At 37.0% G+C, this 142,201-nt stretch overlaps 4 protein-coding genes across 7 annotated transcripts in view; all 4 read right to left on the bottom strand.

The window, feature by feature from the left end:
• The window catches only part of LOC127455420 (phytanoyl-CoA hydroxylase-interacting protein-like), a 28,963-nt gene extending 10,104 nt beyond the window's left edge, over positions 1-18,859 (bottom strand). For 2 of the 3 annotated variants that reach the window (XR_007899672.1, XR_007899671.1), the window contains exons 1-6: positions 18,753-18,859; positions 18,396-18,629; positions 6,878-7,071; positions 5,731-5,905; positions 5,100-5,217; positions 2,895-3,013 (exon numbers count right to left, since the gene is read on the bottom strand). Coding sequence is in view for 1 of the 3 variants with exons in the window: in XM_051723296.1 (XP_051579256.1) it covers positions 2,476-3,013; positions 5,100-5,217; positions 5,731-5,905; positions 6,878-7,071; positions 18,396-18,501 (1,131 nt within the window). In the remaining 2 variants the exon portion in view is untranslated. Of the gene's footprint in view, positions 1-2,188; positions 3,014-5,099; positions 5,218-5,730; positions 5,906-6,877; positions 7,072-18,395; positions 18,630-18,752 lie in introns of those variants that run through there. The other variant, XM_051723296.1, reaches the window with a different exon arrangement.
• Positions 18,860-21,349: 2,490 nt separating this feature from the next.
• LOC127455563 (protein bicaudal C homolog 1-B-like) lies at positions 21,350-96,832 on the bottom strand. The gene is made up of 21 exons (XM_051723562.1): positions 96,227-96,832; positions 74,914-74,960; positions 61,813-61,882; positions 57,486-57,565; positions 55,760-55,918; positions 49,604-49,657; positions 49,159-49,344; positions 42,974-43,243; positions 40,847-40,978; positions 36,854-37,055; positions 35,242-35,460; positions 34,607-34,761; positions 34,357-34,480; positions 27,419-27,572; positions 26,544-26,649; positions 26,423-26,462; positions 26,168-26,322; positions 24,357-24,531; positions 24,081-24,235; positions 23,878-23,977; positions 21,350-23,625 (listed from the first exon to the last, which is right to left on the bottom strand). Exons 1-21 carry the CDS (start codon positions 96,414-96,416, stop codon positions 23,495-23,497), a joined length of 2,904 nt encoding a protein of 967 aa, XP_051579522.1. The 5' UTR covers positions 96,417-96,832; the 3' UTR covers positions 21,350-23,494.
• Positions 96,833-97,748: 916 nt separating this feature from the next.
• On the bottom strand, positions 97,749-102,382 carry LOC127455573 (ubiquitin-conjugating enzyme E2 D4-like). The gene is made up of 7 exons (XM_051723581.1): positions 102,282-102,382; positions 101,411-101,474; positions 101,284-101,315; positions 101,093-101,170; positions 99,408-99,513; positions 98,732-98,825; positions 97,749-98,344 (listed from the first exon to the last, which is right to left on the bottom strand). The coding sequence occupies exons 1-7, from the start codon at positions 102,303-102,305 to the stop codon at positions 98,299-98,301; spliced, it is 444 nt and encodes a 147-aa protein (XP_051579541.1). The 5' UTR covers positions 102,306-102,382; the 3' UTR covers positions 97,749-98,298.
• A 10,325-nt stretch (positions 102,383-112,707) lies between these two features.
• Positions 112,708-115,114, bottom strand: LOC127455571 (visual system homeobox 1-like). Of its 2 annotated transcripts, none has more exons than XM_051723577.1 (5): positions 114,702-115,114; positions 114,347-114,425; positions 114,131-114,254; positions 113,819-114,011; positions 112,708-113,591 (listed from the first exon to the last, which is right to left on the bottom strand). In XM_051723577.1, the coding sequence occupies exons 1-5, from the start codon at positions 115,084-115,086 to the stop codon at positions 113,338-113,340; spliced, it is 1,035 nt and encodes a 344-aa protein (XP_051579537.1). In that variant the 5' UTR covers positions 115,087-115,114; the 3' UTR covers positions 112,708-113,337. The 2 variants fall into 2 exon arrangements, with proteins under 2 accessions (XP_051579537.1, XP_051579538.1); XM_051723578.1 differs by having other exon boundaries at positions 113,831-114,011.
• Between the last annotated feature and the right edge of the window lie 27,087 nt (positions 115,115-142,201).

Raw genomic sequence — 142,201 nt, 5'->3', positions numbered from 1 at the left:
TGAGATAAAAAGTCAAAATTATTAGATAGTCAAGATTTTGAGATAAAAAGTCAAAATTATGAGATAAAAAGTCAAAATTATGAGATAAAAAGTCAAAATTATTAGATAGTCAAGATTTTGAGATAAAAAGTCAAAATTATGAGATAAAAAGTCAAAATTATTAGATAGTCAAGATTTTGAGATAAAAAGTCAAAATTATGAGATAAAAAGTCAAAATTATTAGATAGTCAAGATTTTGAGATAAAAAGTCAAAATTATTAGATAGTCAAAATTATGAGATAAAAAATCAAAATTATTAGATAAAGTCAAAATTATGAGATTAAAAGTCAATATTTTGAGATAAAAAGTAATAATTATGAATTAAAAGTCAAAATGTTAAAATAAAAATTCAAAATTATGAGATAAAAAGTCAAAATTATGAGATAAAAAGTCATAATTATGAGATTAAAAATCATAATTATGAGATAAAAAGTCAAAATTATGAGATAAAAAGTCATAATTATGAGATAAAAAGTCAAAATTTTAAGATAAAAAGTCAAGATTTTTAGATAAAGTCATAATTATGAGATAAAAAGTCAAAATTATGAGATAAATGTCATAATTATGAGATAAAAAGTCAAAATTTTAAGATAAAAAGTCAAGATTTTTAGATAAAGTCATAATTATGAGATAAAAAGTCATAATTATGAGATAAAAAGTCAAGATTTTTAGATAAAGTCATAATTATGAGATAAAAAGTCAAAATTATGAGATAAAAGTCATAATTATGAGATAAAAAGTCAAAATTTTAAGATAAAAAGTCAAGATTTTTAGATAAAGTCAAAATTATGAGATAAAAAGTAAAAATTATGAGATAAAAAGTCATAATTATGAGATAAAAAGTCAAAATTTTAAGATAAAAAGTCAAGATTTTTAGATAAAGTCATAATTATGAGAAAAAAAGTCAAAATTATGAGATAAAAAGTCAAAATGTTAAGATAAAAAATCAAAATTATGAGATAAAAAGTCAAAATTATGAGATAAAAAATCATAATTATGAGATTAAAAATCATAATTATGAGATTAAAAGTCAAAATGTTAAAATAAAAAGTCAAAATTATGAGATAAAAAGTCAAAATGTTAAGATAAAAATTCTAAATGATGAGATAAAAAATCAAAATTATGAGATTAAAAGTCATAATTATGAGATAAAAAGTCAAAATTATGAGATAAAAAGTCAACATTTTAAGATTAAAAGTACAAATTATGAGATAAAAAGTCAAAATTATGAGATATAGTAAACATTTTGAGATAAAAAGTCAAAATAGTGAGATAGTCACAATTTTAAGATTAAAAATCTAAATTATGAGATAACGATTCAAAATAGTGAGATAAAAAGTCAAAATTATGAGATAAAAAGTCAAAATTATGAGATAAAAAGTCACAATTTTGAGATCAAAAATCTAAATTATGAGATAAAAGTCAAAATAGTGAGATTAAAAAGTCATAATTATGAGATAAAAGTCAATAAAAGTCATAATTATGAGATAAAAAGTCCAAATTATGACATACTAAGTCATAATTTCGAGATATGAGAAAATTCGCATTGAATTGCGAATTGGTAAAGATGGCAAGTATGGTTCTCCACGCAACGTTCCTTAAGGCCAAGGTGAGTCACCATTATTACCCAAGTATTTATATCGTAAATGCGATTGAGCGCCATGCCTTCAGACTAAGAAACACAGCGCTCAATCGCATTTTCGATATAAATGATCAATGTTGATTAAATCCCACTTCTAATCGCAAAATGTTTCAAAACAACCCCTTCCCAAATGTTAGCTATAAATGCAATATTTAAATGGGTTCCTAATGCGAATTTTTTGACTTACTTGGGTAATAATGGTGACTCACCTTGGCCTTAAGGAACATTGCGTGGAGAACCATGCTTGCCATCTTTACCAATTTACAATTAAATATTTTCTCATATTTCGAAATTATGTCTTTTTATCTCAAAATTATGACTTGTATGTCGTAATTGTGACTTTTTTATTTCATAATTTTGACTTTTTATCTCAAACTTTTGACTTTTTATTTAATAATTATGACTTTAATCTCAAAATTTTTGACTTTTAATCTTGAAATTTTGACTTTTAATCACATAATTATGACTTAGTATGTCATAATTATGACTAACCAAAGCACAAATAATTTTTTTTATGTGGCAGAAAGGGACTTCCATATTGAGAGCATAGATTGAATATCCTCAATGCTTTTTCCAGCAATATCTCTGGGAGGTCAAAAGGGTTTTTAAGCCCCACATGGCCATGTTTGGAGTATTCTGGTGTCACTTGACTTAGAGTTCTGTGTCTGGTTCTGTAATGTATCATTCTAAGATTTCAGATCTCATTTGTCCAGTTGGAGGTCTTATGTGTACAATTGGGTTGGGTTAGTGTGGGTTTCTTTGTGTATATGCGTGAGTGAGAAAATATATGCAGGTTAGCGGCCAACACTGATGTTGCATGTCTTGCAGCTGGGGTCTTTCTTGGCATTGACAGTGGACAAGCTCATCAGCTGGTGGCCACTTATCTGAGAGACAGTCCCCAGTGTCAGTGGAACCGGATCAGTATAAATCAGCTCCAGAATCACGTCCTGTGCGTGCCGAAACTCCACATGCCCATCGTCTCCACACACACGCGTCAGAAAGTGGTTGTTCGTCACATCTAGCTCAGGAAGGCGTTCAGTGCAGTACAGGTCTCCAGGCGAGCCACGAGGAGCCAGTACCAGGATTACATAATGATAGGCAGTATACATGCAGTAGAAGTCCCCAAAGTAGAGACGGGTGTCAGGGGTGAACAGGGCCTCGGCGGGCACCTGGAAACGGAAGCGGCCATATGGTGAATCCTGCGGGGGCTCACCTGTGTTAAACTCAGTGTTACAACTGAAGACAATCCCCTCCAGTTTACCACTCAGAGGGGAGCCATGACTACCACTGTTGTCCTTTACCGAAGGCATCATTTGTCCTCTAAGTACATCTCTGTGAGACAGAGAGAGAAAGAGCGAGAGAAAGAGAGATTAATTTCCTTAATAACGTATTTATTACTTATGTTATATACAGTGCATCCGAAAAGTATTCACAGCGCTTCACTTTTTCCACATTTTGTTATGTTACAGCCTTATTCCAAAATGGATTAAATTCATTATTTTCCTCAAAATTCTACAAACAATACCCCATAATGACAACGTGAAAGAAGTTTGTTTGAAATCTTTGCAAATTTATTAAAAATAAAAAGCGAAAAAAATCACATGTACATAAGTATTCACAGCCTTTGCCATGACACTCAAAATTTAGCTCAGGTGCATCCTGTTTCCACTGATCATCCTTGAGATGTTTCTACAACTTGATTGGAGTCCACCTGTGGTAAATTCAGTTGATTGGACATGATTTGGAAAGGCACACACCTGTCTATATAAGGTCCCACAGTTAACATTGCATGTCAGAGCACAAACCAAGCCATGAAGTCCAAGGAATTGTCTGTAGACCTCTGAGACAGGATTGTATCGAGGCACAGATCTGGGGAAGGTTACAGAAAAATTTCTGCAGCATTGAAGGTCCCAATGAGCACAGTGGCCTCCATCCGTAAATGGAAGAAGTTTGGAACCACCAGGACTCTTCCTAGAGCTGGCCGCCTGGCCAAACTGAGCGATCGGGAGAGAAGGGCCTTAGTCAGGGAGGTGACCAAGAACCCGATGGTCACTCTGACAGAGCTCCAGCATTTCTCTATGGAGAGAGGAAACCTTCCAGAAGAACAACCATCTCTACAGCACTCCACCAATCAGGCATGTATGGTAAAGTGGCCAGATGGAAGCCACTCCTCAGTAAAAGGCACATGACAGCCCGCCTGGAGTTTGCCAAAAGGCACCTGAAGGACTCTCAGATCATGAGAAACAAATATTGAACACTTTGGCCTGAATGGCAAGCATCATGTCTGGAGGAAACCAGGCACCGCTCATCACCTGGCCAATACCATCCCTACAGTGAAGCATGGTGGTGGCAGCATCATGCTGTGGGGATGTTTTTCAGCGGCAGGAACTGGGAGACCAGTCAGGATCGAGGGAAAGTTGAATGCAGCAATGTACAGAGACATCCTTGATGAAAACCTGCTCCAGAGCGCTCTGGACCTCAGACTGGGGCGAAGGTTCATCTTCCAACAGGACAACGACCCTAAGCACACAGCCAAGATAACAAAGGAGTGGCTACGGGACAACTCTGTGAATGTCCTTGAGTGGCCCAGCCAGAGCCCAGACTTGAACCTGATTGAACATCTCTGGAGAGATCTGAAAATGGCTGTGCACCGACACTCCCCATCCAACCTGATGGAGCTTGAGAGGTCCTGCAAAGAAGAATGGGAAAAACTGCCCAAAAATAGGTGTGCCAAGCTTGTAGCATCATACTCAAAAAGACTTGAGGCTGTAATTGGTGCCAAAGGTGCGTCAACAAAGCATTGAGCAAAGGCTGTGAATACTTATGTACATGTGACACAATTTTTTTTTTTTTTTTTTTTTCGTTTTGTATTTTTAATAAATTTGCAAAGATTTCAAACAAACTTCTTTCACATTGTTTTGTTTGTAGAATTTTGAGGAAAAGAATGAATTTAATCCATTTTGGAATAAGGCTGTAACATAACAAAATGTGGAAAAAGTGAAGCGCTGTGAATACTTTCCGGATGCACTGTATTTGCTATCTATCTGTCCGTCCATCTACCTATCTATCTATCTATCTATCTAAAAAATTTTATCTAAAAGAATGTGTCCATCTCCTAAAAAGGAATTTTGTCAATGTTTAACAGTGTACTACTATTTAAATGACCTTAAAGCTAAAACATGTGGACTAAAAGCCACAAAAGACTTCATGAGGTTTTTAACATAAAGCAGAGCATGCTGTGTGTAAGCCCTGGCAATTAATTGTAGAATTATTCCACAAGTGGGCCCTATTTCCATCTTAATGCTGATCTGAAACTCGGTAGCAAAGCAAGATTCTCTTTCTCTTCCCCCACCAGCTTTACTTCATCTGCCCCTCCTCCCCATGTGTTTCTTTAATGAAGTGTTTTTTCCTGAATCACCTGCAGTGTTGAAAGTACTCCTCGTGCTGATTTCGATAAAAGACAGAGAACTTGAGCATCCTGCCAGCAATCACATCAGCCTTCTGCAACAGCTGCGTCAAATGCACTGATGAATAATCTACAAACATAAAAACAAATATTATTTGTCTTTATCAAACATAGTTAATCTTCTAAATCAGATCAATGTTAACCACTTTAAAAGCTGGGCAGAAGCATTATATTTTTCTTTATTCTTTGTGATTACAGTAAGTTTGATTTTATGATACGTCTCTCTAGAATATTTGATTCTGATTGGCCAATCAAGGCATTCAGCGGACAAATATTTCGGAATAATGACCGTTGTCCATAGCAACACTTTATAACTGACCGCTCACCAGGTAATCTATTTTACCTAAATAAATGTCACCTAATGTCTCTCGTATCACCTTGTGGTCTCTATTTTAACTTTATTTATATAGGAAGTAGCTGTGTAATTAGCAAGATAATGCACAGCAAGCTGGTGATTACAGCAAAAATACCCTTTCAGGGTGATACAAGACCCGATCATCATGACGGGATTTATTTTGTAATAATGACTGACTGGTTGTACCCTATCCCTTACGTACATATCCATAGTATATACGTGTGCTACCTGCTGTACAGAACTCGACAATATCACTCCATTCTGATATGGCATAGTCTCCATCGCTCTGCTTGGATGCTGTTTGCACGGCAACTGTGTACTCTGTCCGTGGACTCAGGAACCAATGTCCTCGCACTGTCATGGGCAACGGGACCGCCTTAGCAACAAGCTTAGTAGGCACGTCCTGAAGACAGAGAGTGAGTCATTGAGGGAAGAATTTTGGTTCTGTTCCTGGCATCTAAGTCACAGACTTTCCTTAATAATTTCTGATTATTATAATGTCGAATGACAGAGCTATTTGACGCATGCTGTATATTGGCAAATGCAGCACAATTTCAATTCTAACAATTATTATAAACCTTAAAGGGTTAGTTCACCCAAAAATTATAATTGTCTTATCATTTACTCACCCTTACATCATCTCAAACTTGTATGACTTTCTTCTGCAAAACATAAACAAAGATTTTTTAAGGATTTGCAGTATGTATGTTTTTGTACATACAATGCAAGTCAATGGGGTTCAAAACTTTCAAAAAGTATATAAAGGCAGCATAAAGGCAATCCATACAATTCGAATGATTTAATCCATGGCTTCTGAAGTGATATTACCATTCTGGGGTGAGAAACAGACCAAAAAGTATCTTGTTTTTCAATATCTTGCAGTCCTCTTGGCTCGATCATATATTTGAAGCTCGATTACACTTCATCGCGCTTGACAAATACGCAGAGCGCTGTTCGCATTGTACCTTTATGTCCTTTTTGGAGCTTGAAAATGTTGGACCCCATTGACTTGCATTATATGAAGAAACATACATCATATCTCCATCAATATATCTCTGTTTGTGTTCCGCAGAAGAAAAAGTCATACAAATTTGAAACGGCATAAGGGTGAGTAAATTATGAGAGAATTATAATTTTTGGGTGAACTGTTCCTTTAAAACTCAAGGTAATACTCAAACCAAGCAGAAATTAAGACTGCTTAAAATGAACAAAGAACAAAATGTCCTGAATTAGCAACAGAGTGTTTAATAACTACAGCAGCAAAAATATTTGGATTATAGTGTCATTCAAAGCATTAAAACTGCCCTTTTCACCTCAAATGATACAAATCAACATAAAGACTGAAAAGCTTATTGTAAACTGAATCTGTGAGTACCTTGTGTTTGAATTTGTTTGAGTTCTTGTTCTCCTTTTTGTTAAGGTCAATGAAGTAATGTGTGATCTTCTCTGTGGTGTGAGGGTCCAGGTCCCAACAAATCTTAAAGGAGTCACAGGTGATGTTACTGATCTTGATATTGCGAGGAACTGGTAACTCCTCCATTCTTACCACACCACTGTCCTCTGGCTTACCTGAGAGAGAAAGGGATGGAAAGGGGAGGAAATATATCAACAGAGAGAAAGAAAACAGAACATAACCTTAATCTTAAAATCAAAATGAAATTCTGAATGACATACTAAAATCAGAATTTGATAACAATTTACAATAAGGTTCTGTATGTTAACATTAGTTAGCTAATGCACAAGTATTCATTGTTAGCTCATATTAACTGTTGCATGCATTAACTAATGTTAATGTATACAACCAGTTTATAAAGTTTTACCAAGAACTCTTAATCGGAACTTTGTCTAATATCCTTTATGGTTTTTGACATTTTTATACTTCAGGTTTGTGTATAATTACCGTTACTTAACACTGCCCTCAAACAACATACACACAGAGTGAGAAATCAGAGCTCTATTAGGTTGGCATGGCTACACTGTGGACACTTTGTTATCCTAGGTCAAGAGATGCACAACAGGAATGTGGAACAATCACACACACACACACACACACACACACATTAAACAAAGTACAGTGAACAGTAACATTGAACCACCTCTGAAAACTATATGAATAAGGTCATACTAGTGAATGTTCTTTGTACAATAAGCACCCTCAGCTTGCTGTACTGTATACTACACATAAGTCCTTTCTCTCCCTAGAAATTGTATAATTTCATTACAATTGCTGACATAATGCAATACATTCACATCTGTAATTGAAAGTGGAGATTTAGAGTAAAAAAAGGACTTACATTTTAAACTGTTTTTCACCCACACCTCTCATATCGCTTCTGAAGACATAGATGTAACCACTGGAGTCATATGGATTACTTTTATGTTTCATTTATGTGAAACATCATATAAAGACACTACTACAAAGTGTCTGATCACCATTCACTTGCATTGTAAGGATCTACAGAGCTGAAATATTCTTCTAAAAATCTTTGTTTGTGTTCTGCTGAAGAAAGAAAGTCATATGCATCTGGGATGACATGAGGCTGCGTAAATAATGAGAGAATTTTCATTTTTGGGTGAACTGTCCCTTTAAGACAATTGTCACAGGATACAACTGCTTTATTTACATGGTAACACTTTACAATAAGGTTTCATTCATTAACATTAGTTAATGCATTAGGTATCATGAACTAACAATGAACAATGTATTTTTTATAGCATTTATTAATCTTTGTTAATGTTTGTTAATAAAAATACAATTGTTCATTGTTAGTAAATGTTAACATGTACAACTTTAAATTAACCAAGATGAATAAATTCTGTAAAAGTATTGTTCATTGTTAGTTCATGTTAACTAATGCTAACAAATAGAACCTTATTGTAAAGTGTTACCATTTACATACAATATTTGCTAAAAACTTACATCTTCCACAGTTATTATGTCTGAGTTATGTAACCCTTCATTACAAAATCATAAAAACCCAGCACCCTCATAGAGAACAACCCCAGTGTTGATACTAAAACTGGACCCACAGATACTTCACATAATGTCTGGGACATCTTTTGAAAGCTTGTGCATTCATTCAACACAACACAAGACTGATTTAGCCCATTAGGTCATCTAGCAAGTGTATTGCAATTCTGTCTAAATGCGATGAAGTTTTATCTAATACGATCAAGTATTCCAGCAGTGACTCTACATAGAAGAGCCAGCCATCTTCAAAACACACCCACCGTTCTTTCGGCATGATTTAACAATGGTTGCAGTTTCCATGGAAACAAATCAAAGCCATTAATCAATGTAGAATTATTTAAAGAGGAAGATGGGCTGAACCCATACATAAATTATTTCCTCCAGTGGCCTAAAAATCCCTTTACTAAACTAAACACTATCCATCAACAACATATGATATAAATACTGTATGAAATATCACAGTTAGCTCTTTACAATCAGCACTCAGCACTTAGTATTGGTCAAGTAAGATTACAACCTAAAATTTTAAAAGAGAAACCATTAGTTAAAGCTGTGAATTTTAAAGGACAAGTTCACCAAATTAAATATAATTCTCTCATCATTTAGTCACCCTTATTCCGTTTCAAACTTTTATGACTTCCTTTCTCCCACGGAACACAAACGAAGACATTTTTATGGAGATATGATGGGAAAATATCCATACAATGAAAGTGAATGGTGACCAATCCTGATTTCAAGCCCGATTACACTGTCTAGCACTTGACCCACGCGCAGAGTGATAGAAGGCGCTAGGAAGCTCGAAATCAAGTTATATTTTGGTCTAATTAATTAATTGGATCGCTTCAGACGACATGGATTAAACCACTGGAGTCTTATGGGTTACTTTTATGTCATTTTTGGAGCTTCAAAATTTGGCCACATTTCACTTGCATTGTATGGACAAACAGACATCATATCTCCATTAAAATATCTTAATTTGTGTTCCGCAGAAGAAATAAAGTGTTACGAGTTTGAGATAACATAAGGGTGAGTAAAAGTTGAGAGAATTATAATTTTTAGGTGAACAATACCTTTAATATCCATAGTCATCTTAATAAGTAAGCCATTTGTAGGTTTATTTCCCTAAAAACTGTAAACACTGGCTCTGAGGCACTATCAAAAAAATGATGTTTGTTTGAACATCCTGACCAGCCTGACACAATTGGCTAAACCAATGGTGTGAGTTTGGGGCGGCCAATGTTTGAAAACAGTCATTAATTTTGCAGTTGGTGATGCTAGTGGTGCAGAAATTACAGACTTCAGCTTTAAGATTTCTATAACCTTAAAAGACAATGGTGGCCATCGCTCTTCTGACTACATCCTACAGTAAGGTCTCAAAAAACTCTACACACTCCAAATCTCATCTAAGAAATACAATACACCCACAAATTCAAAAAAAACTGTGAGGCCTTTATGTGGGCCACCAGTATACCAACATGGGATGGCAGTAATGGTCCCTGTGGACAACAACAAGGCTATTCTCCTGTATAAGCCTTAATGTAAAGCAGGACTGCAGATTCAAACAAAAAATATCTCTGGGTCAGTCGATGTCCTGTGATAGAATGCAAGCTTGGCAAAGTTTACAGTTTGTTTTATGAGCGCTGGACCATTCTGTAATGCACATGAAGAATTATGTCATTTTCAGAAGGTATAATATGATTGGAGGAACATTACTGTCAAAGGGATAGTTCACCAAAAATTAAAATTTTGTCATCGTTTGTTGTTCCAAACCCATATTACTTTCTTCTGTGGAAGGCAGAATGTTAACTTTAGTCACTATTCACTTTCATTGCATCTTTTTTCCCATAAAATGAACACATTTGTGTTTAATGGAAGAAAAAAGTCATACAGGCTTAGGATAACATAAGGGTAAATAAATGATAAATTAGTAAATTACAGGTTTTTCATTTTTCAGTGAGCTTTTCCTTTAAAAATATACAGGGGGGTGAATTCTCATTCCTCACAAATAAATACTACTAGAATGCAATATTTATACCCAATGGACAAAATATGCCGTTGCTATTCTATTTACCTGCCCACTGAGAAAAAAATAATTATCAAAATATTAATAACTACAGTCTTGACCAACACAAAATAGGTATCGTTTGGAAGCTGTACTTTACAATTCATGTAGGCATTATGACCAAAAATGAACAAGTGCTTTGAAATTTGCAGACAAATCAGAAGTGTTCCATTTTGATAATTTAGTAATAATTTTGAACTGTACATATTATTGTAAACGGTTAAAACATCAAATTGATCAAAGATCCATGTTGTTGGAAAGCTCTCAAAGAGTAGACTACAACCAGCCTATTTGTTTTACTCACAGACAATAATATAGTGAGTAATAGCTAAGTATGTCTTTGACATACATGTAAACAGGTGTTGCTTATGTGCCACGTTTTCACTTATAACTTCATGAAAAATAACATCAAATATCACATACCATTACTTAGATGAGGCGATTATCTTTAAAACGACCCTACACACAACGTACTCGCATGCATAGATCATTAGATAATCCACACAAATCACAATGTACACACAGCACATAATGTGCTATCTGGCTAAAAACACATAAGATTTCCTTGATCAGATGACTTCATTGGAAATGATGTAGTACATTGTCCAGTGTCATGGAATGCTAAACAAATTGTAATAGGATTCAGATCGCTGCAACCAGAGGTGGAAGTCATCCAAATATGGCCAGAGAGGATCGTTCACAGTAATTACATATGGCCACAAGGATATGGCGCTAAGTACATGACACAGACTCAATGATGGCTCAAATAACACAGAATGGAACTGAATGAGATCTCGTTACTCATACCTGCATGCTTTGGAGAGACAGCATACCCTTAATCATTTTTGTTTAATTAGTTTTTATTTACAATTATTATGCTTTATTTGTCTGGAGAGGCTTTTGGACACTTGGAGATGTTTTTTGGACACTAGCATAAATTATTTTTGTAATGCTACAAATTTTGATTGCTTTGCCATATCAAAACAAAATTTTACTCAGTTAAAGGTGACATGATTGGGAACAAAAACAAAGCAGTTTTCAGAAATACCTTATTTACACCCTGAGATATATATAATGTTAAATCAGAAAAATAAGAAAGAAAAGTTAATTTTTGGTGTGATTTTCCAGCAGTTTCTTAGCCTGAGAGTCTCAGAATGTATTATAATCTATATCAGTAAACAAGTAATCTTTATAAAGTTACCGAACACTTGACCCTCCTTGTTTTGTTTTTTGTCGAGTTATAAGCCTTTAATTTTGGACTAATATGCCACTGAAACAGGAAATCTTTAAAAACACACTCAGAGCTTAAAGGGTTAAATGATTCCTTTGGATCCTTGTTTCAAATGTGTGTGGAAAAATACATTAGCTCTGAACATAGTTATCTAATCTGTTTCTATCCCCAAGCAATACAGACAACACATTTAATCTGCAATTCAATTTCGCTGAGATGAGCGACTTCTCACAACACAGCACATGATAAAATGGTATTGTGGGCTGCTTTTTTCTATTTTATGATCCAACATCCTCTCTAGGATAGGGAAAATTAACAACAGACAAGCACCTCAGTCAAGCAGTTACAGAATATAATCACTACAGCACTTAATCATCCAAAATAAGAAGTTTGCATTTAATTATGGATGCTTTTATAAGCAGTGTGTCCAATTAATTAGGCCAGTGTTTTGGCTTGTAACTTGATTGCAATCTCTGATGCCATATTAATTAAGGACTGTGTTAAATATTAGGTAACTGCAAAGCCCATGTTATTCTGCTATCAGTGTAATCAGATGGGAAAATTGGCAGTGTTATGAATCATTCACTTTGGGATTAAACATTTGAACAAATGACCCTTAAAATTATCAGGCTAGATAACAGACAAGGAATGTGATTCACCAGTTGACTTTAACTTTGATTTAATTTGAAACTGCTTTATAACAAATACGGGTCCTTATTAGCTAGTCTAACTCAACCATTCTTAACCCTTATACTCTGTCCATTACGGGTGCATTCTCATGGTGTTTGGGGTCAAATTTGAAACAATAACCTTGTAATTTTTTTTTTTTTTTAAACAAATGTAATAACACTAACTTCACAAATGTAAAAACACCAAAGTTGTGCATTTTTTTTGGGGGGGGGGGGGGGGGCTCTAAATTACTAAACTACACCATTCATTTTCATGTAAAATAGGAACAGTTTATGTTACATTAACTTCACTGAAGAACTACATTCACAATTTCATTCATGGGGAGAATATGAAAAATGTGTCATGCATTAAAACTACATAAAATTACAACTATAACCAGTAGATGCAGAAGTCCACTCATTTGCCTGGTTGTAGCAAACTGATATTTTTTAGATCTTATCACAAGTTATGCATTTGGATATATATTAAGACATTATCAAAAACATAAAAAAAAATCACTATTTTTGTCAAAAAAATCTTATTTATTTATTGAATACATGGATTTGTTCATTTTTTTGGTTATTAATTCTATAAATGTCTCCCTCAGTGGATCTCCAAGCCGGAACTCTGTGAGCTCGCTCGATTTCCAGCTTATGGCCTGTTATGTCGAGCAGACTCGGGAAGGCCTCGTCTAAGAATTTCACCATAACTCGGCCTTCTTCGTTCCAACAATTCAGACATTGTTTCACCGGCTATGATTCGCTAAGTCTTCCAAATTTTCCCAAACACGTTCCAAGTCTGTCTTGGTTGCTAGCGGGTTAGCAGCTAATTCCCCCTCCGATGACTCCAGATAATTGATTCGTTTCTCGATGTCAGACACTCTTGTAATCAACAATTTCGTCTCCAGGGCAGTGATCAATCGACGTATTACAGCAAGGATCCTCCAAGTCAGCAACGACCTTCGCCAGCATTGCCGACATGCTTGACAGTTGATGCACCATCCAAACTGAGTCCCTGGTCTGCGGCCCTGTCTGGGGTATCAGCTTGAGCACGTAAGTGTCTTTTAATGTTTCCAGAGCCCGAAGATTTTGAATTCTTTGACATATTGTCTTCATAGAACAGTTATGGAACAGGATGTATAGAATCTCACCAGTTTATGACACAAAAGTATTAAAAACTAGCAAAGTGCGCAGAGCTCGCCATTCACACGTCCGACCCTCGCATGGCACCACACGACTCCAAAGTTTAGCATTTTTATGGTTTGAGGTGTTTTGAAGTGTTTTTGCACTGATGCCACATTATGATTTCTGACCATGGTGTTACAAAGAGAAGACTTAGAATAAGATTTTTGTTACCTATCATTTATTTCAAACATACCAATTCAAAAACTCAATAGAGTAAATTAATAAAACATGTCAATAAAACCAACAGCAATAAACAGGAATGAACAGGAATGAACAGTGAAGGTGCAGCTCCCACCCCTAAGTGTAAATGTTCTCACAGTGGAAAAGGTCAGCTGTCGCAAATTCAGCCTCTGATCTGTGTGCGCTTGCATGCTTGGTGTGTGATAAGTATTACTGTCTCACCCTTTAATTTCTGTTAAATTCTGTGTGTGTTCTCCATTGTGAATGTGTTATGGTCTTACCCCTTCATTTCTGTGTGTGTTCTGCATTGTGGCTGATTTTATTTGACAAATTCTATAAATAAATATCTCTGTTATAGTCTCACCTATTCATTCCTGTGTGTGATTGTGTGGGTGTGGCACGTGCATTCCACATTGTGGATGTGTTATAGTATCACCCCTTCATTTCTGTATGTGTGTGCTCTGCATTGTAGCTGAATTATTGATTTTATTTGACAAATTAAAAAAAATTCTCTGTTTTATCATCTCACTCATTCATTTCCTATGTGGGGTCCAATTTGTCACCAATTACAATGTGTGAGTTTTTTTTATCACACCACCACACCAACAGAATCCAGCCCAACTGTGTGTGTGTGTGTGTGTGTGTGTGTGTGTGTGTGTGTGTGTGTGTATAGATAGCAAATGTAAGAAAAGTCACCAAACCTCACCAAATCTGCCACTGAGATTAAGGAAACCATGTTTTTTAAAGAAGCAAAGTTCAAAAGGGGTCACTTTGGACAACAACACTACATGAGGGTTAAACCATTATATGCTATTTGTGGGATATTTCACAAAATGTATTTGTTCAGTTGGAAACAAACGTAAGCCCCAATCACAAGCTTCCTGCTGTTAAGAATACCGAAGGTTGTTCAAAGTCCTGCATAATAGATTCAAGTTTCTAGTTAATCTGATTTAGCCATTTAAACTGAGCACTCACTCAGCTGATGGGTTAGCCAGAGCTAATAATTTCAGACATCCTCCAATTGCAATGTGTGAGCTCAAATATACAGTGCCTTATGCATGCCCTCAGTTTGTTCCAATATAACTAATTGAAACAAACACCAATGTGTAAATGTGGGACCTCAAAGAGATAAGAGGCACTGTGCTGCTAGCACAGCACTTCATTCAGCCTAATTAATGCTGATTCAAATAGGTTCATGCTGGGATGATAAAAACATTGCCTCCCTCTCCAAAAACTGGCGAGTCATTGTGCTAGCCTGAAGTACCCTGCATTCCTCTGACAATTTACCAAGGGTGCCAATTTATCATATTTGCAATCAATCGTTCTTTAAGAGGATGAGACAGTTACACACATTCAATATAACTATTAATTAATACGAAATGTTTACATAAGAAGGCTGAATTACATTTACTATCCCTTTTTAAAATGAAAAACCATAAAAAAATCGGACAAAGCCAAGCATAGAGTTCCCCACAGACAAAAAGCAGCACCAACAAGCAGACATTAGTGCAGGCATCATGGTGAGGTGAGGAGCAAAGATTGTATCTTCGTGTAAGCTGGTAGATAAAGCCTGTATACCTTTGAAAGTCACTGCAGGTTCCTCCCTTTGTGTGTGTGTTGCTCATTATGTGTGTGTGCACGTGCCCTCTGCCATAAAGATAATGCTGTTAATTAATATCTGATGCTGCTTGTAGTTAAGATGCTGGTTAAATTTAGTCAAAAAAGTTCAGATGGTCGTGGCATGTTATTGGTGTTTAATCATGCTGATGTGGCAGGGGCTAAGACGGTCTTCTATATGGTAAGCTTCTTACACACACACACAAACACACAAACACATATTTATAGTATATCTAAATATATATATATATGTATATATATTTATATACAACCCCAATTCCAAAAAAGTTGGGACAGTATGAAAAATGCTAATATAAACAAAAATGAGTGATTTGTAAATTATATTCATCCTTTGCTATATTGAAAGCTCTACAACTACATATTATATGATGTTTTACCCTGTGAATTTAATTGTTTTTGCTTTTTTAAATGTACAGTCATTTCAAATCAGATGATTGCAACATGCTCCAAAAAAGTTGGGCCAGCGAGTGTTTACAGGCAGTTTTCGATTGGCAGGCAGGCTAATCTAGCACCACACTTGAAGTTGTGCTTCTGGAAAATGCAGGGACGTCCCTGGAAAAGACGGTGCTGGATGGCAGTATATGTTGTTCCAAAATTTGCACATATCTGTCTGCATTCATGGTGTTCTCACAGATGTGCGAGTTACCCATGCCATGGGCACTGACACACCCCTGGCTCATACAGACACTGGCTTTTGGACCTGACGCTAATAACTGCTTGGATGGTCCTATTCCTCTTTGGCCTGGATAACACAATGGCTGTGTTTTTCAAAAACTTTTTGAAATGTGTACACTTCGGACAAAAAAGCACGGTTCTACTGTTCTACTTTCCATCTAAGATGAGACCGAGCCCAGAGAAACTGGCAGCGCTTCTGGACAGTGTTGATGTAGGGCTTCTGCTTTGCATAGTAAAGTCTTAACTTGCATCTGTAGATGCAGCGGCAAGTGGTGTTGACTAACAAAGGTTTACTAAAGTAATCCCAAGCCCATATTCATGATATCCATTACAGATGAATGATGTTTTTTAAGACAGTGACTTCTGAGGGATCAGAGATCATGCGCATTCAGAAGTGGTTTTCGTCTTGCCCTTTACGCACCGAGATTTGACCATATTCTTTGAATCTTTTAACTATATTGTGCACTGTAGAGGGTGAAATGCCCAAAATCCTTCCAATTTGTCTTTGGGAAACAAAGTGCTGGATTATTTGCTGAAGCATCTGTTGGCAAATTGACAAGTCTCGAATGATCCTTGTCTGAAGGACTAGGCTGTTTTTGGAGGTTCCCTATATACTATGACACGATTGCCTCACCTGTATAACATCTCCTGTTTCACATCGCCTTGTTATTTCAACTAGTCAAATTGTTAATAGTCTTCAATTGCCCGTCTCAACTTTTTTGTATTTATATATATATATATATATATATATATATATATATGTGTGTGTGTGTGTGTGTGTGTGTGTGTGTGTGTGTGTATAGCTTATAAGTAAATAGTATTTATGATTGTTTGTTATCTTTACAATGCGTAACCATGTACCAATCCTAAAGTAGGAAACCTTGTCATATTTATATGCTAATTTGAGTAAATTTCACAGGCAAATGCAATAAGTTAATTTTACGTAATTTAATTTATTAAATTAATTACTTTTCTTATATTATTCATTTTACTTTTCGAAGCTGGTGTTCCCAGCATTCAATAGGCTTGAATGTTTAATGAACTTACATGGTTTCACCTTTTGCAAGTATACTGTTTATATAATATACACTCACTGAGCACTTTATTACAAACACTATGGTCCTAATAAAGTGCCAAACGTGGTCTTCTGCTGTTATATCCCATCTACCTCAAGGTTCGATGTGTTGTGCATTCTGATATGCTATTCTGCTCACTACAAATGTACAGAGCGGTTATCTGAGTTACCGTAGCCTTTCTGTCAACTCGAAACAGTCTGGCCATTCTCCATTGTCCTCTCTCATCAACAAGGCATTTCCGTCCACAGAACTGCCGCTCACTGGATGTTTTGTGTTTTTGGCACCATTCTGAGTAAATTCTAGAGACTGTTCTGCGTGAAAATCCCAGGAGATCAGCAGGTACAGAAAGACTCAAACCAGCCTGTCTGGCACCAACAATCATGCCACGGTCTAAATCACTGAGATACAATTTTTTCCCCATTCTGATGGTTGATGTGAACATTAACTGAAGCTCCTGACCCGTATCTGAATGATTTTATGCATTGCACTGTTGCCACACTACTGGCTGATTAGATAATCGCATGAATAAATGAACGTGAACTTTACATTTATATAGCGCTTTTCTTACACTAAACTCAAAGCGCTTTACACATATAAATAGGTGTACAGGTGTTCCAAATAGAGGCTCAGTGAGTGTATATATGATGAAGCTCACCATCACAGAAGACCATCATAGCCTCACCCCCTGCCACAGTATGCTTACCTGCTTCAGGGCACTCAGTCTTTAGAAATGAGATTTGCTGATTTTACTGATCAAAAATGAGTTGACTCATCTTGCTTTTCTCTACAGATTTACTATACCGGTTCCAGTCTCACTGACATGCATGGTAACGGTACCGACCGTTAATGAGACGAGATTAAAAGAGAAAAGCTGACGCTAAAGCGGGTAGTGTCCATGGTGCTGAAGCAAAACCCTCACATAGCCACATAGGAAGCAGAGATTTCACTATGTGATACCAGCACAGACAGCACACACAAAGAAACCTGTCATGTTTAAGTATTCCGTGACAAACGTGTTGAAAGAAAAAGAGAATGTGCAAACATCAAACATACCTGTATCACTACATTTGGGCGCTCTGCGCATTAGAACTCGTAGGTAAATGAAATTGCCTTTTAAAAAGCTTATTATTAGGAGGAAACAAGCATAAATAATATTTTATGTTTTTGTTGTTTTAATAGGGGCTGAATGTAGTACATGATTTCTTACCGTCTCTCTCGCACAACTGGAGAGACTCCAGGCTCACGTTCTTTATCATGCCCTTGCGCGGGCTCAGAGGGCTCGCGATCCCGTGTGCCAAACCCGGCGCCTCCATGTCTTCAGAGGCTCGTGGATGTCTCTTTGGAAATATTCTTCAGAAAAGAGGGAGAGTATGGTGCTCTGTGTTGACCCAGCTGTCTCTCTTTTCTTTTCCCTGGCGTTGTGGTGGAAACCGCGTCACGGCTGCACATAGAAAAATAGACAGAAACATACAAGATTAATTCCTCTTAGCCAAAATGAATGTAGTTCTCAATGTAAGTTATCTCGCTTTGACGAACGCCACAAGTATTTTCTCGCGGTGCTTACTGTGTCAGGTGGCGGGATAACGAATAAACGCGAATGAACGGACAACGCATTCAGTGACGCGTTATGTAACGAGATTACAGACTACACTCCCGTTAATTCTCAATTTCTGCACAGTCGATAGCCCCCCCCCCCCCATGTCCTCCTCCCGCCTCTCTCCGCAAAAGACTGCTTATTCCTCCATCTATTTCACTGACGTCATCTCAAGTGCTCGCGCTCATGTCCTTATTTGGTACCCAAACAGACCGCGCGCTCACGCTCATCTCCGTGGCGCAGGTGCGATTGGCACGCGCGGGGACAGGGTGGGCCTCGACCTCTAGTTTAACTCCGAATGATGTGCTTTTATATATGTATATATATATATATATATATATATATATATATATATATATATATATATATTCGGCACTGCAGCAGAGAAATGGAACCATTGTGCAAGGTTCATCTATGGCTGTGTCTTGTTTGGAAGGCTGCATGCTAGGTAGGACGCGTTCTTTGAAGGCTGCAGTATACCGAGTGTCCTTCTTTAAACAAGACTCGTTTAAACGAGACGGTGTTCATAGGACAAACGGAAACGGAACGTTACATGGTTGCTATGACAGCACGCCACTCTTTAACAAGCGCGAGCGCTTTGGGTGAGACGGTAACAAAGTCCATTTAGAAGGGGATGTATGAGGTAAATTTTAGGAGAGATATAATGATGTAAAGAGAAAAGAAAATAGATTTTACAGGTGTACTTTTAGTCTAATACTGTATTTTAATTATATATGAATATAATGTACATATTATATACTCTGCACCCATCTACTGAGGTACTTCAACTTGGGAATTAACATTACTTGCGTTTGAACATCAGATTTATGGGCAAATTGGCGTCATTTATTTATTTATTTTTAGACATTTCCGTTGAAGCTAAGAATTGTGTGTTATGAGTGCCCACGAAGGATACACCTCATGCATCCTCCGAATTCCCGTGAAGGAAGGTTGCATTCGAAGGTCACATTCGGAGTGTCCTACTCGCTTTTCTGAAACGAGACAGCCACGATGACGTATGCGGCCGACAAACGTGACCTCCGGAGGACGCATCCTTCCAAACGAGACACAGCCTATATTCCATTAAAGGACCAGCAAACTGCACAGTAGTAAATCAGGTGATTGACTCTAACAAAATATTTTCATGAGTTGGTAAATAGCGCCCTCTGGTGCACCTCAAATACTAATGATTTAACAATTAACAATGCACAGAAGTATAAGGTGACACAATCTACAGTATGTAGATAGATGACAAGTCAGTATGAAAGACGCTAATGTATTTGTTCATTGGATATTATGAAGACTTTTTAAATTTAAGTGCATTACTTTGATCTATCCCTCCCTTCATCCATCCATCCCTCCCTCCATCCCTCTATCTATCGGAATAATGTTACAAATTTACTCCGTTACAACTTGGTCTACCCTGTAAGATGTTTCATACAGTATTACTGTAATTTATTATTATTAGATGCATGTGCTCTTGGCTATAACTCAGTCTTGTTTTTAATAAAACATTGCACCAACAAAATCTAGAACAGCTTTTATTTTCCCCCTTCATGCATCAACTCTTATATTTCTCTCCAGTTTCAAAAGCTCAGGGTGGCTTACAATCCTATGATATTAAATTAGCTTGTTCTAAAATAGTAAAGCCTTGAAGGTTCAAAGCTTGGTTGTTTTTTAATTACCCACTGTTTTATTTTCACTTTGCCCTCTTTCAGTGGCTATACATTTAAAACGCCTTCACTACATCTCTTTTATTTGACTGCATACCTAAAAAGATCATTGCATTTTTAAAGAAACAGCTAACCCCAAAAAATAAATAAATAAAAAATGTCTTCATTTACTCACCCTCATGTATGACATTCTTCTGTGAAGCACAAAAGGAGATCTTAGCCTTAGCCTCAGTCATCATTCACTTTCATTGATTCCTTTTTCATTCACTAAAAGAAAATAGTGACTCATCTGTATGAACCTTAAAGGGGTCATGACATTTTTATTATTTTAATATGTTGCTTGAGGTTCACATAATATTAGTAGAAATTTTTGAACAAAAATTATTCATATATTTGTAAAACATGATCATTTTCCACCCTCATTCAGATCTCTGTCAGAAACACTTGGTATTGGTGCTGCTTCTCCTTTAAGACTTGACAACACCAACTGTTATGATTGGCTCTCTGCTCTTGACTGACCTGCCCTTTCTGCTTGCCATCTCACTGCTCACCGCTACTGGTCGGACTACAGAAGTGATAATGTAAAGTAGGCATTGATATGTTGTTGTGCAGGTGGTGAGATGCAAATGTATGCCAGAATGAGACATCACAATGTGGAAAATATAGGAACGTGAGTTTTTGCAGCTTAGTCTCAACAAATGCTGTTTTCGCAGTGAGGAGGAAGTTTTGAGTTCCGAAACTTACAGTATGTTTTCATAGTATAATCACCTCTTATACAGAAAAAGATCAAGGAAAATTTTATTCCTCATGTCCCCTTTAAGGTCTTTTTTGACTATTAATGTTGAATTACAATGGATTTTGTAATAAAATGCAGACAATTTGATTTAACTTGCATACATTTTTATTTTCTGGAACAATACCACAAATCTGTGGTGAACATTTCAAATATTTTTGCTTTTCTTTTTTTTTTTTTTACTTTTGTTCGTATTCCCTTTTTTCTGTTACTTTCAGATAGTAATACTCTGGCAACACAAATCACAGGCAGCAAATGGCTTTTGTCCATTTTAGGGACACTGATTTAGACTTACAGAACATTTTTAAAAGGCAAAAACATGAACATTGTTCCCTTTGTCAAAGATTCAAATGTAATTCTATTCACATCCAGAAAAACCAAAACAAAAGTTCTGCTCCCATAATGCTCTACTTCAAGACAAAGTTAGCACAACCTATAAACAGAACAACACAGTTGTTCACTTAGAAAAATATGGGGAAAAAAGACTGTTGCAACAGTAAAGTTATTTCAGGTGAAAAGTGGGAAATAACTCAGTGAACAGACATGATTTGTCAAATGTAAAGACAGAAAGAAAATGAATCTCGATCACAAACCCTCACAGGATTCCCTGCTCTGTAAGAAATGTAACCATATACATTGGTTCCACTATTGTGAAGAATATAATCTCTACAAGTCCATATTTTGCACGTGAACCATACAAGAATTTTACTTTGGACTTAATGTGCAACAAAGGTTACTAATATCACTGAGCAATGATATAAGAATACTGCAAACTTTTTGTGTAATATTTTTTTCTTCCATAAAACAAAAACAAACTCAAAGGCATATAAAAGAGTTAAGCATGGTTTCTTCTGATAAATGTTAGTATTTAACAATAGATACGTTGCAAAAGATTTTTCTACATGGTTTACATTCTTCATTTCAGCCTGTACCGTGAATGCACTACAAATCTTATACCAAAGGCCACATAACCTTGTTTACTCTGAATACTTTCAAAGATGACATACACAATCTGGTTGGAAAAACAGAAACAAATTCTAATGAAATAACTAATGAAAGAATATTAAGTATAAACAGATGAAAAAAAAAATTAATTTCTGGTCAAGGACACTGAAAATCAAAGACACTGAAAATCATAGGTTTAATGACAGTAGCCCTTGAGTTTCATATATGACTTTGTGCTTCGAGTGACGGATACACATACACACACACACACACACATGCACACACTCACACACACTGACAAACACTCGCCAAACTCAATCAAAACGCTTAGAATTTAGACCTAATTACATTTTTAGGTATAGCAGCTAATGCAAATAATATTTTATGTTTGTGCTACAGGTCAAACGTAAATACAACTGATGAAACAAATATTCCTAAAACAAAATAAGAACCGATATTTAATTTTTTCTACATCACTCCAGGCGTACTGCTATTCTTCACATTGTTCAGAAGAAAACAAACAGACTTCATTTTTGCCACATAGAAACTGAGTGGATCCATTCGGACTGACATCTGTTTGAGATGACTGTGAGAAGTTCTAGTGAAGAAGAAAGCAATCTAAACAAACAACAAAAGATGTCAACTAAAAAGCTGTAACAAATGGAAAAAATATATGTAAACCGATAATGCCTCTTAAAAAAGATTAACATAAAAATATGAGGACATAATGCAACTATAAAATAAAACAACACTGCAATGGCCAATCAGTAATTAAATACTGAACATGAAAAAACAGTCAATCTAAAGCGGTAAACAACATTAGCATCAGCTGGTTGTGATTACCAAGCAGCTGATCTTTGTGTGTGACCTGGAAATTCCTGCTAAATAAGTGCATGTGTTTGGCTTTGTCACTGGAAAGACTGAAGTTACCAAAAAAAAAAAAAAAAAAGTTGCATACAACCAACAGGCAAAAACAGCAGAGTTTACAGATTAAAGTGCTAGACACCAATACCGAAGCGTGCTTGCTGACAGTATGGTTAGTTATTTATCTCTGTGCCTTTGCCTGTTAACCCAGAGTAAATGCGAGACAAAATTATTGGCACATTCTCTTAACAACATTGAACAATTTCTTTTTTGTATATTTAAAGGCACAGTCGTCACATCTCATTATGGCTTTCTACATCAACTAGAGTCCAGTAAGAATAAGAGCCACAGTCCAGTTTAGATAAGGGATATCTGGTTCACCTCTAAGGCAGGACCATGGAGTGGATGGATACCTGTGAGCACGTAAAGATATGAGATCACCAGCGACCACTGACACTCGCCACGTTTGCGTGGAACTGGCGCGACAGGCGACCACTGGCCCCGCCTTCTAAAAAGGAGGAGCGGATGTTGGGTGTGTTAAAGAGCTTTCTCCTGCTCTTGTTCAGCTCTGAGGAGGAAACATTCAAATATGATCAGTAGCTCATTTTTATACCAAACATATAAGCTCTGTTACAAAACCTAGTGAGCTGCCTTGCTGCCTACAGAGACAGCTTCCTTTAAAGGCAGCAACTCATATTTGAATAGAAGGTGAAAGAAATGACATACACCCTCCATCACACAACAGTGACCGTTTTTCATTACATATCCTTTATTTAGGTTTATCTTTCTTTCTCTTTCCACTGCATACAAACCAACTGACCTGAAATCGCAAGTAACATTTTCCTGCGAGCACCAAACGTTGTGATTCCGAGTTCCTTCAGATCTGGATCCGTCAGGGTGACAAATGTCTGCAGATCAATCTATTAGAAAACACATACACACACACCAACAGTAATCAGACTGATTCAATGTGATGAGACCGACAGAAGAGCTTTCTCAGTGATGGCTTTATTCATTAATTACCTCCTGCTGCTGGAAGATGTCTGTGTACTTGCCAAGACCGAGTTTGCTGAAAAGCTCAGGGAGTTCTGTTCCTTTAAGGGATGAGCTGAGAGAGCAGCCATTACCACCTGATATCGAGATACTGTCCATATAATTGCTGCTGAGATACTGTTCACCTATTGACACAGACACACACAGATAAAGAGAGAATAGTAGTAAGTAAGTGAGGCAAGTGAGGCGTTACTTCGTTCCTTTAATAAAGATAAAGTTCATTGAGTAGAACATCTGTAGTCTCACTAGATTTGTTCTTGATTTTCTTTGGGCTGCTGACAGCAGGGGAAAATTCAGAGTTTCCTGAGAGTCCGTTCCCATTGATGTTAACATTCCCGTTCCGATCACCCCAATTATCAGATTCTGTGCCATTACCCAAACTTTCTCGACTCCCAGAGAGTGACATAGACAGATGAGAGTCCTGCAAACACACACACACATGCAAAAATTAGTATGGAAACAAATATTTTTTAAAGCTGATGTACATTTTTCAGTATTAAATTACTTCTATCCCAGCTTAATATGCAGAGACAGTTATAAGTAAATAATTCATAGGTTAATTTTCTCTAAAATTGTAAACACTGTGTTTTTGTGGCTCATTAAAATTCCTGTGTTTGTTTTGAGTGACCCGCTTAGACTCGCCCCAACAACATTACACAACCAATGGGCGGGACAATATGACTGTTTGAATAACTGCAGGCGAGGCGCGTATTCAGAAAATTGCTTTGAAAATATTGTTTATTTTAGCAATTTCGTTCATTGGCGCTAGTGTCGCAGAAATGACATACTTTAATTTAGCTTTAAACTGATCTGGAATCAGGCTGCGTGTGACTGTGCAACTGTGAATGCACCAAAACACCTGCACTACTGTTGTTTTAGTCACTAATAAACTGCAATCAAATTTAACCAGGCGCTAAATGCACTGAAATCATACTGAACTGTTTTTCAATGACGTCACTAACACTATCATTATTTTCAGAGCAAAACGCCTTCTTTCTATATAAATTATGCTTATTATTGATTGCACCTTATTCACAAAAATCAACATTATTTGTCTAGCACAATTAACGTTGTGCTATTGCCGTCCACAGTAAGCAGGCGATAAACAGAATTTTATTTAAAAAAGCAGTTTGTGCACATGGCAACCTTGCACTCAGAACTGACCCGCAAGATTTGGAATGGAACGCAACAGTCTGGTTCCGAAAGTAAAAATACCATTCATTTTTTTCCATAGACTAATTGATTTTCAACAATAACTTATAAACCTTTAAAGACAAACCTACCTTGAGCTCCAAGGTTGTTCATCGATGGTATATGTTTCCATTGAAGAGATCAGTCTGCATTATTTCAACTTTATTGTTTAAAAATCGTGCTTGATAGCTGAAATTAATAGTAAACAACTACATTACCCATGGACCAGCAGAGAAAGTTTCACCAATCAGAGAACCGTGGCCAACCAAGCCCATGAAACATGCCTCAGAACGACCGCTCACTCCCATGATGCACTATGAATGATGTAATCGAGTCGGTGTCTCTTCACCATTAAACTACTTCTATCTTTGTACATTTTGGAATATTTTAAAATAAATGTAAAATATATTGTTTCTATACATATAATCAACAACCTTGAAATCAATTGTTTCACAAACAGTATTCCCATAGTTTTTTATGCAATGACATCAGTCTCAATGCTTCTTGGGATTGTAGTCTGTGCCCTCATGAAAGACGGTAAGTACACAGCCTTTTACCTTTGTCTTTTTGTCCGATTTTCAAATACATTTTTGCCTCAAAACAAAGTTTGTGATGTTGTGATTTACTTCGGAGCTGGTTGGTTTGGTTCATGGATTACAACTCTTTAATGAAGGATTTTATAAAAAGTCTATGGGAAAAATGAATGGGAAAAATATTTCCGGAACCCAAATGGCTGAATAAGTGGGCAGGCACTTATGCTCTATTGCGCCGTCCAAACAGTGTTCAGCACACAATTTGTGAATCACAAGCTAAAACAACACAGCGTTCTTAGTGAATTCCCACTCTGAGTTTCTACTTGTGTGTACCTCATATGTCGTGCTCATGCTGGGTTTGTATGGCACATGGTTCGCCCTGCGCAGCTCTTTAATGCTCTCGGCTGGCATTGATTTCGAGAAGCCCAACCCACTCCAGGTATTTGTTGGGGTCCGAATCTCTGTTACAACCGGCTTCTTTAACATGGCTATACAAAGGCAACACAAGTCAACAACTTCTTTAGCCACAGCCTAGCCAGTGACCACACAATCAGACATGTTTAATCAACAGATTAAGTCTTCTCTCACCTTTAGTGGCTAGTAACTTTTTTTTCTCATAGTCAAAAGCCTGAAACACATTCAGACAGAAAGCCAGTGAGTAAATCTGTTCTAATTTGTGTACAATTGTATGAGTAATGTGTGTGTGTACCTGTATATGTGGTGCCAGTCTTCTTTCTGCTGCTCTCTCACTTCCTGGTGCTCTTTTATCAGTCACTGTATTCTCACATTCAGAATCTGCCAACACACACGCCACACTACACACAAACAGACAAAATGTAATGACCACCTCATAGCTGCAGTGAAATGTTGATAGTTAAAGGTGAAGTGAGTAATTTTTTCAATGTTAAAATGTAACACATCCATTAAAATGAGTCGAAGTCGCAATGAGATGTTTTTGGAAAAACATGGAATTTGGTCAAAACATTTTTTGACTGTTTGGGTTTTCTATTGTTTTTGATTAAACAAAGTCTCTGCTTTCAAATGATGTCACTGTTATTATGAAATTCAAAACTAAATGTTATTTATGCTTTTTAATATGGTGAATCTCCTCCAATCAGTGCTCCTCTTTACTAAAAATTACAGGAAGAAAAAACAAATGACTGAACATCAGAGGGCAACTGGCTGAAATGATCATCTCTAATGTACTCTGTGAATCAGTGTTTCAAAAATCTCAAAATGCGATTCTGCGTAAATGTGACTCAAAATGATGGAGCAGGTCACAAATACTTTCTCCTATCCCTGCTTAATATACAGAGATAGCTAGAAGTAAGCCATTAGTAGGTTGATTTCCTCAAAAAGTGAAAACACTTGTTGTGCTATTATAATATTGATCTGTTTGTTTGAGCATTGCGACCAGCCAGAGACAGCAACACTGGCTCACCAATGTTTACGGAAGATGGGGCGGAATGTGAAAACAGCAATTATTTTGCATTACCATTTGGTGCCACAGAAATTTTGCACTTCATCTTTAAACATCACTGAATTGTCATGATAATTGCAAGATAAATGTATGACTCAACACACTGCAGAAGCGAGTTCTTGGTTCTCTGCAGAAGTTCCATTGTTTGTCGTTTCCCTGATGATGCCGTGCAAGAGCTCAGCATCTGCTTTAGCTCACTCCCATTGGCTGAATGAGACGGGCTTCTGGGCATGCCCACTTCAACAAATGTATCCGAGCCTAAAACACACATACAGTGGAATAAGGTTGCAATTTCTCCTTTCTGTATATAGTGAACAAAGTGTGGGTAGAATAATGCCACAAACAGTGACACTGAGATGTACTGTAATGTGTATCATCATAAAGCATTGCTGAAACTGTACTCCACCCCTGCTGCTGTTGGAAATTTCATGGAGCCCAGGATTCTGGAAAAAATGTAAAGTTCTTCTTGGCATAAATGCTTGGCATGAATCTTCATACCCAGTTAAACTGAGCATGCATGAACAAGTAAACCACACAGCACATCAACCCATAGAACTGCTCAAGATGATTTGGAAAGAGAAAAACGGAGAGAAAGTTGACAGATATTTAATGAGACACAGACAAGAGCATAATACACCTATTTTCTGAAGAGGCACCAGTGGCAGTCCTAGCTCACTTGGTGCTCTAAGTAAGATAAGGCATTGCCAGAGGAAAAAAAAACTAAACATTTTTTTTTAACAACTTAAAAGTTCTTTACACAAGTCTAAGGTCTGTTAGTCTAGTGATACAGATTTTGTTTTATGTGCAAAGGGACCTTGGTTCAAATCTCATTGTAATATACTCACTGAGCACTTTATTAGGAACACCTGTATATCTACTTATTCATGCGATTATCTAATCAGCCAATCATGTGGCAGCAATGCAATGCATAAAATCATGCAGATCCGGTCAAGTCATTTTTATTTGTATAGCGCTTTTCACAACACACATAATTTCAAAGCAGCTTTACAGAAAAACATGCATTAACAGAAAATGAAACTGTAATATCTATAAAGTCTTAGATTCATCGTGTAATTTTAAATTGTGTATAAAAATAAATAATTAAATAATAATTGTATTTAGAACCCCAGTGAGCAAGCCGAATGCGATGGTGGCAGGGAACACAAAACTCCATAAGATGTTGGTTAATGGAGAAAAATAACCTTGGGAGAAACCAGGCTCACTGTGGGAGCCAATTCCCCTCTGGCTAACAGCATGAATATAATGCCAATATTATTACTGTATTTATGTGCAGTACAAGTCATGGTTTAAAATTAGTTAGCTAAGTAAGTGTTAAGGGCCAGTGTTTAATCAAAGATTTTGTAAGAACTGTAAGATTAATGACTAATGTCTTTGAAGTCCATTCTGGATTAACTGCAGAAGTTTACATAGATGCATTGTCCTTTGTTAGTTGGCTGATGAAGGCTTTTGTTGGCAATTCATTTATAGTCTATGTATTCCATTTCAGGAGTGTAGTCCATCATTAGACCAAGGTGATGCAGGCAGAGATGAGTGTGGTGCATTGCAGTTCATTGCCGGTCATTTCGTTGAGGTCTATCCTAAGTTCAAGGTTCAGGCAATGGCATATGATGTATCCCATGTCTTATGGTTGGAGTTGGCATCAGTTCATCCTCTGAAGTCCATCGTAATAGACTGAAGTGATGTCAGACTGGCACCGGCTGCATTTAGTCCTCATCACTCAGAGACACGTAGCAGTGGAGTCCGACACCAAGCAGGAATGGAACTGGATCTGGCCGGTTTTGGTGACTTCGGGATAGGAATCCCGAGGTTGAGACAGGGATACAAATATAATAATATTAGCACTGATGCCATTAAATTTTTTGCAGAGTTACAGATCATGATAAATGTTTCTGGTTCCTAACTAAAGCAGCCTAAATGTGAGTTTTTAGTCTAGACATAAACTCAGTGAGTGTGTCTGCATCCCGAACAGTGTTAGGGAGACTATTCCATAGTTTAGGAGCCAAATAGGAAAAGGATCTACCTCCTTTTGTAGATTTTGATATTCCAGGCCAGAATTTTGCGATCGTAATGAACGTGATGGAATATAGCGTGGTAGAAGGTCACTCAAGTACTGCAGAGCTAGACCATTCAAAGCTTTGTACGTAGTTAACAAAATTTTAAAATTAGTATGAAATTTAACAGGTAGCCAATGTAACGATGATAAAATGGGGCTAATATGATCGTAATTCTTGGTTCTAGTCAACACTCTGGCTGCTATATTTTGAACCATTGAAGATTATTTATTGATCTTGCAGGACATCCTCCCAGTGATGCATTACAATAATCTAGTCTTGAGGTCATGAACGCATGAATTAGTTTTTCAGCATCAGCAACAAGAGAGTATGTGTCGTAACTTAGCAATATTTCTGAGGTAGAAGAATGCTGTTCTACAAACATTGGAAATTTGATTTTCAAAGGACAGATTGGTATCAAATATAACACCTAAGGTCTTCGCTGTAGAAGACGATGTAACAGTACATCCATCAAGAGTCAAATTATATTTTAGCGATTTATTTTTAGAGGTTTTTGGTCCAATAATTATTACCTCTGTTTGTCGTAATTGAGTAGAAGGAACTTTCTGGCCATCCAATCTTTGATTTCATTGATACACTCTGCTAATTTGGAGAATTGTGAAATTTCGTCAGGTTTCGAAGAAATATAAATTTGGGTATCGTCGGCATAAGAGTGGAAACTTATTCCACGATTCCTGATATCTCCAGGGGAACCATATATAAGGAGAAAAGCAGAGGCCCTAAAACTGATCCCTGTGGCACTCAATACCTTTGTTTGGTTTGACAATTTATCATTTACATAGACAAAGTGTAGCAGTCTGCTAAATAGGACCTAAACCATTCTAATGCAAGTCCACAAATGCCAACACAATTCTCAAGCCTATTCAAGTGAATGTCATGATCTATGGTTTCGAAGGCAGCACTAAGATCTAAAAGCACTACAAGAAAAATGCAGCCGTGATCAGATGACAGGAACAAGTCATTTGTAACTCTGATAAGTGCAGTCTCTGTACTGTGGTGGGGCCTAAATCCTGACTGAAATTTTAAATATATACTATTTCTCTGTAAAAATTAACATAGTTGGGAGGACACTACCTTTTCTAGTATTTTTTGACATAAAAGGGAGATTAGAAATCAGTCTATAATTAGCCAATTCTCCAGGATCAAGCTGTGGCTTCTTAATAAGCGGTTTGATAACTGCCATTTTAAAGTTTCTTGGGAAATATCCTAAGGATAGCGAGGAGTTAATAATATTAAGAAGAGGTTCTGAGATTACAGGGAATACCTCTTTTAAGAGTTTATTTGGCATTGGATTTAACATTCATGTTGTTGCTTTTGATGTTTCGATAAGTTTTGTTAGCTCTTCATGACCTATGACAGCGAACAATTGAAGCTGGATTCTCAAATTATGAGACACTGTTTTCTGAGGTACTGTGACAGACGATTGCATAATTCCAATTTTATTTCTGATTATTTCAATTTTATCAGTAAAGAAATTCATGAAGTCATTACTATTGTGCTGCGACGGAATATCTGGTTCAGTTGAGGCTTTATTCCTAACCAATTTAGCCACAGTACTGAATAAACACCTAGGATTGTTGTGGTTATTTTGCTAAAATATGCTGACCTGGCAGCTTTTAGTGCCTGTCTGTAGCTACAGACACTATCCTTTCATACCCCGCGAAATACCTCTAATTTTGTATTCTTCCACTTGCGCTCCATTTTCCGAGCTGCTCTCTTGAAAGCATGAGTGTGATCACTGTACCATGGTGCATAATTTTCTTTAATTGAAAGGGGGCGACACTATCAATAGTGCAAGAGAAGACTGTATTTACATTTTCTGTTATTACATCAAGGTCTTCTAGACTTTGTGGCTTACTTAGTATATGAGATAGATCTGGAAGATATTAGTTAAGCTATCTTTAGTGGTCAAATTAGTAGTTCTACCTGAATGATACTGTGGTGTAGATTGAGTTACATTAGATGATCACAGCATACAAGAGACGAGGTAATGATCTGAGATGTCATCGATCTGCTGCAGAATATTTATAGTATCAACATCAACTCCATATGACAGAATTAAATTTAGAGTATGATTATGGCGATGAGCTGGTCCTGTCACATTTTGTCTGACTCCAAGAGAGTTGAGAATATCGATAAATGCTAATCCCAATGTGTCATTTTCATTATCTATGTGAATGTTGAAGTCACTTACAATTAAAGCTCTATCCATAGTAACTACTAGATCTGATAGAAAATTTGCTAATACACCAAGGAAATCAGAATACGGCCCAGGTGATCTATATACTGTAGCAAGGGCAAAAGACGACACACATTTTTTATCTGATAGTGTCACATTAAGCATTATTAGTTCAAAAGACTTAAACATATCCTGTCCTCTGAGTAACACCAAAAACTTCACTGTAAATTGTAGCAACATCTCCTCCTCTACCCTTCAGACGAGGCTCATGTTTATAACAATAACATGGGGGAGTAGATTCATTTAAACTAATATATCCATCCGGTTTAATCCAGGTTTCAGTCAAACAGAGTGCATCCAAACTATGATCTGTAATAATTTCACTTACAATTAGTGCTTTGGTTGAAAGAGATCTAATGTTTAGTATCCCTACCTTTATATGATGTTTATCTTAAATTTTTTTGTTAAATAATTTAGTGAGAGTTTTATGTTTGGTAGTTCGGGGAACAGACACACTCTTTATACGATATCTAGGTGATACAGTCTCTATGTGTTGTAGTTTATGTGACCTGTGTGATGTCTCAAGGCAGCAAGCAGATGTTCGGATTAGCCAGTTTGTCTGCTTCCTGACTTGGGCCCCAGTTAGTCAAATACTATCAATATTAAGTCTATGAGCCAAATTACTAGAGAGGAGAGTGGCACCTTCCCTGGAGGGATGGAGTCCATCTCTCTTTAGCAGGTCAGGTCTACCCTTAAAAGCTCTTCCAACTGTCTATAAATCCTATTCTATTCTCCAGACACCCCTCAGACATCCAGCCATTCAGTGACACTAATCTACTATAAACCTCGTCACCACGGCAAGTTGGGAGGGGGCCAGAGCATATTACAGTGCCTGATGTTGTTTTTGCAAGTTCACACACCTCTTTAATATTATCTCTAGTGATCTCCAACTGCTGAAGCCGGACATCGTTAGTGCCGATATGAATAACAATTTTAGAAAATCTAAGTTTAACATTAGCCAGCACTTGTAAATTTGATCTGATGTCAGATGCCCGAGCCCCCGAACTGCATTTAACAATAGTGGCTGGAGTCTCTATTTCCACATTCCTTACAATATAATCACCTATTACTAAGGCTCTTTCAACATGATTCTCAGTGGATGCATCACTGAGTGGGGAGAATCAATTGGAAACCCTAACAGGAATGGGAGAGTGGTGTCGCTTTGCCATACAAGTATGCCGCCGAGACGTCACCCAAACGCCCTCTGGGGCACTACAGCTGGAAACAAAGTGTGTGTGTTGTTTGCTGAACTACCCGCATCTGAAACAGTATCTACCGGCTTCTCTTTCTCACTGAAATCCACTAGCGTTTGGATGCGTGTCTCTAACTCATTAATCTTCTCCGTCAGCCTGACTAATTCCTGACATTTATCACATGTAAATCCCTCACTGCTGACAGAAGAAGCTATAGTAAACATGTGGCATGTAAAGCACAAAGCAATAACATGAGTGGATGTCATGACTTACTGCAATTGTTTGTTGTTGTTGGTTGTTCCAGAGTGGCGAGAGTTTGAGATCGATGTTAATCCCTCATGCAATTGTTTGTTGTTATGGTTGTTCTTGATAAGCAGTGCTTTGAGATTGATGCAATAATCCGTGTAACACAGAGGAGAAAACAGGTGTGCACGGTAAAATGCACAGTTTAATCGTGATAAAAATAGAAAGTGGATGCACGTGGAAAAATGCACGCAATCGAATCACGATAAGAGAGTAATGCGGGGGAAAATACCCGATGCGTACTGAAAAATGGCAGAGATGAAAGATTAAAAGCTGAAAACAGCACTAAAAAAGCTAGCAGGCTACAAACACAGACTCAAACTAAGCACCAGCAGCAACATAAAGTCAAGTTAATGTTTGGTCAGGAGCTTCAGTTAATGTTCACATCAACCATCAGAATGGGAAAAAAACAATTCTCAGTGATTTCGATCGTGGCATGATTGTTGGTGCCAGACAGTCTGGTTTGAGTATTTCTGTAACTGCTCATCTTATGGGATTTTCATGCACAACAGTCTCTAGAGTTACTCAGAATGGTGCCAAAAACAAAAAACATCCAGTGAGTGGCAGTTCTGCAGAAGGAAATGCCTTGTTGATAAGAGAGGTCAATGGAGAATGGCCAGACTGTTTTGAGCTGACAGAAAGGCTACGGTAACTCAGATAACCACTCAGAAGAATAGCATCTCAGAATGCACAACACATTGAACCTTGAGGTGGATGGGCTACATCAGGCACTTTATTAGGACCACAGTGTTCCAAATAAAGTGCTCAGTGAGTGTTTATAATTAATTTTAATAAAGCAAAATTGCAACTGAACTTGACAGCTAGGAATGCATTTTCCCAGTGAGTGTTTATAATTAATTTTAATAAAGAAAAAATTGCAACTGAACTTGACAGCTAGGAATGCATTTTCATTGTATAGACATTTTATTATGAAGTCATATGAATTTTAAGTGACATATGGGTGGGTAGATGACACAACTGGACTGACCAAATTCAGACATGTGAATAAGTGATTTATTTTACTGTGTTTTAAGCAACACCCCCCCCCCTTTTATAACCATGCAACTTAATTATCAAAGACACTAAAATTTTTTAGGAAGATGCATTCAAAATCCACTTGGTATAAAAATCTGAGGTGGCACGTGCAGTTTGAATGGGCATGATGCTTCTGGATATGGAGAATAAATTTTGTAATGTGTGTGTGTGTTCTGTACCTTCATCTGTAGATTTATTGGAAATGGATTCGGACTTGGCATGTCCGATGACTTCCTGGGCAGAGTCACAGTGGGTGGGCTTAAGTGATACAGACGAGATCCTACTGTACACAGGACTACCAAGCTACAACAAACCCACACACACACAATTACAAACAAACGCCGTGGAGTCCAGCAGAAACACAAAAAGGAAGCGCAATGACTCTAAAACAAAACAGTACACACAAACAAGCTTTGATAAGTTTCTCACATGTCCATTGAGATGTTCGGTGCTGGCTGGTTTGTGTATCGTTGCGAGTCCAGGTGGAGGGGATGGTGTGTGTGTTTGACCCTGGACTCCAGAGAGCAGAAGGCCACTAAGAGTCGAATGAGACATGGACTGCAACATCAGATCAGAGGAAAACTCTAAAACAGAGAGAGAGAGAGAGAGAGAGAGAGAGAGAGAGAGTTCTAACATATTACTTTATATCCAACTTCGAACCCGTTTTCACCTGGTATTAACATCTAGTTGTGGACAGAGCCAAATATAGCTTGTAAATGGGGTTCAAAGCATTTTGTTATACGATCACTCAAAATAAAGTCATATGAGGAATTTCTTGGTCATATTTGGAAAAGACATGAATAAAAAATGTAAACTAACCATTTAAAACCAGGTGTTTGTTTGTTTTCAATGCCATGCTAGCTTCTATGGCTATTTTCATGGCGAAAACAAGGTTGAAAAAATAAAAACAGGTAAAACAACTAACATTTTTAATTAAAACTCTAAAAGTGATTCTGGACTGACTTTCTTACAAACCATGTCAAAGGTGTGAGTAGAATTGAATACCAGGTGTAAACAGGGCATCTAGGTATAAACTGACTGTGTCATGAGAGTCTCAGACTCACCTGCTATGTTAGCTGTTGAACTTAGAGCACTGGGCCAAAAGGATGCTGTGTGACCAGAAGCATGTGAATGTGTGTGTGAGTGAGCAGGTGTGTGAATGTGCTGTGTGTTATTCACAGCTCCGTTCTGGATGTTTAACACAGAGCCGTGTCCATTAAGAACACAGGTTGGGTTGGGGGAACCGTTAGGAACAGGGCTGATTGAAGATCTTAGAAGACCAGCTGAAGAGACAGAGAAAGAGAAGGACAGAGAGAGGAATATATATGATATTTCAACAATATTAAAGGAATATTCTGGGTTAAATACTGAATAACTTAAGCTTGACAGAATATGTGGCCTGCATTTGATTACCCCAGAATACATGAGTATGAAACAACACACAACTAGGGATTGTGCCAATTTGCATTATCAACTAATTGGTTGGTTATTTGAACGACTAGTCGACTAGTTGGTGTTAAGGATAACAATGTACAATTAGGCTCCGTTATGTTCATGTGACCCTGATCAGACGCCTTTTAGAAGAATATACGGACGCTAAGTGCAGCACTTCAATATGGTGACTTACACATATTCAACAAATAAAAAGGCTAAATAACTATAACATCTTATTGCACAAAACTATCAAAGTAAGAAAAGTAAGAAATAAAAAATTCTACAATACAGAGTGTAACGAAACCGCTTATGCGCATCCTGAACGCAGAATGATGCACTTCAATGTAACCGGAGTGCTTCATGGCGATCCTCGCTACCCATTCAAAAGCGCAGAACTGCAAGATAATATTGCGGATTCATATCTAGTTCACAAAATCAAGCAGTTTAAATCTTTTTTAAGCAGTGTCAGACAGAATCAGCAAATAGTTTAATCTCTCCACAACACCTCACAAATAGGGGAAAATTACTCATAGCAGAGGATTTCATGTCCGACAGTGATTGTCTTGAAATTTATTTGTGACGAGGAGGAGAGCGGGTCCGGGCCGTGACTACGCATGCCCAGTCCCCACTTTGGCTAATCAGCTGAGGAGAGGGATAAGTGCAGCGGGATGCGGCAGTTTGAGAGAGAGCCACACGCAGCTTCCATGTGTGCGTTTGTGTTTTGTGTCTTTTTGCTTTATTAAATATTATTTTGACCGTTCAGCTGGTTCCCGCCTCCTCCTTTCCCATTTTAACTCTGTTACAGTATTGCTCAATGTCTCAATTAATTTGAGAATTGCATCTCCCATTAAAACCACAAACACTAAAAATATTAATGTTAGTTGTCGACTCCACTAGGAATAACCTTAGAGTCCTTAAAACGTTTGAGTGCATCCTGATGTACAACAGAAAGGACTGTTTTAACTCACATTAATAGTGTGTAAGTGAGCGTGAATGTGGAACACAGACAAACAAAAATACACAAAGCTCTAGCTAATTATGGAGCTGTTTGGCAGCATGAACTATAATCTACTAACACAGACAGTAGTATTTATAGTGACTGCATTTAAAGTAGCACTGTGTCTCAGTGTGTATTGTATTGATACAAACAAGCTTTTCTTAGCATGCACATTCAAGGAATTACTTATTTTGTAAAGCCTGAGCTTTAGTAATAAAAAATGTTATACATTAAAACTACATTACACAGAGTGCTTAGCCTCAGTCCAGCTGAGGCTAGAGTGTCCAGTCCAATGGAGCAAATCAGGGGAGGGAAGGCAGAAGTATGTCCGTTAACAGCGACAGGACTAATGGAGGAGGGGATGCAGCTGGACTCCAGCCCCAACAGAATCCTACGTACCTCATACATACTACCAGCATTCCTTTCCACACTCTTCACAATCACAGACTGAAAGATAGACAGACAGACAGGCACAATTTATCACTGTAGCATTGGGAAGTCCGATTCCACAAAAATATTTTGTAAACACTTTTCAATAAGATCTAATTCGTTAACATTATTTAATGCATTAGGTATCATGAACTAACATTAACATAAATTGTACAGCACTACATTTTTATTGATCTGTTATTATTAGTTAATACAAATACTATTGTTCTTTGTTAGTTCATAATGAATTAACTATGTTACATGTTAACTAATGTTAACAAATGGAACCTTATTGTAAAGTTTTACCATCTCGTTTATATGAAAAAAATAAAAATAAAAATAAATTAAAAGAAATCATGGTTACAGTAAGGCACTTACAATGCAAATGAATGGAGCCAGTCCAAAAACCTTAAATATATACTGTTTCAAAAGTATAGCCACAAGACGTAAACATTATGCATGTTTATATACCTTGCCTTCGTTACCACGAGGACACAACACTGGTAAAACCTGTAAGTGATTTTATCACACTATGTTAACATATATACGCATAATGTTTGCGTCTTGTGGCTATACTTTTGAAACAGTGTATATTTTAACATTTATGGACTAGCTCCATTCACTTCCATTATAAATGCCTTTCTGTAAACTTGATTTTCTTTTTATAAACGAGGTACAAGTCAAAAATATTTTCTTTGCTAATCAACATAATGCAAAAAATGCTGTCGATTAAGCTTAAAGCTGAAGTATGTAACTTTTTCTGTGTTAAAATACCATTCATAGGTTAATATTCTCCAAAATTGTAAGCACCAAGTTTTTTTTGTAAACTAAAACGAAAATTATTGATTAAAAAACATTTTTGTAAACTGAAATAAAAAGAAATATTTCAAAATGAATGAAAAACTAAAAACTAACAGCAGTTATTAAAAAACTAACTGAAATAAAATAAAAATTCTCAAAAATAAATTATCATTTTCGTAATCAACGAGCATCACATGATGGAATAATCTGATCTGTGTGTGTTTGAGATGTGTTCATCTTCAGAGCAGCAGAGTCATACACTACTGGGTTGTTTAGGTGAACACCTTCAGGCGGCGTTGTGGCTTGTAATGCACATGAGGTTAGCTGATCCTGAAAGACTGATATATGAAGACTTCTCTGGCATGAATTATGGCTGGTAGGAAGTCTTTATTTAAAAACAAGTATAAAAAATTTTTTCACGATATTCTATAGATGAAGTTACTGTTTACAAACAAACGATCTGCCCAGCCACTTCCGGGTTCTTTTGGTTGCCCAGAAAAAAGCTGCTGTCTATGGGCACTTCGCTCAAATTGCACTGAAACTGCCCAAAAAGTGCGGTTTGTGGGGTTGAAACACCCTGTTTTCCACAGATTACTGGAGATTATGGCTTCTTCAAATTTCCACCTGATTGCTGCATCAGGAAAAACTCCTGAAAAAACAGGATTTTACATAAATGATGAAATTTCACGGGTCATCATCATTGTTATCACGTCTGCTCTATTAGACACAACTGAGCTGCAGCAGCTGTTGGTGGATATTAACTTTTTTATTGAAGAAATCACGCAAACTCTGATCGCAAACGACTGTTTTTAATTTCCAAAGTGCTGTCGCTGTGACGGATATGAGGTCAAATATAATCTAACGATGATCTTATATGACCAGATGTAATGGGAGGAACAGGACCCGTCTCCACCAAGCAGTGCATGGACTACTGTTTGTGAAAGGATAAGTGAATAAAAATAATGTCATTCTGCTAAAATGATGTCTTTGCATTTATTTTGAATGCAGTAAATAATATTGTTCTATTGAAAATGGCTGTTATTAAGTTTTGATATGGAATGTGATCATACTGAAGTAAAATATTATTATTTATTGTATGTGGGTTAATAATTTTAGCAGTGAAGACACATATTGTATGTCTGATGGTAGTTTTCATTATTACCTAAATTCTTAGGCTTTAGAAGTGTGTTAAACGTGTGAGGATGTGTATTCATTGACCTGTTACATGTCCAGCATAATTACACAGGCTCACTGAACCAAGTTTAAACTTGTTTTGCTGATATTTCAGAAAAGAACCCACATAATTTCTTCACTGTAAACCATATATATTCCTTTATAATAACTTTATTAACATTAATAGACATCATTACATTCTATAAAGCTTAAAAGATTAATAAAACTGCAGCACTGCCTATTTCCACCATTGAAATCTGCAGCTCAAAAGAACCCAGAAGCGGGGTTTCCTGCGGTGTGATGTCAGAAATTTCATCTATAAATATTTTCACGTCCTACTGTGGCGAAGGCTGGAATAACAGGTGCAATACTGTGGCAAAGGTACTAGTGTGTTAGCGTTAGCATTAGCCCATGTAAACATTACAAATTACACAATCTAATGCAAATATCTTACTTTCAATCATCGAGTTGTTATAACAGCTTCTTTTACTGATTTCATGTGGATTCCATTCATAGAATGAAGCAGAAAGCATCATATTTCTAGAATTTCCAGTGTCAGATACAGAACTGCTCAATAAACCTATATAAATACCAGTGATCACTTGGAAAATATTGACAAACCATACATTTTCGTAGTCATCTATAAATTCATGACATCTTTCATCAGACTAAACATTATTTTTTTCCACTTTACACAGAGTTTATCCATATAGATCTGAATTAGGAAGTCTGTTCATGTGGTCTCTGGTGTGATACACTTTTTTCTTCATGTCCATATTTGGATTATTTCTGCTCTGCAGCGGCTTCTGACTTTGTGGTTGAATGGATAACATACTATATTTAACAGACGACCATGGATTTCAAGATTATACGAGACACATATCAAATTGTATGCAGTAACCGCCGTCGGTACAAGATTTCATGTTTAACATGAATTTGAGTTCATTTGAAATTTTCATACATTTAACTTTAAATTTGATTTGCTTTTGTTTGGTTCTTTGTGAATTTGTTGAATCTCAAACCATTATGTTATTGTTATTATGCACAAGTATGCTGAGTCTAAGTAAACTGTGCATTTTGCTTTAAGTGTATTGTGTAAGTTTGCCAAGCTTAAATTCTTGCTTTGGTCTACACTCTGGAAGTGTTCTGTTAACTCTCAAAACTATAATTACTAAAACTAAAACTAAAATATATAAAAACTAAATAGAAATGTGTTTACAAAATAAAAACTAAACTAAAAATAATCTGAAATGTACAGCAAATTTGAAAACTTTATAAAATAAAAACTGATTTGAAAATGCAAAACTATAATAACCTTGGTAAGCACTGTGTTTCTGTGGCACTATGAAAATTGATATGTTTATTTTGAGCTACCCACTTAGACCCAAATCATTCCTTTAGATAGGTTCAAAAAATTATTTAGCAAATCATTTGAATCCCTGTACAGAAGTCCCTATGGTGCATTAACATCTCTTTTGTAGAAAAATGACAAATCGAATTAATGCTGATGTTTATCATTGTGTTTTTGACTCAATGTGAATCAATTTTGCTTTCTAGTTTTATTAGTTGTGTTTGGTTTACATTTATCTGTTCAAGTCACCCAGATGTTTTTGTAAAAGATAAAGTCTTTGATTCGCTTTGATTGTAAAAAAATTGTGATATCGTTTGCCTGACCCCTTTAACACCTTCAGTTTAGCTAACTACTTTTTATAAGTAGCTTGTAGTTTAGCTAACTACTTTTTTTTTTAAAGAGTTGCTTGACTGTAGTTTAGCTACTTTAAATTATAAGTAGCTTGGCAAGGAAGACTCACTGTTTGTTATGAGGTATTTGTTACCTTGCTGGGTTGTTTTGGTTTGGGTTTAATACTGATGAAGACATCTAGCTGCTCCATAAGTGCAGTGTAGACCTGAGACGCTACCTCCATCTCCTCCTTAATATCAAACATCAACACCAGTGGCAGACAGCCCTGAAACACAGCACTGATTCTTGAGACATGAGTTAAAACATGTTGAACAACTTGTCATTACCTTTGAAAATAACCCTATGCACTTTGAAATTGATCACAGATGATCAATAGAATGTTTTTAACACACTTATTTTTTTTTAATTTTATTATTAAGTAATTGTGCTTATATATATATTTATATATATATATATATATATATATATATATATATATATATATATATTTTTTTTTTTTTTTTTTTTTTTTTTTAACACAACCACAATAAGTCAACTCCAAATAGTAAGTTGGTCCTATTACTGTAGTAGATAGCATTATCAACACCAGAAAAAAGGTAAATGCATTTCATGTACAGTACTGTACAAAAGTCTTAGGCACAAAAACATTTGTCTTAAGATGGTTATTTATATCTTCAACTTTAGTGTGTCAATAGAAAATATAAATGTTAGACTCCCAAACATTCCTTTTGCAAATAGAAAAGATTAGAATAGAAGAACAGGGAGCCCTGCAACAGATAGCATGGCCCCCACTGAACATCGAGTCAGTCTGGGATTACATGAAGAGACAGAAGCAATTGAGACCGCCTAAATAGATACTGTAGAAGAACTTAGTTCTGTAGTTCAAACTGAAGCTTGGAACATCCTATCTGCCAACAACCAAGAAAAACCGTGTACAGGAGAACAGGAGCTTTTCTTAAGTTTACTGGAATTTGTATGATGTTTATTGATTAATGAAAACTATATATGGCATTATTTTTGAAGGCATCCTCACCATGCAACATTTTTCACAAGTGCCTAAAACTTTTGCACAGTACTCTATGTGTGATGTGCAAAATATGCTTATAAGCTGTCAACAAAATTGAGGGTGGTTATAATTCAATAGATGGAAAATCAGTTTGAATCCACACTGTAGTCTCAATTCATGCATTAATTGAAGTGAAGGCCAGATCTGTCAATATTCATATTAAATACACACTATCTGACGGAGTTGCCCATATTGGGTGATGATAGGCAAGGAAAAACACATTTTGTACAAAAATGTAAGAAATAGGAGGTTGCACCTAAACGTAGGTGAATATATCTAAAATAACTCCTTGATACATCAGCTTTAATTTTTTTCAGTCCTGTAACCTGTATTGTCCCAGTACTTAATAATCAATGTAAGCACAGCGTAGTTCTAGCGGGAAGACTAGCAGCTGTACATCATCGCACCATTAGCTAGGTAACTCCTAGCCAATCACATGTAAGCCATTGCTTTATAAGTCTGCTCACAATCTATCTCATTGCTGCTAACACGGCAACCTGCACCACCCCACCACCACCAGTTGAGTCCCGTCCTGCATGGGGGTAGGCTCCTCGCCCCGCCTCCTATCTCCGGCAGGATATGACAGTTCCGAGTACAACTTCTTCGGACCGCCAGATGGGGCTTACGCCAAAGAGAGACATTACATTTCTGTTCTATATTCATCAAATAAATGTCATCTTAAATTTCACTCAAGTCTGCAAGTCTTCCTGATAGAAGTGTCATTCAGTCACAAAATCAGTGTCACAAAATCACAGGCTCACACGCCCACACTAGACAAGAACGTACCCTTCAGGAATTGACAGGCTATAATCTTTGATTTATATGTACACTCTCTCGCTCATACACGACCACTACGAGGTCTTAAGTGAGATTAGATTATTGACTAAAACTACAGCTGTGCTAAATCTGCATTTCCTGTTTTGAACAACAAGAGGCAAAGGGTATAATCAATTTGGCATGTGTCTTGAAACCCCCTCTGCTTTGGCACATTTCTAAAAGCCTCAAGATCTTCATCCAGACCAGCACGAGTCCAATCATCTGTCAGCATTTATAGTGACTCTTATCCAAACATCTCTCTCAATTGAGTCTTTTTCGTCAACTGGCCACAAATATGTACAGCAGTATTAAATCAGGGTAAGAGACAAACAGGCAGACAAAAAATAAAAAATAAAGGCAGACAAACTTTTTCCATACCATGAGCTGCTGTCTAGCTGCACATACGGCGTTGATGCTTCCCTGTATGTAGACTGCGGAGCGGCTAGTGTATGTGGGGGAATGAAGGGTTGTGTTGAGGTCAGGGAAGTGTATGTGGGCTCCCGTGTGCTGGGTAATGTGTTTGATGTTGGCTCCATTGCGACCCAACAAGAAGAGGTGGTGCTGGGGTGCGATGTCCAGTTGTGTGCTGACCAGAACAGAACCAGCTAAAGACCCAGCAAGGTGCTCCAATAGCAAAGCTGTTCCTCGCTGAAACACACACAAACGTCTTAAATACAAAACTAACACCTCCTGTATTCCAAATACATCATTACATCAACACATGTACCTACGTACACATACAGTGGCCCCTAAAATTATTTAGATGCCTCAGCCATGCTTTAAAAGGTATGGAAGTCATTGCATTATCCTTGTGTGACCCCTCGTCCACATGCGTGGATGTTATATTTTGGCTTCGCTATATGCAACGCATAATTTAAATGAATCAGAACTGACTGAATACTGTTCACAAGACTCTAGACTGTCATTTAAAAGGGTTAACTTCTGCCGCACCAAGTCACGTTACACAACAGCATGCCATCGATTTCCTTGAAGCGTTCTTACGGATGCAGCGCCAACAAAAGTGCCTCTGGTAAGAAATCTATAAGTTTTTGCATTGAAACCATTTCATTGTTTGGTTGTAAAGAGTAGAGTCTCTAGTTTCGTTTGATATGCCGCTTTAAAAAATCTGTTCATTTTTTGCACGTCAGCGCCCTGATAAACATGATGTCCACATATGGTGGAAACTGGCACTGCATTTCCTCAAAAGAAGAAAAAACATGTTAGTTATTTTGAATAACTTTGAACTCTTAACACATCTGTGAGTCATTTAGCTTCATTTTAATATACATTCTGTTATGTTTAATTTTGTTATCACTGTGCAATATGATTCTATTCATTAACATTAGTTAATGCATTCCTATATATTTACTGTGCATTTTCACATTGAGAATAAATGGGTTCATCCAAAAGCTGAAAAATGTTGCTTTCAGAGGCTTTATATGGAGTTAGGATGAAAATAAGTTGCATTTCAAACTGTTCTGAGACCAGTGAAGACAGACAGCACACTGGAGGTTAAGTCATTCACTAAATAGGGAGCAAGGGAGAATCCTATAACTTTCCATGCAGCTAAGTGCATTCACTCCTAAAATCCAACCAAAAGCTCAGTTTCAGGCAGCAGATAATATTTGGCAGACATGGGACAATGGTAATAAGTACATAAATTCACAATTTTATAATGCTACATTTTATTTGAACATGGTTGGCAGTGATTGGATGATGCTTATAATTAGAATTATTTATTCAGCTTTACAGAAAATCAGCTGTAATGTCTGTAACGTCTCAAAAACATGAATAACCAACACTCCTGGAAACAAAAACAATTTAATGAAAAAAATCTGACTTTCTATAGCTTGGTATTATTTAAAATTTCACAATGTGTTCCCACTGTCAACATTTGTGGACATTAATTTTTATGTAAACTATTTGCTCTAGAAACCTTTTTATTTATTTATTGTTTTTTTTGTTTTGTTTTTTGCTTATTAGGTGCTACTAGTTACAAATCAAAAAAGAAAATGGAAAATGCACACAGCAGTCACACTCAGGTCTCAGGAGTTTAAATAACAAAATATCAAAGCAGCATTTATTTTAAAGAAAGATAAGAGAAGCCACTTTTCAAGCCAAACATTTCATAAAAATTGTGCTAGGTTTCAGATTACAAAAGAATATATATATTGTTCGAAATTAAAACAAGTATTTGGAAATTCTGGTTGACAAACTTTGTGGAACATGTTCATAGTCACCTGTGTGAACTTGAGAGGAACTGATTTCATACATCCACTAAAAATGACCTTGTGGCCAGTAGGCTGAAAGTAATTGCAAAAATAAAGTTATTTCTGAGAAAAGATCTAGCATTATTTGTTTGTAGATGACACTTGGCATTATATTTTGTTATCTAATGCAATGAAATTCATATACTTTTAAGTGTGACTTGAGTGTCCAAATATGTTTTGGGGCCACTGTAAATGCATTTAAAGAAATTAGCTGGCAACACACTTGATTGAAATATGCAAAAACACAAAACAAACCCACATTAATAAAACCATTGCCCATCTCTTCTAATGCATTACATTATGTGGTGGAGGCTGCAGTGTTTTTTGGTTTCATTTCTGGCAGCTTTACTCAAACTAAATCTCTCCATTTCACAGAATGACCTAGTTTCGCTCTTTCTACCGCTACTCAAGAGCTTCACTCATTTAATATCTGCAACTTTGAAGGCAACTTCAGCAAAGGGCTTTATGGGTGTTTGTGAATGTGTGAGTGCATGTGTTAGTAGGTTTGTGTATATGACCCGAGGCCTGTGACTTGATTCAGACTTTAGTCATAATTTTGCTGACTTGACAAATGTTAAATAACTTGAGAATTGGCTTATTATGCTTATTTGTGGCTTGATTTGAATAATGACTTTGTGATGATAAATCTTCCCATCTCCAATGAGCCTCTCCGAATAAAGTCATCATTTTAAAACTTACCAAGGCTGGTGTACACTTATTAGACCAAGTCCAACGGAATGAACTACTGTAAGTAATGCTTGTAAACAACTACCAAAAGTGTTATGTTTTCCCCTGTATGGTTCTTTACAAGCTATCCATAACATTATTTTACAAACCAACAATCATAAACATGTGGGTATTGACATTTTTATTTTTTTAATTACTCTAAGCACTTTTTAACCATTATAATGTTACTCTGTGTCCAAAAACAATTGTTTAATGTAGGAGTCACTGAGAAACTCACGGAGGCAGGGATGTGGACTCATTCGCGGGGTTTATTGAACAGGTGAATGAACCAGAGAGGAAAACAGGTGAGTCAATCCAAATACAGTGTGATGCAAACAGCAGGTGGGTAATATCCAGGCAGGGAAAATTGTGCGATGAACAGATGAATGGTTAACTCACAATAGTTTTATGATCTTTGCAGGAAACTTAAACAACACAGGAGAGACCAAGCGCTGGGGAAAAAAAAACGGAGGATGAACCAACACAAAACTCTGACGAGGGAAACCATAACAAGGTAAGTATAAACACAGGAAGGCCTAGACAAAACTAGGGAGTCCGTAGTCTCCGGGAAAACACTGACAAGAACAGACAAAGAGTGAGTGTGAAGGCTGGGTATAAATGAAGTCCTTGATTAGTCACTGATGATGTGCAGGTGCGAGTGATCAAAACTCAGGGGAGAGTGAGCGCTGTGTCGGCAGTGAGGGAGAGGGAGTGCAGTGTGGAGTGAGAGAGAGAGTCCGGTGGATCCGTGACAGTAGGGTTGAGAATTGTTTCAGGTTTTTAGATGGATTTGTAAAATGTCTATTGCCTTATAGGTCTAGCATTACCAAACTTGCTAGTTGTTTGTCTTTTGTAAATTCATAAGGATGCTCCGATCAGGATTTTTACAGCCGATACCGATCACCGATCTTCTTGTCACCAGATTGGCCGATACCGATCATTTCACCTTTTATCAGGAACTCTGTCATAACTGGCTATATGTAAGCTTTCTGCACACTGTCACTTTTAATTGAATTTTCCTCTTCCCAGTTGTCACAGTCTGTCTCCTTCATGTTCTTCAAGGACTCTTATTTTGAAGTTTTCCCCTGGACTACATCTCCCATAGTTCACTTTCCTCATCACTTCCATCTGCTCCTCATCATCCTCACCTGTATTCCATTCCCTCATGTAGTTCCTTGTGTATAAATACCCTCTAGTTTTGTTCATCCATTGTCAGTCCTTGAAGTGTTACATTGTGTTGATGAAGTGTTATGTTGTTAGTTTGTGATGTATAGCTTTATTGTTTGCTCCAGTGTTTGCTCCACTCCAACGATTACTATTGTTGAGCTTTATTGTTTGTTCCACTCCAGCGATTGTTATTAAAGGATTTAAAGTATTTACTCTTGCATCTCCACTCTTCCCCTTCCTCTCCAAATGCCCAGTGTTACAGAAGGACTGACCTAACAAAATGGATATACCAGTAGTAGCAATCCTCCTCGAACAAGAAGACCATCCAGTTGTGGATCACGTGCGTGAGTTTCTCCATCTCACGAATTTCGTGCACTATGATGACCACGCTCCAAGTTTCTTCAGGGCTGGCCTGAATAGTGCAGTGAAGGAGCTGATGCCTCCGTCGGGTCCTCACTGGACGATTGCCGACTACGTGGAGGTGGATCTGCATCTCTGCAGCTCACCTTTCACTGTGGGTATGAAGGATATGGACTTTGTATCTCCTCCCACATGGACCCCCTCCAGCCTTCCACGGCTCCTCCCTCGAAGCCTGCCATGGTCAATGAGCCAGCACCCACGCCTGCCACGGTCAACGAGCGCCTGTAGCCTCAACCGTCCCAGAGCCAGTACCTGTAGCTCCATCTGTCCCAGAGCCTGCTTTCACGGAGCTTATTGACTTCGATTCCATTCCCACCCATATACCCACCCAGTGTACACCTCCTCCTTGGTCAGTCGGTCACTTGGCTCCGCCTCGGCTCTCTGATCCTCCAGCTACGCTTCATCACTCTGAGCCTCCAGCTTCACCGGGGACCTCCTTCCCTACAGCTCCTCCTCAGTCCCACCGGCTCCACCTCTGTCCTCAGATCCCCCAGCTCCGCCTCGGTCCTCCAAACCTTCGGCTCCACCCTGGCCCTTCGAGCCGTCGGCTACTCTCCGGGCTCCCTTATGTTCTTCAAGGACTCTTATTTAAGTTTTCCCCTGGACTACATCTCCCATAGTTCACTTCCCTCATCACTTCCATCTGCTCCTCATCCTCACCTGTATACCATTCCCTCATTTAGTTCCTTGTGTATAAATACCCTCTAGTTTTGTTCATCCATTGTCAGTCCTTGAAGTGTTATGTTGTGTTAGTTTGTGATTTATAGCTTTGTTTGCTCCACTCCAGTGACTATTATTAAAGGACTTAAAGTATTTACTCCTGCGTCTCCACTCTCCCTCTTCCACTCCACGTACCCAACGTTACACCAGTATATCACTTAGTTTTAATATCACAGCCTAATTTTTGTTGACAAAAAAGTTTAAAAGGCTTATTAAAAAAAGTTTTTTTAAATGACACTTTAAAACAAGTATAGGCTAACACAATATTCTCTAGATAGCCCTGTAAAAAATGAAGCTAAGTGTCAAACTGAAGACAAACTGATAACCCATAGGTACAATTAAATTTAATGTGACATTTTTGGTTATTGATTCATTGTCATTATTTCATATTATTATTCCTTATTTATTTGTAAATTATAATTAATACATTATGGTATCTTAATATAGTATAAAGAATTATATTTATAAATTCCTTCCCTGCCTTTTCATTTAGATGGATGATTGTATTAATAGTTCATTTTTCACTAGTTGCTTCTTGAACTTTAATGAGGGGAACACGTGCTCTCTCGTGAGGGAAAGAGATGAAAGGAAAGCAGAGAAAGAGTGCATGTTTCTGGACTTTACAGGTGCTACTATTGTTAAAGCAGTTTAATGGGGAGATATTTAATAAAGATGTTTGAATTACACCACATCTTTTAACTTGCATTATTACTGAGATGCCTACGCCCGGCAGAGACTGAGAAGCTGCCACCATGAACCATAAGGACCGTTTCACAGCTTGCGCCATTTTCCCTTTGCCTTGTCACGTGTGAAACGCCACATTAACAGTATAGTACACAAGTTTTCATATTCACCATACCTCTCCCACTGCCACTTTCTTAACTGCTGAATCAAGTTTGTTGTCTTACAACACTATGCCAGTATTCCCCACACTCTGTAATACCATGATAGTGCTGCTGATGTCTTAAAGGAGCCACGCATCTTTTGCGACATCAGCGATCGGTTTATGCGATCGGCCAAATTACCGATCACCGATCGAGTCATAGGATGTGAATATCGGCCGATACCATCGGAGCATCCCTAATAAATAAATCAACATTATTTATTTATATTGTAATAGAGAAATTTGAAGATTTTAAGGTCTTAATTCACTACTTAATTTGACTCTACTTCATAAAAATCATGATTCCACTTCCATTCCTTTAACACAAAGTGCTTTTAACAGCATTAATTTATTGTGTCTATCATTTCATTACTCACCTTAACGCCATTGGCATTGTTCTGGTTGCCACGGACAATGGCAGTGTTACCATAGAGATGGGAGGGTGGTTTGAAGGAAATGGAGACGTTGTAAGTGTGGGATATATGCTGAACTACAGGAGAGCTACAGTCCACCTGCTGTACCACCCCACTACATTCAAACATCAGCACCAATGGCAGCAACTCCTACAGAGAGAGTGGACAACAATTCTGTTTGATTTGCTTTGTTTCACAGAATACAGAACCAAAAATGATGATAATGCCATTTTGACCACTAGTGTGTAGCACACAAAGCCACTAGAGCAAAGATGAAAAAGTAAAAGACAGATGGAAAGAAAGGAAACAAAGAAAGAAGGAAGGAAAGACAGAAAGACAGAAAGAAAGACAAGCAAGCAAGAAAGCAAGAAGTGTAAGCAAGCAAGAAAGACCTTAAACATAATCTTACTCGTATTTTAACTCTTGCTGCTTCTACACCAGTTGGCTGCCCCGCTATTGATACCTGAGAGAGAGAGAGAGAGGGACAGAGAAACAAAAAACATTATTATACTTCTTGATCTTTCTCTGTAATAGGTGCAGATGTTTATACCTTTCTCTCATCCTGTAAGAATTTTGTTAATCTTAAACAAAGCTCCAATAATACAAAGTTTAATCACAGCCTATACAAATAAATCCAGTCTGGAACCAGGTGATACAGTCCAGATCAGAAAATCTATCTGCTTTGGCTATGAAAATGGTATTTGTGCAAGTGTGTTCTTGTATACACTACTAACAATCCAAACTGTCTGCACGCCTCATCAAGCCACTCAGCAGTCTTTTTAAACCTGAGAGCTGTCCAATCAGATCCATCAAAATTTTAAGCATTTTTATCCTCAAGCCAATAAAAACTGCTTCATGTCCCTTAGCCAATAAATAAAATGATTCAGCCACTGCTGGATGGTAGAAGTTGGCTAGGTGGAAATGTTTTGCTCTGCAAGTAGGCTACAGCCCACTTCTCAAAATGAGCCCAAAGAAGTACATTTTATGTTTACGGAGTGACAATTATGTGTAAATAGCACCTGCCGCACAGTGCAGCTATTTGCACTCTAATAGTCTGGGGGAACCAGAAATTGAAGACAAACTGCACCCCTTTTATCGCTGCAGTGGCGTGGGGTGTAACAACAGTTTAGATGTGCTTTTTTTGTGTGGACCACCCGGTTCGATTTTTCCTTTTGTCCCACTTTTTCCCATCCTGTTTCCTATCTCCAAAATTCATATTTCCTTTAATCCTACTTATAATAATAAATACAAATTAATATAAAAGTTGATCTCCTCGCAGTGATTTGGACACGATAAAGTTCTGTGAGAAAGGTTTGACCAGAGTAAAATTAACCATGGTTTTACTATAGAAATATTGTAGTAACCATGTTTTTCAGCAGAAGCCATAGTTTTAATGCAATTAACCATGGTGTTACAACAGTGATATGCTTTTAATAAAGTAACCATGTTTAATTTTGTGGTTATGATTTCACTACAAAATACCATGGTGATTATATGGTTAACTTTTGCAAGGGAAGGTTAGGGTTAGGTTAAGGCTTGGGTGCTCACTACATCGATCACAACCACTGGTCGATCTCATTAACAGGTCAAAAGGGAAAGGGATATAAACTACACAAATAAGGATAATCTTAAAGATCACGTTTTATTTCCTTATTTCGGCTCCCCCGTGCACGGAGTTCCGAAATGCAGAATGGCAGGGAAAGACGATATTTCATATTTATGAGGAAAACGATAACTGATTGGACAGATAGAGTTAGGTTTATGGGTAGGGTTTGCGTTGGGTTATATTTTCTTCGACCAATCAGGTATTGCTTACCTCATGAATATATAGGACCCATTGCCATCCTACATTTCGGAAATTCGCCCCCGCGCACTGTCTGACTGATAGACGCCTTCTTTCTCTGAACGTGCTAATGTGTGTGTGCGTGGTAAGAGCGCTCACGGTAATATGGATACGCGCCAGTGTGACAGTACACTGTAAAATGCTCGTCTTGGCACAAGGTATTAATTAAAACAGAATCAGTTATGACTAAAGTAAACGTACAAGCGTGATAGACCTGCCCGTATTAATATTAGACTTTAACATTAATCAAACAACAATCACAAGAAATCAAGACTATTTATTGCTCTTGGCTGGATAACTTTATAACTGGATAATATTTTTAAAAAAGATTAATGTATTATAATCATGCAAAGAAAACCTGTGATTTTTACATTTTATGGTAAATTAGATTTTTTTAATTTTTTTTATTTCTGAACGTATCCTTGATACTAGGGCTGCAACTAACGATTATTTTGATAATCGATCAATCTAATGATTATTAGAATGATTATTCGACTATTCGGCTAGTTTTGCAACAATTAATCATTAGCTCTTAACCGATTATTCAGCTTGTGCCCTGACTTAATAGGTTGTATTAAACGTGCTTACAAACAATAAAGAGGACAAAATAATCTTTTAAAAATACCTCTAAATGACATTCACTGAATTAAAGGCAAAAAATACTTTCACTGCAAAAAAATCCTATTGTTATCAAGGGTTTTTGTCTTGTTTTCCATTTAAAATTGTCTAAAAATCCTTAAAACAATATACATTTACTTGAGAAGCAACATATAAGTGTCACAGTCTGTCTCCAACATTTTCTTTAAGGACTCTTATTTTTAAGTTCCCCCCCAGACTTCATTTCCCATAGTGCACTGCCCTCATCACTTCCATCTACTTCTTATTATCCTCACCTGTATTCCATTCCCTCATTAGTTCCTTTTGTATAAATATCCCCTAGTTTTACCCACTCCTTTGTCAGTCCTTGAAGTGTTATGTTGAGTTAAGTTTGATGTTAAGATTTAATGTTTGTTTCCACTCCAGCGAATGTTCTGCTCCAGTGTGTATAATTAAAAGATTCAAAGATTCTACTCCTGCATCTCCTCTCTTCCACTCCATACACCAACGTTACAGAAGGACTGACCAAAGAATATGGATATACTTCCTTGCTCTTCCCAACATCTACCTATACTCCAGCGATCCCTCTAATCCTCTTCCACTTGTCCAGACCCACATGAGCATGGAGCCAACAGGATTATTCATGGAGCTTTTCAGGTAGGATCTTCCTCTCTTGGAGTACTCAACCAAGTTCCTTCACCTCGCTGCTTCTGTATCAATACCGGACATTTACCTCAAGCCCATTTATGGAATGGGATTAAACTATCACAGACCCACAGCACTTCCAGAGGCAGAAAATCTTTCTTTTGCAAATTACATTCTAGCCATCCTGAATATCCATTACCCTTCACTATCATTACATCTGTTGGAAATGTTGACTCCTTCCATGGCCCCTGTCTCCACGCCTTCCACGCCCCCTATCTCCAAGGTAACCCCTCCTCATTCTATTCCCTTTGGGGGGGCTCATCCTCTCCAGGTTCTGGTGGTCGATTGCCTGCTGCAGTCAGCAGTAGCGGCCACGGTTAGTGAAATAGTGCCCATGCCTGCAGCCTCGACCGTCCCAGTGCCTGTAGCCTTGACCGTCCCTGTATCTACGTTCCCTGCTGGCCGGAAGCGAAGGGACTCCTCCTCCCCAGTCTCTGCCCATGCTCACGACTATGGAGGTCGTTGCCCAGTCTCGGCCTGTACCCTTCCACGGCTCTCAGCCCCGAGCCTTCCACTGCTTCACCTCCCTTGGCTCCGCCCTCAGACTCTTCCACGGCTCCACCTGTTTCCCCAGCAGTTCGGCCTCCTGACCCATTCCTAACCCTGTGGCCACCTCCCAGGCCTCCTGACCCATTCCTAGCCCTGTGGCCACCTCCTGAACAATTCCCTACCCTGTGACCGCCCCGGATCCATTCCCTGCCCTGAAGCCGCCCCCGGATCCTTTCCCAGCCCCGAAGCCGCCCCCTAGGCCTCCTGATCATCCTCCTTGGATCCTTCATCTTCTGCATCACCCTACCCTCATCCATTTTGGGCGCCAGGAGTTGCCCTTTGGAGGGGGGGGGTTAAATGTCACCGTCTGTCTCCATCTTCAAGGACTCTTACTTTGAAGTTTCCCCCGGACTTCATTTCCCATAGTGCACTGCCCTCATCACTTCCGTCTGTTTCTTATTATCCTCACATGTATTCGATTCCCTCATTAGTTCCTTTTGTGTAAATATCCCCTAGTTTTACCCACTTCTTTGTCAGTCCTTGAAGTGTTACGTTGAGTTAAGTTTGATGTTAAGAGTTATTGTTTGTTTCCACTCCAGTGTGTATAATTCAAAGGTTCTACTCCTGCGTCTCTTCCACTCCAGACACCAGCGTTACAATAAGATATTTAGACTTGCTTTAAGAGAATGTATCTTAAGTGTATTTTGTATATAAGTGTGTTTTTTTTTCACTTGGTTGTACTTCTGCAAGTGCAGTAAAGACAAAATATACTTCTATTCAAGATCTATTTTCTAAAAGCAAGTCTAAATATCTTATATGCTGCTTCTCGGGTGAATGTTTTTTTTTTTTTTTTTTAAAGATGTGTATTTTTAATATTATATTTAACATTCTAATTTTCTTCTGCAGTATAGCTGCTAAAGAAAATGTATGTTTTAAAGGAGTTTTAGATATTTATATTGGAAAACAAGCCAAAACAAAAGCTTATTTTGTTGCCGTGTATAATGGGGCTAAGACTATCCTCGCTCACATTTCTGTTCACTTCAATCCATCTTTAACTCAAAAAAATAAAGCTGCATATTGCCAATTTTCTTCACGATAAGAAATGCACAGTGACGTATGATTCAATAAGTCGCGAGCTATCGCTTTATAATCTAGCTGCAGCAAGCGTGCACGCTCGAGGGACAAGTGCAACTCAGCGAAGAGGCACTGACCGCACACAGAAATGCCAGTTTTGGAGTTTGTAGTTATTTACATGATCTGCTTCCGTATTATTTGAACTTCAATAAAGCTATAACACATTAAATATAACTGCATTTAAGAAGTAACGCCGGAGTGTTTCCTTTAAAAACGCTCAACACGCCAAGTTTTGCTTCAGCGGAGTGGCAGCTCCAGCTCCACTTTTTCCACAATGACTGTGCTTCTGTATTTACTTATTTTGTATTTATGCATTATACTTCCCTCATACTTTGCGATCTACATCACCTGAAGCTGTTTGGAGTGCATCTGGACTAATTCTTCCTCTTCTCAGTCAGGTGCGAACTGCAGTGCTGCTCTCGTGCGCCCTCAAAGTTTAATGTGATTTCATGTTAAGTTAAATGAGATCAAATGACTATTCTACATTTTTGTTGACAATTTTTTGTTGTTGACTAATCGTTTCAGCCCTAACTGATACTGCTATAAAATGTAAGCACTGTTTTCTTAATTTGTTTCTTTGTTTTTATTTGATTACTTTTGATTCCTTGTCCTGAATAATTACTTCAGAACTTAAAACAATGTTTACCTAATTAGCAAATTAGTTAGTATTAGTTTTGGTATTGAGAATGATCAAATTTCACTGGTATACATGTACCGATTACTGAAATGTGGGGCGATGTCTGTCTAGTGCAAGTTTACATAGGCAAACTATTAAAAAAAAATTGTGTGATAGGCACAATATGTGTTCAGTGTGAACAGCCCCTAAGAAAACTGACAACCTCATACGGGCCACTTAAAACTTCAAACTGGCCGGATTTGGTCCGCAGACCTTGAATGGGCCTGGTGTAGGGTGTCTGTGGGACTCTAAATAAACACACAAAAAAAAAAAAATGCTGCAGTGATGCCCCTATACTGCATGTGAGTATATAATTAGGGGTACAAATAGTCTCTGACACTGTTTGCAGTTAGTGAAAAAGAAGATGCTTTTTGTTGCTATTAACACTTAGTGTTAATAGCATCTACCACTATTTGCCCTTATTGCAAATTGCATCTATTGCTATTTGCAATTAGTGCAAAATAGCCTCTGCCTTTAATTTACATTCACATTCACAAATTGAGATATTTTGCAGAATGTCTATGCTGCTCTTATCCACACAACAAAAATGGATGGGGATTCACATTGTCAAGCTCCATAAAAGACAAAACTGGCAAGGAATGACTTCATGTGTCAAACATAAATGGTTCATGAGGCCAAGTTTAAATGTGTGCAAGTGTAAATGAGATTTAAGTGCTATGCAGGAAAGGAAGATTTATAGCAAAAATGACTTCAATTTCGACTCGGTTTCCTCCAAAAAAGCTATCACATGTTTCTAGAAGATTTAGAATTTAGAGCACAGGTTGTATGGACTACTATAGTGCTTTTATTGTGATTCGCCACCTTTCGTTTCTGAAAAAATTCAGCCTGAAATTCTGCAAAATATTGACAACTGTATCTCTTTAACCAAAAAATTCTAGATTGGAGTGGAGCAACTGCAAAAGTTTAAGAAATTGTTTAAGAAATACCTATTTTGATAAACTACTATTCTGAATATTGCAAGGGCCATATTCCCCATAATGCCTATAGTATGGGGGGGGGATGAATAGGGTGGTGTGTGTCAGGCAGGTCAGTATATGCATGTGTTTGTGTGTATGGCTGGTTCTTAGTTGGGTCTGTTGACTTTGAGTGTGTGTTTGTACCTGGTTGCTCTTCTCTCCCTGACTGTGTCTGTTGGAGTCAGGAAAGTGTATGTGGCAACCCGTCTCTTCCATCACCCGTTTGATGTTATTCCCTCCTTTTCCGATCACATGCGAGTGTTCCGTGTGGGATACATCCATCTTCAGGGTTACGCGATTACTCTGTGTCAAAGGTCATGACTTAGAATAATAACACACCGCTGATGCTCTTAACTACCTCTAAGCACACTGCACAATCTCAGACAAGTGTTTAGATACATCTTTGCTTTCTTGTACATTAGTTTCAAGCTCTGATCTGAAAATTACAAGCCATATTAAGGTAAGTGTAGCAAATTGAGTGTTTAGTGGTAGTATCACTGCTCTAACTGTTTGTCAGTCATGCCCCATTAAACGCTTTAAAAATAATGGCCAATGAATCCTAAATTACATAACATGCAATATGAGACAGACATCATATATAACTGGTTTTAAATGAGGTCAAATATGAAAGTACTGCACTATCAATGGCTTGTGATGCTTATTGTGAAAATGTGTTTGGCTTTCCATTGAGCTCATAACTAAATAAAACAGGTGTGTGACAATGAGGAAGGATTACTGGTAACTAAATAAATTATAATAGTTATAACAGTCCTCTGTATTTTAAAGGAATATTTCACCCAAAAATGAAAATTCTCTCATTATTCACTTACCCTGATGCTGTCCCAGATGTGTATGACTGTCTTTCTTCAGCAGAACACAAATGAAGATTTTTAGAAGAAGACAGAGCTCCGTCAGGTCCTTATAATGGATGTACATGGGTGCCAGCACTTTAATGATCTAAAAGTCATATTTAGGCAGCATAAAAGTAATCCACGTGACTCTAATCAATCAATGAATGTCTTCTGAAGCAAATCGATAAGTTTGTGTAAAAAAAAAAAAAAAAAAAAAAATCGTTAATTAAAATGTTATTAACTTTTAAAAAGCGCTTCCTGCCAAGCAAAACTTGACGTAAGCGTGTCGGCGAGTCACGCGAGAATTCGGAAGTGCCGCTTATATATTTACAACAGAAGAACAAACGTCATGCGAGAGTTTGGCCATTTCAAACAGCATCAGAGCCCTGGATGGAAGCGGCGTTTTAATTATCGACTCGTTTCTTACATAAACCTATCGATTCACTTCAGAAGACATTCATTGACCGACTGGAGTCGCATGGATTACTTTTATGCTACCTAAATATGACTTTTGGACCGTCAAAGTGCTGGCACCCATGTTCTTCTATTACAAGGACCTGACGGAGCTCTATCTTCTTCTGAAAAAATCTTCATTTGTGTTCTGCTGAAGAAAGACAGTCATACACATCTGGGATGGCATCAAGGTAAGAGAATACTGAGAGAATTTTCATTTTTGGGTGAAATATTCCTTTAAACAAATTTTGGGGTTACAATCACATTCTCGATGAGTATATTATGAAGTATACAGGCTGAAGTCTGTTCTGTTAGTTATAAACATATGGTAAATTATCTAAGGTAATAACCAAAAGAGGATAAGAGGGATTTATTATTATTGTATTTTTTTTTTCTTTTTTTTTTTTTTTCTTGAAAAGTTAAAGTTCTTTTCATGATTTTAAACTCATTTCAGAGAGTTCAGGCTGAAAAAAATTCTCCCTTCAGATAAGATCGACCCCACACAGACCAGTCACTGGAGAGGTTTCCAGCAGTTATCATGACAATAACATGTTTTGTATTGCTACCTTTGTGTCAAGAACGGACATTATTTTTTTCTTTGCCTCTCGCACATCTTCCCTCTTTCCGCTGACCTTAATATGTGGATCTGTAAGGAGGATGAACAGGACAAGAGAAGAAAAGAAGATAAATTAACTTGTATATAAACAATAAACGTGTGAAATTGCTTATATTCAAAATTCTAGAAATAGCAAGTACAGTAAATACCGAGTAACTCACATTTTAGACACAATATCGACAGTTTTTTGTCACTAATGAAAACAGTTCCAAATGAAGCCACTGTTGCATGTTGCTGTTGTGTAATAATTGATAAAGATGTTTCAATAGACATGTTTCATTCAATTACAACAAATGTTTCAATGTTTCATTCAATTACAACAAATGAAATCACAATTTTCTCTCTTTTAGTATCTTTCTTCTGCAGACACCCCCACACATCATCAAAAATGTACATTACTGCAGTGCTCTAAAATAGCTCCTGTAGTTTAACTTCTTGGAATTCAGTTTTTCTTGACTCACTCTCTCTCTCCCTCTATCCCTTAACCACACCCCCAGATTTTCAGGATCGGCACTAGGAGATCAGAAACAGGAAGGATCACACACACACACACACAAAGTACACTGTTATTCATGGTGGTATTAGAGTAACACCACTATCCTCTTCCTGCCATGTGGTATTCATCAAATCCAGTATGTGAATGTGTGTATGGGGTTCCGCCTCAAGGTTCGACATGTTGTGCATGCTGAGATGTTATTCTGCTCACTACAATTGTACAGAGCGGTTATCTGAGTTACCGTAGCCTTTCTGTCAGCTCGAACCTGTCTGGCCATTCTCCGTTGACCTCTCTCATCAACAAGGCGTTTCTGTCTGCAGAACTGCCGCTCACTGGATGTTTTTTGTTTTTGGCACCATTCTGAATAAATTCTAGAGACTGTTGTGTGTGAAAATCCCAAGAGATCAACAGTTACAGAAATACTCAAACCAGCCTGCCTGGCACCAACAATCATGTCACGGTCGAAATTACCGAGATCAAATTTTCTCCATTCTGATGGTTGATGTGAACATTAACTGAAGCTCCTGACCTGTATTTGCAGTATATGATTTTTTGCATTGCACTGCTGCCACATGATTGGCTGATTACATAAATTGCATGAATAAGTTGGTGTACAGGTGTACCTAATAAAGTGCTCAATGAGTGCATATACATTCACCATAATAACTCTGTGTACAAAAGTTCAGCTTTTCTGGTTATTATTGAAGCACAAAAGAAAAAAATTCAAATCATGCTGAAATAACATGGACCATCAGGTTTTATAGACTAGTGGAGCTATCATTAAAGCAAAAGGGGAACATGCAAAATACTAATAGAAGAAAAACAGAAGCGCACAAAACTGGACTCAGACTTTTGAACCCAATGTAAGTGTCTAAGCGTACATTCTATGGGCTTTCATGTCTAAAATGCCTTTCATTTAAAATGTTGAAGAAAAGGTGTATACAGTGTGCGCATATAATATATATGATGAATGAAACAAAATGGTTGGTAACCGTCTTGGATCTGGCTTTAAATCCTTGGAACTAGTGTTGTCAAAAGTACAGGTACTTCGGTACCAAGTCGATACTAAAATAAAAAAGATGTAATGATACCAGTGTTTACTGGTAGTACCGAGCACCGACTATATCTGGTACCAGCACACAATATGACTGACATTCGACAGCTTTAAAATGCTCACAGGCTTATTTTGAACGCGTGCTCTGTTACTCCTTGTACACTGAAATGGACAATTAATCAAATTAAAATCGTGACATGTCCTAGTGTGATTTATTAAACTGCTAAAGTCTGCAAAATTACTGTGGAAGAGCTGCATACTTTAAATAAATCCTACCACTCATCCACTAGAAACTCCACAGACATTGAGAATCATTCACGTTGTATCAGATGACAGAGCAGAGCACTAAACCATTGTTAACCACGCAGCACATGTAAAATATATATTTATATAATTAAAATCACAGCATTTGCACTTTAATCTCAGCTCAGCTTTATTTATATCGCATTTAAAACAACAGAGTTGACCAAAGTGCTTCACAGTTATAAAATTTAGAACATAACGTTTCATTATTACCACATACACAAACGCTAGTACACATCATAATAAAAGCACGAATCAAAATAAAAGCTAGATGCTTGAAATTGAAGCATCTAATATTAAAACTGTTTAGTCAAATGTAATATTCACTGTAATAATAATATTAATAATTAATCAGAATATCGCAAGCAAGACAGCTGCAATGACATGTTGAAAAGTTCTATTTTCACTTGTTAAAAGTTTTAAGAATTTATTGATTAGACACCGTTTTGATGATGAAATAAAAATGTTCTGAAAAGTTCTGGAAAATAATAATAATTATTAAACTATAATTATTAAAATAATTATTAAATAACTAAAAATAACTAGACTGGTGTGTTCAATAGCACATTATAATATTAGCATATTTTTGCTATGGTATCCAAATTGGTATCGAGAACTGTGAAATATCACTGGTATCGTTACAGACTACTGAAATTTTGGTATTGTGACAACACTACTTGGAACATTTATCTTTCTTTTGAAGCAAACTGTCTGGCCTCTCTACACTCCAATTGAGAAGACAGGAGAGTGATTTTCTGTCCAGTAGACAGCCTCATTTAAAAGTGCTTTACTGACTCAGGACAGATTGGAATAGACATCTTTCAGACTGATAACATCTGTTACAGGCAGCGGCTGAAAAAAGAAAGATGGGGGGAAAAAACTAAATGAGAAAAACAGTTCAATACTGGGGAACGTAAAATATAGTACAGCATGTGAGTCACAAGCACTGACCATATTTAGAACACATCGAAAGGGGGACTTTTGAGAGAAACAGATAGCAAAGTAGAGAAAAGTATAAATATATGGTGTGATCTTTACACTTTAATAAAGAAAATGATATTGAGGAAAAAAATCCTTGCACTTATCAATGTTGTTTTAATAAAAAATTGTTTTTAAGTTGTTGAAAGGAACTTTGACAAACTCAGAGTAGTCTGGTACTTTCAGAAGGTATGGAACAATACATATAAATTCTATGAATTAAGAGCTAATTCAAACTACAAAACTACAAACATCCATCTGCATAGTTTTTCAATGTAAACATGCACTAGATGGACATTTTTGAGTGTCACGTGCAGGAGCGCTCAACATTTTTAGAATGTTGTGTCAAGTTAAAAACAACTTTAAAAAAAATTCTCGAGACACCTGCATTCTGTTCTATTTGTTTCGAAGTGTCTTACTTTTATCAGTGCAAGAATGCATTTCATCTGAACAGCCCCTAACTGAATTTCAAGACTTTTTATGCCTTTACTCTTTCACTTTAAAAAAAAATTGTGAGGGACCACACACAAACAGATTTGCCTTGTCTTGCAAAATCCTCTGACCTTATATATTTAAGGAAAGCCTTAAGAGACTCATTTGGTTCCTGGCTTTTTAAAGCCAAAAATGTAGTCTGAACTGTTGCCACAGAGAATTACAGAACTTGTTCTGGAAAATCCTGCTCTCTTTACTGGCTATGAAGTCTCCCCTCTCCTCTCCTCAAATCAGATAGTGCTCATTTTCATTTTCATTTCCATTTCCATTTTATATATCCTTGATCAGGGATCGAAGAACATGCAGTTCCTACATAGAAAACATTCTCACCGGAGTGATGCACATTTATTCAACATTGTAAAAACATTGTGAATTTGACACAAAAATATGGCATCAAAAATATCATCAGAAATATTATCCCAGTTCCCATTTCTTTTGACCTTTTCAGACATTTGTGGTTACAGGATAAGGATTTTTAAGTATAATATTGATTCAGAACGATTCGGTATGAATTATTCAGATTAACTGTTAACCATTTTGACTGATTCATAAAAAAAGGATGGATTAAAAGAACGATTCGCTCATAAATCTATCATCACTATGGACTTATGAGCAAATTTTACTCAACAGATGAATAACTAGTCCATGAAATAAAAAAATATGTCATGGCTTTTCCAGGCTTGGAAAATGCAGTTTAAAAATTAATTGATATTTCAATTTTTTTTCCATGACCTTGTTATCAAAGCAATAAACACCAGAAGAATAGTCTGCAAATGATTTTATGAAACATAATCATGATATCCATTCTGCAAAGACAAACAAATCTGTAAGATACCTGCTGGATATAACCACATTCTCAGTTAGAAACAGCTGCTTCTGAGCAGACTGTAGGTTTGTGTGGTGTGACTTGTGCAGGGACATCTATGGTGTCTGTCTGTGTGCATGTGTGTATACCTTTTTTGGACTTGGCCCCAATCTTCAATTTAGACGGCCAGGCGATCTGAGTGTTGGTTTCATCCATGACCTGAAACACAAAAACCACAATGTTGAGAGTGTGGAAGAGCATTTAAAAAAAAAAAGTGAATGTTTAAATTCATAGTTTAAACCACTCATACTCTAAAACATACACTACACCAACACCATCAAATCCATGTTTTGTCATTCTCTCACATAAATGCACAGGAACTAACACATTTCAATTATGCTAAAATAGGCACACTGACAAATGTTCAAGCCGTAAAAAAAAAAAAAAAAAAAACATTCATCTCTTGGACTAAAACATGACCCACTCTCTCACACACATATACACCCAGCTGGCTCAAGAACCTGTGAAACACATAACAGCCAGTTGGCAGTGAACCTTTGACAAGCCTAGTATACTAACCAGCAGCATATGTGAGGAGAGAGAGAGAGAGAAAGAGACAAAAAAATATAGCGAAATATATTGTGCGCATAAAACATCCACAAAAGAGATCCTTATGATAATTTGCACCTACATGGTTACAGTAGCTCCCAAAAAGTATTTGGAGTAGACTAGGGCTGGTTGACTACGCATTTTAAAAAATTAACGCAATTAATGCAGTATCAGTTTTTTTTTTCCGCTTCCTGAAACTTCACTAATGTTTTTCCTCACTTCCTGTGGCTAAAATTGGCATATATACATTTCCAGGAGGTACACGCTCAACTCGACTGCACATCCTGTAATGACTGTGTGGAGCAGTGCATGCTTATTCATTACGTGCGACTCATGTCCTGGGAATAATAAGCATGGGAGCGGAATTACTGTATGAAGAATGGAGACTTCACCCGCAAGTGGCGAGACAGGTGTGGAAGAGATACGGGCAAGTTGCCATATCTCTTTGCATCGCACGAGAGACCAAGTGTGTGCGCGATAAAGACCAAATGGCAGCCAGAGAAAGTAATAGATTTGAAACTTCAGGAGATTAAATTTCAGCATTTAATTTGTTTTAGATCTGTATGTACAGTGGTGGCCAAAAATATTGGTACCCTTGGTAAATATGAGCAAAGAAGGCTGTGAAAAAAAGTCTGCATTGTTTATCCTTTTGATCTTTCATTCAAAAAATTCACAAAAATCTAACCTTTAATTTAAGTAAAACAATTGAAAGAGGGGAAATATCTCATTAATAAATAAATATTTTTCTCCTAAACACGTTGGCCACAATTGTTGGCACCCCTAGAATTTCTTATGAGTAAAATATTTCTGAAGTATATTCCTAATCATATTTTAAATTTTTAGTGCAACTGTGTGACTAGGAACATGAAATTGTTCAGCCATGACTTCCTGTTTCACAGGGGTATAAATATGAGGTAACACACAGGCCAAATTCCCTTACTCATCAATCACAGTGTGTTAGACTAAAGAATGTAATTCTGATGTGCGGCAAAAGGTTTTTGAGCTTCACAAAATGGGAAGTGGCTATAAGAAAATAGCCAAAGCATTGAAAATGCCCATTTCCACCATCAGGGCAATAATTAACAAGTTCCAATCAACTGGAGATCTTAAGAATCGGCCTGGAAAAGGACGTGTGTGTCTATATTGTCTCCACGCACAGTGAGGAGGATGGTTCAAAGAATCTCCAAGGATCACAGCTGGAGAATTGCAGAAATTAATTGGGTCTTGGGGTCAGAAAGTCTCACCTACATCACCACAAGTTGTTTGGGAGAGTTTCAAGAAAAAAGCCTCTGCTGTCATCCAACAACAAACTCGAGTGTTTTCAGTTTGCCAGACACTACTAGAACTTCAAATGTGACAGGGCTCTATGGTCAGATGAAACAAAAAAAGAGCTTTTTGGCAGCAAACACCAGAGAAGGGTTTGATGCACACAGAGATGAAGAAGTACCCAATGCCCACGGATAAATGTGGTGCTGGATCTTTAATGTTGTGGGGCTGTTTTTCTGCCAGAGGTCCTGGACATCTTGTTCGGATACATGGCATCACAGACTCTATCAAATACCAACAGATAAAAAATCAAAACCTGGCTGCTTCTGCCAGAAAGCTTACAATGGGCCCTGGTTGGATCTTCCAGCAGGACAATGATCCAAAACAAACATCAAAATCAACACAAAAATGGTTCACTGACCACAAAATCAAGGTTCTGCCATGGTCCCAGTCCCCTGACCTGAACCTGAAATGTGTGGGGTGAACTGAAGAGGAGAGTCCATCAACATGGACCAACATGGACCATGGGTGCCAATATTTTTGGCCACAACCGTATAGTGTCTAATAATGCATTGGCAATGTACACTTAAGTTTATCTTCCAAATAAAGCTTGATATTAATTAAATCTGCCCATTTGATCATATAATTAAAAAAGAACACTGAAAAATGGCAGATTTTGCCCAACTTTTAATTACAGCATGTCCACTGATTTTATGGCATGTAAACATTTATCAAAGATTTATACCTGTAGGGTGCCTGGGTAGCTCAGTGGTAAAAGACGCTGGCTACCACCCCTGGAGTTCGCTAGTTCGAATCCCAGGGCATGCTGAGTGACTCCAGCCAGGTCTCCTAAGCAACCAAATTGGCCCGGTTGCTAGGGAGGGTAGAGTCACATGGGGTAACCTCCTCGTGGTCGCTATAATGTGGTTTGTTCTCGGTGGGGCGCTTGGTGAGTTGAGCATGGATGCCACGGTGGATGGCGAGAAGCCTCCACATGCGCTATGTCTCCATGGCAACGCACTCAATGAGCCACGTGATAAGATGCGCGGTTTGGCGGTCTCAGACACGGAGGCAGCTGGGATTCGTCCTCCACCACACGGATTGAGGTGAATCACTACGTGACCACGAGGACTTGAAAGCGCATTGGGAATTGGGCATTCCAAATTGGGTGAAAAAAAAAAAGAAAAAGAAAAAAAAAGATTTATGTCGAATAAACTTAATTTGCAAAAAAAAAAAAAAAAAAGAATATTTTAACGTACATATTTAAATAATTACAATTAATTTTATTTTATTTTATTTATTGGTTTATTTGTATAGGGACAGTACAAAAACATGATTTCAGCACAAAAACTAAAAAGATGCATTGAACATAGAGATTATAGCACATGCTAATTTGCATCACAGGTCCCTAGATTGGCTTTTTTCATTAAAAACTACATAAATCAAGCAATATAAACTAATTGTATACAAAAATAAATAATTAATACTAAGGTTGCTCCCAACCCTGGTAACATATAGCATAAAAGATTAAACATTGACAATTAAAAATGAGTACAGCTCTGGTTTCTTTTAAACTGGCACTTAACCAATATTATGAAATATTTTATTTCATTTACTGATTTTATTTCAGATGGTAGCATGTTTCAGAGTTAGGAACCCTTCACAGAAAAAGCCCTTTGCTCCTGAGTTGTTCTGCGATAGTCAACCCTACAGTTACCATTTGCTGTGCTCCTTGTTAGTCTACTACCATCCTGTCTATTTAGAAATTTACATAACACCTGTGGGGCTTTATTGTGCAGACATTTAAACACCAGTTTTATTAGTTAGGAGACTATGTTTATATATATATATATATATATATATATATATATATATATATATATATATATATATATATATATATATATATATATATATATATATATATATATATATATATACATATATATATATATATATATATATATATATATATATATATATATATATATATATATATATATATATATATATATATATATATTGCAATGATGCACATGATTTGTTTTATTGTCAATGATTTTTATAGGCTGATTGTAAAGTGACATTATACGATTTACTGTGGATTCACTTGTTTGAGTCCAAACTGTCAACGAATGCAGAGGCAGGACCCAAATGCAGAGTTGAAAAATAAAAGTGAATTTATTAAATAACACAAGGGCAAAAACACAAACTAAAAACTCCCACGAGGGGGAAAAAGGGTAATCCAGGCTGGGGCAAGGGGAAACAGTACCGACTGGGCCGAAACAAGAACCACGTAGGGTAAACAGGACCGACAGGGAATAAACTAGACCAACCGACTGGACACACAAGACACACAAGACGAACTGGCACAGGACAGCACACACAAGGAGACCAAAATAGAGAGAGAAATCAACAGGTTAACAGGGCACTGGTAAGGTAAATGAAATAATAATAAGGAAACAAGGAGGTGGGGTATGACACAAGACAGAGAGACACGTGGAGAGACAGAAACAAAACAAAGCGACGTGCTCTCACAAGACAACAAAACACCTGAATGTCATGAGCGCACATCACCAATGAGGCAACATATGCCCATGCCAACCGACAAACAAGATGAGAGAATGCATAGCAACACCAAACAAAGCGGTGCCACGCATTCTCACACTAAACGAAACCTGAGGGTACATTGCGAGGCAAACGCTACTCGATGCACGCAACAGGCAACAAAAACATGACGAGAGTTCGGCCACACACACCCGACACCTTAGACCAAAGTGACCGAACCTCAGCACAACATGAAGACAGCTCACGACCCGGGCACGCAACGCAACACAAGCGTGAGGCGCACCCGTGTTCGTGAGAGACAAACTATTGACACGAGTACATGCTGCCAAGATGACATACGCACGATGCACCCACGTCAATAACAGACAGACATGGAGCACGAGTGTCCGGATCCTGACACAGAGCGAAACCGAACTAGACAGGAAGTCAGGATCCAGACACTGTGCTCCCAACTTGAAACAAGACAGACCGAAGAGCGCACGGCAGGGAATACAACCGAAACCGTGCGCTCACACAAAGACAGACATGGGACGATAATGCCACGGTCCTGTCAGACAAAAACCCAGACTGACAGAGTGACAGGACCATGACAAACTGTGATGCAATATGAAATGCAAGCATAAAAAGCTGAGCCACCTGCTTTGAGATGTACTGTCTAATATATTTGAAACAATGCAAGTTAATCTTTACCTTTTTTGAAAGTTTCTTTACGTGTCCATCAAATGTGAGTTGTGAATCTAAAATAATACCTAAAAACTTGAACTCTTTTACCTCTTCTATTTCTTTATTTTTTATCTTAATTTTCAATTATCCTTTTTGTTTTCTATTAGAGAAACACATAGAAACTGACGTTCAAAGTGAGGTGGTTATTTTGGAGCAACTGAGATATTCCCTCTAGGTTGGCATTTAAAATCTCAGCTGCCTTAGCTGGTGTTTTAGCTGATGATGACACTTAATATCTGGGCAGCAACTTGGCAAATAATTTATAAATAAACTAAAAAGCAATGAACCTAAAATTGAACCTTGGGGTATTCCTAGTTTATTATTATTAAAAGATGATTTTTTTCTGATCAATTATCACACATTGCTCTCTTTTTTGTAAGTGGCAAACCACTCAGATGTTTGTTTACTAAAATTAAAAGCAGTTAATTTAACAGCGTCGAATGCCTTTTTCAGGTCAATAAAAACAGCTCCCACAACATACCCCTGATCTAACCAATGATGAATAACCAATTTCTTGCAAGTTCTTTGAGACAAAGTATAAAGTAAATATATTTGATTATATTTTAATGTTTGTTTTAATGTACCATATACCATGATTAATCACAGAAAACTGTGCAATTAATTAGTTTAAAAATGTTAATCGATTCACAGCCCTAATTTGTATACTTTAGCCACACTTAAAAATGTATAATTATTAGAGCTGTCAGAATTAATGCGTTAACACGTGTAATTAATTAAAAAGGTTTAACGCGTTAATTTTTCTTAATCGTGAATAACGCATTTGCTGTTAATACAGCATAAACCAGCATAAACACTAGTTGGAAGGGTAGAACCTTTGTAATGTGACCACCTGGAGTCATTACACTGACGCACACTTCACAACATACACACAACAGCGATTCCGTGTCAGCGATAAAATGATGGTGAAAGGACCTCTTTACGCTTACCCATTGCAATGAAAATGCAACCTATGGGGAAACTAGTTCTTTCAATTAGTCAAACTCCCACTTAGACTTTGGAAAACATTTAATGTTACTTGAATTAGTGCTGTTTTAGTATATTTCCATCTTTATACTGTGGAAGGCTTTGTTTGCAAAATGTTAATAAAGCATTATAGAGTTACATATTGTTTTGTTTTCTTTCCTAAGAATTAAAGAAATGCATTTTAACAGGAAAAGTATATATACTTTCAAATTTCAACACTTTCAAAATCTGCGATTAATCACGATTAACTACAAAAAAATAAAATCACAATTAATGCAAATCACAATAAAAAATTTTAATCAACTGATAGCATTAATAATTATCTTTGCATTTTATAAAGTATTAAACCAAGTGGCATTTGGATTAGGTTTGAAGTTATACAACAAAAGATACACACTAATGAGCCAAAACATTATGACCACTCACTGGTGAAGGGATTAACGTTGATCATCTCCTTAGAAGGGCACATGTCAAGGTCTAGGTAGATAGATAGTAAGCTAACAATCAGTTCTCCTGGTCAACGTGTTGAATGCAGGAGAAATGTGCAGGAGTAAAGACCTGAGCGACTTTGACAAGGGCCAAATAGTTATGGCCAGATGACTGGATCAGAGCATCTCTGAAATGCCAAGGCTTGTGGTGTGCTCCTGATCAGCAGTGATGAGTACCTACCAAGAGTAGTCAGAGGAGGGACAAACCACAAACCAGCAACAGGGTGTTGGCCGCCCAAGGCTCATCGATGTGTGAGGGCAACGAAGGCTATCACATTTGGTCCGAACCGACAGTAGGTCTATTATGGCACAAGTCAGACATTTTTAATGATGGTTATGGGACGTGCTGAGTGACTCCAGTCAGGCTTCCTAAGCAATCAATTGGGTCAGTTGCTAGGTTGGGTAGAGTCACGTTGGGTTAACCTCCTCATGGTCGCTATAATGTGGTTCTCACTATCGGTGGGGCGTGTGCTGAGTTATGTGTGGATGCCGCATAGAATAGCGTGAAGCCTCCACACGCGCTAGGTCTTCGCGGTAATACGCTCAACAAGCCACGTGATAAGATGCACGGATTGACTGTCTCAGATGCGGAAGCAACTTAGATTCGTCCTCCACCACCTGGATTGAAGCGAGTCACTATGCCACCACGAGGACCTAGAGCACATTGGGAATTGGGCATGCCAAATTGGGGAGAAAATAAAAAAATTATTATAAAATTGATGGTTACGGAAGGAATGTGTCACAACACACAGGGCATCGCACCCTGCTGCGTATGGGGTTGCGTAGCCGCAGAGCGGTCAGAGTGCCCATTATGACCCCGTCCACCGTCGAAAGTGCCAACAGTGGGCATGCAAGCGTCAAAACTGGACCTAGGAGCAGTGGAAGAAGGTAACCTCGCCTGACGAGTCCCGTTTTCTTTGACATCACGTGGACGGCCGTGTACGTGTGCGGCGTTTACCTGAGGAAGTGATGGCACCAGGATGCATTGTGGGAAGACGACAAGCCGGTGGAGCGAGTGTGATGCTCTGGGCAATGTTCTATTGGGAAACCCTGGGCCATTCATGTGGACGTCAATATGACGTGCCACCTACCTAAACTTCATTGCAGACCAGCTACACCCCTTCATGGCAATGGTATTTCCTGATGGCAGTGGCCTCTTTCAGCAGGATAATGCGCCCTGCCACATTGCACAGAAAGTTCTGGAATGGTTTGAGGAACATGATGAAGAGTTCAAGGTGTTGCCATGGCCTCCAAATTCCCCAGATCTCAATCCAATTGAGCATCTGTGGGTGTGCTGGACCAACAAGTCCGATCCACGGCGGCTCCATCTCGCAACTTACAGGACTTGAAGAATCTGCTGCTAATGTCTTGGTGCCAGATACCACAGGACATCTTCAGAGGTCTTGTAGAGTCTATGCCTCGGTGGGTCGTCGCTGTTTTGGCACCATGCGGAGGACCAACAGCATATTAGGCAGATGGTCATAATGTTTTGGCTCATCAGTATATATATTGTGTTCAAAATGAAGACAAAAAGTATTGTGACACTTTCTGGTTGTCAAACTTTAGGTTAGGAACATGTCTATAGCTAGTGTGAGGAACTACACAGATTAATAATGTTGCAAAAATGGCCCAGAAAACTAAAGTTACTTCTGAGAATAGGTCTAACATAATTTGTTTGCAGGTATTTTTTATCTAATGCAATGACAGTCACATATTTTTAAATGTGGCTTAACAGTCCAAAAGTGCCCAAATACTTTTGGGGCTACTGTACAGGCAAAGTTGACTAAAATTCTGCCCTGATTTTGTCTGGAGCTCAAATCTTTTTCTGGAAGAAAGCATGGCGCTTCACTGTTTTTAGTGGTTTTGTCTAATGTCTTTCATGTAAATTCATTTTTTTAGGGCAAACCACAACTTTGGCAACAAAACTTTTTGTCTCTATAGAAAACACATTTCTCTAGCCGTTCTGTGGAGCGCTCTGCATCCTCCCGCCTACAAAAACTCCTTGGCTTTCATGGTTTGAGTGGTTTTACTGTAAAGCAGTTCTCATGAAGTTTTGGCTACAAACCCAATTTCTATCAAAAAAACAAAACAAACAAAAAAACAATATTATCTGAGCCTAAAACTGCAGCAATAAAAAAAATAAAAAAAAATAAAAAAAGCTTTAGCGTAGTTTTCCACACAACCTTGAGTGAAATCTCAAGTCTCTGGACTAATACTAAATAAAATTACATTCATTTTAATTACATTTATTTTAATAAGCATGGTAGAGTTTTGCACCTATCTAACAGATTGAATTAATCTAGCAAGTAGTCATTTAGTTTGTCTGGTGTAAGGTGCACACAAAAATGGCTGAAAAGCTGGCTGAAATGGCCAGTTCCAATCCAGGTCCACCTGGAAACAAAGACAGTGGCATGCACTGAGCTTTAACCACTATACCACACCACAAAACCTTAGAGGAAACATCAGAGAAGCTTAGACTTAATGAGAAGTGAGTGATGTCAAAAGACAGTTAATATGACATCACTCCATACAAACACCCCCATACTTTACTTACTATGTGTTTACGCCCCATGCTGCACGTGTTCGTACATTAACTGGGAACATTCAGTGCTGTGTTTTCGTCAAGAATTTACGAGCCATGCTTTTCCAGGTTTCATTAGTCTTGGGACCTGTAGTTCAACAGCAGGCTTCAGTTTGTATTTTGTTTTGACACCACAGAGGACAAAATAACATGAGAATGTTTTTTTAACATAAGGGGAACAGTGCAAAAGTTTATTAATCTCTCCAGATTTTCATAAATCCGTAAATCATGTTTAGCTGTGACATGGTGATTTGGATGTGTAAAATTACGGCTTAAGAACTGCAAAGTTCAGTACAAAGCAATTATGCAATGGTGGACTACACACTCCTTGGAAATTCTGCTATTTGCTTGAATGAGGTTGTGTATCTTTAAACCTTTGATAACATAAAAAAACAATCATGAACGACTTTTCACAAATTGGTACCCTTTAATATTAAAAACACTGCTTCTGTAACACTGGCGAATACATACAGCTCTTTGTGAATCTTAAAATGAAAAAAATGATCCAGGGTGTCCAATCCACTTTCCAAAACAATGATGAGTTTGAAATCCAACACTTGTAAGAGTAGATAATGTCATACTGTCATTACCATAATGTACAGTATTTGTCAGTCAAGTTCAGATATATGCTCTGTTGCTAAAACTAGTGAGCTGCTTACAGAGGCATCATAGATGCACTCCTGAGGCATTTCCAAAAGGTAGGCAACTTAACCCTTTAAACTTTTTTTTTTTTTTTTTTTTTTTAAGATTTCCTGTTTCAGTGGCATACCCAAAATTAAAAGCTTATAACTCGACAAAAAAACAGGTAGGGTCAGATGTTTGGTATTATTTTAAAGAAAACTTTTCAAATTTTCTAATGATATAGATTATGATAAATTCTGAGACTCTCTCAGCCTAAGAAACTGCTGAAAAAAAAAAAAGTATTTATTTGTTTCTTATTTTTCTGATTAGACATGATATGTCTCAGGGTGTAAATAAGGTAGCTATGAAAAACTGTTTTGTTCCCAATCATGTCACCTGTAACTAAGTACAATTTTGTGTTGATACAATAAAGCAATCAAAATTTGCCATTACAAAAATAATGTATCCTAGTGTCCAAAAATGTCTCCAAGTGTCCAAAAGCCTCTCCAAACAAATAAAACATAATAATTCTACATAAGAACAAATTGCACAACAATGATTAAAGGTATGCTCTCTCCAAAGCATGCAGGCATGAGTAATGAGATCTCATTCAGTTCCATTCTGTGTCATTTGAGCCATCATTGTGTCTGCGTCATGCACTTGGTGCCATCTTCTGGTGACCATATGTAATTGAGTGAATGATTCCTCTCTGCCCATATTTGGATGACTTCTATCTCTGGTTGCAGCGATCGGAATCCTAATACAATTGGTTTAGCGTTCCATGACACTGGACAACATACTACATCATTTGCAATATAGTCATCTGATCCAGGAAAGCTAACGTGTTTTTAGCCAGATAGCACATTATGTGCTGCGTGCACATTGTGCTTCGTGTGGATTATTTAATGATCTATACGTCTGATAAAGTTGTGTGTGGATTCATTTTAAAGATAATCGCCTTCTCTAAGTAATGGTATGTGATATGTTATGTTCTGTACATTTTTCGTGAAGTTCTAAATGAAAACACAGCATATAAGCAACACCTGTTTACATGTATGTCAAAGACACATACTTCGCTATTACTCGCTATATTTTTGTCAGTGAGTAAAACAAACAGGCAGATTGTTTTCTTCTCTTTGAGAGCTTTCCAACGACATATGATACATGGCTATTTGATCAGTTTGATGTTTTTACCAATAACAAAAAATGTCTAGTGCAAAATTATTAATAAATTAGCAAAACAGAACACTTCTGATTTGTCTGCAAATTTCAAAGCTCTCGTTCAGTTTTGGTCATAATGCCTACATGAAAAAAATTCAAATCGGTTGCTTATGAGGTTCCATGATGGTTAGAATGCTGCCTCACACTGTGTCCTTATCAGGTGTGAAGTAATTAGTCTGTCCACTCTGAACGCGAAACTGCCTCACGATCACAGCCAATTAAAAATGTCCTTCATGTTTTATGCACGGTGGGATTTTGGATCAGTGAGTGTTCACATTGGGCAGGGTTACTCGGTGTGACAACGCAGAAATATGAACCAAGTGATCAAAGAAACATTGTCGCTAGCCGCTTGTGGTAGTCGTGACTGGTTAGGACAAAAGAAAGAGATACCTTTTATTGCTAATCACTTTTTCACGTTGCTATGTAGGTAGTACACTATGTACTATGTAGGCAGTAGGCAGATCAGTAGGCTTTGAAATGTGAACTAACCTGTTTCTGTTAAGCAATGCAATAATGTCAGAGCACTCTGCACTGATGACCTTAAGTCAAATGGAGACACAATCAAAAGGAAACCCTCTGGACAATTCAGACTGGGATGAAAAGGTGAACGGTGCTGAAAGTTTTTAATGGCCGAGAGCCAGTTCCAATTTCCATTCTGTGTGTTTGTGTTGTGCTGCCACACTGCTGTGTCTTCTATAGGTCTTTATTCCTGACCTGCTCTCACTTTCTCCCTTGCCTGCTTTTTTTGGCTTCAATTTGCAGATGAGGGAGATTTCTGACAGACCACACAGCAGTTTTGGGGTTTGCGGTTTATTTTTGTGACGGACTAGCACATACCATTCAAATATGTCAGGCGATTTCAGAAAATTGGGTTAACTATACATTTAAATGCTCCTTTCCTACTTCTCTGCACCAAATATCATCCTGTCAGAGAAATATATACACTCAACATTTACAAGAGAAAGAGTTCCAATCGGGGGGGACTTCAAAGCACCAGGGACGAGTCACACAAACTCTGATGTTCATTAAGTCATTAAATGGGCACCGTGATGAACAGCAGTGTGTTTATATTTTATAAATGATGTGTATGAAAGCGAGTATGTGCAAGAGTGTGTGTATAGAAATCTGTTTCCTGTTTCCTTTGTTGATTCAGCTGAAGAGCACTAAGAAGGCGTGGAAAGAAAAGAGGTGTAAGGAGGAGAAAAGGAGCGAGGAAGGAGAGAGAAGAGGAAGGCTGGGAATGCCTTTTACAAGAGGCTGAACTGCAGATGTGTTTACTTAGATAATTAAACACACATCCATTATACACTCTTCAGTATATTTACAGAGCCATTAGATGAGCTTATAGTGTAACATAAAGAATTAACAACATATTTGGTTGCATCGGTGGCAATTATTTTGAAGGAATTCTCTCATCATTTACTCACCCTTATGCCGTCTCAAACACGAATTACTTCCTTTATTTTGTGGAAGACAAACAAAGTTTTGCATAAAAATACTAGGTGGTTTTTGTCCATACAATGCAAGTCTTTCTAGCTCCAACAAAGTCAAAGGTGATCCATAAAACTTGAGTGATTTAATCCATGTCTTCTGAAGCAATATAATAGGTGTGGGTGAGAAACAGATCACTATTTAAGTAATTTTTTACTATAATTCTCCACTTTCACTTTCGCATTCTTCTTTTGTTTTTGGAAATTCGCATGCTTTGTGCATATCGCTACCTACTGGGCAGGGAGGAGAATTTATGGTAAAAAAGGAGTTAAATATTGATCTGTTTATCACCCACACCTGTCATATTGCTTCAGAAGACATAGATTAAACCACTGGAGTAGTATGGGTTTCCTTTCACGCTGCCTTTATGTCCTTTTTTGAGCTTCAAAGTTCTAGCCACCATTTACATTTATGTATGGACCAACAGAGCTGAGATATTCTTCTAAAATTCTCCACTTGTGTTCAGCAGAATAAAATCATACACATCTGGGATGGCTAGAGGGTGAATAAATGATGAGAGAATATAAATGTTTTGGGTGAACTATCCCTTTAAAATGAGCAATACAGAGTGGAATTGTTTAGCCTATATGAATGAAGAGCAGATGCAGACTTTGAGGCTTATAATGAAGCCTGTTAACATTACCGTTTGAATTTCTGAAAAATACACAAACATAAACTGGAAACAATCAGAGTCTCACCTTCTGAAAAAAATCCTCTCCTCCATTTATCCTCCCCTCACTGGCTGCTGCGTGAGAAAACGAGAGACATTTACATTTAGCAATTCACAGTTCTCTGTTCACCAGAATATTATTATTATGACAAAAATTAATCAACAATATCTACATATTTATTATAAACAAAAGCAAAATGATGAACTACTATAAGGAAAGGACAATAGGATTACATTTATGCAAAAATAATAGGATTTAATATAAGCAATCCTATAGCCCACAATCACTGAGATGGCCATAGATTTTGGTAATCAAACACATCTTTCAGATTCACTTAAAAACACAAATGCAGAACACTGTCTGATACACTCACCTAAGACTTAATCAAACACACAAACACATTCTCACAGCCTGCTGAGACTACATATACAGTATATCATCTGTCTCACATATGCTTGTGCTGTATTCCACAATGCACACACACATGCACGCATTAAAAAAGCTCTGTTACACACAAATACACATACACACAAGCATCTGCATACAAGCGCACACTCACTCACTGAGTTATAGATCACAAAACGACACCTCATAAATCTTCTTAAATACTCAAGCCCATAGACTCCCACACTGCAACAGGATGCTTGCAAATGGCTTGCGCATGTAAAACGTGTCAAAACTGGCCTTTGACACTAGATAAACTCCATTTAAACCATAACTACGATGATCAACATTATTTTTCCAACACCTTTATCACACTTCAGATCGCTCAAACATGTAACAAATTAATTAAAGATCTCTAATTGCTCCAAGCACAGGTGCGATGGAAACATTACGTGCACAGGGAACTGGAGAATTTGTTTGCTTTGGTTTGTGTCTGAGGAGCGAGTGAGCGATTTATCTAATATCTTCAAGGCAAGCCCTCTCCTGCACTTTGCTTCACCTTTAAAGTTGAAATATGGATTTCATAGAGAGGTCAGAACAACAAATAGGAGGAAATAAAAGGGTTAGGACAATCTTGTCATCTAAACCTCTAAATGACACTAAAATCACAAACAAAATCACATCCACCCATCCATTCATGGATTTCAGTACTTTTCCAGACCCTAACATGGAGAGCAAGAGCTACAATTACACATACACTGATCAGCCACAAGATTAAAACCACCTGCCTAATATTGTGCAGGTCCCCTTTGTGCCGCCAAAACAGCGCCAACCCACATTTCAGAATAGCATTCTGAGATGCTATCCTTCTCACTACATTTTACAGTGGTTATCTGAGTTACCGTAGACTTTGTCAGTTCAAACTAGTCTGGCCATTCTCTGTTGACCTCTCTCATCAACAAGACATTTCCGTCCACAGAACTGCTGCTCGCTGGATGTTTTTTTGTTTGTTTATGGCACCATTTGGAGCAAATTCTTGAGACTGTTGTGTGTGAAAATCCCAGGAGATCAGCAGTTACAGAAATACTCAAACCAGCCCGTCTGCCACCAACAATCATGCCACGGTACAAATCACTGAGATCAAATTTTTTCCCCATTCTGATGGTTGATGTGAACATTAACTGAAGCTCTTGACCCGTATCTGCATGATTTTATGCACAGCACTGCTGCCATACAATTGGCTGATTAGATAATCACATGAATTATTGTTGGTGCCAGATGGGCTGGTTTGAGTATTTCTGTAACTGCTGATCTCCTGGGATTTTCACGCACAACAGTCTCTAGAATTTAATGGGAATTGTGCCAAAAATAAAAAACAACCAGTGAGCAGCAGTTCTGTGGATGGAAATGCCTTGTTGATGAGAAAGGTCAACAGAGAATGGCCAGACTGGTTCAAACTGACAAAGTCTACGGTAACTCTGTAAAATTGTAGTGAGAAGAATAGCATCTCAGAATGCTATTCTGAGATGTGGCGCTGTTTTGGCGGCATGAGGGGGACCTACAAAATATTAGGCAGGTAGTTTTAATGTTGTGGCTGACTGGTGTATATATACACTACCGAACTTTTGACCAGTAGTGTATATATAATATATTTATTTGTGATGTGAGATCCAGCTTTTGATACTTAGGACCATTGAGGGTCTTGTACACAACTGTTACACAAGGTGCAAAGTAAACATTCACTGATGCTCAAGAAAGCACACCACTATATGTATTTTGGGGGGGGGGGTTCCCCTTTTTCTCCCAATTTGGAATGCCCAATTCCCAATGCGCTCTAAGTCCTTGTGGTCGCATAGTGATTCACCTCAGTCCGGGTGGCGGAGGACGAATCCCAGTTGCCTCCGCGTCTGAGACAGTCAACCCGCGCATCTTATCACATGGCTTGTTGAGCGCATTGCCACGGAGACATAGCGCGTGTGGAGGCTTCACACCATCCACCGCGGCAACCACGCTCGATTCACCATGCGCCCCACCGAGAGCAAACCACGAGGAGGTTACCCCATGTGACTCTACCCTCCCTTGCAACCGGGCCAATTTGGTTACTTAGGAGACCTGGCTGGAGTCACTCAGCACACCCTGGGATTTGAGCTAGCGAACTAGCGAACTCCAGGGGTGGTAGCCAGCGTATTTTACCACTGAGCTACCCAGGCCCCCCACTATATGTATATTATACTTTATGTAAATACCTGTTATGTAGATTCTGAAGGGCAGTATTAAATAAAAATAAAAAAAAGATATTTTATATTTTTATACATTTTGAAAGGGGTGTGAAAACTTATGAGACAAAAGGAGAATGCAAATTTGTGCACTCAACTATACAGTATATATATTAAACACCCGATTAATTAGCCATCAGCTGTCTTTTCTTTGGCTTTCTATATTGTTTTTGAACAACAATTTAAATCAAGCAATTCTGTGATGTGGCAACTAAAACAGACATTTGGCTCCTAAATGTTTCAGTTTAGGAGCAAATGGCTCCTTAGTCATTTTTTTAGTCTAGAGCCCTGCATAACCTCATCAACGCATTATAGTTCTCTCCTGACCTTTTACTGATATCAGTATTATAATCCCCCATAATAATACATTCCTTTGCCAAAGTGCCATTGTACTTAGACAAAACACATTCAAGCCCTTCATAAAAATTATTTTGATTTGGCGGTCTATAACACACTCCTATCAGAGACATTTGGATGATTTTGTATGCATCTGTTGGGATTTGTTGGGTCAGTGTGTTCACCCTGTTGGTGTTTGTGGGGCAGTTTGACAATGACAGCTATGCTTCTCAACACTCTAAATCCAACAGCCAACTTTAGAATGTTGGTGATTGTAAGCGTTTGTTGGAGTTGTTTGGGCAATATGAATTGGCCCTAGCCATGTTCATTTTTGAAATCCCCTTTTAAAAAAGGACACTACAGAAAGACCAATATATCGGTCATTCCAATTAATCTGCAAATATTTGGCCTTTGAGATTAATGGCATCTGCCAATTACTGTGCCTTTCAAGACCACTTTGTCAGCCGATAACGTATGTTTTCTGTTTGAAATATATATTTTTGGTGAATTCTGAGTGAATGCTGTTCAAAATAAGTGTTCATTTAAAGATGCTGTAAGCAAATAAAAAAATGCTCACAGCAGCTTCAAGTACCAACAATTTTGTGGACGTCTCATTTGATCCAGAATAATGTGTATGTGTTTATGTATGTACATCAACACTATCTCAGCCACATTATGACATCTGCATCAGCCATTCAAAAACACATCTATTTACCACGAGTGGATACAGCTCTAAATTATTCTAGAATAATTTAAATGACTTTATTTGGTTAAGTTACCAATCAGCTTCTGAGAATCTAGCATGTCAATCTGTCTGCAGTGCAGAACTACACATACTACACACAAACCGAAGGCGCCTTCAAACAAACTTTTCAGCTAAAACTCTAAACCCAAACTGACCTCCATTCCTTTCCCAGCCTAAAATTTTTCTCATAACAACCTAGACGGCCAAAACAACTGTCAGAGAAATATCTCTTAGGATCAGAGATCACCACCAAACACTGTCAACACAACAAGCTACAAGAGAAATAGACAAAAACCAACATGTTGGATCACATACAAAATTAAAACACTAAGAGAAACATACAAACATATAATGGAAATTCTAAGATATACTGTTTCTATTGCATTTTCAAAGGGCTGGCCTACATATTAAACATTTCTGGTACATTCAAAATAATTTTGCCACCTATATAAAATAAGCAACACTGTAAATATTGCAATATTTTATTGTATTTTAAATTACATTTAATCCGCTTTAAATACAATTTCATAGAGACTGTGTCATTAGACTAGCTTTGTGAATAAATGAAAAACATTGTGATACACACCCTTTCACCCTATAAAGCATGATATATGAAATAATAGTCCAAAAATAAAAAATAATGTATTTGGGAAAAAAAAAAAATAATTTAAAAATAATTTGGTATCATATTTGATACATGAGGCTTTAAAGGTCAATATCCTCCTGAGACCCAGCAAGTAATTTTTGTATAGGACTTTTTTTTATTTAAGTTTCTCTTAGCCCATACATGCCACAATATAAAATCTTGGGGTATCTTAAGACGACACTCTGGGCTTTTCAGAGATACCAAATATTGTGAGTTTGGCCATGACAACTTCTCCTTGGTCTATAGCAGTGGTTCTCAACCTTTTTTTGATGAACGCCCCCCTGCTTCATTCTTTTGATTGAGAGATACACCGATCAGCCATAACATTAAAACCACCTGCCTAATATTGTGTAGGTCCCGCTCGTGCCACCAAAACAGTGCCAACCTCTCACCACAATTGTACAGAGCGGTTATTTGAGTTACCATAGACCCTGTCAGTTCGAACCAGTCTGGCCATTCTCTGTTGACCTCTCTCATCAACAAGGCATTTCCGTTCACAGCACTGCCGCTGTGGATGTTTTTTGTTTTTGGCACCATTCTGAGTAAATTCTAGAGACTGTTGTGCGTGAAAATCCCTGGAGGTCAGCAGTTACAGAAATACTCAAACCAGCCCATCTAACGATTATTAGAACGATTATTTGACTATTCAGCGATTATTGCAAGGATTAATCATTAGCTCTTAACGATTATTCAGCTTGTGCCCCGACTTAAAATGTTGTATTAAACGTGCTTACTTACAATAAAGAGGGCAATCTTTTAAAAATACCTCTAAATGACATTCATTGAATTAAAGGGGTTTAATTCAGTAAAGAAATTCACTGCAAAAACAAATAAAAATTCTATTGTTATTAAGTGCTTTTGTCTTGTTTTCCATTTAAAATGGTCTAAAAATCCTTAAAAACAAGATAAATTTACTTGAGAAGCAACATATAAGATATTTAGACTTGCTTTAAGAGAATGTGTCTTAAATATTAGTGTATTTTGTATATAAGTGTGTTTTTTCACTTGGTTATAATTCTGCGAGTGCAGTAAAAACAAAATATATTCATATTCAAGATCTATTCTCTAAAAGCAGGTCTAAATATCTCATATGTTGCTTCTCAGGTGAATGCATCTTTTTTTAAAGGATTTTTAGAAAGTTTTAAATATTTGTGTTTTTAATATTATTCAACATTCTTAAATATTTTTTTCTTCTGCAGTATAGCTACTAAAGAAAATGTACATTGTTTTAAAGGAGTTTTAGATATTTATATTGGAAAACAAGCCAAAACAAAAACAAAACTAAAATACAGTATATTTTGTTGCAGGGTATAATGGAGTGAAGACTACCCTCTCTCACCTTTCTGTTCACTTCAATCCATCTTTAACTCACAAGAAAACAAACTCTCTCTTATTAATAAAGCTGCGTATTGCCAATTTTCTTCACGATAAGAAATGCTCAGTGACATCTATTATGATTCAGTAAGTCATGAGCCATCACGTTATAATCTAGCTGCATTAAGTGTGCGCGCTGAAGGGACAAGCGTCCCCGTGCCAGAGTGTGCATCAGCCGGGTGCAGTTTCAATCTCTCCCCCTTAGATCGGGACACTTCACGCAACTCATAGAAGAGGCGCTGACCGCACAGAGAAATGCCAGTTTCGGAGTTTGTAGTTATTTACATGATCTGCTTCATTATTATTTGAACTTTAATAAAGCTATAACATATTAAATATAACTACGTTTAAGATGTAACGCCGGCACGCTCGACACGCAAGTTTTGCTTCAGAGGAGCGGCAGCTCCAGCTCCATTATTCCACAACGAGAGTGCTTCTGTATTTACTTATTTTGTATTTACGCATCACATACTTTGCGATCTACATCACCTGAAGCTGTTTGGAAAGTTTAGAGTGCATCTGGACTAATTCTTCCTCTCCTCAGTTAGGCATGAACTACAGTGCTGCTTTCGTGTGCCCTCGTTAGAGTTTAATGTGATGTCATGTTACGTTAAATGAGATCAAACGACTATTTGACCACGAAACTTTTTGTCGACAATTTTTTATTATCGACGTTGTCGATAATGTCAACTAATCGTTTCAGTCCCACATTAATCCGGATAAATTTTAAAACAGCGTTTTCGAAACACTTTGTTTTCAAACATTTTCCATAAGATGATCGTCCACACTGAAATGGGGGGGGGGGAGAGACACAAACAAACAAAATCTCCAATTTCCTGTCCACACAAATATGTCATCGTTTTCGATTATCTTCATTTACCCTTTCCACACTACAATGTGAAGACACCGTTTTCAAATGTATTCACTTGGGAGAGCGTTTTCGAAAAGCTCAGTTTTCGCTGGACAATAAGGCCAAATTGTATCGAAATTAATGCATTTTCAAACGTAAATGTATTAGTGTGAATGTGGCCCAAGTTGCTTCAATTCAGCAAATACTCATTTTTTAAATGTCAGTAGCAATATAAATGTTATTGTTACTTTTACTTGATCAAAATCAGCAAAGATTTCACAGCAAAAAGACATTTGCATCACAATAGGAAGGTGGTCATTTTGGAAATTATATTACAAGGTCTTCTACTTCCAGAAAAGCATGGAAATTTTTACCAGGACAAGTAAACATCCAGTAGATTTCATACAACAGGTTTTTCAGCAAAGTATTCATCATGTTGATGATGTAGAGGCTTCAGAAAATCATGTATAAAATATGATATGCATGGTTTTATAGGGTTAACTTGATTTTTACTGTATTTTACTTCTTGCATTAACCCTTTAAGCTTGGATGGGCCATCAAAATATTAATAACTATAGTCTTGACCACCACAAAATAGGTATCGTTTGAAAGCTTAGAAGCTCTACTTTCCAATTCATGCAGGCATTATGACCAAAACTGAACAAGTTCTTTGAAATTTGCAGACAAATCAGAAGTGTTCCATTTTGATAATTTATTAAACAAATTTGCACTGTATATATTATTGCAATCAGTAAAAACATCAAACTGATCAAATAGCTATGTGTCATATGTTGTTGGAAAGCTCTCAAAGAGTAGAATACAACCATCCTATTTCTTGATATAGTGAGTAATAGCTAAGTATATGTCTTTGACATTTATGTTGGTGTTGCTTATATGCCGTATTTTCGCTTATAACTTCACGAAAAATAAACAGAACATAAAATATCACATTCCATTACTAAGTAAGTAGGTGATTATCTTTTAAACGAGCCAACAAACAAGGTAATTGGATGCGTAGATCATTAGATAATCCACACAAAGCACAATGTTATATATGGCCACCAGGAGATGGCACTAAGTAAATGACACAAACTCAATGATGTAGACTCATTGAGTCAAAAGGCACTCATTCTTTAAATTCTCATTACTAAAATCATGTCTGCATGCTATGCAAACCTTAGTCATTGTTGTGTTTGCATGTGTAATTAGTTCTTATGTACAATTATTACGTTTAATTTGTTTGGAGAGGCTTTTGGACACATGGAGATGTTTTGGGACACTATGGTAAATTATTTTTTATAATGCTATAACTTTCGATTGCTTTGTCATATCAACATAAACTTTTTCTCAGATACAGTTGACATGATTGGGAACAAAGCAAATTTTCGGAGCCACTTTATTTACACCCAGAGATATATAATGTCAAATAAGAAAACAAAAAAGTACATTTGTTTGTTTGTTTGTTTTTTTGGGTGTGATTTTTCAGCAGTTTCTTAGGCTGAGAGCGGCAGAATGTATTATAATTTATATCATTAAACATTTTGAAAAGTTTTCTTTACAATGATACCAAACACTTGACCCTCCTTTATTTTATTTTATTTATTTATTTATTTTTTGTCGAGTCATAAGCCTTTCATTTTGGGTATGTTACTGAAACAGGAAATCTTTAAAAACACCTTCAGAGCATAAAGGGTTAAACACTAAATCTACTTTGATACAATGGCTGTTTTGCTTGTTGAAATAATGGTTTCTCTGATAAAAAAAAAAAAAAAAAAAGAAAGAAAATCACCCTTTAAAACATTTTAGAGCAAAAACACAGTAAACATCTTGAATATTGTCAAAAGGCTGATAAATATTGAGACAAAATTGTTTTAGCTATTGCCCAGCTTTCTCATACACAACAAAACAGATATATCAAATTAAAAACATGAAATATGAAAATAGCAAGCCTCAAACCAGACAGAATGTTAAATGCAGTGTGAGTGTGCACGTGTGTTGAGTTCATGCCTATCCTCTATTTAGGATGTGGGTCAGAAGAACTCCACATTTCTTTTCTAATGAAACACAGCTTCTCACGCGCACGCACGCACACACACACACACACACACACACACACACACACACACACACACACACACACACACACACACATGGGACTCTCCATAGACATAATGATTTTTATACTGAACGTACTATAGATTCTATCCCCTATCCCTAACCCTAAACCTAACCCTCACAAAAAACTTTCTGCATTTTTACATTTTCAATAAAACATCGTTTAGTATGTTTTTTAAGCGATTTGAATTATGGGGACACTAGAAATGTCTCATAAACCACATTTATAGAATAATACCCTTGTAATTACCAGTTTGTAACCTAAAAACACCACCCAAACCCACCCACACACACAAACAAAACAAAACAAACAAACAAGAATAGTGTTTTATTGTAGAATAGCTCCTGTAAACTGTGTGTGTTAGGAATGTGTTGAGTAAGCAGGTGTAAGAATATAACTGTGTAACTGTATCAGTGTGTTTATCTGAGCAATGAAGTTTAAGGGAAGTTCCAGGATTATCCAAGGTGTGGGCGAGAGATCAGAGAAACTGATCCGAGATCAGCCTCTGGATTCATATCTGGATCATTATGAGAATAAGATACAGACTGGTGCCAGATTACTGCATAAGTAATGCCTCTCATGGCAGGAAACTATAATATATTACATTACAATGGCATAGACAGCATAACCCTGACAAAGTCCAAACTAAAGTCATCTGCTACTTTTTCTATGGAATACAAGTGTTCATCTTTTCAGGTAATTTGAATGCAATCATGTCATAACTTTATGCACACATGCCAATATGGACTGGTTGTACAATTTTCCATCCTCAGAGTCCTTGTCCTCAGAAAACTCACAACTGAAAGCACAACTGAAATATCTGGTCACAGTAAACTAACACTCAGGCCAGTAATGTCCCTCAGAAACAGTCTAATCTATAAAGTCCAATATGATTTAGGATGGAAAACAGGGTAATATCTAGGCAATATGAACAACTAGATTTTTACAATAGAATTAGATTTTTACATTTTCTGTACAAAATATTGGGGTCTTTACATGATGCTAGGGTGTTCTGGATGGTTGCCAGGGTGTTGCTAGCGGGTTCTGAGATGTTTTCTAAAGGAATATTCTAGGTTTAATACAAGTTAAGTACAATCGACAGCATTTGTGGAATATGTTAATTTTCACAAAAAATTTTTTTAAGTTGTCTCTCCTTTAAAAAACGGCAAAAATCGAGCTTACAGTGAGGAACTTACAAGTGAATCGGGACCATTTTCGGAAGATTTAGGCTAAAGGCAAAAATGTGAAGCTTAAAATTTTATAAAAGCACTAACATTGACACTTCTGTTAAACTTGTGCATTATTTGAGCTACAGTATTAAGTTGTTTAAAACTCTTGTTTTTGCAGTCGTTTTAGGGTTATAAGTGTTTACCGCATTACGTTATCATGGCAACAAAGTTGTAAAATTGGACATAACTTTTCAAAGAATAGGTTAGTAAATGATTTTATCACTCTAAAATGATGTTAACATGCAGATTGTTTACATCTTGTGGCTATATGTTTGAAACAGTGAGTATTTCAACATTTACGGATTGACCCCATTCACTTATATTGCAAGTGCCTCACTGGAACACAGATTTTTGCTTTTTTTAAAGAAAAGGAGGTGCAAGTAAAAATAAATTTTTATGAAAATCAGCATTATACCACAAATGCTGCTGATTGAGCTTAACTTGTACGGAACCCAGAATATTCCTTTAAGCATTTTGCTATACGTTTGCCAGGTTGTTCTGAGTGGATTTAAGCAAGCTGCTATATGCGGTTGCCAGAGTTTTCTGAGTGGTTACCAAGGTTATTATAGTTTTGCATTTTCAAATCAATTTTTATTTTATATAGTTTTCAAATTTGCTATAAATTTCAGTTTAGTTTTAGTTAGTTTCATTAATGATTTTTTTTTTAGTTTTAGCTTAGTTTTTATTTTGTAAACACATTTCTATTTAGTTTTTATATATCTTAGTTTCAGTTTTAGTTTTAGTAATTATAGTTTTGAGAGTTAACAGAACACTTCCAGAGTGTAGACCAAAGCAAGAATTTAAGCTTGGCAAACTTACACAATACACTTAAAGCAAAATGCACAGTTTACTTAGACTCAGCATACTTGTGCATAATAACAACAACATAATGGTTTGAGATTCAACAAAGTCAAAAAGAACCAAACAAAAGCAAATCAAAAGTATAAAAGTTAAATGTATGAAAATTTCAAATGAACTCAAATTCATGTTAAACATGAAATCTTGTTAAACTGTTGATGCTCACTGTACCGACGGTGGGCACTCTGTCACTTTGTTTATATGTGTTTACATTTACTGCATACAATTTGATATGTGTCTCGTATAATCTTGAAATCCATGGTCGTCTGTTAAATATAGTATGTTATCCATTCAACCACAAAGTCAGAAGCCGCTGCAGAGCAGAAATAATCCAAATATGGACATGAAGAAAAAAGTGTATCACACCAGAGACCACATGAACAGACTTCCTAATTCAGATCTATATGGATAAACTCTGTGTAAAGTGGAAAAATGAAAAATGAAAGATGTCATGAATATATAGATGATTACGAAAATGTATGGTTTGTCAATATTTTCCAAGTGATCGCTGGTATTTGTATAGGTTTATTGAACAGTTCTGTATCTGACACTGGAAATTCTAGAAATATGATGCTTTCTGCTTCATTCTATGAATGGAATCCACATGAAATCAGTAAAAGAAGCTGTTATAACAACTCGATGATTGAAAGTAAGATATTTGCATTAGATTGTGTAATTTGTAATGTTTACATGGGCTAATGCTAATGCTAACACACTAGCACCTTTGCAACAGTATTACACCTGTTACCCCAGTAGGACGGGAAAATATTTATAGATGAAATTACCGATGTCACACCGCAGGAAACCCCGCTTCTGGGTTCTTTCGAGCTGCAGATTTCAATGGTGGAAATAGGCAGTGCTGCAGTTTTATTAATCTTTTAAGCTTTATAGAACGTAATAATGTCTGTTAATGTTAATAAAAGTTATTATAAAGGAATATATATGGTTTACAGTGAAGAAATTATGTGGGATCTTTTCTGAAATATCAGTAGAACAAGTTTAAACTTGGTTCAATGAGCCTGTATAATTATGTCGGACATGTAACAGGTCGATGAATACACATCCTCACACGTTTAACACACTTCTAAAGCCTAAGAATTTAGGTAATAATGAAAACTACCATCAGACATACAATATGTGTCTTCACTGCTAAAATTATTAACCCACATACAATAAATAATAATATTTTAATTCAATATGATCACATTCCATATCAAAACTTAATAACCATTTTCGATAGAACAATATTATTTACTGCATTCAAAATAAATGCAAAGACATCATTTTAGCAGAATGACATTATTTTTATTCACTTATCCTTTCACAAACAGTAGTCCATGCACTGCTTGGTGGAGACGGGTCCTGTTCCTCCCATTACATCTGGTCATATAAGATCATCGTTAGATTATATTTGACCTCATATCCATCACAGTGACAGCACATATGGAGCAGGTCACATATGACCAACTGATAAGAAGCCGTATGATTTAAGGTATCATTCACCAATGAGCAATAGAAATAGTGATGCATGTCTTATATAAATATCTGGTGTGCAGAAAATTCATTCAAGGTCTCTCTGAAGTGTGTCTAAGTCATACATACAATGAGAAGGATTCAGCTACAATGTAAATGAAAAAGAGACATTTTCTCCCTTTATGTCAAGCAGGGGCTTTATACTTGTCTGACGGGTTATGAGTACAATTGATGTTTCAGCCAACCTAAAACCCTCCTTCACTTTGATTTGAGCCAACACATCAGTTCTTTAAGATTCAGCTCTCAAGTCTGAAGCACTTTACAAAAACAATTTTAAAACCTGATGATACAGTATTACTCTAAACCCAGTAAAATGATTTGTATTTGTAAACAAGCAAACAGAAGTCTTCTTGGAACAATGCTACAGCATTTGCGACTATATGGGTATTTATAGCACTAGTAGAAATGGCCTGCCAGTTGAAACAATATTTTTTTTTATATATTCGGCAAGCTGATTGCTGGCTATGAAATGCACTGTGATATGTGTCAATCTATAAAACTCTTGTTACCAAGACGACACTTGCACAAATCACTACACACTTAATTCAGGAACAACATGTGGTTAATAATTCATAAATACAAATCAATGTATCCAATGTAAACAGATGTGTAAATTAACATGCAACTGTGTTTTTTAATATTCAAACTCACACATAAAATGTGTGCACATGTATGCATATATAAACCCAAACAGACCTGCGTTTCCCTGGCAACAGTGAACCGAGCCATGAGCACATTCCCAAAACAGAACGCACTTCCTGTTTCTTCACTCACAAACCAAGGCACACATGCAGCATGTTGTACATACAGTTGTACAACACTGAACATGCAGTCAGACAACATTAGTCTTACCAAATAAAATCCACAAGTCAGAACTAACACGCATAAAGAAATTAAACATGCAGCACTTCTGCTCTAAATGTATTTGGTAACACACACACACACCAGCCAAGAGCTAACTAGGTGTGAGATATATTGAAAATTTGAGCTTGCAATATCCTTATTACATTCTTACATAATTTCAGTTCTTGCTGCGATGGAGAACAACCCACAAAAGAACACATTTTGATCAAATAGCCACTGAGGGGACATATGATTTTTATAAAGTGCCGGAATAAACTTTGCTAAACAAACGCTGCATTATTTTCAGAATTCCTTATCACACAAAATAAAAGGTCAAGCCAGTACACATTCTTCAGTTTTTAATCAAAACCAGACATCTGATGTTACAGCCATTAGGATAAAAAAAATCATATTCCTAATATAGAAACTATTCCCATAAAATTAAGCACAAACCAGACAGAGAGAACAATAGAAACAAAGGGAGACACAGACACGTGTTTGAAACTGTGTTTGCATATGTTTTCCCTCTTCTGTGAGTGATTATTTCCAATCATAGTATGACTATCTAACTGAGGGTGCTTTTCGATGATCCACTTCTCTCCATTATTCTTCCTGAATCAGCCTATAAAATGAGCTGATATTGTCGTGGTCTGTCTAAAAAAGGAAATAAAAAGATTAGTTCACCCAAAAATAAAAATTCTGTCACCATTCACTCACCCTTGATGTTTGGCAAATCAACAGCTTGAGTCACCATTCACTCTCATTGTATGTAAAAATAGGCAATGAATGTGAATGTTGAGTTGACTGAGAATAACATACTGCTTAAAATCTCCTTTGTGTTCCACGGAAGAAAGAAAGTCATACGGGTTTGGAAAAACATGATGGTGAGTAAATTATGACTGAATTTTCATTTTTATGTGTACTAACTGTGGCTGTCAATCACTTTATTTTAATCTAATTGATTGAATCAAATTCACATGGCATGCCGATTTATGGCTAATCAAATTAATCACATATATAAATATAACGCCCCCAAAATAACAGGAACTAAATACATGATTAAATGAATATATTTAAATTAGGGCTGTCGATTTAACATGTTCATTCAGTGCGATTAATTATACAAAAAATAGCGCGTTAAAAAAATGAACGCAATTAATCGTGTCCCCTTATATCTGAGCAATTCAAGCTTGGAGTACCACCTGTTTTCTCCAGGGGCAGTAAGCAAAGCTCACTGCATAGGCAATGCACAGCTTACACAGAGAACAAACCACACTTACTGAGACCACACAGCACGAGATGTGAACACGTTCTTGCATTCAAACACAGCTTGATGGAGAGCAAATCCGAATGCAGGGATCTCAAGACGTGTTTTTCTAAGTTTCAAACTTCGTTTCACTTGACACAGCGACCTAAAAACGGTACGTTTATGACGCGATGTAACAGAGACGCTCCAATAGCATCCGTCTGACGCAGTTGTACATTGACGCATCCATAAACAAGCCCTTATAATAAATTTCAGACTGACCGACAAATTCAGTTGCAAAATGGATTGGTATGTATTGTAGACCAATGAAAAGCTTCAATAATATGGAAATAAACAATACATTGCATTCTAAAGCCACTTTTTGTATTGTCTTTTTTAATGCTTTTCTTGTGTGCCAAAATAATGTAATGCATTTTAATTATTTGTATTATAATTTTTTTATAATATATACACTGGTGGCCAAAAGTTTGGAAACTGTACAGATTTTGCTCTTATGGAAAGAAATTGGTACTTTTATTCACCAAAGTGGCATTCAACTGATCTCAATGTACAGTCAGGGCATTAGTAACGTGAAAAATTACTATTACAATTTGAAAAAAATGTTACTACTTAAACTACTTCAAAGGGTTCTCATCAAAAATCCTCCACGTGCAGCAATGACAGCTTGCAGATCCTTGGCATTCTAGCTATCAGTTTGTCCAGATACTCAGGTGACATTTCACCCCACGCTTCTTGTAGCACTTGCCATAGATATGGTTGTCTTGTCGGGCACTTCTCATGCACCTTACAGTCTAGCTGATCCCACAAAACCCCATAATAATGGGGTTAACATCCATAACACTTTTTTCCAATTATCTGTTTTCCAATGTCTGTGTTTCTTTGCCCACTCTAACATTTTCTTTTTGTTTTTCTGTTTCAAAAGTGGCTTTTTCTTTGCAATTCTTCCCATAAGGCCTGCACCCCAGAGTCTTCTCTTTACTGTTGTACATGAAACTGGTGTTGAGCAGGTAGAATTCAATGAAGCTGTCAGCTGAGGACATGTGAGGCATCTATTTCTCAAACTAGAGACTCTGATGAACTTACCCTCTTGTTTAGTTGTACATCTGGCCTTCCACATCTCTTTCTGTCCTTGTTAGAGCCAGTTGTCCTTTGTCTTTGAAGACTGTAGTGTACACCTTTGTATGAAATCTTCAGTTTTTTGGCAATTCAAGCATTGTATAGCCTTCATTCCTCAAAACAATGATTAACTGACAAGTTTCTAGAGAAAGCTGCCATTTTTGACCTAATATTGACCTTAAGACATGCCAGTCTATTGCATACTGTGGCAACTCAAAAAACTACACAAAGACAATGTTAAGCTTCATTTAACAAACCAAATAGCTTTCAACTGTGTTTGATATAATGGCAAAGTGATTTTCTAGTACCAAATTATCAATTTAGCATGATTACTCATGGATAAGGTGTTGGAGTGATGGCTGCTGGAAATGGGGCCTGTCTAGATTTGATCAAAAATGACTTTTTTCAAATAGTGATGGTGCTGTTTTTTACATCAGTAATGTGCTGACTATACAATGTGATCAGCTGAATGCCACTTTGGTGAATTAAAGTACCAATGTCCTTCCAAAACAGCAAAATCTGTACATTATTCCAAACTTTTGGCTGCCAGTGTAACATTGCTGCTGGCAATGACAAAGACGATGAAGAAGATGATGTGTGATGAACCCAAGTGCAGTTTATTTTACAAGCGTGGAATCCAAAAATCGTAAAACCAAATGTGAACAAAACAAAACATGAACGACTTGACTTAATTACACCAAACAATGTTACATTAACAATACCTGACAAGAGACAATGGCAAACATGAGGGCTTAAATACACAGACATGGGTAACAAGTAAACAAGACAACCAATCACAAGACTGAACTAATAAGACAATGAACCAATGAAAACAAGACACATGAACATGGAGGGAAACATGAAATCACATGACCAGGGGACCACATGACAGGAACAAACATGGCATGGAACACAACACATACAACCCTGACATCCCCCCCCCCCCCCCCCCCAGGGGCGGCTCAAAACCAAAACACAAAGTTCAAGAGGGAGCTGGGGGGAGGGGCGAGGGGCGAGAGGCTCGAGGGGCGAACTGGATACCCGGAGAGTAGCCGAAGACTCAAAGGGCCAGGGTGGAGCCGGAGGCAGGGAGGACCAAGGTGGCTCAGGGAGCTCAGGGTGGGCACAAGGGCGGGAACCAATTCCAACTCAAATAGCCCAGTGAGAGATGGCTCTGGAACAGACGAGGTTTGCAACACTGGTCCGTTGGACGTGGCAGATGTGACCGTTGGCTTGTTGACCGTGGCAGGCTTGGGCGTTGGCTCGTTGACCAGAGGTGAGCCTGAGACATTGCATGGAACAGACTTAAGCTTGGCTGTGACATGGCATGGAGCAGTCTCAGGCATGGCTGTGACTTGGCATGGAGTAGACTGAGGCATGGCTGTGACATGGCATGGAGCAGAATCAGGCGTGGCTGTGACATGGCATGGAGCAGACTGAGGCGTGGCTGTGACATGGCATGGAGCAGACCCAGGCATTGCTAAGACATGGCATGGAGCAGGCTGAGGCGTTGCTGTGACATGGCATGGAGCAGGCTGAGGCGTTGCTGTGACATGGCATGAAGCAGACTCAGGATCCAGGGCAAAAGATGGTGGTAGCTCAGCAATCATGACAAGGAACTCTGGCTTGGCGGCCATGACGTGGAACTCTGGCTTGGCGGCCACCTCCCCCACAGTGAACAATGAACCACAAATTAGCAGGGCAAGGTCGATATACTGAGCCAGGCTGTGGGTACTCTGACCGCCTGGCATCAGGGAAGAGATTGGCTCATTAAGTCTAAAGCGAAAACAGTCCTTGAGGGCAATCTCATTAAAATCGACAAGGTAGCACGAAAGAAGAAGCTGGATTGCTGGGTTCATTTTTGTCGGTCAGGTATTGTGTAATGTACGCTTAGCAATGACAATGAAGCCGATGATGTGTAATGAACCCAAGTGCAGTTTATTTTACAAGCGTGAAATCCAAAAATCGTAAAACCAAACGTGAACAAAACAAAACATGAACATGAACGACTTGACTTGGTTACACCAAACAATGTTACATTAACAATACCTGACAAGAGACAATGGCAAACATGAGGGCTTAAATACACAGACATGGGTAACAAGTAAACAAGACAACCAATCACAAGACTGAACTAATAAGATAATGAACCATGAACATGGAGGGAAACATGAAATCACATGACCAGGGGACCACATGACAATATCACATGACAGGAATGGAACACAACACATACAACCCTGCCAGCCAGTGTATATACATATTATTTATAATTTAAATACAACTATTTATAAATACTTAATAATTATTTATTGAATTATTGTTATTTGAGGGGCTTTCTAAGCAAATATTTATGTATGTGATTAATTCGATTAATTAATCAGAGGACCATGTAATTAACTGTAATTAGTTGGATTAAAACAAAATTATCGATTGACAGCCCTAATTAAAATAATTATAAATATATGTATATATTATAAATATAATTAAAATAAAGAAAATGCATTACATTATTGTGGCAGATGAGTAAAGCACTGATAAGTCAATACAAAAAGGCAATATATTGTTTATTCCATAATATTGAACATAAGCCTATCATTGACCTACAGTCGTCCACAGCTATCCATTTTGTAACTGAATTTGTCAATCTGTTGGAGATAGATTTATTATAAGGGCTTTAATAAATATGCGTCAATATACACCGGAGTCAGAGAGATGCTTTTGGAGCATCTTACTTTAGTTGTGTCGCATCATAAACAGCGTTTTTAGGTCACTGTATCAAGTTAAACGCAGTTTGAAAAGTAGAAAAACACGTCTCAAGACCCCTGCATTCGGAATTTCACTCTGTCCTGTGTTTGAACACAAGAACACTTCCTCATCTTGTACTATCACTTGTGTCAAGCAAGCCTGAGCGTGGTTTGTTGTCTGTACAGCAGTGTGTTGCCTATACAGCTGTAGTTTTGCTTACTGCCCCCTGAATTGCTCTAATAGTAGAAATATTACTTATTACGGTCCAGGGACATGATTTATTCTTGTTTAAATTTTTTGTAAGAACTAGGGCTGTTGATTTAACATGTTATTTCAGTGCAATTAATAATATTTAAAAATTATGACTTATATCAACAGCCCTAGTACTTAAAGTATCCTTCAAAACTCTCAGAAAAGTGGGACACTGGGTCTCCTCTCTCTGTCTCACCCTCACCACATTCTCCAATGTTTTTTTTCTTTTTTATTATTATTATTTAAATGGTAACTCTGTCTCTTTCTTGCGCACGCTCCCATTTCCTGGAAGACAGGAGTAAAACTGTGCCACACAGTAAACCTTCACACAAAAATATAGCTGGATTTATGGTCACGCCTACAACTGCTTCTGACCAATCAAAACAACAGTCATTCAAAACACCAGATGTTGCACATCATCCATGAAGAGGGATGATTAAGAGTCACTTAATCATAGGTGCAGGGAAAAATGTTCACATGACTTCAACAATGACTGTACTGTATGTGTGTGTGTGTGTGATTTGAGTGATGTAGTTACTGTCTGTTTGCAAGTGGCAGTCTTGTACCAAGTTGCCTGGCTAAGGATTCAGCTTTTTGGTTCCCTTGAACTCTCTCACCCTGAGCCGACCTCTAACCTGTGGGTCTAAATATCATGGATGCATTCACTCATGCAATTGCACCCATCAACACACACACAAAAAACACAAAGGTTCCACTTTTCCAGGAAAGACCGATTAAGTAAACTATACATGAAATTAGTGGTATGCAACTAAATAAAGTCACAAAATACACACAAGAATGTACATACCGTCCATGGCCATACGGATGTTGTTTGATTGCATGGTACCAAACGCAAAGTCCCCAACACATTCCACTTAACTAGAGGTCTTTCATAACACAACAGACCGTCTGTATACTTTTAGTGTTGCTTAATACCAAACCACTAAACGCAACTTTTAATGCTGAAATGCTGTGCTGCTGAAGTTCCAAGAAAATAAAAAACATAACTGGAGATTACTGTGCAGTGAAAATAATTTTCCAATGCCAAAAGACTGTAGATATGATGTGGGTGTTGAATTATGAGCTTTACACAGATGATGTTGTCTGAACCACAAGAATGTTTGAGTGTATTCGTGTATGTATTCAAAGACTGAAAAAGACAGTGATGCCCTTAAGGTATCAATATTGTTCAATCTAATTTTCATGTGCTACATCTGGCTTTTTTCTTTTCTTTTTTTCATTTTCATGCTTCTGCATGTAAATGACTAGGAATGATTTCAGCAAGTATCCATGTAAAATTTGTATGATCATCCTATATTAAATGCCTAAACTTCTTTCTCAGATGTGTTATGAATGTATAACCATGGTTGATTCCACATATATGCACCAAAGAAATAATGGAATATGAACATTTATCTTTAATCTTCCCATTCACAGGATACATGCACCAACCTTAAAGGGACGGTTCACCCAAAAGTAAAAATTCTCTCATCATTTACTCACCCTCATGCCATCCAAGATGTGTATTACTTTCTTTCTTCTGCTGAACACAAACACATTTTTTAGAAGAATATCTTATCTCTTAAGGTCCATACAATGCAAGTGAATGGTGACCAAATCTTTGAAGCTCCAAATATCACATAAATGCAACATAGAAGTAATCCACAAGACTCCATTGGTTAAATTTATGTCTTCAGAATCGATATGATAGGTGTAGGTGAGAAACAGATTAATATTTAAGTCCTTTTTTTTTTACTACAAATGTCCACTTTTACTTTCACTTTAACATCCTTCTTCTTCTGTTTTTTTTGGCAATTTGCGTTTTTCGTGCATATCGCCACCTACTGGTTGGGGCTGGTCAAAGGTAGAGATTTAAAGAACAAAAGGACTTAAATATTGATCTGTTTCTCACCCACATCCATCTTATCGCTTCAGAAGACATGTATTTAATCACTGGAGTCTTATGGATTACTTTTATGCTGACTTTGTGATTTTTGGAGCTTTAAAGTTTTGGTCACAATTCACTTGCATTGTATGGACCTACAGAGCTGAGATATTCTTCTTAAAATCTTGGTTTCTGTTCTGCAGAAGAAAGAAAGTCAAACACATCTGGGATGGCATGAGGGCAGAAAATGATTTTCATTTTTAGGTGAACTATCCCTTAGGTTTTAAAGTTAACGTAAATGTAAATTTACACTTCTTGGCAATGGCAACAACTGATGAAGTCTAGCACCCCTGTTGAAAAACCAGTGAGGAAAACCAGTCTAAGCTGTTTGGCTGGTCTAAGCTGGTCTCTCAGCCTGGTCAAGCTAGTAGTCCCACTGCCTGACCAGCTAAAAAGTGTCCCAAACCCCTATAAAACAAGCCTGTGTTACCAGCTTAGACCAACCAACAAGCTTAGGATGGTTTTAGAAGTGTTTTTCCCAGCAGGGACTGTTAAAATTACTCTGGCGGACACAACACATGGCTTCGTTACAAAAACAAATAGTCTATATGCCGTTAGTTCTTGTGAATGGCATATTTGGCCACTACATAAAACACTGGTCCAAGTTAGTCCAGCTATGCGCTATAGGGAAAAGGCCGCATCCTCAAAACATTTACTTAAAGATGGACTTCTAGGAAACATAGCAAAATCCAAATGTATTGTTTTTAGACAGTGTTTATAAGACTCGGCGGCAAAGCAACAGTACTACATCTTCATCAAAAGTATTAAAAGAAAATAGCTCGTGAAGGAAACTTTGAGGAAATCTTCTGAGGAAAATCATACCCAGTAACATAGTTTCTAGCTTCTTGCGGTCAACTCGAAACCTCTCCTCGGTCCAGTCTGGGTCAGGCGGGGAGATGTGGCCACAGTGGCCGCTCGAGTCATCCTCTGACACGGCAGACGGGGAATCGTCGCTCCTTTCGCTGCTAGAGCCCTGATCCGACTGATGCATGAAACTCAACGGGTCAGCCATTGCGCTTTAGAAGTGTCCCAAACTTTACTAAACGACTTTTATATGTGCAAGAGGCGAACCGTTATGTCAACATTAGGGGGAAAACCTCCCGAATCCAGAGCACGTTTTCGCCATTCGTCCTTTAAAGCCCCTCTTGCCAGTAACTGCCCCCCTGAGTATATCAGTCTGCCCCTAAATTCCTCTCCCTTTAACTTTTCCTCTGGCTCCGAGACCAGAACACGCTAGAGTTGGAGGAGATGGATGGATGAATGTGCTCCTATGGGAGCATTCACGTGTCAGGATAACCTCCCACTCTCCTCCCAAACGTTCACACCACATCCAAATTGCGCGCCTATTGTATTCCCAGGACATTCCAGGGAAATTAAACTAAATTAATATCTGAAACGATTTCATATATCCATAAACACTGTAGACACTTTTGAAACAACACCACTTATTTATATATATATATATATATATATATATATATATATATATATATATATATATATATATATATATATCAGTGTCTCTGCACAAAACTGTTTTAATGGGTTTTACTTTAAGAACGGCTAAGTAGTTGGTCCCTTGTGGGAATTAAAGATATAAATATCGCCACCTCGTGGCATAACTCTGCACCAGAGGAAGATGAATATTTATGTTTTTTTTTTTTTTTTTTTTTATGTAAAATTATTTCTCCTTTTCTGGATATTTTACCCAAAAAATGAAGATTATCTCATTATTTACTCACCCTCATACCATCCCAGATGTGTATGCCTTTCTTTCCTCTGCTGAACACAAATGAAGATTTTTAGATGAATATCTCAGCTCTGTAGGTCCATACAAGTGAATGGGTACCAAAATGTTGAAGCTCCAAAAAGCACATAAAGGCAGCATAAAAGAAATCCATAAGACTCCAGTGGTTAAATCCATATCTTCAGTTGTGATATGATAGGTATGGGTGAAAAACAGATCAACATTTAAGTCCTTTTTTTACTATAAATTCTCATCCCTACCCAGTAGGTGACGATTCGCATGAAGAATGCAAATTACCAAAACATAAGAATGTGAACGTGGGGATTGATCATAAACTTAAATACTGATCTGTTTCTCACCCACACTTATCATATCGCTTCAGAACACATGGATTTAACCACTGGAAACATATGGATTACTTTTATGCTACCATTATGTGCTTTTTGGACCTTACAGTATTTGGTACCCATTCACTTGCATTGTTTAGATCTAAAGAGTTGAGATATTCTCCTAAAAATCTTCATTTGTACTAGTAATTTTAAATAAGTTAATATTTTTTCACACTGTTTGGAAACACTGGGTGCAGAAACATCACACTTTACCTTGAAATGATTTTTTAATCATTTTTTTAACAGAAATAGAAGCACAATATGGTTACTGTTGTTTTATCCCTGATGTGATCTAATTCCAGGACCATGCATATACAATCATGTCTTTCTTGTCCGTTCTAACACACACAGAGACACACACGCACACGTGCGTGTCCTGATAAAACAGCTGCTGTAAGATATATTTTTATAACAACTTTTAATGAAAAAACTAAAAAATGATCCATTATTGTTTTTATTTCTATACAATAAAATTACTAAAATGTAACTGATTGGAAAATAAAACGATATTTTTGTTAACTAGCAGGTAGCTTTTGTTCCAGTATGCCTCTGTGAACAGGGACATGTGATTTGGCCATCTTACCAGGGAGACTCTTTTTAAGTTGGGCGTGTACATGTGCGTGTATGTATCTATTCGTGGTGGGGGAGGTTCTTTTGTTAGTAAACTTCTGTCTCTGTTCAGCTGCGTCGCAGAGCTGTGTGCAGTAATAGTGTCCATGTGCAACCATTTCAAAATCTAGCCATCCAGTCCAACTAAGTTACATTGCATACTTCTGAGTCCATTCCCTTGCCAGTCTGTTATACCTAAAAAAAAAAAAAAAAAAAAAAAATTGGATCTTAATTAGTTAGTTATCTTAATTCACATGACACTATGGAAATATTGCTGTCAAGCTAATAAGTGAGAGCCATTTGGCACTCAAACATTTTCCTACTTGGCAGGAATAAAAAAAAGAATTTGAAACAGGGTAAAAACTGCAGAACGATTAAACCTGCGAAAACCACAGCCATCATACTCTCATAACACAATAGAACATTTCAGCTATACAGGAAAGCTTGTGCCAAAATCATAATACGTCACATACCGTACCTTTGACCAAAAAGTTATGACAAGTCAGCAGAGTAAATGGTTCAGTCATTTTACTAATAAAGAGTGAAAGAGCGAAAAGTAATGCACATAAGGCACACACTTACTTATCTTTGTCCGATTTGTAAATGTGTGCAATATCTGGAACTAAAGGGTCATCTGGATTTGGGTCGCAAAGAAGTGAGCATATGGATAATAAAACTGAAAAACAACAACAGAAATCAGAATAATTTATTCATACATCCACAAATTCACCAAGTGTTCAGCATAAACACATAATGCAGAATCAGTGCTCTAATACAATCTGGGATCAGCAGGACCAGCCAATTGGCATTCAATCTTTCTTTTATTACTTCAAGTTCTCTACTGACTCTTTAAAAGTTCCCTTTTTAGCTCTCTTGGAGAGATCTGACCATTAAATATCACCATTTACTACTTGACTAGGAATGGTGTGGCTATAGTGAAATAAAAGTGAAAAAGAAATAAAACGCTAATCCTGCAACTACAAATAAATGACTGGTTGAGCCTCAGTGGAATGAAAGTAACACGTGAATATTACTCATATTTTATCAAGTAAAGTGATTTCAAATGTCATAATGGTGAGAATCATTGCATCTGATCAGTTGAGAGATGCATTCAAAGACCTCTTTGCTTTGTTATAATGTGTATTATGGAAAGAGCATCCAGACAGTTTAGACTCGTAATATATAAAGAACAGACATAGGGGTGGAGAGTAGTGTTGTGACTGAAATTAGTGAGCATGTGTGTCTATTTGCCCTTTACCTTTGGATACAGTGAGGGCAGGTGACCACTGTGAGCGCAGAATGTCCAGACAGATACTTCCATTACTGTTGATATTTGGGTGGTAGATTTTCGTTGTGAAGGCAAGCTGTCAGAGCAACATAAAAAAAACAAATTAAGCACTCTAGCAAACTACATATACATTGGCGGCAAAAAGTTTGGAATAATGTACAGATTTTGCTCTTATGGAAAGAAATTGATACTTTTATTCACTAAGTGGCATTCAACTGATCACAATGTATAGTCAGGACATTAATAACATGAAAAATTACTATTATAATATGAAAAAAAAAACTACTTCAAAGTGTTCTCATCAAAAAATCCTCCACATGCAGCAATGACAGCTTTGCAGATCCTTGGCATTCTAGCTGTCAGTTCGTCCAGATACTCAGGTGACATTTCACCCCACGCTTCCTGTAGCACTTGCCATAGATGTTGCTGTCTTGTCGGGCACTTCTCACGCACCTTACAGTCTAGCTCAGGGTTGTCAAACTCGGTTCCTGGAGGGCCACAGTCCAGCAGAGTTTAGCTCCAACCTTAATTAAACACACCTGAAGCAGCTAATCAAGGTCTTCAGGAGTGCTTGAAGATTACAAGGAGGCATTTTAGAGCAGGGCTGGAACTAAACTCTGCAGGGCTGCGGCCCTCCAGGAACTGAGTTTGACACCCATGGTCTAGCTGATCCCACAAATGCTCAATGGGGTTAAGATCCATAACACTTTTTTCCAATTATCTGTTGTCCAATGTCTGTGTTTCTTTGCCCACTCTAACCTTTTCTTTTTGTATTTCTGTTTCAAATATGGCTTTTTCTTTACAATTCTTCCCATAAGGCCTGCACCCCTGAGTCTTCTCTTTACTGTTGTACATGAAACTGGTGTTGAGCGGGTAGAATTCAATGAAGCTGTCAGCTGAGGACATGTGAGGCATCTATTTCTCAAACTAGAGACTCTGATGTACTTATCCTCTTGTTTAGTTGTACATCTGGCCTTCCACATCTCTTTCTGTCATCCTTGTTAGAGCCAGTTGTCCTTTGCCTTTGTAGACTGTAGTGTACACCTTTGTATGAAATCTTCAGTTTTTTTTTTGGCAATTTCAAGCATTGTATAGCCTTCATTCCTCAAAACAATGATTGACTGATGAGTTTCTAGAGAAAGCTGTTTCTTTTTTGCTATTTTTGACCTAATATTGACCTTAAGACATGCTAGTCTATTGCATACTGTGGCAACTCAAAAACGAACACAAAGACAATGTTATGCTTCATTTAATGAACCAAATAGCTTTCAGCTGTGTTTGATATAATGGCAAGTGATTTTCTAGTACCAAATTAGCAATTTATCATGATTACTCATGGATAAGGTGTTGGAGTGATTGCTGCTGGAAATGGGCTCTGTCTAGATTTGAAGTCATTTTTAATTTTTCAAATAGTGATGGTGCTGTTATTTACATCAGTAATGTCCTGACTATAATTTGTGATCAGCTGAATGCCACTTTGGTGAATTAAAGCACCAATTTCCTTCCGAAACAGCAAAAACTGTACATTATTCCAAACTTTTGGCCGCCTTGTGTATAATTAAACACACAAGTAGATAAGATCTTGTTTTACTTGAAGGGTGTCAATTAGCGTCATCTTGGAGCACAAATGGCAATACATGTCATTCTCCACTCACCTTTGGTGGTTTAAAGGGATAATCAGTCGGAAAATGAATTGTGAGGAAGAAAACCCCTCCCTGATATGGACTATCACCCTAGTGGGGAGAGAGTGAGAATGTGACGGAAGTTAATTCAGTTGTTTCATTTGAGGACATAGCGCTAAATTCATAAATTTAATATGGAGCTGAAATTATTCATCTGCACTTACTGGACCCATTATTGTCGCCTGCCAGTGGAATACTAAAAGGTAAATACAATATAGTAAGACGACCATCCAGTCACTCAGACCACTGACTGACATTATGTCATTAAGTACATTGTGGGCAAACACTCACAGTCCTCTCCAAGTGGTCCAGCTGAGCATTGCGAGGGTGGATCCCGTTGCAAGTCCTGTAGCTCCTACAAACAGAGTGGAAACAGGGCACACAGGTAACTTTCAATGCATCAAAAATAGATTTATAAGTAGCATCGCAACTAGTACTATTACTGAAACAAAGTTTGAAAGTAGACTTGTACTTTGTGTGTATGTTGCTGACAGCTTAGTGTGAAAAATCACAACATTAAAGTTTGCTGTTGTAATTACAAGGTTCATGAACTCTAATCCTTCACTTAAAAATGCAATGTTAAAATAAAGACCAGAAAATGACAACTGATAATACGACTTTGGTAACAACCATTCTAACCCAATATATATATATATATATATATATATATATATATATATATATATAATAAAAATACATATAAACAAGTTGACTGACATTCTTGCCAACCACAATCTTTTGATTTTTGTTACCACAATCTCATCTGAATTAATAAGGAATGCAACAGTAATCTGCCCCTGGAAATCCTACATATAAACATAACAAATGTCTGTCCATATTGTATGTAGGCTACACACTGCCTCATATTTGCCACATGAAGTATTTCTTCCTGTCTAATATGGTTTAGCTTGTTTAACTGCGGATATATAGAAAATATACAACACAATTATTTTAAATGTAATACTATTTTTACTTCTTGTTTTTGCTTTGTTCTCGACATCTAGCTCATTTCAGTTGGCAGGAAAAAATATAAATTCTTTAAACCTTCTGACGTTACAGAGTAATTTGAGTTGGAAGATGATTAATAGTATCAGTCGTCTGTAGATATGTTGAAACAATCTACTTTTAAGACATCTATTCTGTTTAGAAATAAAATATTTACCTTCTGGATCCTTTTCAAAGCCATCAGATCTCCGCTTCTTTTCTCCGCCTGATGATGTGAAGGCAGCCGCAGAGATCAGAGGACGGAAACGAGGGTTTTTTTTTTACTTTCAAAATAAAAGTCTCTGAAGCCTGTCATTGAAAATTGAGGGACGGTTGATCTTGAGTGCAAAAAACAAGAACCTTAATTACATGTTTCTCTGCAGATGAGTGGATTAAGACTTTTTTTTTCAAATGCTTTTTATTTCTTTATTGACATACTATTATGCCCAATTACATGACAACGATCACTTACACATCAATATACAAAATATATAAATTTACTACAAGTATAAGAACAAAAACAGGAAATTAAAAAAACAACCTAAGTATGAGATAATAATATAAATAACTTAAAATCTTCACTTAGAGACCTAGTGCATTTTGCTTAACTATTTTTCAAACCAAGAAGTAACTTAATATATATATATCTATATATATATAGATATATATATATATTAGATATAGATATAGATATATACATATCATTTTTATTATTATTATTATTATTATTATTATTATTTAATACAAATATTGTACAACAATTTTAGGATCAGTAATAAACAAATACAAAAAGACAATATTACAATTATCAAGACAAATCAAGACAGGAGAATAACCAAAAAAATTGGAATTATACAATTAGAGCAGGTTAAAGTATGAAAAACAAAAAACAAACAGAGATGTAACTCAAACACATACATATACATATACAAAAGAAAGCACCTAGTTACCAGGATCTTCTTTACATAATTCTCCATACTGTTAAAGAAATATTTGTTTTGCTTTTTATTCATTAAAATATTAAGGGATTTTATGATTGAGTTTATAAGAGTTTTATGATTTTAATGATGGTAGTAAGAGCTGTTCAGCCGGGACGTCAATTTTTATGCGAAAGAACCTGGAAGGCTAATTCGCCACGGGTTCCCTCACAAATTTCCCGTAGGTTTTTATAATGGGTTTTTTCCATTTATGAGTAAAATAAGGTCTGTGTTAAACATTACTTGAAGATACTTGAAAATGCAACCTGAACAGCTCTATGGGAACCAAAGATTTTGTTGCCAACCTGTAAGGGCACGAGCACAGCTTTCAAGGGGTGATTTTGATTTATCCCACTGACTCGAGTCACCAAAGAGATTCGCTCAGATTTGTTCACTGATGCGTTCAGTAACCATTCCTGTAGATTACATCCTACATGACAGTAGGTTGCGTCAAATGTATCTAATGTGTGATGAGCAAGTAATTGAATCATTGATTCAACTGATTAATTAAAAAATGGAATTGAGTGTGAAAAATTTGTTTACTTTAAAGGTGCACTCAGTAATGTTTTCCTCATTAAAAAGTGTAAATCCTAAAGACATGAATTATAATTTTGCAATATATGTAGGAAATCATGACCACTCACATTAAAATGAAGACTGCAGTCATATCAGTAACCTTATAAAAAGCTGTTTTATTCTACATGGAGAGGGTCCACACATGGGAGCTGCCATGTTAGAATCACATGACCACCCGAATACCAATCGCTTAATCTCAGTAACCCTCCTGTTATCTGACACTTTCACTCATTGATTAAAGTAATCTTGGCTGACTGTGAATATTACTGTAAATTGCTACAATGCCAATGGTCTGTGTAATTATCAAAGACACAAAGACAAAAGTTACTGAATGCACCTTTAAAAGATTTGTTAAAAAACACTAGCTGTGTTTGTAGTGTATGAGTATTCAAAGTGTAGTATCGTCCCAAATAGAACACTTAAAGTTTTTTTACTACACGAAAGCATTTGCTGTTTAACAGCTGACGGAAGTGACATTTCAAACGCACATGATGATGTGTTGCCGCTAGCTTTAGCGCATTAGCCAACCTCAGTTCAACTCTTGTATCTCAAACAACGTACACATTCACACAGCATGAGGTGATGGTAAAGAATTCAACTTATATTTGTAAGGTTCTGTCTTCACTGAAGTTTTGCTATTTGCTACATTCTCCATTATTTAGATATAATGTTTTGTCAGAGCAGCAATACAGTCAGGTAACTCTGCCTCTTCCGCTACATATGGCAAGCCGCAAGCGCTGAGTGTATGAAGTGTCCAACATTCCACACTGTTTTGATGGTTGAGGAAGTGCATCATCCAAGTACTCATAATACACTTCTTTTGTTGCATTATCAGTGTAAGCACACTACTCGTACTTCTTACATTACAAAATAGCATAGAATAGTACAGAAGTGTGCGTTTTGGGACGCATGCATGTACTGATTCTTTCACGAGCGAAACACTACTAGTCTGAAATACACCAAAGCCTGTGATATGAATAAGACACTTATAGACCAAATAACCGACATTCAAAGATAAGCCGGTTGGCTCTTTCTTCCGTATGAGTCAGGGACAGGGTTAACAAAACAAAAACAAAAATGACTAGCCAAACCACTGACAGAGCCATGCCACATTTTGCATACTTGCATCAAAACAATTAGAGGTTGTGTTTATTGAATCAGGTGGGGAGTCAGATTTCAGCACAACGCCTACACTCTCTTACACTATCTGTCCTTCTTCAAAAAGATGTCCTATTTAAATTGACCACCTTTACAGCCCGTCCCAAAAAAAAAAAAAAAAAATAACAAAACAAAACAGGCATTCAACAGATTATTTTATTCTTCATTATTTCAAATTTGAATGTCAGTTTATTGACAGTTTCAATTTTTTGTCTTTCATATTATTGGAACAGGTTTATAATTGTTACATAAAAAGAGCTATAAGTTGTATTCAATCAAACATACTAAGAAATGCACATGTTGCTTTGGGTTAAAGCATCTGCCAAATGAATAAATGTAAATAAAAAAATTAATGTACTAAACAGGAAAGAAAGATGACATGGTGGGCAGGGTGTTTATTGGATGGGTGGTGAGGGATTACTGAAATTCATTTTTGATGCAGGCTGCAGATGTCCTGTGTGTTAATCGCAAATTAAAGCTAATCCAAATAAACATATCAGACGGTATTACTGACTACATCCTGTGCTGTGTACACCACCACACTGTGGTGTGTGAGTTACATGTTTACTTGCTGAAAGTAATCAGCTTGTTTTTGTGTGGTTTATGTCACGTTCTGTCATTTTCTTCAAATCCCATTTCTGCCATACCACTTGTTTGATATGGCTCACGTGCCTCACTATACCTTAGGTTTTTTTTTTTTTTTTTTTTTTTTGCAAATGTTTTATGCATATATTTATTTGTTCAGAAAGTAACCAACATGCTGAAATTATTATCTCAACATTTAATGGAACGTCCACTAGGTTTGCATGCCTGTATAGCCATTAGATGGCAGCACCAGCACCATTACCCTCATTACATGATATCCTGGCACTCAGAAATCTTACAGTAGGAGTCTATATTTTAAATATGCGTTATTCCATTACTTGCAAACCAACATGATTGGGCAGAGGTTTAGTAGCCTATATTTGTTTACTTTAGGCTTGTATATTTGTACACTTGTTTACTAGATTAAATGAATTGCTCTTTGACATTGGCCCACATAGAGAACCTTTAGTAGCTAAACCTCATTAAACACTGGTTGGTTTCAAAACCACAAAAGAAAATTACAAAATGATAAGAGTTTGTACATTAACATCACAGGAAAATGCCAAATAATCTTGCTTCAGGCAGCCTTGTCAACTTCATTAGGGGAATGCTAAACCAAATCAGCTTTGTTCAGTTATGTGATTCCACAGGGCTTGCCAAAGGACTGCTGTGTGCCAAGTGTACATCTGTATATTTGGAGCTCTCAGTGCTGCTAAGCTACTTACAAATTAGCAGAGTGCCTGATGTTTTCTCTTCATCATTATCATAAACATCACCAATTATTTGGCCTCTGCATGCCAACCCTTTAACCATTCTCCTCTCTCTCTCTCTCTCTCTCTCTCTCTCTCATACACAGATGTTTCCATCAGTACAAAAACATGGCTAATTTTTACAATTGGAGTGTGGCTTTGAAGCATCTGAAAATTTCCTGATTGGGATACAGTTAAGCCAGGTGGCAAGTTATATACTATCTTTCATAAAATGCCGTTTGTTTGGATATTTTTTTGGATATACAGTTGTGCTCAAAAGTTTACATACCCTGGCAGAAATTGTGAAATTTTGGCATTGATTTTGAAAATATGACTGGTCATGCAAAAAAGGCTTTCATTTAAGGATAGTGATCATATGAAACCATTTATCATCACATAGTTGTTTGGCTCTTTTTTAAATCATAATGATAACAGAAATCACCCAAATGGCCCTGATCAAAAGTTTACATACCCTTGAATGTTTGGCCTTGTTACAGACACACAAGGTGACACACACAGGGTTATATGGCAATTAAAGGTTAATTTCCCACACCTGTGGCTTTTTAAATTGCAATTAGTGCCTGTGTATAAATAGTCAATGAGTTTGTTAGCTCTCACGTGGATGCACTGAACAGGCTAGATACTGAGCCATGGGGAGCAGAAAGGAACTGTCAAAAGACCTGTGTAACAAGGTAATGGAACTTTATAAAGATGGAAAAGGATTTAAAAAGATATCCAAAGCCTTGAAAATGCCAGTCAGTAATGTTCATTCACTTATTAAGAAGTGGAAAATTTGGGGATCTCTTGATACCAAGCCAAAGTCAGGTAGACCAAGAAAGATTTAAGCCACAACTGCCAGAAAAATTGTTCGGGATACAAAGAAAAACCCACAGGTAACCTCAGGAGAAATACAGGCTGCTCTGGAAAAAGACAGTGTGGTTGTTTCAAGGAGCACAATATGACGATACTTGAACAAAAATGAGCTGCATGGTCGAGTTGCCAGTAAGAAGCCTTTACTGCACCAGTGCCACAAAAAAGCCCGTTTACAATATGCCCGACAACACCTTGACACGCCTCACAGCTTCTGGCACACTGTAATTTGGAGTGACGAGACCAAAATAGAGCTTTATGGTCACAACCATAAGCGCTATGTTTGAAGAGGGGTCAACAAGGCCTATAGTGAAAATAATACCATCCCCACTGTGAAGCATGGTGGTGGCTCACTGATGTTTTGGGGGTGTGTGAGCTCTAAAAAAACGGGGAATCTTGTGAAAATTGATGGCAAGATGAATGCAGCATGTTATCAGAAAATACTGGCAGACAATTTGCATTCTTCTGCACAAAAGCTGCGCATGGGACGCCCTTGGACTTTCCAGCATGACAGTGACCCTAAGCACAAGGCCAAGTTGACCCTCCAGTGGTTACAGCAGAAAAAGGTGAAGGTTCTGGAGTGGCCATCACAGTCTCCTGACCTTAATATCATCGAGCCACTCTGGGGAGATCTCAAACGTGCGGTTCATGCAAGACGACCAAAGACTTTTCATGACCTGGAGGCATTTTGCCAAGACGAATGGGCAACTATACCACCTGCAAGAATTTGGGGTCTCATAGACAACTACTACACAAGACTGCATACTGTCATTGATGCTAAAGGGGGCAATACACAGTATGAAGAATTAAGAGTATGCAGACTTTTGAACAGGGGTCATTTCATTTTTTTCTTTGTTGCCATGTTTTGATTTATGATTGTGCCATTCTGTTATAACCTACAGTTGAATATGAATCCCATAAAAAATAAAAGAAATGTGTTTTGCCTGCTCACTCATGTTTTCTTTAAAAATGGTACATATATTACCAATTTTCCAAGGGTATGCAAACTTTTGAGCACAACTGTAATTTTTGTTTCATGACAGTCTTTTGGACTGTTATCTGTGTTGTGCTCTAGAACACTAGAGCACATTATTAGACATTGTCTTGTGTATAGGGTAAATACAATATAAGCAGTGCTGGGTAGATTACTTCTGAATTGTAATCTGATACTTATTACAAATTACAGGACTAAAATTGTCAGTAACGTAATCTCTTGGATTACATTTGAAAGGTAATCTAATCTGATTGCTTTTGGAATACTTGTGGATTACTTCTGACTTCATTCACATGCATTTGAGTAGGATAAGCTTGTACCATTTTAAATATTGTTGCTTAAATGCTTTGAAGAAAACTTAATTTATCGAAATATGAGAATTGATATTATTTTTTTGTGTTTTACCTGCTAATTGTCTTTCTCATTCAGTTTTTTTCCATATTAAAAAATGCATTTTACTTATTATATTTATCTAATTTCAAGCATTTAAGCATAAGCCATCAGATCAAAATATTTTTTACAATTTTTAGATATACATAAATCTAGTCAAGTGTGTCCAAACATTTGATTGCAATTGCCTTTGTAGACACGTGCTGAAGAACTGCAGTGTCAGCATTCCTGAATATTGTGTTTTATTGACAAACTGGTTTTTTTCTTTGTTGATTGGTCTTTGACTTAAGCCCTTGGTGGGGGTCAAGAGTGAACTAGCCCCCACTGAATCACTGGGATTAGTGACCAGCTCCACCACTGTTCATATGAACCAACTCTACCAAGGCACGTTTCACCGTGACTGACTGGAATCGTGAAACTATTTGTGTCCAGTCCCCATCCTCTCTCTGCAGCACGTACCTTATGCATAATAAGTGTAACTTAATGTCCTCAAGATGGACTAAAGAAAAAAGCAGATGGTGCACATTTTTTGCAGCAGGGACTAACTAGTATAGGTTACTATAAGAGAAATGCACATGATCACGAGGTCACTTTGGGATGCCCTAAAATCAGGTTATTTAATATTGTTTTGCATTAATGGCCATTTCCAACAATAGGCAGGATTATCTTCCTACATACCCACATGCATAATAGTTTAAAATGGGCCCATCATCAAAAAATTTTAAGGGCAGTTGGCACAAAAAGATTATTGGGATCAACAGTGATTGATAATATTTTAATAGATTTAATTCCTAGGTTCTGAGCATGTCTCAGGCTGAAGTGTTTTTAATCCCTGTTTTCATGCCGATGTCCTCTGCTAATCTGTTTTTCTATCTCTCTCTTTAAACCCCTAACAAAACAATTACTTTCCTAGTGTCATATTATTGAGATTACCTTTAAAAAAGAAAAGAAATAGAAAACAATGGATAACATCAAATTGTTTATATTTCAATTACCAAATTACATCAAAGTAGTTAACAGAAAACATTTCTTGGTAAATTACATCTGAATGTTTCTTGTAAATTACGTAAAATCCAGAATATGGCAATTCAAATATATATTTATTTATAATATTAATGATTCCTTTTATGTATATTTCAACTGAATTATTCCATATGCAGTTACTTAATATATTTCTTTATAGATCATGTAGTGACATACAGTTGCTTAAAGGGATAGTTCACCTAAAAAGGAAAATTCTCTCATCATTTACTCACTCATGCCATCCCAGATGTGGATGACTTTCTTCTGCTGAACACAAACAAAGATTTTTAGAAGAATATTTCAGCTCTGTAGGTCCATACAATGCAAGTGAATGGTGGCCAGAACTCTGAAGGTATAAAAAGCCCATAAAGGCAGCACAAAAGTAATTAACACAACTCCAGTGGTTTAATACATACCTTAAGAACATTTACATTTATGCATTTGACAGACACTTTTATACAAATCAACTTACAGTGCACTTATTACAGGGACAATCCTCCCAGAAGCAACTTGGAGTTAAGTGCCTTGCTCAAGGACACAATTGTGGTGGCTATTGGGATTGAACTGTCACATAAGATAACATAAAGTTATGTGCTTTAACCCACTATGCCACCACCACTCCATCAGAAGTGATATAACAGGTGTGGGTGAGAAACAAATCAATATTTAAATCCTTTTTTATTATAAATTCTCCTCCCTGCCCAGTAGGTGGCGATATGCACAAAGACTGTGAATTGGCAAAAAAAAAAATAAATAAAAAAAAATTAAAAAAAAAGAAGAATATGACAGTGAAACTGAAAGTGCAGATTTACAGGAAAAAAGGACTTTAAAATGTATCCGTTTCTCACCAACACCTATCAAATCACTTCTGAAGATATGGATTAAACACTGGAGTCATGGATTACTTTTATGCTGCCTTAGTGTCTTTATATTCTTTTTTGACCTTCAAAGTTCTGGCTGCCATTCACTTGCATAATATGGACCAACAGAGTTAAGATATTTTTCTAAAAAATTTTATGTTCAGCAGAAGAAAGAAAGTCATACAAGTCTGGGATGACATGAGAGTGAGTAAATGAGATAATTTTCATTTTTGGGTGAACTATCCCTTTAAATTGAATGCATTGTGCTATGTGTTTTTGTAACATAGGATTTTACTGGTATGAAGATCATGGGCGCTGAGACAGAAGAACTTTCCTCAGACATGTTGTCGCAGCTGAATTGGTGTCCGCAGGTCTATTGCGAGGTGCCTGTCTGTAGTAGAGAGATTGTGTTAAGGTTGTTTACATTAATCTCTGGCCATGAGTAATATACAGTGCATCTGGAAAGTATTCACAGCGCTTCACTTTTTCCACATTTTGTTATGTTACAGCCTTATTCCAAAATGGATTAAATTCATTATTTTCCTCAATTCTACAAACAATATCCCATAATGACAACGTGAAAGAAGTTTGTTTGAAATCTTTGCAAATTTATTAAAAAGAAAAACGAAACAAATCACATGTACATAAGTATTCACAGCCTTTGCTCAATACTTTGTTGAAGCACCTTTGGCACCAATTACAGCCTCAAGTCTTTGAGTATGATGCTACAAGCTTGGCACACCTATTTTTGGGCAGTTTCTCCCATTCTTCTTTGCAGGACCTCTCAAGCTCCATCAGGTTGGATGGGGAGCGTCGGTGCACAGCCATTTTCAGATCTCTCCAGAGATGTTCAATCGGGTTCAAGTCTGGGCTCTGGCTGGGCCACTCAAGGACATTCACGGAGTTGTCCCGTAGCCACTCCTTTGTTATCTTGGCTGTGTGCTTAGGATCGTTGTCTTGTTGGAAGATGAATCTTCGCCCCAGTCTGAGGTCCAGAGTGCTCTGGAGCAGGTTTTCATCAAGGATGTCTCTGTACATTGCTGCATTCATCTTTCCCTCGATCCTGACTAGCCTCCCAGTTCCTGCCACTGAAAAACATCCCCACAGCATGATGCTGCCACCACCATGCTTCACTGTAGGGATGGTATTGGCCAGGTGATGAGCAGTGCCTGGTTTCCTCCAGACATGACGCTTGCCATTCAGTCCAAAGTGTTCAATCTTTGTTTCCCATGGTCTGAGAGTCCTTCAGGTGCCTTTTGGCAAACTCCAGGCGGGCTGTCATGTGCCTTTTACTGAGGAGTGGCTTCCGTCTGGCCACTCTACCATACAGGCCTGATTGGTAGAGTGCTGCAGAGATGGTTGTTCTTCTGGAAGGTTCTCCTCTCTCCACTGAGAAATGCTGGAGCTCTGTCAGAGTGACCATCGGGTTCTTGGTCACCTCCCTGACTAAGGCCCTTCACCCCCAATCGCTCAGTTTGACAAGGCGGCCAGCTCTAGGAAGAGTCCTGGTGGTTCCAAACTTCTTCCATTTACGGATGATGGAGGCCACTGTGGTCACTGGGACTTTCAATGCTGCAGAAATTTTTCTGTACCCTTCCCCAGATCTGTGCCTCAATACAATCTTGTCTCAGAGGTCTACAGACAATTCCTTGGACTTCACTGCTTGGTTTGTGCTCTGACATGCACTGCTAACTGTGGGACCTTATATAGACAGGTGTGTGCCTTTCCAAATCATGTCCAATCAACTGAATTTACCACAGGTGGGCTCCAATCAAGTTGTAGAAACATCTCAAGGATGATCAGTGGAAACAGGATGCACCTGAGCTCAATTTTGAGTGTCATGGCAAAGGTTATGAATACTTATGTACATGTGATTTTTTTTTTTTTTTTTTTTTTTTTTTAAATAAATTTGCAAAGATTTCAAAGAAACTTCTTTCATGTTGTCTTTATGGGGTATTGTTTGTAGAATTTTGAGGAAAAGAATGAACTTTATCAATTTTGGAATAAGGCTGTAACATAACAAAATGTGGAAAAAGTGAAGCGCTGTGAATACTTTCCGGATGCACTGTAAGCAGGCTGACATACTTGGGTGTTAAGTAATATGACTAATATCTTAACCTTGTTGTTTGGCCTCTAGTGTGAATGCTCCTTAACATTTTTCCAGATGGTTGGGTGTTAACAGACCATGTAACAGGTCAGTAGCATCTTTACTGGAAGCCTATTCAGTACATCAAGATGCCCTTGAAAGCAGAAAACTGGCTCAAGTGATGAAATGAGCCAATTTATCAACCCATACAGTGATGTGAAAAGTCAGTATAACAGTATGCATGTATGACATAATAGATATTATTACATGCAGTTATTATTTCTGGTGCACTGATAACAATAATGAAACAGGAATCAAAAATTATAAAAATGTCTTTTATTTTTGTCATGATGTGGATTTGCTTTTGCTGGTATTATATTGCTTTGTGGATGGCATTGATCAATGCGAAACATTCATCATCACAGTAGGTAAAGTGCTTTAAAATCCCTAATAGGGTGCTTTTTCCTCCTCTAACTCACACACCTCTCCATGAGATTGGACTTTCTGCTCCGAAGACACATAACAAGAAATATTCAGACATTCACAATGATGGTGAACAAGTGCCACCTTCACCAGACAGAGATTTTTTGACAGAGGAAAAAAGAATGATTTTAAGAAAAATGGGATAACTTTTTTTTTATTACAAAAATCTGATTTATGGATCATGCCCATCAAAACAACATAAAGAAGTGTTCTATTAATTAACTCTTTTTACATGAATCATTTTTACACATCAAAAATAAAGTAATTCAGAATAAAACATTACTCTGTAGTATTCAAATATTTGAAATAACAACAAAAACATATTATAACAAGTAACAACACAGGAATGGTGAAAGACAAAACCATTGTCAAAAGGTTGACATGATCAAGAGATATTAAAAAAAATAAAAATAATTATAGTCCTTTTTGTCTATGTGTGTGCTCGTCAAAATTGTCCATATTCACATTGTTGATAATTAATGTCTAGCTTTCGTTTTCAGAATCACTGCTGGATTCTGTACAAGGTGGTGATCTTTTCAAAGTGCTTTTGCTCTCTTGTTTGGAAGCACTGGACAAGTCTATCGCCATGTCCTCCGAGTCGTCTGCTGCATTGGCTCTACTTGACCATGCGGTGTCGCTGTCTTTGCCTTTGTGTTCCGCAGAATACGAATCGGAATGCGTCGATTCAGGTGTGCCCGGGGCCTTTTTTGAGATTTCGAGAGACTTTTTGTGCATTCCTGAATTTTAGAAGAAAAACAAAGACACGATTATAAAATTATCTGGTTCCTGAATATGTATAGCTCTTTAATCTCACATAATTACAACTAGCAGAGCTATTTTAAACAGTTTATATAAACACCAAAACGCACAAAGACCAAACGTACACTTCACGAGACACCTCAGCTATGTATTCAAGTCATCAAATACATATTTGAGTTTTTTGAGTACTAAATAGGAAAACCACCTGCTGGCTCACCTAGAAGCCAGGGAGCGCACGAGCCCATCATTCCATTCTTGGCGGAGTTGATTATGGATTCTGGAAGTGGAATAGAGTGACGCACCATGGCGCCATACAGCCCGTATTCTGCCATGACACTGCTGCGGCCCCAGCATTTCTCCCTTTTCCTCCACTTGGCACGGCGATTTTGGAACCATACCTGTCCAAAAATATGTTTTTACCATTTTACCATCTGAAAGAGGGATATTGGGAAAGAAAAAGGAGAGAAAACGGGAGTAATTTGTTGTCTGAAAAAAAAAAAAAAAAAGTTCAGCCAACCTGTATCCTGTCCTCTGGTAGCTCTGTCTTCATAGCCAGCATTTCTCTTGCGTAAACATCTGGATAGTGCGCCTCGTGGAAGGATTTCTCCAGCTCCTCAAGCTGATGTGAGGTGAAAACTGTCCTAAAAACCAAAATGAACGGTTAATAAATGATTCCCATTCCCAAACCATTAAACATTTGACTTTAAACCCTTATATTTCAAGCGAGTAATACCTGTGCCTTCGTTTCTTCCTTTTTTGTGAGTTCCCTGAGTTTTTCCCTTCATTGCGATCATCGGAAAGACAGTCATCATCTGTTATGAATTAAAACATTTGTCAATAAAAATACAAAACCTTGACAGATAACCATAGAAAAATATGATGGGAAAGGGACTGACTGATATATGACTGATATATATATATATATATATATATATATATTAAATTTGATCCATTCAGGATAAATAGATCTCCATGGCAAATAAGCAACATCAGAACGCAGGGTTTATTTCAGCACCAGCTTCTGTGAACAGCTCTTCAACTCGGTAAACCATCAGGTTGATGAATAAATAAAGTTAAAGGATATGTACCAGAATAGGCGTCCCGTTGCTGCTCCAAATTCTGCATGAAGTGGCTCTCTGTCCGTGATTGTAGAAGCGGGATGTGGCTCGGGAGAAAACACGGGACCCCGGGAGGTTGCTGTGCCGCTAAACTGCACAGAAAGCCTAACCCGAGCGGCAAAGAGCCTCCCGGGAAAGAAAATGCTCCGACTCCCGCGCTCTGCCCTTCTCCATTGGCACCTGCCCCAGGACCAGACTGATGATGCTGAACTTCTGACTCCAGACCGAGCAGGTCTGTGATGGCGAACCCTTTGGACCTAAATCCAGATCCATTTAGACGTGATTTGTCGATTCCGAAAGAAGGATAAAGTTTGACCTTAGGTTTTTCGTCTATTGCCTCTTCTCTTCCCGTCATGGCTGTTTGTTAAAAGTCAGTTTCTCTTTGCCGAGTGCAACCTGGTGGGACGGTTATGCGGTCTGGCGGGACAATTTATCCCTCTGTCCAATCCAGCAGATCACTGGATCGTCCAATCAGATTCAACTTCAGATATGTCTCCCAAGAGGAGGCGTTTCCCTTTTCAATCACAAAGGATTAATTGCCACCAATTTTCCATATAATCCGATAAGGATTTTCCTCCCCTATCTGAATTGGTCCAAAGTAGTTTTCCCCCTTTAGATGGAACATTTCACTCATAACTGTGCGCTGGCTTTCAACCGACAGGAGACTAGTTAAGTGGGTTATTGAAAATGTTTAATTTGACGATGTGAGATTTCATCAGGAATCAGAATGTACAATAATTTTGACCTGGAAACCAAGATCTATTTATCTTGAAATAACTCAACAATTTTTTTGCAGAAATAATTTCATTTACTCTTAAGAATAAATTAGATTTTAAGAAAAAACTACGAAAATAAATATCTTTTTAAATTGTGCTGATAAGCATCAAGATTAGGATTTCAAGTGCAGATACTTACAATGCTCGGGGTCAGATCATTTTATATTATTAAAGAAAGACCTCAGTTTCCTAGCCAACCTGTTTACTGGATTAACAACATAGTAACTTCCAGTTAGTTTGACTGAATAAAAATCACTGGGGCTTTTATTAACACATTGCCGTTTTTGATGTTTGAAATGATTCCGTGTTCCAAAAAAGAACTTTGCTTATGAAAACGAGCCAGTTATTTTCAAACACGAATAGCACAAGCTTTTGAACGCGTAGGAGCTTTTAATGCTATTATTTTAAAATATAAAACGATAAAAAATAATGCAAAATACTCAAGACCGTTATTTTATGTTGGTGCATAATACAAATAATAGCCTTATAATTACAGCATAATAATAGCATAATTTATTATAAACATTTTATAATGATTTTTTTTATCAAAACAAAATTGTGTTTTGTGAATATTGTTTTATAATTATCGTAAATAAATCGTAATTATTATACATAATGAAAAGAAAAATCCTATTTTTTAAACTTTGATAGCAAAAGTGAGAAAAAGAAATTGAGTAAATTAACTTAGGCTATTCATGGAAGACCAGTTCTCTGTCAACCAATTTTTGTCACTGAATTGGTCATTATATGTGTTTCTTCTTCTTCTTCTTCTTCTTCTTTAGCCCTAACAACCCTAATTCTTGTGGAAAAAAAAATAAATAAAAAAAATAATAAAAATTGGCCAATATATATATTGGAAAAAAATCTTATATATAGAGAGAGAGAGAGAGAGAGAGAGAGAGAGAGAGAGAGAGAGAGAGCCAGGTCTAAATATTCGCAACATGTCTGACACTTGTCCTCACGCACACTTTCACTCAGGCAGACCAATGTTGGGAAAGTCTCCCGTTGTAATTAGAACTAATCCGACCCTCCATCAAATGTCCTGTCTGGACAGAGATAAAAACCGTAATTGTTTTGACGTGATCACAGAATCTGCTTTATTTGGTCCGTTAAAGGTACTACGTCAGCAATGAGAGAAAATGAAGCTTTTAAGTATTTAAGTATTTTGGAAAATTAGGTCATGTTACGGTAATATTCTCGGGTCGAAATGATGGGGCACAGACCACCCCAGGTGTTTATAATGAAAGCCGGTCTATTAAAAAAATGAGAGAAATCGTCTTACACAAGATAATTAATTGGAATCCATTAAATTCGTTTACTACATTAATCTGTCATATAAAGAGCTCGACTCCGTGAAATCTGCTTTTAGGGCCCATTTCCACGAGGAAGACTTCCAGCTTTTTAACTGGCATTTGGAGAGCTGTTAATCCTCATAACTGTAGCCTAATGTAACATAACGTTAACTAAAATTGTGATTATATGTGATGAGACGAGAGAAAACGAGAGAGAGATCTTTTGTGATCATGTTAGGGTTCTTGCTAAGTTTTATTATTATTTTTATTATTATTATTATTATTATTATTATTATTATTATTAGCCTATTATTAGATTATTATTATTATTTGGAAAGAATGTATATTATTTAATTTATTATTTCCTAAATAATCAGGAGAACCCCAAATCAGAAGACATGTCCTTATACGGAGTTTGATCAAAAGTATTTTATCAATGTATTTAAGTTATTTATGTATGTATTTATTTAGCTACTATTACACAGTTGTATTTCTGTTTGAATGTAGGTTACTCATGATATCTTGACAGTTTTGCTCCTGCTAAAAACGAACACTTTTTGTGTATTTCTTTGTTTGTTTGCTTGTCTGTTGAAAATGCATTAGGACTACTTCATTTTCATGAGTGTCTTTTGGCTAACAGGTTGCTTAGACTTGAAACAAATTAACTTAATCATACATTCATATTTCTGTTGTCCATTTTAAGTTTAAATAGTCAAATGGATTTGAACAAGTATTGTTGAATAATGAGTTCCCGTGGCGCATCTTTCAGGGTAGACAATAGCTTGACCGTTGATTTCTGCATTTCTGGTTCTGCCTATTGTTCATTAGGTAGACCAAGCACAACTCAATGGAAACGGACAGATAAAACAAACCCTTTTATTGCCATAATTCATGGAGCTAAACAACTCACGGGAACAACACACTTAAACATGCGCTTGCGGTAAAGCGAGGAAATACATTATGTTAAGGGCCAGATTACAAGGCTGGGTTTCATGGTGTCATCAGATAGGATAATCCCGGATTAAACTAATCAGTAAATGTTTCTCCGCTCATTATTTTCCAGAGAAGATTTCCAGCCGTTTCTCCACCGCCAAGATTATTAATCTCTTACAGAGTGTAACATCAAAAAATCGCTCTTTGCTCTAATTTTCTCTGGACGTGACAGACACATGCTGGAGGTTGTTTAACTAATAGACATGCCACGTGCCCTAATTCTGAGCAGGATCCCGCCATTGGGAATAGCAGCAATCCCGCACGCGCATGGCCGGCTCTGCGCGCGCCCAACACCCACCTAGTAGAAATAGCCCATTGGCTGCCAACAGAATGGCAAATGTGTATTAAGCGATAAAACATATACATATTTTATATGTTAACACTTTAGGTTCTTTTAAGATTGACTCTACTGTTTCTATGTTTGTGGTCCTAGAGATATGTGTTAAATTAGCCTCTTATTTCCCCTTTAAATTATTTTATTCCCTTTCAATTAAAATATTATTTGATTGCTCCTTAAAAATCTGCAAGCCAAGTAAAGCTATTGGTGAAGCTTTAACACTCTCTTGTAAAACATGGTAGGCATGTGGCTTTTCAGAGATGTATGCTACTGTTACTGGTAATTATTCTGTTTGGGTATAAGTGTAATTGTGTGAATGACAGTCAGACAATCCTAGCGAAATTAATTGCATTTAGACTATTCATGTTTTATATCTGCACTGTTAAAGATTTTCTCATCAAAAACAGTAAAGAACTGGCAGCAGGGTTGCCAGCATGTTACTGTAAAATTAATGTGTCTTGCTGTTGCTGAAATTAACAGCTAGATACTGTTTTTACAGCTACAGAATACAACTGTAATTTAGCAGAATATAGCTGTCAAATTACATACTATCTACTGTTGTTGAAATTAACAGCTATGTTCCCAGCATGCACTGCGGCATGAAGAAATTACTTAAGTAATTACTTACTTTTTACTATTTACTGGTTTATTTTGACGTTGTTTTTGTTGTAGTCTAAGTTACTTGGATTTTAATGTTCAGCTCTTACTTATTTACGTAAAAGTATATTTGTTAATTGTCACCACTGTTGCGTTTTGTATGCCGAGAGTTGATTTCTGTGTTAACTGAATCTATGTTATAAGTTTATCAAAAACATCAAACACACAATTTGTTGATATCATTTCGCTGAAATATCATTTACTGTTTTTGGTTTTATGTTTTTATGTGTAATGCATCACTATTGCCACATATATTGCCATTTGCAAGGTAGGATCAGATATTCAGTCTGACCGTAGGTTCTGTCTTCCAAATAGCACAGTGCAACAACTTGTGTTTACTGAAACACAAATTGACTGGCTGGAAGAACATAATATAATAATAAAGAAGGTCCAAGGTCAAGAGGACACTGATCACCATAATGGTGACTTCAAACAAAACACAACTATTGATAACAAAACAAAAACACTAATTATCTAAGACCTCTATTAAGTCTGAATAAAAACTTTTGTTTGTGTTTTTTGTTTTGTTTTTTGTTTTACAATTTTTGTAGCCTCAATGCATTGCCAAAACATACATACTTATTCAAGCACAAAGGCTTATGGGTATTTCATCATTATAACCCACAGTGCAGTGCTATACTGTTATTTTACTGTGAACAGGTTGTTGTTGTGTTTTTTTCTTTTTAATCAAAAATACACTGTTCAACCCTGGCAAAACTGTACATTTAATATGTACATTGCTTCAAAGGTTGATTTTTTATTTTGCTTCTCATTAGACAGACAAGTGAAGGCTGATGTGAGATGATAAAGAACAGAGGAGTTGGTCAGAAACACCATGAACACTAACCATGTGCCACAAGCTAAAATTAAAATATACATTTGAAAATGTCACTTATGCTTTCACCAAGATGATATCATGATTTTAAATGTTCATTTTCCCCAATGCCTTGCATAGAACAGATATTTACCGTAAAACTAGTCACTTCAGAGTGAGCCTGCTCTTGATCTCCCAGAATGCATAATTTTTAACAGCAAACTATTGTATTTAAGAATCACAGTAGATTGCTGTAGGAATTTGGCCATAAATTTGCAGCAATTGTTTATAGTGTGGGGTCTCTGCATCCATTTGTGGTATAATGCTGATTACCACAAAAATGCAATTTGACTCCTCTCATTTTTCTTAAAAAAAAGCAAAAATTGAGGTTACAGTGAGGCACTACAATAGAAATGAATAGGGCCAATTTTTGGAGGGTTTAAAGACAGAAATGTGAAGATTATAATTTTATAAAATCACTTACATTTATTATTCTTTCAAAACCCATGTATTATTTGAGCTGTAAAGTTGTTTAAACCATAATTTTTACAGTTGTTTTAGGGTTTGTTGGCATTACATCATCATGGCAACAAAGTTGTAAAATGGCTATAACTTTACATAGAAAAGCCATTTAAACACACTAAAATCATTTTAACAAGCATATTGTTCATGTCTTGTAGCTATACTTTTGAAACAGTGAGTATTTTAACATTTACAGATTGGCCCCATTTACTTCCATAGTAAGTGCCTCACTGGAGCCCAGATACATGTCAAAATATTTTTGTGGTAATCCACATTATGCCACAAATGCTGCCGACTGAGCTTAACTTGTATTGAACCCAGAATATTCCTTTAAGTCAAACAAGTTAAACAAATGCTATAAAAAATATGCTCTCGAAAGCCGTTGGAAACAAGATACCTCGAAAACTTAATCATGGATCCTCTTGTCACGAATGTGTGATCATACTACTTTTTGTCACTACAACATTGGGCAGACGTTCAAATCTAAATCCAAATCCTCGATTCTTTGGTAACTCTACATATGTGTGTGTGTGCATGCTCTAGGGTCGGGGGTGTTATGCGTTTGTTGTGCAAACATCTGGGCCCTTAGATCTCCAGATGTTTCACCCAATCTATTACGATTTGGGCCGATTTGTAATCATCAAGAACATGACACACTGCCACTTAACCCCTGTAGCAACACAGTCTGACCAGTCATCGGCTATCACAACAGCTCCCTGTCACTCTGTCACTCATTGCTTTTACATCCACTGGATGATCCCTTGATCCTGCTGTGAGACATCTTGCTTGATGTTCCACAAATACACTGTGAGGATCACATAGTAGTCTAAGAAATTCTGTCATCAGCATCTACAGAAGACAGCTGTGCCTTTCAGGTCAGCTGTTGTCTGTTTCACATAAGCTTCATCCAGAAAGAAGCTGTAACCCAGCATCCTATTTGTCCCAAATCAGGAAAAAATTAAAATGTATATTACAGTTATTGTAAGCTAAATGAAATCCCTGCACAATAGTAATCTAAAAAAATGTTGCTCATCCCAAACCTATATAATCTATTATATAATAATAATAATAATGAAAACCTGAGGCAGCTATGTTCATTCAGGTGCTTTCATACATGCAAAGGGAGAACAGCCAGATAATCAGTTTGCTGTATTAGAGGAGAACAGGTTAACAGCATTTGTGCACAAATTTGTGCTTTTATTCCATAAATTGTAATTACACTAGAGAAGTATACTCGAATGCTAAGTAATTTATGTTGAGATTAGGTTTTTGTATTCTTAGCTCAGCTGGCAGCTTATCTGTGGATGCACAAATCTATGAGATTTAGTAATTCATTTTCTCTGTTTTGGAAATTGGTTTGCCTTTTGTTGCTTCACTATCCTTACATTGACTCTAATAAATGTTCCATGGTGGCTGATGTTTTTTTTCCATTGGATTTTATGAATGTTCAGTTCTCAAAATACAGCCTTTTTCTTTCTGGTAGAAAAAAACTCAGCAAGATGAGCCACAGAACACTGGGTACAAACATGCTCTAATGCATTGTTTACTCTTTTTCGAATAAAAAATATTAAAGGAATATTCCAGGTTCAATACAAGTTAAGCTCAATCGACAGCATTTGTGGCATTATATTGATTACCACAAAAAATTATTTTGACTTGTCCCTCCTTTTCTTAAAAAAAAAAAAAAAAAAAAAAAGCAAAAATCTGGGTTACAGTGATTTACAATGGACGTGAATGGGGTCAATCCGTAAATGTTAAAGCACTCACTGTTTCAAAAGTATAGACACAAGACATAAACAATATGCATGTTAAAATTATTTTAGTGTGATTAAAATGCTTTTCTGTGTAAAGTTATAGCCATTTTACAACTTCTTTGCCATGATGATGTAATGTCATCAAAACTTGAAACCTTAAATGACTGTAAAAATTATGATATAAACAACTTTACAACTCAAATAATAAATGAGTTTTAACAGAAGAATTAATGTAAGTGCTTTTATAAAATTATAAGATTCATTTTTCTGCCTATAAACCCTCCAGAAATTGGCCCCATTCACTTCCATTGTAAGTGCCTCACTGTAAACTCGATTTTTGCTTTTCTTTTAAAGAAAAGGAGGGACGAGTCGAATTATTTGTTTTTGTGGTAAACAACATTATGCCACAAATGCTGTAAATTGAGCTTAACTTGTATTGAACCCGGAATGTTCCTATAGTAATAGTGTATATATTAATAGTGTTTTTGGATCGTTTCGCTGACGAAACATTGAAAAAATATCTTTCCAAGAAATTTCAGTAGACAAAAAACTCCAGACAACATGAGTTGAGGAATATTAGATGTGAACTAGGAGCTTTTTGATGGCTTTATACAGTGCATGTCATTGAAGAGACGGTAAGTCTATCTCTCACAGTGTAATTTTCATTCCCATCAAAAATCAAAGATGGTGATACTGTGAATAAGGTCTATTAAACTTGAATGTATGAGTACATTTTTTTGATGATTATATACAAACAGAATCCTAATGCTAAACAGATGCAGATTTTTTAGAGAATTAATTTAATGACTTTTTGATCAGTTTTAAATTGTTTTTCAGTTATTGATAAAAAAATAAAAATAAAAAAAAACATTAGATGGGTCCTTACAGTCTGTTACAGACCATTGTGAGTAATAAAGTCAAAGAGAGAAAACAAACACACACCCAAACACACACAAACAGAGATAGATGCATTGTGTGAGGAAGTGTGCTATGGAATTGTGTAAGGCGTTAGGACGCGGTTGTCTCTCTCTGGAGAATAAGTACAAAAGCATGGAAAAGCCCACCTGGGACTCTGAGAGCTGGGTTAATTAAAAAACCTGCACACACACACACACACACGGACACACTCATACACACGCAGGCACAGAAGGGATATCAAAGGTCATCTGTTCAGTTACACTCAAAAGCAAGGAGAAATTGGCCAGTCAGTTAGATCTGTGAATCACTTATGTTGTGAATCTGCCCCTTGGGAACACAATCTAAATTCAGCTGAACTAGTGCTCTGCAATTGATTTTTGTGCACCCATAGTGATGAATACTAGTAAAGTTAAGTTTTAAAGCACAGTGCAGATTTGAGTGTTTTCGTCATATTATGTTTAATAGACTGTTGTGTGACTGCTTTCTTGTGAAGCAAAATGGTCAGTTTAAGTGTATCATTACATATAACAAGATGGTTTATAATTTAATTGATTAATACATACTTCCATAGAATCAACAAAGCCTTAATTGTCTGAAAACTAGGCAATTTGGCAGATGGGAAAGGAGCTTCATAATTTGGCTCTTGTGTGTTTGTGCGGCACAGGTGAAAAGCATTGTAAACGATAGCAGTAATTGCTATAATTCTATATCCAGACAGTGATTATGTCCTGGGTCATCTTCAACAATGCCTTCCAAACACCAGGCCCAACCGAGTTTGTTTTTAATTGTTTAGCTGGTCCATTGTTTATACTAGATATAAGAGGCAACAATAGTCTGGCCACGCGTCACCCCTCCCGCCGATCACACCCCATCCACTGCCTCTGGCCCACTAATTATTCAAAAATGCACATTTATGCAAATAGTCCTCCTTGTAGATTAACCTAATTCAGTGATGTAAACAATGGGTAGTCGTGGGATTAAACTTTTGTAAATTAGTCAAGGCCACAAATGATCTCTGATGTCTGTAAGTCTGGAGTTTTGTCTTCTTCTAGCTTTACAGTCTCGTTGTAATGTCACATCCGAAGTGAGGCCACGCCACGCAATGTGCAAGACACGTTACAAATCTGTCAAAATATAAACAATGTAACTGCATGTATGGTCAGTCTGCGTAATGCATAACAGTTAAGGATTAAAGATTACTGGGTAATGCAGAGGGCCAGAGGCATATACTGAACATTGTTAAACCTCGATTAGCTCTCCTCAGTAATTATGTATTTGCAGATAAGACACGTGCCATGATTCTAGCTAGGTGCTATTTACATATTTTCAGTTTTGAAAGTTAATTTCAAAGAGCAGCAAACATTTCTTAATGTTTACAAAAATGTAAAAAAAAAAAAAAAAAAAAAAGATGTTAAAATGTCCAGAGGCTTTTCCCTCTAAACAGAGTAACAGGTTACTCAAGGAATTGGTTTTGATTGAATTTTAATCCTGGTCAAGTGTCCCGTCTTCAACACTTTCTCTAAAGCAACCCAGCACAGCTTGGCCCTTCCTCAGTCATATGTGATTGGCAAGGCTTTGTGACCCTGATGTAATTAATGCATTAATGCATAACTTTGTTATGTGTGTATGTTACAGGACACTTATTTTCACTATTTCACTTTTTGGGAGCAAGTGGTTGGGGAAGAAAAAAACAGGAAAGACAGACAAAGGATGGGAGAAGATTGAGGTAATGGTGGGAAGTGGGATAGCTCCTAATCAACCACTAGTTGAGTGCCTCATAATGACCTTTATGTGTCCAGTTCAGTTAGCCTAGCTAACAAAGACACTATTCATACTCCATCACAGGCCTGTCTGACTCACTTAACCTATTAGACAGTGATCACTCTCTTTTTCTCTCTTTTTCTTTACCCACTTCCTTAAAGTGTGCTAATTAGAAAGGAGTCATCCAGTCAATTATAAGAAGGGGCTCATATATGAGGCCTTGATCAGTGAAACATTCTGCTGTCCAGACAGCCAACCGTCACTGTGCTGCCCCATAGAGAGAAAGAACAAATGTGGTTTTATGAATGAGCTGTAAAAATGCTTCTGTGTCAACTGTGGTGTCTTCTATCTTCTGTCTCATCCATACCATTACACTGATTAATTACAAGTCTCTATGGAAACAGTACTTGATTCCGATTGGTCAGTTATGTCATTCTCTGGACTAAAAATTATGCGCTTTCTGGAATATTTCCATATATTCTTCCAAATATTTTTGCTTGTGTTCCACAGAAGAAATAAAGTCATATGTGTTTGGGATGGCATGAAGGTGAGTAAATGTTGAGAGTATTGAAGAAAGTGATGTTCTGAAATGCTCCTGTTGGTCTGGTTTTAATTCACTTGCACATTGCACTTTTTCACCATGCATATGTAAAACCTTTTTTCTAGTCTGTATCTTAATTCAGTGTGCAGACAGCCATTTTTGAACAAGTTCTTTGGCTCCACGCACCTGAATAATAAAATAAGACAATACAAGTTTAAGCACAACAACAATAATAATAATATTGTTCTTAATAATAATAATAATAATAATGTTACTAATACTACAACTACTACTACTAACAATAATAATAATAATATTGTTATTGATAATACATTATATTATAATATTATAACATATTATTTTATTTATTTAAAATTATAAAGAAACTCAAATGTCCTCCAATAATGTCCAGACGCCTCTCAAAAAATGTCTGTGTATCTCTGTGATGGCAAGGTTTTCATTAAACTGCTCTCATTTGCTCGTTTTGGGTCAAAATTACTTTGTTTTTTAAAACCCAAAACTGGAAACCTTTGAGACTAGATTAAATAAATACAGCAAAAAGACAGATGTACATTGAAATAGTGTGTGTATACCATTAGTCAGAACAGAAATGTGAAAATGCTGAACTTTTCCACCAAACCCACCCCCAGTCCTCAAGGGGAGGAAAGGAGGGGTTTAGCTTTAACTGGCCAAGGACTTTTCTGAAAGTGATAGGGAGAAATCATAAGAGTATTATAAAAGAACAATGAAAACAAAATCTCCCTTTGATTTGAATAATAGTTGTGATATTAAATCGGACGCAGGGATTATTAAAAGAGTGGAAGGACTATTGTCCCTTTATTGTCCATCTTCGCAAATAATCACATACTGTATGTTATGAGGCATATGGTTCATAACTGTGTAGAGGGAATAGGAAAGAGCAATCTTACGGATTACCAACTAACTGTACATCTGCAAATATCTATCTTTTCTCAAAATCACGTGATTAGTTCAGCACTCATCAATTTAAAGGCAGAACCTAAGCTGTCTTCATCTGTTCGGTCACAATGACAATATTTAATTCTTCCAACTTTTACATATAAGAGAATACGCTCATCCTGAGAGGTCAGCAGATATATTTCCAAAGCAGATTGCAATCCACATTGGTTTTGACTACGTATAGAAATATTTATGTAAAGCTGCCTCTCTGGGGGCAGAGGTAGAGAAACTTTGCATTGATCTCTGAGAGAAGAAATCTTAATTTATTTAAGAAATTAAATAATTCTACGTTACAATAATTCCATTAATTAGAGGATCGTGCATGGAGCTTGATGAAGTGCCCTAAGCCCTGTGGCGTTTGTCGTTGAACAACAGATGTCATGTGCTAATATGCAATAACTAACCTTGAGGAGTGGGACAACCTCACAAGTTCCTGTCCCTTGTCAGGACGTCTCACAATCTGGCTCCAATCTGTTACAGAGGCACAGAACTAGGGATCCATGAGTAAACAGCCTTCCCTTTCCCCAAGGCCATCCCATCCGCCTTATTCTCACTCAATAAACCCTTATGACTGTATATATTTTTCAAGAGTGCAAACTGAATGATTCTGGACTCTGGATTGAGGTTCTGCAGCCCCAAAATTAAATTAAGCAACCTTTTCAGAACAGAAGTATCAGAAAAATTGTCAATAGAGGAAGAAAGGGTCATGTAACTATTATTTTGTTTACATATATATATCCAAGGAATTATTGACGATGGAATGCTGAATTATTGAAAAATAATGCACACCAAGAGGTGGTAATGCGGCCTTGACGCAAAGCCTCGTATGAGCATTATTTTTCAATAATTCAATGGGTCAGTATTTCCACTTATACCACAGGTACCATACCTGAAGACATCTTTTTCATCCTAAACATGCTTGTGTGTTGAACTACTTTCTTACGCCACAGATTCAGCGTCTTGTTTTGAGAGTGAGAGAGTGAAAGAGAAAGAGAGAGAAAGAGCGAGAGACCACGAGGGTGCTTTCCACAGATATTAAAATACATTTAGGATATTATAAACATTGTTTATAATTCTTATCCGATTTACTTAACTAATATCTTTGTTTTATTTGGTTATTTTGCTGTAGTAGCCTGTACAGCTCTTGACCGTTCTGCGGTCAAGACCTGGAACTACTTCATAGCTGTGCGTTTACTGAAAAATAATTGCACACCTTAGAACATTCATCAACCAATCAGAATCAACAGCCCCATGGTATAATGTGTGCGGTGGCACTGCCCTGTGGGCAACACAGTTGCACTGCACTGTGCACTGCACTTCTGTTTTGTGGTTTTTGTTTGTGGTTTTGTTGTCCTTCTTATGATTCTGGCTGTTGGATCCAAATTTGAATTAAGTACCATATAAGCATAAACAAACAAAGGATTCATCAATGGCTTGTGTTTTGTGACTTTTACTGCCGTTACTGCTGTGGTACGGACTTTTCATAGGATGCACAGCGTTACTTGCTTGGCCTAGTAGCAACCAGGCACTCTTCTACACAAGGGAAGCGCTCCTGTCTCTACGCCACTACGTAAATGTAACATACAATCTCGGACCCCTTCTCTGTAACCTGCCTTAGGACATCAAGGCAACACAATGGCTGCGCATACAGAAAAGAGTAGGCAACTGACAGCGGCTACGGAGAAGTGCCAATTGACCGCCCCTGCCATCGATGATTCTGAGTAATGCAAGATCACTCAATCATAATATCGACAAACTGTGACTCATGACAAGGGGATGTTTCGAGTATCGTGAGTCCTGTATTATGCTATTCATTGAAACATGGTTACACTCAGAGATTTCTGATCCTCTCGTCAATATTCATGGGTTCCAAATCATCTGCTCTGACAGAAGCCAGCTGTCAGGGAAGAGCAGAAGGGGCGGACTCTGCCTGTATATTAATGACAAATGGTGGAGACAGTGCACGGTCGGATAGCAAATCTGTAACCCTGACGTGGAACTGTTATGTGTGTGTCTAATAAAAGTTTTACCTTCCCGAGAGTTTGGTAATATCCTCATCTGCTCTGTTTATGTACCCAACAGCAGAAATGCCCTTAGGACCGCAGCACAAGTGGCAGATTGTGCACATGATCAACTACAGCATACTCCAAATGCCCCAACTCTTGTTATGGGTGATTTTAACCACTGCAGTCTAAGCATGGCATTGCCAGGTTTTGAACAGTTTATTAAATGTGACTCCAGGTAAAAAATAATTTTAGACAAGTGTTATGGTAATGTGACGAACGCATACACAGCCATAGCTAAACCACCCCTTTCTAACTCTGACCATAATACTGTTCACCAGATTACCAGTTACAAGTCAGCCTTAAAGAGTCGCAAACCATTAATTAAATCAGTTAATGTATGGACGGATGAGAGCATAGAGGTATTGAAAGGTGGTTTCTTAAGCACAGACTGGGATACCCTCCTTGGAGAGGAGAACCTGGACAATGCCACAGAAGTGACCACAGGTTACATTAAATTCTGTGTTGACACTCTGATTCCAAAAAAGTCGATAAAAGTGTACCCCAATAACAAGCCATGTGTTACCAATAATGTAAAGGACTGCATTAATAGAAAAAAGCAGGCATTTAAGAGCAAAGACCACCTACAATTAAGAGCTCCACAAAAGGACCTGAACCAAAGACTGAGAGTTGTAAGGGAACACCAAAAGGAGGTGATAGAGGGACAAATTCAGACTATGAACTCTAAAAAACTGTGGAACTTCATGAAAATAGCTGCCAACATGAAACCCGCAAAGGAATTCATACCTGTCATGGATGAACTGGCTAAAGCAAATTAAATAAATTCCTTCTATAAACAGTTTGATAGCTGTGATTTCTCTGTTGAATGTAACTTAGTGCTGGACAATATTGCTCTGGATGATGTTGATAGGATTGTGATAGAGCCTAAATCTGTCAACACAGTCTTTAAGCAAATTAATGTTAACAAGGCCACAGGCCCAAACGTTATCTCTGCTTCTCTATTAAGAACATTCGCAGATAAACTCACACCTGCCTGGTGCCCCATATTTTAGAGGTCCTTAGATCTCCACACTGTACCAGCAAAGTGGAAATAGCAATTATCATACATGTTGCTAAGAAACCGTATCCACAAGAGAATAATGATTTCAGACCCATCTCTCTAACTTCAGTTGTAATGAAGTGCATGGAGAAGCTCATAGTGAGGCAGCTGTAAGTGGATGTAGGCCCTCAACTAGATCCTTATCAGTTTGCCTACACACACAAGAGAGGCACTGATGATGCAATCAACAGCTTGGTCCACTTAATGATTAAATACCTAGAGAATCCTAGGGCCTACGCTAGACTTTTGTTTGTAGATTTCAGTACAGCTTTTGAAACTCTGCAACCGCATGTTCTTCTGAGGACACTGCAGCAGATGAATGTCATTCATCATCAAGTGGTACCATTCATTTCTGAACCATTGCACTCAACAGGTCAATCCCTCAGTGATGCATCAGCTCACCAGTCCTGTTCACCCTGTACACCAATGAATGCACATGCAGCATGGCCAACACATACATAATAACGTTTTCTGATGACACAGCTATCCTGGGTCTCATGTCAGACATAACAGATACAACTACATACAAATGCGAGATCCAGAAATTTGTACAGTGGTGTGACGAGCACTTCCTGTCTGCTCTAAAGTTCTACAGAGACTGTAGTTTCTTCGTAGATTGAGGGCTTTTGGTGTTAACCAGAAAGCTTTGCTTCTCTTCTACCATGCTGTAGTTGAGAGCATCATTTGCTATGGCATTACAGCCTGGTTTAGCAACCTATGTGTACATTTGAAATCCAGAATTACTCGCTTCACCCTGAGAGCTATGAAAATCATGGGAGTCAGGCAGCATCCCACCCCACAGGATAGCATCAGTGAAATAATCACCAGACAGGCCCATTAGATCATTTCAGACCCCACCCATGTCCTCCACCCAGAGTACCAGCTCCTAAATTCAGGCAGAAGCTTTAGTGCTCCCAAGTGCAGACTGAATGGTTTTAAGAACTCTTTTTTCACTTTGTCCATCAAAACTTTAAACTACAATCTAGCAAAAAGCATGTAAGCGACCTGTAAAATTTATCTTATTCTGTACAAATTCATTCCGGATGAAGTTACATTGTATGAAGGGATTGTGCAATGTTTTGTCAGTGGCAATCCAAGTGTGTGGATTTGCTATGTATGTAATTATGGATGACAAATGTGTATGTACTGTGTTTTCTAACAACAGATGCAGTATATGTCCAAGACAAATTTCCTTCGGGACAATAAAGTTTAATCAAATCAAATAATGTTATTTAAAAGTTTTTTATTTTTTTATTTTCTGAAAACATGCGAGTGGTGCTTGCCTGTGCAAAAGTTGCCACCACAATGGGAGTCATGGGTGGTTGCCAAGGCATTGCTATGCAGTTGCTAAGGTGTCACTGAGTGTTTTTAGTGCATTGATAAGTAGTTGTTTGGCAACAACTACTTATTCATTCATCAGGCGACAACTGTGAGTACAATCATCAAGAAAAGTAATAGCACACCTCTCCTCAACAAACTGTGCAATTTAAGGGATCATTCATGTCCGTAGCACAAATGCATAGGGTTTAATACTTATGGTTAGGGGCTTGTTCAAACTCCTAAACCTAAGTATGAGCAATAATAATAGCTAAAATAAGTCATTCTTACATTTCACCTAACCATAACCTGAAAACTGTACATTCAGCTCATTTTCACAGCTAAGTGCCATTACTCGTAATCCAGTGAGAGTGCCATCAGCACTGGAGAGAGCCTGTCTCCATGCCCCTGAGTCCCTCTCACCATGATTTACCACAAATAAACAATCTACTCACCCGCTGCGGCCACCCCACCCTCTTTGGCAGCAGGATTAGGCCAAATGAGGCTAAGAACAGATTGAAAAAGTGGGGGAAAAGAAAAATAAGAAGAAAATCGGTTTTAAAAATGCAAACATTGATTCACAATGGATGACAAATGAATTATCCCTTCCTGTCATTAAGAGATCAAAAGTACATTATGTGGTAAATAAACACAAGTTTAAGTGAAACTCATGAAATGTCCTCATTTTCAGACTTCTAACTAAATTTTATGTCTTGAATTAATTTAAATCATCACCACCTTGTTTTCTTCAAAATAGTTAACGTCATAGAAAAAACCCACAAAAAAAACCATTTGATTACATTCTGTCATCGATCTGTAATTATTTGACCATATTGTTCAAAACCATAGCAAATTAAAGTTTATGGCATTTTATGAGTCTTTAGGCTAAAAGATATTACACTTTTATTACTGAAATTTCTTTGTTTTTCATGTGAAGATGTGCATTAAGGTTATGACAACCAATAAAAGTCTCTCTGTGTCCTGTGGTGAAGAGTCTAAAGCATTGAAAAATTAATACAGGATGTACAAAATAGTTTTTTTTATTTATTTATTTATTTTATCTAATGTGATGCAGTATACATATTGTGGTAAAAAAAATATTATTATAATAATAATAAAAAAAATACATAAATAAAAAAAACAAGAATGCTTTGTAATGGAAAACTGTCTTGTTTCTATGTCAAAATATCCCAGCTTAATATGCAGACAACTATAAGTAAACCACTCGTATGCTGATTTCCCCGAAAAGTGTAACACTGTGCCTCTGTGGTGCTCTGTTTGTTTGAGCGGTCCGGTCAGCCCAATACAACAACATTGGCTCAACCAATGGCATGAGTTTGGGGCGGAAGTCTGTTTGTTCAACCAATGGAAGACAGAGGGTGTATTCAGAAATCTGTTTGAAAACAATATTTCTTTTTGCAAATCCGTTTGGTGTTGCTAGTGTCATGGAAATTACATAGTTTAAAATAATATTTAAAATACAAATATTTTATTCCAGAAAAATATTCCAGAAGTCCCCTAAAGCAAAATATTTAGTGACATGCTAAAAAAACCTTTAAAGTGAGGTGTGTCATTTCTGTGCCGCTAGTGTAACCGAACGAAATTGGAAAAATAATAACAAACAGGATTTCCAAACACTCCCCCGTCTGTTGTGAGTCGGACAAACAGATAATCCAAACTCATGCCACTGGTTGAGCCAATATTGCTGTGTCAGGTTGGTCAGGATGCTCAAACAAACATAGCAATGTTTTGATAGCGCCACAGTGTTTACACTTTTCGGAGAAGTCAACCTACAAATAGCTTACTTATAGCTGGCTCTCCACATTAAACTGGGATAGGAGAAAGTATTTTAGCATTAAAAATACATACTTCATCTTTAAATAAAAGTGCACAGGAAATAGGTTCCTGTTCATGTTTACAGTGAGGCAGCACTAGCTGTGGCACTGGTGCAGACTGCATGTCTTTAGAGCTGTCTGCTTGGTTGGCATGAGGATGCAGTGGGGCATGCGGTCATAGCAGCATTAGAGACCCGTCTGTCTCCCTGCCTGGGGTAAGACAGTCACTCTGTGGCTAATTTTGCACATATGCTCCATGACAGACAGCCGCCGTCCTCTGCAGCTGCCAGGATAGCGAGATGGTGATCAGGCAATTTAGTGTTTTTTGTTTTTTTTTTTCCTTGAAGGACATTCTGTTGTAATTATAATTTTGCTCATCTGAAATGGACCACGGAAAACATGGCTTCAATACAGATGTAATTCAGATAGGTCTTCTCAAAAGGTATAGTAGAGTTTAGGAGACCTTCTTTGTGTAAATGTGTGTATAGTGTGTACAAACTAAAAAAAAATAACCTTCAATATATGGCCATTTTGTCTAAGAGAATGCTTGAAGCTGGTTTTTAAATTCATTGAAATTATTTTGCAGAAACTATATTAGCCCACAATTGCAAAAACACTAAAAGTATTTTTCTAATTTAATACAACATTTTCATTACAAATTATATTATCAGCATAACAAAGTCAGTGAAAAGTTAAACTGAAAAATGTACATGACTGGAAGAATAACTTATTATTTGATATGTCCTTATTTAACTTATTATTTTGACTTTTGCTTTAATGAAAGCACACACTCGATCTGACATGTCCACAAGCTTGTGCAAAACTTGATGATTCATGTTATTCCTGCATAATTTGAGATGGTTCCAAAAAGCATCTTATGTGCATCAATGGAAACAAGGAAATATGACCTTTTGTACAGAGGAGTTATAAGGTTAGTTCACCCAAAAATGAAAATCCTTGCATCATTTACTCACCTTCATGCCATTCTAGTGTATGACTTTCTTTCTTCTGCAGAACACAAACGAAGATGTTTAGAAGAATATCTTAGCACTGTAGGTCCATACAATGCAAGTGAATGGTGACCAGAACTCCAAAAGCTTCAAAAAGGAGAATAAGTCAGCATAAAATTAATCCATAAGACTCTAGTGGTTTAATCAATCTACTCTTGAGGCGATCCATTTGTTTTTGGGTGAGAACAGGCCAAAACAAAACTCCTTTTTTTCACTGTACAGCTTGACAGCAGATTCTTGGCGATCATGAGTTCAAGCTCGATTATACTTCCTATAGCGCCATCTAGCGCTCTACATGGGTCAAGTACTAGGAAGTGTAATCAAGCTTAAAATCATGATCGTGCCTAGAGAGTGCAATGCCAAGATGTACAGTGAAAAAGGAGTTATATTTTAGTTTGTTCTCACCCAAAACCAATTGGATCGCTTCAGAAGACATTGATTTAACCACTGGATTACTTTTATGCTGACTTTATCTCCTTTTTGGACCTTTTGGAGTTCTGGTCACCATTCATTTTTATTGTATGGAACTACAGAGCTGGGAGAAAAGGGGATGAAATAATAATTAAAAAAATAATTATATCTCAGCTCTGTAGTTCCATATAGTTCCATATGCCCAAATGCCCAATTCTTAGTAGGTCCTCATGGTGGCGTGGTTACTCACCTCAATCTGCGTGGTGGAGGACAAGTCTCAGTTGCCTCCACTTCTGAGACAATCAATCCACGCATCTTATCACGTGGCTCGTCATGCATGACACCGAGGAGACCCCCAGCATGTGGAGGCTCATGCTACTCTCCGCGATCCATTCACAACTTACCACGTGCCCCATTGAGAGCTAGAACCCCTAATTGCGACCACGAGGAGGTTACCCCATGTGACTCTACCCTCCCTAGCAACCAGGCCAATTTGGTTGCTTAGGAGACTGAGACATTTTTTTTTTCTCCCCAGTTTGGAATGTGCTTTAAGTCCTCATGGTGGTGTAGTGACTTGCCTCAATCCGGGTGGCGGAGGACGAATCTCAGTTGCCTCCGCATCTGAGACAGTCAGTCTGCGCATCTTATCACATGGCTTGTTGAGCGCATTACCGCGGAGACATAGCGTGTGTGGAGGCTTCACGCTATTCTCCGCGGCATCCACGCACAACTCACCACGCACCCCACGAGAGCGAGAACCACATTATAGAGACCACGAGGACGTTAACCCATGTGACTCTACCCTCCCTAGCAACCGGCCAATTTGGTTGCTTAGGAGACCTGGCTGGAGCTCAGCACACCCTGGATTCGAACTCACAACTCCAGGGGTGGTAGTCAGCGTCTTTACCCACAGAGCTACCCAGGCCCCCTGAGATATCATTCTTAAAAATTTACAGAAGAAAGAAGAAAGAAAGTCATCTGTGAGTAAATGAGAGAATTTGTATTTTTGGTGAATTATTTCTATATTATGGTCAATGTTACAATTTTCTTACATTGATTAAGGACCTAGAAATAGTGCAGAATCTTAAAGATTTCATATTCATTGTACATCATAATTTTTTTTTTTTTTTTTTTTTTTTTGTCAAAAAAATTATCCCAGAATTTTAATGTGGACCTAGTCTTTTGGACACCACAGTGTATGTAAACAACCAATATTCATTTGATAAACTAAAAGTCTTCAGATTAAAAAATGTCACTGTGGATTCAAAAACCTCTGAGACTGTAATGCAAAAGATACATGCAAAGCATTTTCATAGCCTAATATTTAACAACAATGACAACAACAATAGCCTATTTAAATATCAGTTAATGATGGTGATGATGATAACATTTTTATAGCTGATCTCATTGCATACCAGAAATCCAAGTTAACACAGATTAAAGTGTCACAGGAAAGGCATCAGGAGGCAGACATCACTATGAGTTAATCTTCTCACCCACTAATGAGTCTTCAACTGGATTGCTTAAATTAAAACCAAATGTGAAGAGTGATTTGGCTGGGGTGGCTGAGAGCCTGCCCCACTCGGTAACGCATTAAGTGATTTGATTTCGCTCTCATTACTGTAATAATGCCCTGTTAGGACAAAACAATGAAATGACCAGGTTATCCGGATATTAAACAACTACTGTGTGAAGCTCAATCAGGGTTAATGACAAAAGAATCAAGTCTTTGGGAGAGGGCTGAAGGTTTGGGGGTTAAAATAGAGGAGACTGGGGCTAGTTGTCCCACTTTTTATTCTGGTGAATTTTAGGTTTATTTTAGTCAATTTAGATACACTTAAGACTATAAAAAGTTATTGAACATTTCCACCATTATTTCCCTGGGGAAAAAATGCAGTTCATAGAAAACATGTTGTCCTCTTTTGGGGCATGTTGTCAGACTGTATGGGGTAAGTTGTCATTATGGATCCTGGCATTAAACATGCTATTATAGGCTTTTCAGCTAAATTTAAACAGTAAAACAACTTTGACACATAAAACAATTCATTAACCAACAAAAATATAACTACAAGAAAAAACATACCTGTCAACTTGCCCTGACTTATGAATGGATCTCTTGTTCTGAGAACACAGTTCAACCTTTCAGTTATAATCTACCTTCATTATATAGTTGACCCTTGCTTGAATGTATGCTCATGTGGTTTAATTGTGTTAACTTGTTTACCCAAGAGCTATAGCAAAATATGTAGAAATCTGAATTGAATTAATGACTAGGTGTTTAAAATCAACATACAAAACCACTGAAAAGAAAGTAAACATGCATTTGTGTAATTTGAGTAATTTGACTCAAACCTTATAAACACTGATACAAAACCCTTGTGACAACTTCCCTGTGTGACAACTAACCCCGTCACCCCTACTTGATCAAAATTTTTTTTTAATGTTTTTATCAAATTGTCTATTGAGGTGTCTATTGTTCTGTTTTTATGATTAACAATCTCAAATTTATTTACAAATATTTTGGGGAAATTAAAAATTGTGTAAAAAAGCAACAATTATGTTCAGAACAGAAGGTCAAGTTCCACATTTTGTTTGCTCAGTGCTGCAGTAAATTGAACTGTGCAATGCATTTAACAATCTCTGAATGCAATTTCCCTCAAATCTGATTGGAACAGCTTTTCCAGTGAAAGCTCCTGTCGCTCTTTTAATATTAGAAACACTGTTACACAGTGACAGGCTTACGTTAGGTATACTTTATTTAAGGATGACAATAAAAAAGCAGAAATATGCTTTTGTCAATACTTTAAACTTGGGGTCTTATGATTGCTGCTTAAGCGAAGATCTTTGATCTTTTTGACTGGCTTCCTATGTGAAGAGGATTTAAAACAGTGGCAGTAATCATCTCCTTTATCGCTGCCCTTTCATTTTAAAACAGAGAAATTGTTATCCTCATTATTTTATTCATTTATTCATTTTTTCCTGTTGTAGCATGAGTTCAGTGTTGAAACATTAGATCTGCAGGGACAGGGATGTTGAAGTGTACAGACCATCACATGGCTGATGTGTATGAAACTGTTCTATACATACCAAATTCTCCATGGAAATTCATGTAATCCACAGATACATTTGTAAGAAACTTACACTGCTGTTTAGAAGATTTGAATTACTCAGACATAATGTTTTGAAAGAAATACTAAGAGATGAAAGAGATTCTTCTGAAGGTAGCATTTAATTGCTCAACAATATTACTGTTAATAATACTGTTTAAATACTGTTTGAATAACTGTTTAGTAATTATATTTTTACATGTGATGGCAAATCCTAATTTTCTCAGCTAAGTCTGCAAAGACAACACTGAGTTTTTCATCCTGAAGTAATCATTACAATGTGCTAATTTGGTAAAAGCAAATTAGCAAAACAATGTCTTTTTATAGTTTTGATATAAAAATATATATATATCAGTCAGTCCCTTTCCCATCATACATTTCTATGGTTATCTGTCAAGGTTTTGTATTTTTATTGACAAATGTTTTAATTCATAACAGATGATGACTGTCTTTCCGATGATCGCAATGATGGGAAAAACTCTGGGAACTCACAAAAAAGGAAGAAACGAAGGCACAGGTATTACTCGCTTGAAATATAAGGGTTTAAAGTAAAATGTTTAATGGTTTGGGAATGGAAATCATTTATTAACCGTTCATTTTGGTTTTTAGGACAGTTTTCACCTCACATCAGCTTGAGGAGCTGGAGAAATCCTTCCACGAGGCGCACTATCCAGATGTTTACGCAAGAGAAATGCTGGCTATGAAGACAGAGCTACCAGAGGACAGGATACAGGTTGGCTGAACTTTTTTTTTTTTTCAGACAACAAATTACTCCTGTTTTCGCTCCCTTTCCTTTCCCAATATCCCTCTTTCTATATATATAAAGAAATGTCATAGTGATTCCAATCTTTAGAATTCTAGAACTAGAAGCACAATCTAAAGAGATCTTATTCTTAAAGGAATATTCTGGGTTCAATACAAGTTAAGCTCAACTGACAGTATTTGTGGCATAATATTGATTATCACAGAAAAAAGGACAAATATTTATTTTAGTAGATGGCAGCTTTATTTGTACAAATGTTTTTGTACAATAACCAGCAGGTTTAATTGCTTAAAAGTGGTGATAGGAATATATTATTCTTTCAAATATCAGCAGGTTTGTAACCAAAGTCCAACCAATTGGCATTTCCAGCAGAACATCTGCTTGGCTTATAACATCATCTCCAGGCAGTGCTGGGCAGATTACTTGTGAATTGTAATCAGGTACTGATTACAAAAAATGACAAAAAGATGCAATCAGTAATGTAACCTCATAGATTACATTTTTGAGGTAATCTAATACAATTGCTTTTGGATTACAATTGTGTCAAGTTTTATGTCAAGTTTCATGCAGTGGACTCCACTGTATCAGCAGCAACACTAGAGTGATGGGCTTTGTTCCATATTCCTGCACATTTTGCAGTTGAACTATTGTGTACCCTGCAGGCAGGACCCTTAGAGATGACATCCACTAGGTCCTTTGAAGCAATTAAGTTTAATGTGTGAGCTGCACACCACTGGTGAGGTAATAAGAAATAATAAATGTTTTACATATTTAAATTTAAAACATATCTAGTTCATTTTAAGTGCATAAAACTTTACATGAACAAACAGTAATGAACCTGAAATCAACAGCAATGACATTGCTAGGTCAAAGCTAACAGCTCAAAACTCTGACACTTATTTTTAACCCCTAATACTTAGTAATAGTCCATCACCTATTCCTTAGCTGAGAGGTGCATATCATACTGTTGTACCGTAAAAGGATCACACATGCTCAAAATGTTAATTTGTGAGACTATTGCGCTCCGGGGTAAGAATATGATGATATTGATATGAAAATGATCAACAAATTATGAACAATTTACTGCCGTTGCCTTGTTAATATGTAATCATGTAATCTATAAAAAGTAACTGTAGTATGATTACAAGTATTTTGAAATGTAATTTAATCCAATTACATGTACTTGATTTTTGTAATCTGATTAGTTAGTACAGATTACATGTAATCTGTTACTACCCAGCACTGTCTCCAGGCATCTTAAAAAGAAGTGTTTACATGCAATTTCTGACCAGTTTTCACCTAAATGGCTTAGTCACTCAAAGAAAATACATTTTATTACCTTCAATTCACAATTACAGAAGAGTTTAACAAAGTGTGTCTGTAAAATATTGATTAATTATAGCATAATCATGAAACATCACAATTCATTTATGCATAATATTGCTCTTTTGTTATTACAATGCAATAAATATGTTATTAAATACTCTATGTAGGGAGAACAGTTTGGTTAGACCATTGTCTTTGACAAGAAGACTTTACACAGGATAGAAAAGAATCAACTCATCAAGCCCAAATTTAATCATAATAAACTCAATATAATTATCTATCAAAAATATTTCATTAATAGCTATGCAAGAATACTGTTACTGCTTGACCTTGCTCTGCAATGGCTGGTGTGTTGGACTAAACAGTGTGCAGAGGTCAGAGAAAATGTGCAAAGGTCAATGGCAACTTTAGCCCAATTCATTCCACTTTTCATGTGGTTTTCCACAATAATATCACATACTAAACTGTGTAAAAACATATTTCTCCCTGTTTCACTGTGCTTTGGTGACATGACAAATAATGATACATTATTCTACCTCTCTCTCTTGTTCAGACCAGCCAAATGAATTAAAGTGATTGATGGTGAGACAGAGTCAAAGAGGATTTACTTTAGTTGGGATTCTCCCTGTTATTTACTCTGTGTGATTTACGGGCCATTTCCTTCAGATTAACCCACACAGAGCACATTAACTAAAGTAAATTTATTTAAATTATTCAATTATTATTATTATAAAGTCCCTTGTATGCTCTCAGAAAAACAACACCATTATATAATGAATCAAAAAGCGGCTTTATCCTTTTATTTTCCATCTATAAAAGGTAGTATGTTGGTAGATGAGAATTGGATTTGAACAAGCTAATGCCATCCATAACAAATGAGGGCCTAGTTGAGGTTTTAAAGTACAGTGCAGCATGGAATCATGGGAAATCTCAGGGTTGCTACATTCACTGAGGACAACTGCAGACTTCTCAAAAACTGTAGGATTGTTGCACTTTGACAAACGTTGCCAATCTTATATGACTTTTGTTTTTTCTGGTTTATAATTGGTTATTATGGTTATATTGGTTTATACTGCATGTGGGAGCTTTAAAAAAAAAAAAAAGATCTCAACTGTCAGTTAGCATTATGTCAACTTCTTTATGTCACTAATGACCTAAACTTTTGGAATTTATTCACAGTTCTGGTTACAACAGCATTAAAACCCCTTTGCATCTGTTTAAATGCATTTTTAAATATTGCCCTGTACTTTATATACCAGAAAATGCTGGAAGACATGGAACAGACAGACTATACCATGTGACTTCCCCCATTCTCTTCATGTACACACTTTTACATACATGTATTACACGTGCTGGTGTAAGGAGGATTAATGGAAAGATTTTAGAGAAGGATATTATTCACAATAAGTATATTATGTTGTAGAATAATTGTTAATCGATGACTCCTATTTCATCTCTTAAATCTGCAGTTCTCTGTGGATTAGAAGACCAAGGTGGACATCTGGACAGCGAGAAATGTCTAATTTCACCAAGTGAGTTATACTCCATCTATTAGATATATGTAGTGCGTGCAGGACATGTATGTTAAAGCAGCCTACACAGCATGATTAAATGTGTTGCGGAGAAGATGCAGGTGGGCAGGACAAAACAAGAATGCCTGTTTCTCATGTTCAAATACGTGGTGTTACGGTTTGGTTGTAATTGCTTGTGCGTCATTCATCTCTGCTCATTCTGTTACAGTACAGAGCAACAATGATTCAGTCGGTTTTCTTAAGAGCCTCAAATGAAAGTATTTGAGGAAAAAAACATAATCCCATTGGATTATTTACACTGCCTTCTACACGATTAAACCACAGAAATGAAATTAAAATGTGTGTTCAATGGGATTTTCAGGGAATTTCCTGCATGTTGCTTGAAAAAAACACTACAAATAAGGAACAGTAACTAATTCCACTACAGCAGATCTAAAGTTATTTTGCACCCCACAAACACACACACACTCCACAACACCAAGGGCAGTGAGCTCACTCAGATTAAACAAATGAAGCAGGATTAGAGTATTGTTTCATTCTAGGAAGATCTTAGATGATTTCTTATTTGTATGTGTGCATTCAAGCCGTGAAAAAGAAAATTCAGTCTATGCTGACCAAGCACCAGTCTAAATAGAAAGCGTTGTACATTTCTGGAAAAGTGATTTACGTGTCCAGATTAAGTACGATTCCATTCAATTTAAAAATATATTCAATTAAGAGAAAAAAAAATGAGAGAAGTTGTCCTCTACCTAAATGGAATATAATGCTATAGTTTAAATATGCTTCATGCGTATATAAAGACTTGTAGATTTTAATTATGACAACTCAGCAACGTATCAAAATAGTGATTTAGGTAAATCAGTCATGAATCTGGAAGACAAACTAGAAACTGCCTGCCTTACCAAAATATTTTAAGGAACTAAATTAAACATGTTTGTACAGACATACTCATTCTTAATTATTATACTTTTTTCTTTTTTTTCTTTTTTTTTTTTACATTTTAGAATAATAGTAAAGCCATCAAAACTATAAAATGCCACCAATGGGAATGATATAGTGACCGGATAATAAATGTTAAACAAATAAAAACAATGTTATTTTTAGATTCTTTAAAATAGCCAATCTTTGCTTGGATTATAACTCTGCATTGTTCATTCATCAACTTCATGATGTATCCACCTAGGATGCTTTCTGAACATTATTGAAGGACTTTCCATGATGCTGGGCACTTGTTGCCTACTTTTACTTCAGTATCTGGTCCAACTTATTCATTTAAAAAAACTAAAGCTAATAAGTCACTTTCAAGAACTTTCATTTTGAAAAAAAAAAAAAAAAAAAAAAAGGGATCTCCTCAGCATTAACAAAGCAGGGAGTATGCGAGTAGATCAGTGATGGTCAGTTTATGTCCATCCATTCTGCTTAGCTTAAGTGAACTGGATTAGTGGTTTTACTATAAAGAGTGTCTCTTAATAATGTGATGCTCTACTGTAATTGCTATGAATTTGTTTTGAATGCTCATGCAGACCACAGCAAAACTTCCATCCTCCTCTAATGGTCTAATCATTATTGTTACAAATGTGGGCAAGAGATTAATGGACCATTAAGCATGACTGCTAAAATGCTACTGGGCTTACATGTTAAAATACACACACACACACACACACACACACACACACATGTTGGTGCGGCTATCGTTATGAGGA

This window comes from Myxocyprinus asiaticus, chromosome 17 (genome assembly GCF_019703515.2).
Source record: "Myxocyprinus asiaticus isolate MX2 ecotype Aquarium Trade chromosome 17, UBuf_Myxa_2, whole genome shotgun sequence".
Taxonomy (NCBI): Eukaryota; Metazoa; Chordata; class Actinopteri; order Cypriniformes; family Catostomidae; genus Myxocyprinus; species Myxocyprinus asiaticus.
Note: the sequence above shows the minus strand (reverse complement) of the source record. Positions and strands in the feature narration are given on the sequence as shown.

Excerpts from the sequence above, each read along its gene's own strand:
- LOC127455563 (XM_051723562.1), bottom strand. The coding sequence starts at position 96,416 with ATGGCTGACCCGTTGAGTTTCATGCATCAGTCGGATCAGGGCTCTAGC. Across the intron at positions 74,961-96,226 it reads GCTAGAAACTATGTTACTGG|CAGCCAGTGAGGGGAGGATA; the intron begins GTATGATTTTCC and ends TTTCTCACGCAG. Across the intron at positions 24,532-26,167 it reads GCATGAGCACGACATATGAG|GACTCTCATCTGTCTATGTC; the intron begins GTACACACAAGT and ends GTGTGTTTGCAG.
- LOC127455573 (XM_051723581.1), bottom strand. The coding sequence starts at position 102,305 with ATGGCTTTGAAAAGGATCCAGAAG. Across the intron at positions 99,514-101,092 it reads ATCCCTTTAAACCACCAAAG|CTTGCCTTCACAACGAAAAT; the intron begins GTGAGTGGAGAA and ends TTGCTCTGACAG. Across the intron at positions 98,345-98,731 it reads TACAAATCGGACAAAGATAA|GTATAACAGACTGGCAAGGG; the intron begins GTAAGTGTGTGC and ends TTTTTTTTTTAG.
- LOC127455571 (XM_051723577.1), bottom strand. The coding sequence starts at position 115,086 with ATGACGGGAAGAGAAGAGGCAATAGACGAAAAACCTAAGGTCAAACTT. Across the intron at positions 114,012-114,130 it reads TACCAGAGGACAGGATACAG|GTATGGTTCCAAAATCGCCG; the intron begins GTTGGCTGAACT and ends ATTTTTGGACAG. Across the intron at positions 113,592-113,818 it reads GCTTCTAGGTGAGCCAGCAG|GAATGCACAAAAAGTCTCTC; the intron begins GTGGTTTTCCTA and ends TCTAAAATTCAG.